The sequence below is a fragment of the Hakea prostrata genome, chromosome 7 (assembly GCF_041222555.1).
Source record: "Hakea prostrata isolate BN-2017 chromosome 7, UWA_Hpros_2, whole genome shotgun sequence".
Classification (NCBI taxonomy): domain Eukaryota; kingdom Viridiplantae; phylum Streptophyta; class Magnoliopsida; order Proteales; family Proteaceae; genus Hakea; species Hakea prostrata.
In genome coordinates, this window is record NC_142606.1 from 39,584,764 (window position 1) to 39,707,727 (window position 122,964).

The 122,964-nt window shown below is 38.2% G+C and overlaps 5 protein-coding genes, 2 non-coding genes and 2 pseudogenes across 16 annotated transcripts; 5 read left to right on the top strand and 4 right to left on the bottom strand.

The window, feature by feature from the left end:
• Window positions 1-624: 624 nt before the first annotated feature.
• On the bottom strand, window positions 625-842 carry LOC149011110 (small nucleolar RNA U3). The gene has a single exon (XR_016174939.1). It is a non-coding gene; the product is annotated as a small nucleolar RNA U3 (small nucleolar RNA).
• Window positions 843-3,953: 3,111 nt separating this feature from the next.
• Window positions 3,954-4,171, bottom strand: LOC149011111 (small nucleolar RNA U3). The gene has a single exon (XR_016174931.1). It is a non-coding gene; the product is annotated as a small nucleolar RNA U3 (small nucleolar RNA).
• A 3,432-nt stretch (window positions 4,172-7,603) lies between these two features.
• LOC149011112 (uncharacterized) lies at window positions 7,604-23,304 on the top strand. 9 transcript variants are annotated; one of them, XR_016174301.1, is made up of 6 exons: window positions 7,604-7,797; window positions 8,915-13,891; window positions 13,967-15,204; window positions 15,287-20,437; window positions 21,979-22,322; window positions 22,422-23,304. XR_016174301.1 is itself a non-coding variant. In XM_089160614.1 (6 exons), exons 2-5 carry the CDS (start codon window positions 9,279-9,281, stop codon window positions 22,234-22,236), a joined length of 420 nt encoding a protein of 139 aa, XP_089016740.1. In that variant the 5' UTR covers window positions 7,604-7,797; window positions 8,915-9,278; the 3' UTR covers window positions 22,237-22,322; window positions 22,422-23,304. The 9 variants fall into 9 exon arrangements, 1 of the variants encoding a protein (XP_089016740.1); XR_016174306.1 differs by having other exon boundaries at window positions 8,915-10,668; window positions 13,727-15,204; XR_016174307.1 differs by having other exon boundaries at window positions 8,915-9,449; window positions 13,727-15,204.
• An 8,075-nt stretch (window positions 23,305-31,379) lies between these two features.
• LOC149011113 (uncharacterized) lies at window positions 31,380-32,037 on the top strand (annotated as a pseudogene).
• A 10,205-nt stretch (window positions 32,038-42,242) lies between these two features.
• On the bottom strand, window positions 42,243-42,779 carry LOC149011114 (uncharacterized). The gene has a single exon (XM_089162562.1). The coding sequence runs from the start codon at window positions 42,777-42,779 to the stop codon at window positions 42,243-42,245; it is 537 nt and encodes a 178-aa protein (XP_089018688.1).
• Window positions 42,780-62,031: 19,252 nt separating this feature from the next.
• LOC149011115 (ankyrin repeat-containing protein At5g02620-like) lies at window positions 62,032-73,102 on the top strand. Its single transcript, XM_089161463.1, has 3 exons — window positions 62,032-63,238; window positions 67,383-67,792; window positions 71,440-73,102. Exons 1-3 carry the CDS (start codon window positions 62,794-62,796, stop codon window positions 72,307-72,309), a joined length of 1,725 nt encoding a protein of 574 aa, XP_089017589.1. The 5' UTR covers window positions 62,032-62,793; the 3' UTR covers window positions 72,310-73,102.
• A 289-nt stretch (window positions 73,103-73,391) lies between these two features.
• Window positions 73,392-74,798, bottom strand: LOC149011116 (polygalacturonase-like). Its single transcript, XM_089162564.1, has 3 exons — window positions 74,325-74,798; window positions 73,710-74,234; window positions 73,392-73,610 (listed from the first exon to the last, which is right to left on the bottom strand). Exons 1-3 carry the CDS (start codon window positions 74,796-74,798, stop codon window positions 73,392-73,394), a joined length of 1,218 nt encoding a protein of 405 aa, XP_089018690.1.
• Window positions 74,799-77,490: 2,692 nt separating this feature from the next.
• Window positions 77,491-81,726, top strand: LOC149011117 (isocitrate dehydrogenase [NAD] regulatory subunit 1, mitochondrial-like; annotated as a pseudogene).
• A 5,989-nt stretch (window positions 81,727-87,715) lies between these two features.
• On the top strand, window positions 87,716-116,825 carry LOC149011118 (FRIGIDA-like protein). 2 transcript variants are annotated; one of them, XM_089160610.1, is made up of 4 exons: window positions 87,716-87,874; window positions 101,902-102,978; window positions 103,369-103,541; window positions 116,203-116,825. In XM_089160610.1, exons 2-4 carry the CDS (start codon window positions 101,925-101,927, stop codon window positions 116,626-116,628), a joined length of 1,653 nt encoding a protein of 550 aa, XP_089016736.1. In that variant the 5' UTR covers window positions 87,716-87,874; window positions 101,902-101,924; the 3' UTR covers window positions 116,629-116,825. The 2 variants fall into 2 exon arrangements, with proteins under 2 accessions (XP_089016736.1, XP_089016735.1); XM_089160609.1 differs by having other exon boundaries at window positions 101,913-102,978.
• Window positions 116,826-122,964: the final 6,139 nt, after the last annotated feature.

The window sequence follows — 122,964 nt, forward strand, 5'->3', positions numbered from 1 at the left end:
ACTTTGCCATCGGAGGCGGCTGCCCGGCACACAAGTCGGCCCGCATCTAACCTTTCTTGCAGGACTCATCGTCCCGGATACAAGAGGAGGCTCAGTCGGATCCAGAAGCATAATTGATCCGCATCAAAGTGTAAAGCACCAGATGAGTAGCTAATAAATTACTGATTGTAAGTGCCTCTTTTGTGCTTCATCCACCTGTACAAACCAGAACAAGAGGAGGTAAAGCAGATCTTAGTGCGTTGGAGATGTTGGGGTAGGGACTCGTCGTAACGGAGATATATTTAAACCCTTATGGTGTCGTTTACCAAAGGGAAAAGATTCCAGCGCCCAACCATGGCCACCTCTGTACACCAACCGTGGCGATCGAAAAAAGCAACCAAAAGTTACAGTGAGAATCCTAAATCAACAGTGGAGATGCCAAACGCTGCAAGGAAGACGAAACCCTAACTCGAAGGGGAAAGTGACTAGTAGCTGTCAATAATTTGAAGCATAGTTATAGGTTTAGTAATTCTAACAACGGGTAAAATTGACATCTAACTTTCATAAAAATGAAGGGGTACGATAATAATTTCATAAAGAATATTTATTTTATTTCTTTACAAAGGAAGAAAAAAGAATTTTTGGAGTCTGTCAGACAGCCGTGAAACCACCTCACGATTGGTATCAACCGTGAGAACGATCCTCTACAGTTTGCTGGAGTTTTATAAACCTCATAAGGACCATTAATCACGCTCTGATTGCACGGCCATGATTCATCCACCAGACTTAGATTCCTGTCTCCTTAGAACTCAAGGATACAGAGGTACGAGCCTATAGAACAGATCCTGTTCAAGTAAGGTCGTACCTTTCATGTTGACATACTTCATAAATTATTGACATGTGACTACCTCTTTCACCGATGTGGGACTAAACCATGAGGCAGACCCCACCCAATCGAAAGACGAATGAGAAGGCCAAAATCACAAGGAGCGTTTTTGCGCTTCAGGCCACCATCCTCTTTGAGGCTTCTCTTGATTAAAAAAGTACGGAAAAAGATTTTACGTCTCTTTCCGGATAACATTCATGTTCTACCAAAAAGAGAAAAATTGGAGAACATTCTTGTGTTTACTGCCAAGGATAAGTTTTACGAATTTGTAAGTAGTTCTAATACCTGAATGGGTCAACACATCGTCAATGTGATGAACTAGATGGATCATTGTACTCTAATTGGGAGTAGTATTTTTTTATAAAATTATTGAGGTTTCGTTGACAATGTTTATTTTGCATTAAGAAATCTCAAAAGCCAATATCACATTCATTTAGAAAAACCATATAGAATGCCAATTCCACTCTTATTTTCTAGTTACTTTGATTTCAAAGAGTTAAATGCCGATAAAATGACAAAAGGCAAATACAAGATAACAAACTTTAGGATTATATTATTATTATTTTGAATTTTTTACATGAGCCCCCTTCGTTTCCATTAGAACTCAGTGCACCCCCTCAAAATTGGAATCTTATAAAGCCCCCCTCCATATTTAACACCGTTAAGTTTTCGTTAGTTTTAACTTTAATTTGACAATTTTACCCTAATTTGAATAAATTTATTTAAAATCCTAAAAAATTTTATACGAATCCCCTCCATTTGAATTGGAAACACTCAACACTTCCCCAAAGTCTAAATCTTACAAAACCCCACCCCCTGGTCCACGCTTCACACCATCTGTTTTCTTTTAACCGTGATATGATTTTACTTTTTCACTCACATATAATAAATTTATACAAAATCATAAATAATATTTTTAAGGGTAATTTTCATCTGGACCCCTTGAGGTTTGGTCTATGTCATTTTTAGTCCAAAAAAATCGAGACTTTGCATCTGCCTCCCCTGTACTTTTGAAAAAGTCAATATAAGGACAAATTAATACTTTTATGACTAATTTGCCCTTTTATTTTTTATTTTTTATTTAAGTAAAATTTTAGCAAGATGGATGAAGAGATTCTCCCTTCACCCATCTTCTTCATTGATTGAATTGAGCAAGCGGCCTTGCAGAGAGAAACGGTTTGGGAAATAACATGTTGGAAAACATACACCCATTGAGAGTGTTTGGCGAGAAGTGGGGTATGATTTTGGAGAAGAGATTGACATTGCTGTATCAGGTTGAGTCTGGATTCTCCCATGATCTGACGAGCAACAACGGTGACTATACAGAGATCAAACCCGCAGTGACGACCGAGTAATTAACGGAAGCTACAAATGATTCTTTTAAAGATGGGGTTCTATACATTGTAATTAGTGGAGAAGAATCAAACATTATCTACTAAATTATCTCAAGGGATTTCTAATTTGACGAGAGAGAGGCCGCAGATTGCTTCCTTCATGACTTCATCATTTAAGTTCTTTGTTCAATGGGAGATAGCAAGAGGTAAAACCCCGGTGGAGGAACTAAATATCTAAAGTTTGTTTTGGTTGCAATTGAAAAGGCTCAAATCTTTGTTTTTGCTCTTTTGATTATCGCAACGATAATAGACAAGCGAAAAAAGAAAAACGGCATGGATGATCGAGTTCTTCTTCTCTCTCTCGATCACTATTTAAAAAGCCTCATTGGCTCGCTCTTTGTCTCACTTATCCAAGGGCACATTGAGCTATGAATCTCTCTCACTACCAATTTTGGTGCAGCGTCACTGATTTGTATAATTCAGAATGGGCAAACTGGGGGCTACTTCTTGGCCCAGATAGGAATCTGATGGGGTTCTATGCATTGTAATCACCTTCGAGCTCTCTATGGCGGATCGGCTCTGCAACACTTGATATAGAGTAGGATCGTCGGTGGTTTGGGACAATCTCCAACGAATTTGGGGTGAATTGATGTTAATTTTGACTCTGCAAAACTGGGGGCGCCTCTATTATCTAATTGTCGTTGATTACTCCGTCACCGCCAGGTCTGATCTCTGTATAGTGACCGCTGTTGTTCGTCAGATCGTGGAAGAATCCAGACTCAACCTGCTACAGCAATGTCAATCTCTTCTCCAAAATCATACCCCACCTCTCGCCAAGCACTCTCGATGAGTGTATGTTTTCCAACATGTTATTTGTCAAACCGTTTGCAATGCCGTTTGTTCAATTCAATCAATGAAGAAGATGGGTGAAGGGAGAATCTCTTCATCCATCTAAATTAAATTCTACTTAAATTAAAAATAAAAAGGGCAAATTAGTCATAAAAGTATTAATTTGTCTTTATATTGACTTTTTTTATAGTACAGGGGAGGCAGATGCAAAGTCTCGATTTTTTTTGGATTAAAAATGACATAGACCAAACCTCAAAGGGTCTAAATGAAAATTACCCTATTTTTAATATTCATTTTAGAATCCTAAACAATATTTTGATGTCATCATATTACCCCAAATTATATGACCGGAATTTTTCTCAAATTAAAAAAACTCTTGCATGAATATCTTATCACTCTATGGCCAATGTGGTCATATAAATAAATTAATTCAACTGTATCAGTTTACTGCGTACCTTCACTAATGGTGTGAACTGTGAAGGTGCCTTGTAAGGCTTTGATTTTGGAGGGATGTGCACCATGTTTTAAATGGAAATTAAGGGAGCTCATGTAAAAAAGATATTACAAATATTATTTAAGATTTCACATAAATTTATAAAGTGAGGGTAAAATTGTAAAAGCATATGTGAAACAGAAGGAAACTTGACGATATTAAATGTGGAGGGGGGATTTGTAAGGTTTCAATTTTAAAGGCAGTGTGCTGAGTTTTCAATTGAAATGGAGGGGGCCCATATATATTGTAATCAAACTTAGGATGATTTTAGAGTATATGAAAAAAAAAACAATGATATCATGTCATTAATTAACTAATGGAACTTAAAGAGCATGAAATATCAATAATTTTAACAATGGGTAAAATTGACATCTAACTTTCATAAAAACAACGAAGAAAAAAGAAATTTTGGAGTCTGTCAGACAGCCGTGCAACCACCCCACGATTGGTATCAACCGTGAGAACGATCCTCTACAGCTTGCTGAAGTTTTATAAACCTCAACAGAACCGTTAATCACGCTCTGATCGCACGGCCATGATTCATCCACCAGACTTAGATTCCTGTCTCCTTAGAATTCAAGGATACAGAGGTACGAGCCTATAGAACAGATCCTGTTCAAGTAAGGTCGTACCATTCATACTGACATACATCATAAATAATCGACATGTGGCTACCTCTTTTACCGATGTGGGACTAAACCATGAGCCAGAAAACACCGTTTTGAAAGATGAATGAGAAGTTAATCGTTTTTTCCTTTTTCGGTTCTTCCTCAGGTTATACCAAAAAAAGGTTCTTCTTCAGGTCAAATCCGTTAAAACCAATCATTAATATCTTTCCACCTGGCTTGTGGGAATAAAGAATTTAAAACCAAAATATGGGAAGAAAGACGATTGAGCAATTCAGAATTTAGCTATTCATCCTCACTGCATGCCACGGGTTCCAACAAGAGAAGATTGAAGATTGAAGATTGAAGATTGAGGTAGCCAGCCAGCCAGCCCCGCCCTAACAAAATTGCAAGAGGCACGGTTTCTAGCCCATCCGCAATGACTCCAACCCTCTCGCGGAAGCTATGTTCATAGCACACATCTTGGGTTTTCTTCTTACCTAACTTAAACAGAGAAGCTTGTATGAAATACATGCATAACTTAGGACTCATAATTAATTTAATCTTTGTTGTGCCATCTGAAAAATCTCAATGATAGATCCAAATTGTTAAAAGAAACTTAAAATCTCATCAGTCCATAAGATAGAATATTAATTAAATATTTCACATTAGATATGCTCCATTGATTGTACTCATTTGTTTTTCACTCAATGAAACTACTTTACTATCTAAGACCATTTTTTTACTCAACTTGTTTTTTACTCACCGAGTCGACCCACTAGTTTCGCGAGTCAACTAGTTGGGTCCAGTTAACGGTTCAATTTCAATTTTTATTTCGGTTCGGTTCAACCAAATATGATTTTTTTATGATTTGGACCGTTTCTATTGCTGGCCGAACCGGTTTTAAAAAAATTCCAGAATACTATATTTTTAGTATTTTTTAATTTATGACCAAACCGTATGGAATTTTGAAGCGTTTTCTTGGGGTTTTATGTTTTGGATCCTTCCGACGCAATGGAACCATTTTCAAGACCCAATTCTACCCCTACATATGTGAAATATAATACATCATGTTTTGGTTGAGCCGATAATTTGGAATGCTATATGCTTAGTATTTTTTTAATTTCTAACTAAACCATAAGGAATTTTGAAGCATTCTCTGGAGGACTTACTTATATTTTGGACCACTTCGAACACAATTAAACCATTTTTATGACCAAATTCCACTTATATATATGAAACATGATATGACATGTTAATTACTAACTTAAATAAACATGATATGACATGTTTGATCGGTCCGGTTCTTCTTTGGTCGACCTAGTTAGGTCTATTATCATAACACTTATCACTAACTTAAATACAGATTTTGGAAATTCATAAAAACATTGAATGCTCTGCTTGCGAAAATTTTATTATCATCTTAGAAGAAGACCAAAAGCTTTCATCATGTGTGTAACTGTCATAAAATATTTCTTACCAAAAAAAAAAAAACTGTCATAAAATATATCTTACCAAAAAAAACTGTCATAAAATATTTTAAAATAAAATAAAAATTAACAGCAACTAAGCATCCTTCCACGAAGAAAAAGAAACAACTACACAAGAGTTTCCGAATACATATTCTTCCATACAAGAGAAATCAGAGCATTTGAAAGCCCAGATTTCTCGAAACTTAAACCACTATCAAAATCCAAACGAGTTGAGTTTCCAGGGATTGCAACCAATAACAGAAAATCTCGTCTCTTCGTTTCTTCGATCTTACAATAACAAAAGGACCACAAAGAATCAGTATCGAATCCCGACTATGGAAATTCCTGATATATCTTCCCGCCATCGGGTACTCTAACAAGCAACCCTACACCTGAAGCTAGTCTGCTCTTCAGGTAGCGGTGGTGGGTTCACCATCTCTTGCATTTTTTCTTCAATGGGTTCGCAGGGTTTTTCGTTATCTTCCTTCTTCTTCTTCTTCTTCTTCTTCTCCTCCTTTTCCTGAGTTTCACAAGATTTCTCAGTCCTAAAGGGATGTTTAAGATAATACTTAGGACCATTCTCCATGAAACGAGGGAGAAGATCCATCAACAAACGGTCTGGTTCAACCATTCCCTTGAAGCAATGCATCTTCTCACCTGTGATAGGGTCGATCACAAGAATCACAGGAAACGAATCCAAGTTATAAAAACTACAAACTTTTCTTCCTTCTTCCGTATCATCATGTGCTTGCCAGAATAGGAAGTTGCTCTTTATCGTTTCGGCCACCGTCACATTGGTCCACAGATCACGATTCAAGAGATGTGAATTGAATTCCTTGGATGATTGCAAATTCACAATTAACCACTTGTCTTGTGCTGTGGCTTCAATTTTTGCAGTTGGAAACGAACCTTGGAACATCAATTCCAATGGAGAACAATAGAGACTTACCGATCCGGAATCGGTGTTTTCTCCGATTCCCAAATTTCCGAATCGTCGAACGTATTTTCATCATATTCATCGGAGAAATCATAGAGTTTTTCTCTTATCACTGGGAGAGGAGGCGGCGTCAATATTTCTTCCTCTTGTTGGAGAGAGTTGGGGAGAGAAGAAAAATCGGAACTCTGTTCTTCCATTACTGTGCTAATTAGAAAAAGCTACAAGTAACTAGAAAACGAAGCAAAGATTATCGAAGATGAGAAGAGTAATATGACCTAACAAGGAGCAGAACACTAAGCAGAATGAGCGACAAAGAGAATGGAAGTTTTGAGCTTCCAACGACAGAATTTATAAGATTTCTTGTGTGAGTTGAAAGTAGGATTCCTAGTCTGAGTTGAAGTTGGATTCAAGTCCAAGTTGAAGTGGAATTTAATCCCAACCGTTAGATTAATCTCACACAAATTCTAGGGATCTAATTTTAAATTTAAAAAATTTGAAGTCCTTTTAAATAAATAAATAAATTTGAGTTCAGGTTGAATTTGTTTTAGTTCCATTAATTTCTCGATTTTAGAAATATTTATTTATCTATTTATTTCTTCATGAAAAAATAAAGCAGAGTTCCAACCTAAGAACAAAGGCTAAACATGAGGTTAGAAACCAGGGCCTCTGCACGACCAATTTTCTAAAACCATCAAAGGTTCTAAATACCATTAATTTCAGGATTTCTGCCTTACATTTAGAGAAACTCCCAGTGCAACATTTTTCACTAACCAAAGTACCCCTACCACATCCATAATGATCATGGTGAAATTGGCACTGGAAACCCCGAGGGATGGCTCAGTTGGCAAAGCCCAACGTTTTCACATAGAATGTCGGTGTTCGAATCCCCTCGGGGCCAGGGGCAAAGCCCCACCAGCCTATATTAATTATATAAAAAAAAGGCTGAAGATGTAGTGCGCAAGCTGGTCCGGATGAACCACAACCCAAAAAATAAATAAAATAAATGACACTGAAGGGGTAGTAAATTAGTAACATTGGGGCTAGCAATAAAGCGCTGCCGCTGATAGCTTCCCGGAAGCTCGTCTTCTACCCTGCGAATAGGTTTTCCCTGTTACCCTGTGTGAATAGGGTTTCCCTACACGTTAGGATTTTCCCATAAACTTTAGGGCTTTTTTTCTGCGGCACAGGACCGTTTTTTCCTCTCCGTATCGACGATATCGGAGAACACCGGACTGCTCACAGGTGAGTACTATAGTATTTCCCCTGCAACGGCTTTTGTTTTCTCGACGTTAACAGGGTATTCCCTCCCGTGAGGGCTCTTTTTTATCCAAATTTCTCTTGCTCCCATCGCTATTTCCCTTTTCGTTTTGTAAACCTTTTACTCTTTACACGCCTTTCTCTTTGATGGCTATTTCCATAGTTTATCAGAGTGGTTTTCTCATCGATTTTTTTTTTATCGCAGTGACTGCTTAAACCTCTATAGATTTTTTCTTCTGTTCATCTTTTTTTCTCAACCGTTTCCCTTTTTTTCTAGTATCTTGAAACCCTTTGAACTGGTGCTCTGCTTTTTGGTTTTTTCCATGATTTTCTTAGCTGCAGAATGTTTAATCGCAGAAATGTTTCATCTACTTCTTTTCTCTCCCTGAATTGGTTTCTAGTTTTTTTCTTTTTGTCTGGTTTTTTTCGTAAGGAAGTACTGGATGTTAACCGTTTGGAATTTTCCCTTTTCCCCCCATCATTACCTGAATCACTGTTAATTTTAATGCTGCTCTATCTTGTTCAATATTCTCCCTCCCCTGTTTTTCTCTGTGATTTGTTTCCAACTGTGATTGCTTCCAACGTTGATGCACTTAGTATATGTTTTTTTGTTAGATTTGTAGATCTTCATGTATATATTTGTGAGCTTTCTGTTTTTCATTAGCCATTTCGATCTACTTTTTTGGTTTATCTTGTTTCGTTATCTTCCTCTGTTTCAACATGGTATGTTTTTCCTCTATTCTATTCGGTGGTTCTATCAGGTTCTCTCAGTTTTGTTTCTTTCTCTTTTATTAGGCTGCCGTAGATGTTTGGTTATCGTAATGCATTGTAACCGTAGAATGTTTGTCTATTTTCTCTTCACATCCCCAAATCATGGCTATGTATGTTAATCTTCTGAAATGCTATTGAATTCTTAAATCATTTGATATGCTATTGAATTTTCTCTCTACTGTTTCTCTTCCCCTTTTTATCTGTTTTAGTTTTTTCTTCCCATCCCCATTTTAATCATTAGTTTTAATCATTTATCATCTGTTTTTCCCTCCCCAAATCTCTCTGTGTTAGTTGTCACCATCATTTCAGGTAGTTCTTATTTTTCTCTCAGGGTTGGGAATTATCATGTGTTCATAGATGGTCTACAGGTGTGTTGGAGGTCGAGCTACAAGAAGGTTTAAGGAAATTCTGAGATTTACGGGAAGGATGATTTTCCACATTGAAAGGGTGAGGCTTGCTGCCCTTAATCAGCCCCTAAGATCTTCATGAGGCTATTAGCATGGAATTGTCAGGGACTTGGCCCTCCCCTGACTCAACAATACTTATAGAAGCTCTATAGGAAGGTTGGGCCCAGTATGATTTTTCTACTTGAAACCAAACATCAAAATGCTGGAATTTTTTAAGTATCAAAGAAACTAAGGTTTGATAACTATTTTTGTGTGGATGCAATTGGCAATTCAGGTGGAATTGGTATAATGTGGAATGGTAATATTTCTATCACAGTTCTTTCTTCTTCCTCTAATAGTGTTGATTTGTTAATTGTGGTGGTTTTTTCTGCTGTAGAGTTTCGCCTAACACTCATTTATGACCCCTTGGTGGAGCAGCGAGCAAGAATTTGGGAGGAATTTACACAATTGGGTCTATCAGTAAGTTCTTCTTGGTTAGTTCTAGGTGATTTTAATGAGATTTTTAATAATGATGAGAAATTAGGAGGTAGACCTAAACCCTTGGCTCAAATGGATAGATTTATAAATGCTATTGAGTCTTGTAATCTTCTTGAGGTTAAATGCATGGGTCCAAAGTTCTCCTGGTCCAATAAAAGACAATGGACTGATTTGATCAAAGAATGCCTAGACAGGGCTTTCATCAGTATGGACTTTCTTGATTTATTTGGAGTACCCAAGGTCATAGACATGCTATGGTGGGATCGAATCATACCCCCTTAGAGGTCTCTCTACACCCAGCAAATAAACGCCCTATGAGATATCATTATGAGACCAAATGGGAAGATCATCTTGACCTTACTTCTCAAATTTCCTTTGGTTAGAAGTCACCCAACTTTGGCTCCCCTGCATACAGATTGCATCAAAAGATCAAGAATTGTACAAAATCCTTAAGGGCTTGTTTGGTTGTGTGAATCCAGGGATTTCAAATCCCTGGACTTAGGAATGGGTTTTTGGACCCTGTTTGGTTGGAAGACATGATCCGATTCGTAAATTCACCCTTTTCAAAATATAGCCTAAGGGCCTATTTTGTTACTTGAGTCTGGAGATTTGAAATGAAATGAGATTTCAAATCTATGAATTTCAAATCTGTGGAATCATAATTCAAAAAATTAACTGTTTGGTTACTTGAATCTGGTAAAATGAAATCTATGGATTCATTCTGAAAAATTGTTTGGTTATCCCGAATCTGTGGATTTGAAACCTACAAATTCATCTTGAAAAACAGTCTAGTTATCTGAATCCATGGATTTCAAAAATTGACTTTGTTAATTTTGTATATTTTATATATGAAAATAAAACATGAAACAAACCTTATAGTCTCCTGGTAATTCATTAATTTGATTCATGCAAACATCCTTTGTATTATTGGTTCTTTTACAAGGAGGGTCTTGACTCAGGCCCCTGCACCAAGTACATGCCATTCCACAATCAAGTTCATGGCAATCATTTCAAACAGGGGAATTGTTGTTCAAGATAAGCATTGGTTCCACCATTTTAAACATGGGTCATGTACTTGTTGGGATTACTGGTACCAACTTGATTTGTTCAATAAGTTTTGAGTGCTAATTGGATGAAGTTGCATAGAAGTATTATGCTATATAGTGAACAAGTTAGCCTTGCCCCCACTATTGGAATAAAGGTGACGCTTCAACACTATTATGGAGTGGTATTCTACTACTTCAAATTTTCATATCATGTGGCAAAGATTCTTCTTCTCATGTCCGTGCTTCTTGTTGATAGAAAGCTAGGCAGGCCATGATTGAAGAGGCCCATAATTCTATAAAGCAGATCTCATGTCATCATATGGTTTGATTAGGATATTAGATCTTGCCTTTAATTTCTAGCCTAACATTTTGAGTAACATGTTTAAATGATGGTTTAATGGTTTTGGTTATAATTGAACACTACACTACTTGAAGCACTTGCTTCTGTTTCTCCCAATAGTGAAGTTGAAAATTTTGGAGATTCTAAACCATCATTTATTTCCGTTGGATGCTCAAGCAAGGAGACCTTCATTTTGTACACATTAATCATAAGCGTTGAGTCTAGGAGGGAACAAGTTATGCAGAATGTCATCATCATAAGACAACAAAAACATTGCACAAACTGTAGGTACCACCCGACATAAATCGTTGCTAAATCTTTAAGGTTAATATACTACACAACTTGAGTTTTAGAGAGGTTGCTTGGTATTCATTCTCAGAAACTCTTTTCTGGAACAAAACTGTTTTGATCCAATAATGTTTGATCATATCTAATTACAAGAGGAAACCCTATGACTGAAGTGTAAACATTTGCTAGAAGTGGAGATTGATGGTTTAACTAACAAACATGCCCTGAATGCATCAGTTAGAATGCTACTCTATTGGTGATTACACATTGTCCAAAAAAGGGTTCATGCAACAAAGAAGTTAAGCACTTCTTATGATAGAAGCCAAAAAAAAAAAAAAAATCTAGACAAAAGAAAACAAATACATCAAAAACAGCAAGTTAGAACTTAAACAAAATAGTTTATCCAAACAAGTTTCTGGGTAGATTTGATCCAGTGGCAACGGAACCTGCTCATCCAACATTATCAACATCTCTTCATCATCATAGTCCAAGAAAATTTGGGCTTCAGCTTTGTTGTTGATGAAGTAAGTTTTGGCTGCCATTCTTTGACGAACATCGAGGCTAGGAATTGCTTTGAGTGCTCTTGTAAGCCTTTTTGACATAGTTGGGAGATAATCCGATTCCACAAACATGTCAAATGCATTAGCCAACTGATGCAATATTCTAAAGTCCGTGATATGATATATGTCCATATCTTCCACATTTGAAATTCTAGATCTAACCAGCATATAGGCAACCGCATGATATATACAAGATTTTTACCGGACAAGAATATCCATTAAAAGAAGTTGCTGTTTAGTACCTTATCAAACTCATATTAGAATATTGGATTTTTTTGAAAGAGACAGACAGACGTTCAGGGACATAGGGAGCAGTATTCTACTGGGTACTCTCACTATTGAAAGCTCATTACTTACTTCCAATAATGCAACAAATTGACTATGTTAGTGAACAGAACCTAATTAACTGACTCACCTTTGCAGCAACTCTTAATTCAAGAGCATCATTACTTTTAAAAACAAAGGAGAAAAGTATTGTGATTTACACTGTGAACTTTTACTGTAATAGTTGTTCCAGCATTCCCTCGAAGCTTTTGTGCTGCTGCTTCTCCATCAAAACCTTCAAGCTTCTCTCCTAAAACTCTACAGATTATAATTAAGAAGATCTATTTGACACTAATGTTACTACTCAGAATTTTCTATGCATTGCTCAAAATGTCCTAATGAACATTTTGAATGACAAAAATCTAAGTCAGGAATGTCACCCTTTTCACAATAATAGATCACAAACTAAAACTACATAGGAACCCCCACAGAAAAGTAAATATATAACAACAATAACAAAAAGTTTTGATACAACTTCTATAAAACATTACGGTGCTCTAAAACCAGAAAGAAATCAAAAGAAAGCAGCAAACAAGCATGTCTCCTAATGATTAAAGGTTGTAATGCATGTTTTTCTGCAGATAAATAATGCTGGGATTAATATAAGGAAGCCAACCATCGAATACACCTGCTGGAGAAACCAACTTCAGATCCGAAAATCCAACATTGCACTACTACCAACAGTATAGAAGAACATTAGGCCCCCTTAAAATCTCTCTTATATTTCTGTTTTGGACCTCCATTCCCTGGTTTGTTCTCTTCATCTCCACAACCAGCCAAATCCATTGGAACTTGGGGAGATTATTCTAGGCAGTAAGAACTTGGGGAGATTATTCTAGGCTGCATCAGGTTCTATCTTGGTTCATCTTAAGCTTGGTTAGCAACAAACAACCGGGAAACTACATCAGATATAATTAGAACAAGGGAGTCAAGCTACAACCGGGAGTCAAGGAAAACAAATAACCAGAATTCAAGAACACTTATAGCTGTAGGTAAACAACGCAGATAATTGTGAAATCTGGACATGAAGTTTATCAAACATTGCAAGGAATAACTCTTCAAAAGATGGGTTCAATTCAATGGTTAGATCTCAAGAACCAGAACTGTCGCAGAATTAGTAACTTGAGATGTCTCAGTTTCAGAATTCAGAAATCTGAGAAAATGATGAACTAATGGAGGTAAGATTCTGGTCAACAGCAGTTCTTAGACTAACCAAGATGTCTATCAAGTAAATCCAATGGTTGGATTAGGTGTTCTTAAGTAAGAGTATTGATGGAGAAGGAAGCTGAAGATGATGATATTACTATGCATCCTGATATCAGATTTAAATTAACAATTCATTTGGGTTCATATAGATTTCTAGCAAACCAACAGCGAGCAGAAACCCAACTCTTCTTCTCTTCATCCTAAATCCAATCTTCCCAACCAACTCTTTAATCCTAAATGTGGGCATGAGTCACAAATGCTCCTATGAAAAAGAAAATAGAGATCAAAAGAAGGGGTTTTGGGTTAGAAAGAGGAGACTCAAACCACCTGTTGCTCTTCACCTGACTCATCTACCGCCATTTTAAGCAGATAAAAACGATTTGAATGAAAACTAAGAGTAACCGGAAAAGGGAAAATTGCTATGAGCCGTGAGAAATTGCAGAATGAGGGATTTTCATATTGATCAGCTTTTTTCTGTTTTTTCAACAACAAAAGACAATGAAGAACAGAGGAGAAACAAGAAGAGCATAGGAGAAGGTGCAGGTGCAAAGGGGAAGAAGAACATACGAGAGGTACCTAAGTTGGATAGACACCAGAAAAGCAGATGTTGCCAAAGCAGCAGCCAGAGTGTGTAACTAATTGTAGGAGCTAGATCCAAAGGTGATAAGCCAATCGACTGCCCTTTTTTTGTTCTAATTACTTTTGTTCTTACTTAAGACTCCGCTACCATTGCAGGGACAAGGGATCAACATCTTCAGCATGAAACTGCAAAGAATAAAGTCAAACTCCAATCACGCAATACAGGAAAGCAACAAGAGAAGAAAAACCCTACCAGAGAAAATACATTAGATAAATAGAATAAAAAAAAAAAGAAATAGAAGATGAAGAACAACAACTTTCAAATCTGTGGAACTTCAACCAAACAGAGAAAATGTAGCTCCAAAACCTTACTGGAGAAAAAATGTCAGAGAAATAGAAGAAAAAAACGAAAGAAGATTTGAAAAATATAAGCTGTAAACCTCACTTCAAGGAGTTGAATAAGAATAGCAAACAACTCACCTTCAAGAGTTGAAGACTGTTGTTGAAAGAGAAGAGTCGTTCAAGAGGAAGAGTCGTTCTAGAGAGAAAAGGTGTTCGAGAGAAAAGAGGCGAGAGAGGAGTTCTAGAGGGAAGAATTGTTCTAGGGAGAAGAGGGTTTGACAGAAAAGAGTTTGCAGATAGAGCCGTTCGCGAGAGAGCCGTTTGATAGAGAGTCGTTCCGTCAACGTGAATGCGCTCATTCAAGGGGTTTTATAGGTAAGGTTGATTCTACTCATTTCACCCAAAACCCTGGACTCCACTGATTCACATTTTTACTCTATATTTGAAATGGCTGGATTTATGAACCAACCCATGTTTTTCAACCAAACGGTTTAAAAACCGATTCATGAATCCAGGGATTTGAAATCCCTGGATTCACACAACCAAACAAGCCCTAAAAACATGAATGGGTGGAATCCAGGGTTTAGGGTGAACTGAGTGGAATGAGACTTACCTATAAAAAGCCTTGAATAAGCGGATTTCATTTTGACGGAACGATTCTCTCTCTCGAACAGCGCTTCGCTGCAACACTTCGAACGAATGAAGTCGAACTCCTCTGGAAAGAACGAAATCTTCTCCTCTGGAACAAACAAAATCTTCTCCTCTAGAACGATCGAAATCTTCTCCTCTCCTCTGGTCGGTGCTTCGGTGCAAAACTCTCCTCTCTCTGGAACAACTCCTCTCTCGGACGACTCTTCTCTTTCAACAGCAGTCTCCAACAGTCTTCAGGTGAGTTGTTTGTTGTTCTTATTCAACTCTTGAAGTGAGGTTTAAAGCTTATATTTGTCAAGTCTTCTGTTTGTTTTTTTCCTCATTTTTTCTGATATGTTTTCTCCTGTTGAGCTTCATTTTCTCGCCGAAGGTGTTGGTCGGCTTGGTTTTGAAGCTTGAAGGTGAGCTTTCGCTATTGTTCTTCATCTTCTATTTTTTTATTTTTTTTTGTATTCTATTTATTTGATGTATTTTCTCCGGTAGGGTTTTGGAGCATAAGGAGTTTATTCTTGGAAATCATTTGCAAAACGAGTTTTTTCTTCTAGTAAATCAGAGGTACAAATTGTGCCTTTTCTCTGTCTCTTGCATCTATCATCTATCTTTATAAATATCTATTTGTGTCCCCTGCATGCTTTCCATCGTGTGAAGCACTTCTACCTGCTGCGTCAGCCCAGCCTGCATTGCCTATTTTAGACATTTTTCTTCATCTAACTATGGTTCTAAAGTTCTAGCTCTTGTACTTCATTCATTCCTTTTATTGGTTTTCATTGTCCTTTATCTTTCCGAAAAAAGATATACCAAGCAATGATCCCAGTTCTTCTCCTTGTTGATGTAGGCTGTAACCGTTGAGCACAACATGTACCTATAAATGCTGTTTTTCAAGTTTATTATCGTACTTAATTGCTTGGTTGAGAATTATTTATCTCATTATTAGAAAGTTCAAAATCTGATTTCTGAGAGCTAAAGATTGAAAATCTGACAGCAAGATAAATTTAGATTTGTGTGGTTGTGATGAGTTGTGAGCTATGAATTGACTCCTAAAAAATGTGAATCGTAAATCTTTGTATTAGATAGTTGGGTTCAATGCTAGACTTACTGTTACTGTAAATGCAAAATGCTTTGGTTGATATTCAATTAGATAGTGTAGGCGGGATCTACACACTCATCTTTCAATGTCCTTTGCCCTCACAAACAAACACATGCTGTATTGGTCTAATCCTTCCTATGTATTTGCTTCTAAGATTTCCCACTTTTTTTAATGGGACATGTAGGGTTATTTCAGGTGGTTCGGTCTTTAATGCTAAGAATCTCAAAAAGAAAAGAAAAGCATTTAAGCGTTTCATAAATGAATTGTGAGAGTTGACATACCTATTTTTTCGATTACCTTTCTCCACATTGATGCATTTGTTGCATTTGACTAAGCTTCAACCCTCCCATGCTTCCATCCAAAAGCAAAAGACTCTCATGATTTTCTATATTTTGTAAGGTATAATAGTTATTTCAAGTAGTGGTTACTAAGGAAGAAGAAAAGAAATATTAGTTTTCTCAAATGGTCTTTTACCTAAGTGTTTCAAAAATGTTCAAAGTATTCACTGATGGAGTTGTCAAAAACATTAGTGCCCATGCATAGTGAATTTCAAAATTTTACATGGGCATCCAAAGATTGGGCTGCCAACATGATCATCAGAAAGTATTTCCTGCAAGTGCACTTTCAGCCACCCCAAAAAGGAGGGAAATACAATCGCAAGAGATATTTTTGTATTGTTTAAGGGTTTTTTTTAATATCATGTTGGCTTAAATTTGTAGACATAATTACAAATATTCCTGATGTGGATTCTCATTTCTTGGGATTGTGAGTCCATAAATTGGTTTTCAATGGTTCTACTAGATTTGGATCTACTTTTACATAATATAGTTTGTTAAAAGTTCTGTTAGCTTATGCTATGTTATAATACAGAACGGAAGCATCAATTAGTTAATTTTAGTGTAATATTTTGGTTTTTTAAAGGTTGTATCTTTAATCTCTCTCTCTTTTTTCCCCTGCTGCTGCTATGATATGCACATTTATCCTTTGCTTGTATTAGGTTTACTAGCATCTTTGCTGGGACATTTAGGAGCATCTTTGCTAGCACATATATCATAATGCTAATATTACTCGTATATAGTTGCCTGAAAGCAGGTTGGCTGCTCTAGATTAGCAGTATTGTATGTGTTATTTTAGGCAACTAAGTTGGGTCATAATATTTGCTACATTGCACCAGTTTAGCATTTGTTCTTTTACAAAGATTTTAGGTATTAGTATACTTCTTGTTTGTGCATTTACAGGATGTCAACTTCTAACGTTAACGAAAATTCAAGTTCTTATTTGAAGTATACTAATACAAAATGCAAATGTGGGAAGCAAGCCCCAGTTAGAATTGCTGAGTCGTCACGAAATCCCAACAGACTATGTCAATGTTGTGCAGCCTTTCCTAATGGATGTGGCTTCTTTAAGTGGTGTGAACCACTAGAACAAGTTAGCACATCCAATCCTGCAATTCTTATGGATACAAGGCAGGAAGAAGATGTAGCGAAGGTGGAGATGAGAGCTTTAAAGAAAAGAGTGAAAGAAGTGGAGAAAAAGCTAGGATTGATCCAAAATGTTTTGATTCTGATTGGGGTAGTACTATTTCTTCAAATGTTAGGAGTGCGATGGTAATTTTAGGACATCATAGTATGTATTTGGATAAAGGATTGTAGTTATGCCTAATATTGTTTTTTTTTTTTTTGGGTAGACCTAATATTGTATTGAAACCATGGCATTTAGACTATGTAATCTACTATGATTGTAATGAAACATTTTTCTTTGATCTCTTATGTTATATGTAATTACTATGGTTGCAACGAAACATTTTCCTTTGATCTCTTGCTGTCACTATATGATTACTACTTTGAAAGGTGTTGTGATATGAATACTATATAATTTTAATCAATTTATTGAAATTGATTGTAGACCTCTATTAAAATGGATGATGAGCACCTTAGAAGGCAGAGTGAAGAACTGAGGAGACAGAGGCGGAGGAAAACCGTGATATTTGTCATAATGGGTGTTGCCCTAGCAATGGAAAAGATTCAGAGACTATTTCTAAGTAGAGCTTCATATCGGGGTGAGACTCTTCGTGGCCAATAGGAGACAAAGAATCATTGGGGTGTCTGATCGTACTTGCCGAGAGCAAACTAGGCTTAGTAGAAAGGCATTATTCAATTTGTGTCAATTGGTGATGTTTTTGAGAGTAGTTGGCCTCAACCATTCGAATTGTGACCTTGCTCTTCAATTTTGTTTTGAATGCAATAATAAAATTGCATCCGGAACTATTGAAGCCTCCATGCACGATGGAATATAGAGCTAAATATTTTCCTTTCTTCAAGGATTGCATTGGTGCCATAGATGGACCCCTTGTCCCTGCAATGGTAGTGGTGGACGAGCAAAAAAGGTATCGGGATAGCAAGGGAAATATTACTCAAAATATCTTGGCTGCATGCAATCACAATCAGAAGTTCACCTATCTGGTTGGGAAGGTTCAACCTCAGACTCAAGAGTTTTGGATGACGCCGCACATAGACAAGGACCAAGTCAACTAACGGTACCTAAAGGGAAGCTCTTTCTCGTTGATGCTGGCTTCCCTAATCGAAAGGGCTTCTTAAGACCGTATCGATGTACTCGGTACCATTTGAAAGAGTGGAGGAACTGTCGTGAATCACCCAAAAATTTTAAAGAACTGTTTAACCTGAGACATTCTTCTGTGCGAAATGTCATTGAACAAACCTTTGGTTTCTTGAAGAGGCGTTTCAAGATTTTGAGGGTTCAAGCAAAATATCCTTTCAAAGCACAAGTGAAGATTGTTTTAGCCTGCGTTCTTGTACATAATTTTATACTTACTCAAAACACTTTTGAAGAAGAGGATGAAGACTTATCTGATGAGGAGGATGAAGAATCAAGGTCAAGTGAGGATCTAGAAAGCGATGAAGAATCTGATGAAGACCCTCCCATTACCGGTCATGAAGTTGACGATGACATTGCCTTTGATCTAGAACATTTTCATCATCACTTTGCTCAAACAATGTGGGATGATTGGGATGGAGGAGTTGACTTGAATGAACTTTCTTAAATGATGTGTCCTGTTTTGAATTACTACTAATGGCGTATCTTGGACTATTTTGATAAGCATTAAGTTTGCTTTCTTTTTTCTTCTTTTTTGTGTCTCATTCTTTTGTATCCCCTCCCCTCTATCTTTGTTGGCACATTTTGGAAGATTGTATTGGCTGTAACTTCACGAAGAAAGAAAGTTGTTGTTTGCCCTAACTATTTCTTTACTATTGATTGCACGTCCTCTACATTGTGTTTTTTCCCTTGTGAATTACATCCTCCCCAAAACAGAGCAACATATTGCCTTGCTGATCATGAGCTTGATTGCACATACCCTGCTAGTGATTCCTATGGCAGCTTGGTTGTTTGTTGCTAACCAAGCTTAAAATGAACCAAGATAGAACCTGATGCTAATCAGCTTAACATATTTAACTAGTATAGTTTAAGTTGTTTGGTTTAGATTAATTGAACTGGTACTACATGTTTCAATTTTGAGTTAGCATGTGATTACTGACTAGCACATGATCTATTAGTAGAATGCAATAAGACTTTATTTTAGTGCTTCAAGTCCAAGCCCAGCTTTGGCACTGGAATCAGCCTGCCGTTTGAAGTTATTACCCATTCAAAACTGCTGCCATTAAAAGAGAGGAACCATTGTGAGTTAAATTTGAATTTTGAACAATATGATATTATTATTGGTGTTTTCTTTTTGGGTTTGGAGGGTGGGCAATACTAGATTATATGGGTCTCAATCATTGTGAAATACTTTTAAATAAAGCAATTCAATAACATGTCTTACTTCCTAGTTCATAGTATACGGGATAGCATAATATATGGGTCTCCATCATTGCTGAATTCTATCTGCATCTTGTAAACTCTGTTGAATGGGAACACTGAACTCATATTGTGAACTCTGTTAAATCTGTATTTTCTTGTATTTGGTTGTACCTCAAATATTTCTTCCTGACCATGTTCAGGGCAAAAAAAGGGGAGAATAGAAATAGATTCTTTTCTCCTCTGACTTGGATTGAATCTATGTTTCTTGAAGGTGCCAGGATATTTGTGTGTTTGCTTACCTACGGTATGTTACTTCCTCTTACAGGGGTCAAGATAGCATTATTTAATCCGTTCTCATGGTTAGTTTTGTCCAATGTGCTATGGGCTTTGCTTAGCTCTTAAAGAAATTTGTTTACCAGAGCATGTTCATCAGTTTCTTTGATGTGCATAGCTTCAATAGATACTTCATAGTGGCTGTCAGTAGCATACTTTTGTGTGTAATGATTTTTAATGTTCCATTGCACTACAATGGTTCTCTTTGTGGCACTACAATGGTTCTCTTGTTTCTTGTTTCCCAGTAAGATAGTTGGTCCATTTGGTCTGTGTCTTTCAACTTGCTGGCATATCTCTCTCTTTTCTAACTTTCTTTTTTTCCTTTTTAGTGCCATTTCTTTTGGGGGTCAGATACCACCCAGGGAATACGTGTCTCCCATTCCACAAGATTTACACATGTAAGTGAAAACCTGAAATTTTCAAAAGAAAATATGTACATTGAATGTGTATGCATTTGTATGCGCGTATGTATATATAAGCATATGGTTGTTAGAATCAAGTTGAACATACAACCAACTTTTTCTTACCTAGTCCATTGACTATTTGATCCCCATGGCTAGTAAGTTACAGAAACGACACTCTGGAAACGAAACATACACTTCATAGGTTTCTGATGAAAACATGTAATAATTTAATACATCACCTTCATCACACCACATAGATTATCAATTGCATTTTTCACCAGCACTAGCATTTCTAAACTCCAAAAGCAGACACGAGATCAACATAACCAATATTGGTTAAAGGAATAGAGAAAAGATTGGTCTGTTTTGTCCACTTGGAAAACAAACAAATCAATCTATGGTATTCTGTATCTAGTTGGGACCTTGTGAAGCATATGATGTAGAGATAAAATGCCTTATTTGAAGTCAAAATAAAAAAACTTATGAATAGTAGAAAACTGTGGTTTATTTATGCAACACAAGGAGAGAGATCATGAACCAGTTGGTTTCACACCCACAACCTCCACAAAGCCATTCAATGGAAGCCCTCTGTGCTGATGGGCGGCAGTTTGGTAGTTGGGGGAAGTTCTCATCTGTCATCTAAAGGTCTAATTGATTTGAAGAGATCAGAACATTGGCATGTAAAATTCAATTAAAATAAATTTTATTGTAGGTAGTAGAACCTTTAGCAGGTTCAGTGGTAAGGCTTTGCACAGTTGAGCACCACTTGAATTCAACTCCTCACACAACCAATTATCAAATGCACCATAGATCCCTAGATCCAATTTCTCAATGTGAATGATTCAAACAGTTAGATTGTTTTGGACAGGCCATACTGTACTTTGACTAATCCACTGATCAGTCAGATGCTCGAAGCAATTGAGTAATTGCTTAACTTGTCTAATCATCAAATATGGGTGGGTTTTGAACCATGCTAGGTAAAAATGGAGGCTTCTGTCTATATCCAATTACCCTACTTGAATAATGAGAAAAGCTTTCTGTGGACCCAAAAGAGGGGAACAGAGTGTTAGTGTGTCATGTTTTTCACATGAATTGATCAAAGAGGGTGTGCTATCTGTTAGTGTGCTATATGTGTATATCATATTTTCAAGATTTACACATGCATGGTATAGCATCCATTACAGAAGTTATTGATGAGTATTTGTTATTGATAAACATGTGCTTGAACTTTCCACATTGTTGCTTTGATATAAAAACTCAGGTAGCATGTCAACATGGTATAGTTGGAGATAATAATTGCTGGGGTGTTTAGATGACTGATCCCAAATTGCTGTATGTTTAAATGACTGATAAGAGGACATCTGATAGTATGTGCAAGGGGTGAGGCCGAGAGATTTGTTTTGTACTCGTCTATGGTTTCAAGAACATACAGCTACCTACTAGTTTCTTCCAAGAACACTCGTAAATTTCAGATTTCTTTTGTTACAACTGATCTGTTAATCTACCATAATGATGCTTCTTTTTTTGTTTGTTAGATGGCAGAATCACAATCACAATCCCAATCAACTCAACTAAGAAAAAGTGATACAGCCAAGTGGTCCAAGCCACACTCGCACTTGTTTTTGCAGACTTTGGTCACCAGCCATAAGTGTGGGAAAGGAGGAGATAATGGCAATAGGCCAGCTCAGTTTGCAAAAATTGCAAACACGATTAATGCAACACTCCAAACCTCATATGAGTCAAATCAAATTAAAAACCATTATCGGTGTGGAGGGCAAGAATCAAAGCCCTAATGGATCTCATCAAATGCAGCGGCCTTGGGTGGAATGGCGAAGAATCAAGGTTCGATAGATCTGAGCACATGTAGGTTTCCTTTCAGGTATGAACCTTATGATTTTTAGTCAATATGTTTCATTGGAAACACTTATTTTTGGAAATACATTTACATATCAACATGTTTGTATTACATTTTTTGTAGACTGAAGAAAGGTTTTGGAAGGACACACAAGTCCTACCCATCCACTATAAGGTGTTTTTGTGGTTTGGCAATGAAATTGCCACAGGTCAAGATTCGGCTCACCCAACTACCGTAGGCATTGATGATGTGGACTTGGCTGACATGACACTAGAGACTGATGGAGAGGGAAGTGCTCAACTAACGCCGAGTGGTCGAAGGTCAACACCTCGAGGTAAGCCAACATCAGAGGCTGCTGAGGGATCTTCAAGTAAGAAGAAAAAGGCCAAGACTGCGGTTGATAAGATAGTAAGTCCCTTCAACCAGTTGGCTAATGCCTTTGACATGTTTGTGGAATCGGATTATCTCCCAATTATGTCAAAAAGGAGAAGCACTCAAAGCAATTCCCAACCTCGATGTTTGTCGAAGAATGGCAGCCAAGACTTACTTCATCAACAACAAAGCTAAAGCCCAAATTTTCTTGGACTATGATGATGAAGAAAAGTTGATAATGTTGGATGAGCAGGTTCCTATTGCCACTGGATCAAATCAACCCAGAAATTTGTTTGGATAAACTATTTTGTTTAAGTTCTAACTTGATGCTTTATGATGTATTTGCTTTTCTTTTGTCCAGATATTTTTCTTTTGGCTTCTGTCATAAGAAGTGCTTAACTTCTCAGTTTTTGTGGCTAATGCATTGAACAAAAATTGCTCCACCTCGTAGATCTATATTGTTGGTTAAAGCTTATATTGTTGTGTTTATGGTGCCTCACTTTTCCTTTCTGTTAGTGGTTATGCATGCAATTTCAGCCTCGTTAAATATCTGTAACCTAACAATATGTGTGAGTGCTCGTGCTTTTCTTTGTCCAACTTTTTTATTTGTTTAAATCATTGTGACTGGTTTCAATACTCAGGTTTTATGTACAGAGGTCCTCTTAGCTCTCGAGTACCTCCACATGCTTGGGATAGTCTACCTTGACCTTTAAGTAATTTTGCTTGGTCATGCATCAAGCCAAAATTTTGACTGTCCAATTCGATATTTGATATTTCGACGGTTGAGATCGAAATTTCGACCAAAATTCCAATCTGACCTCCTGAAATGCTTGGCTTGATGGTCATGCGCATTTAATGTGCATGACCCAAGCAAGGTCCGACCATAAGCCAGAAATTGTCCTTGTTCGAGAAGATGGTCACATAATGGTTAAAACTTAAAACCTTATTGGATCAAAACAGTTTTTGTTCCAGAAATAAAGCTGCATCTGAAGGAGCAATAGAGAGAAGTCGTGGGTTCCCATAGAGGGGACTTGTGGCAGCCTTGACTGAGAATTTTCTGCAGTTTTCTTAAAATCTCACCAATCTTCTTCAAGTTCAGCAGCTCTACTTGAAGGTCTCCTTGCTTGAGCATCCAACAGAAATAAATGATGGATTAGAATCTCCAAAATTTTCGACTTTATTACTTGGAGAAACAAAAGCAAGTGCTTCAAGTAGTGCAGTGTTCAATTATAATAAACCATCATTTGAACATGTTTCTCAAATGTTAGGCTAGAAATTAAAGACAAAATCCAATATCCAAATCAAACCATGTGATGACATGAGATCTGCTTTATAGAATTATGGGCCTCTTCAATCATGGCCTACCTAGCTTTCTATTTACAGGAAGCACGGACATGAGAAAAAGAATCTTTGCCACATGATATGAAAATTTGAAGTAGTAGAATACCACTCCATATTAGTGTTGCAGCATCACCTTGATTCCAATAGTGGGGGTGAGGCTAACTTGTTCACTATATAGCATAATACCTCTATGCAACTTCTTCCAATTAGCACTGAAACTTATTGAACAAATCAATTTGGTACCAGTAATCCCAAGAACATGACCCATGTTTAAAATGGTGGAACCAATGATTATCTCGAACAACAATTTCCCTGTTTGAAACGATTGCCATGAACTTGATTGCGGAATGGCTTGTACTTGGTGCAAGGCCTGAGTCAAGATCCTTCTTGTAAAAGAACCAATAATACAAATGATGTTTGCATGAATCGGATTAATGATTTACCAGGAGACTATAAGGTTTGTTTCATGCTTTATTTTCATATATAAAATATACCAAATTAATAAAGTCAATTTTTGAAATCCATGGATTCAGATTAACCAAACAGTTTTTCAAGATGAATCTGTTGGTTTCAAATCCACAGATTCAGGATAACCAAACAATTTTTCAAAATGAATCCATAGATTTCATTCCACAAATTCAAGTAACCAAACAGTTTTCAAGATGAATCCACATATTTCATTTCACCAGATTCAAGTAACCAAACAATTAGTTTTTTGAATCATGATTCCATAGATTTGAAATCCATAGATTTGAAATCTCATTTCATTTCAAATCTCTAGACTCAAGTAACCAAATAGGCCCTAAGGTCATGGAGTAAAGATACTTTCCATAATGCTTCAAAGAAAATTTTTAGGTTATCCCAATTGTTGGAAAAGTGTCAGACCAAATCTGTTTCTGAGAGTTCTGCTAAGAAAGAATTTGAGTTGAAAAGAAAAATTGAGAAACAATTATTAGTAGAAGAAAAATTTTGGTGCCAGAGATCTAGAGTCCAATGGTTACAAGGAAGTGATAGAAATACAAAGTTTTTCCATGCTTCCATTGCATAAAGGAGGCAGGAAAATTCTATCACAATAATTAAAGACCATCTGGATAACTGGTTGTTTGAAGACTCTCAAATCAATTCTACAATATGGCCTCATTTCAATTCCCTTTTCACCACTTCTCACCCTATCCCTCCCCATGAATTTCTCAGTAGCACTCCTGCATGCATTACAGCTTCAAATAACTTTCTTCTTTGCTCACATTTTTCTCCTGATGAGATTAAAAGAACTTTGTTTCAAATGAAGAGCACCAAGGCTCCTGAATATGATGGGCTCTCTGTTAGGTTCTTTCAAAGGCACTGGGATATCATTGACAATGATCTCACCCTTGCTGTGCAACACTTCTTTAATGGGGGATATATGCTTGCAGTCTTAATAAAACCATTATTTCCCTAATTCCCAAAAGAACTTACCCTCAAGATGTCTCTCACTTTAGACCCATCAGTCTATGCACTTCTCCATATAAAGTCATAACAAAATGTTTGGCTAATCAATTAAAACTCATTTTGAGGTCCATTATTAGTCAAACTCAAAGTGCCTTTGTTCCAGGTCGTGCCATTTTTGATAATATATATCTTGCTTATGAGTACTTACACTTTATGCTCAAATCCAAATCTAAATCTGGATATATGGCTCTTAAGCTGGATCTTTGCAAGGTCTATGACAAATTAGAGTGGTCATACATTGAACATACTTTGAGACATCTAGGGTTTGATTCTAAATGGGTTCAATGGGTTATACAGTGCATCCACTGTTGAATATCAAATCAAAATCAATGGTGCCCTGTCCAAACCTATTGTGCCACAAAGAAGGATTAGACAAGGTTGTCCTTTAAGCTCTTACATTTTTATCCTCTGCCAAGAGACTTTTTCACAAAGGCTCAGTTCCAATTTCGGTATCCCTCGACTACCGGGTTTTAGGCTCTCCCGTTTTGCTCCATAAATTAACCATATCTTTTTTGCTGATGATAGTATGATCTTTTCCCCGCATCTATTTCTAATGCATCACAGATAAATGTTTTGTTACAAGATTATGAACAAGTCTCTGACCTTCACATCAATCCTAAAAAGTCTGCTGTTCTGTTTAGTACCAGAACCCCTCATAACCTCGAGACCGATATAGTCTCTGCCATTGATATTAAAGAGGTCAATTCTCATGGAACATATTTGGGTCTTCTTTCCTCTATTGGAAAATCTAAAGTGTAGACTTTCTCTTTTATTTTGAAACGTTTAGATTCTAAATTATCTGGGTGAAAGGGGAAATTGCTTTCTCATGCAAGGAAGGAAATTTTAATCAAAGCAATAGCATTTGCTTTTCCTGTCTATGCTATGTCGTGTTTTCTCATACCCAATGAAATTTGCAAACAAATGAATCAAAGGATCCGACAATTTTGGTGGAAAAATGATCAAGGAAGGGGTATTCATTGGGTAAAATGGGAAACCCTGTGCAAGGGCAAAAGAGATGGAGGCTTGGGGTTTAGGGATGTACATTGTTTCAACAAAGCTCTCATTGCCAAACAAAGGTGGAGACTTTTAACCAACCCAAACTCATTATGGGCCCAAGTGATGCATGCAAAGTACATTAAAGACATTCTATTTTTTGAATGTCGTGTCCCAAATAATTGTTCATGGGGTTGGAGAAGTATGCTGTTTGGGAGGGATATTCTCAGATAGAGCATTATTAGGCAAGTGGGAAATGGTACTAATGTGCATATTTTTAAAGACCCATGGCTTCCTTCTTTGCCTTTCCATGGCATTGGTAGTGCCCCTTTGGGATATAGGCCAATTTGGGTGCAAGAGCTTATTGATTGAGACACTTGCCATTGGAAATTACCTTTACTTCAGTCTTTATTTTCTCCATGTGAGGTTCAAGCTATTTTAACAATCCCTTTATTGTCTCCTAATACTTTAGACTCTTGGATATGGGACAAAACATAGGATGGTAAGTTCATTGTGAAGTCTGTTTATTATCAATGTTTAGCTACGGCTGATGATCAAGGTAATGTTGCTTCTTTTTCCTCCTCTTCAATGTATTGGAAAATTATTTGGCAGATTCCTACTCTTCCAAAGATTAAACAATTTTTGTAGCGATCCTCATATGAGGCTATTGCAATTGGGAGCTCCCTCTTCTTGAGGAATGTTTCACTTACCCCTCTTTGTCTAATTTGTGGTCATGGTTCGGAGAATGTATGTCATGCCTTGTTTTTTTGTCATCATACAAAAGAGTGTTGGAGACTATCTCCCCTCCGTATTAATACATCTGAGTTTTTAGGGACAAATTTATTTGATTGGATGGATTTTATCCAAATAAAGTTCAATGATTGTAACAATTTAACCCTAGTGAATCAGATGTGGAGTGCCTTAGCTTGGTGTATATGGAATACTAGAAATGCCGCACTTTTTAGAGGGATTGATGCCTCCATAATTCATACAATGACTATTTTCTCTTATCTATGTGCAGATATACAATCTGACATTATGAAATTTCAAAGGGCTCATGGGGATCCTTATCCAAGGCCTAGTCATATCATTTTTGAAGAACTTGCTCTTTTTCAAATTTTCGTTGATGGATCATGGGATAGTACTTCACACAATGGAGGTAAATGGTGCATCATATGGGATTATAATGGTGGTTTTGTAGCGGCTCAAAGCAGATGTGGTCATAGTGCATCAACAACTTTAGTTGAACTTAAAGCAATTAGAGATGACATTATTATGGGCTCCTCTTTAGGAGCGGTTGATTTGCATATTCATTCGGATTGTTTACCTATTGTTAGTGTTCTCCAGGGTCTCCACTCATCTTTAGATTGGATGTGTCTCAATTTAGTAGTAGATATTTTGAAGCACTATTTTTTCTTTTCTAGGGTTTCTTTTAGTTATATTCCTAGAATTGGCAATGGCTTTGCTGATTTCCTTACTAAGGGTGCTTGCAAGTTATCTCTAGACAGATCTTGGTGGGGTATACCACCTTTGTTTATTGTGGAATCCTCTCGTTTGTATAGGTCATTTGACCTAAAGTCTTTCATTTAATATAATCGTTATTTTTTTGTTTTGGCCAAAAAAAAGGAGGTAGAAGCCGGATTGAGGATTATAATTTCAAGCTTCTTTGTTTGAAGGTTCTCCTTTTGGTTTTGTTTTTTCATGTCTTTTCTTTTTCTTTTTTGAATTATTACAAATCTATTTTTATATTTTTTAGTAAACTAAGAAAAATTTAAAGGACGAGGCGTGCCAAACTCATGGATCAAGTAGTAGTTTTTTTTTTTAACTGAAGAGGATATATTAATAAGAAATACAAAGTACTAAAAAACTACAAAAATCACAATTTCATGAACCACCTCTGGCCAGCCTCCTCATCCATAATAGATTGGAGGCACTCCAGGAGTCCACCCGGGTCAAAGACCACCTCCCCTAGTGCCGACAAGGACCCCACAAGAAAATCGGTCCCATGATTTGTTGTCTCCCTAACCTGATTGACAAAGTCACTATGCATAAACATGTTCGAAGTCGCCCAACTATCTTCTAAAAGGGGTAACACATACCAAGTCTTAGCTGAGAAGCCCCTCACCATCTTAACAGCACTCTTGGAATCCGACTGGAGCACTACCGCTGAAAACCCGTAGTGGCAACCTCCTCAAGACCACAATGTATGGCTTTCAATTCACAAGAGAGCACATCATTCACTATAGAGCCACCTGCAATAGCAAATAGAACTGCACCATTATGGTCACGGCACAAAGCACCAAACCCACCACCACCATTACAAACTAAGCCATCCGAAACCCACCCCACTACCGAACGAGTCCAGTGATGCCGCAAGAGACCAACAACAGCTTGAAAGAAACTGGGATCTCCTATCTGGAGAAGAATTCCTTATGAGCTGAAGAGTCATCCACTAGCCAATCCATATCAAGGAGGCATTGTTGTGAAAACCTTACGACCTTCTTGACAATGTAAGATGGAGAAGCTTGGAACCCTCCAAAAACTCTAGCCTTCCTCTCATGCCATAGGAACTAACTAGTTACATTGAAGCTCGTACACTACACATTGTTTAGAAGAGAAGAACCCACTTGGTGTTGCTCCACCCATTGAACCTTTTCACTCCAATCCAAGGGGGTCATGAGGAGTAAATCCATTACAGTTTAGAATCGCCTCTCAAATCACATGATGAGAAGTGGCATTGAAATAAACAAATGATCCACCCCTTCTTTGCCATCGCCACAAAAGACACAGGTAGTTTCATCAACGCCACCCCAAGACACCATCCTTTGTTCAGTTGGGAGCCTATTTAAGGCAACCAACCAAGCTATGAAAGAGAAATGAGGGGGCAATTTTTTTACCAAATCAACTTAACCAGCTCACTTTCGCCATAGGGATCCTAATCAGGCTAAGGACCGACTTCAAAGAGAACCTATCAGAAGACTCTACGAACCAAACTATAGATTCACAACCCATATTTTTCAACCGACGGGTCTCACAAATCTCACCTGATCGGCCATTTAACTCAAGATCAGGGAATTGCAAGTGCCAAAAACCTTCCTCATTGCACAACTCATGGACAATAGGAAAAGGGAGACCTACCCAAGGCTGATAGGAGAGCATGCTCACCCCCGTTCAAGGGGCCACCAGGGATCCATGGAGTATATGGATTAGAATGTTGCTCACATATGTGAGAATACCTTTTGGGCCAAAGGGTCGGACAATAATATTCGACTCTTGAGGTGAGTAAGAAACAATGCATGTTTGAAAATCCTCTTTTTAATATTTGATAGCATATTTTGGGTACTTATTGTAGCCAACAAATCCACCATATTCTAGTTATCTATCTCTAGCACTACATTCTAAAACCACATGTTCCTCTTGCTTCACCTAGCACAACATTCATGTTACATTCAAAAGCCCCAATAGTTTTTAAGATGTATGCGTTTCACCATTCGACTAACTATTGGCGAAAGCTCCAATAGTTGGTCTTTACTAGGCCATGGAAATACTTCGGGAAGAACATCAAACCTGTTGTGGATAAAATTTGTATCAAACCGGTTTCACCTATGGTTCAATCTTTGACCCCAGTCGAAGACAGCTCAACCCCACGGTTGGGTTCGGACATCTGGTCGAATTATTATAGCATGATGAGGAAGGAACCATGCATTTCCAAAGATAAGCACAACCCCAAGGAATTTAGGATACGTGATTGAGTTATAAATGGTTACTGCTACTCTAAGGAGTGGGTAATCGTATTAAACATGGAAACTACTTCCACCCCTGATAAAAGGGGGACAAAACCCTACAATCGGACGGCCACCAAGAAGGATCACGAGCTCATCCAACGATCGAGAATCAGAGGTGAAACCAATATAAATAAGTAGCCTACACCCAGACGAGGTATCTGAATCGTTTCCTTTACTACCGTATTCAACTTCTGCTCTGCAACTTGTCCGAGCTCTGTGATCAGTTCCATTACTGACTTAGCCTTTGGAGATGGCCGCCCGACCCCAAGGTCGGGCCACATCTAACACTGTTTTGCAGGTCATTCATCAGGGATCTAAAGGCTGAGCATACTTTGGACGCATCATTTGGCGCCGTCTGTGGGAATCTTGATTGAAAAGCCATCGTGTAAATCAGATCAGGAATGCTAAATCAACCTTACGGTATGTTTTTTGATTGACGAATTCATCTGCGATTCAAGGGTATAAGCGTTTAATCCCTTTTACAGGTAATCCAACTGTATGGTATGTTTTTCATTCACCCTCTTCCTTCATTGCTAAGAATAATGATTAATTTTCTCTGCATTGAAGTGTACGTTGTCGATATAAAAATCACTGAGAATTTGGTTGGTTTCATCAAGCAATTAAGAAATAACAAAAATAAAAAATTGCATTAAACCACAAATTGTTTGTTTTCATCATGATTTTCTGATATTGCAGTTGCCATCATTAAAGTCAGTACAATTTTTATATATTCCAATCTAGAGAAAGTCACGGGCAAGGTCTAGTTTATGTGGTTTGGTTCTTGATCTAAATGTCATGGTTGCTTTACTCCTAATGATGCTCTGACGACAAAAGAAAAGAGAGAACCATGTACCTTCTTGTTTGAATGTTAGAAGGAGAGTCCTACTGTATCTTATTCTCATACCATACTTGGCCGAAACAAAAGCCACTAGAAGGAAGTTTCCTATTTTATTAATGAACTCTTTCTTTTCAAATTGATCAACCAATAAAATAAAAGAAGGGCCCGCAACGTTTCGTCCAGCAAAGCAAGGTGGAAACCGTGGAATATGGGCAGAGGAGTCTATGAAAGGGAAAGATCGTGTGTTTCACCTCAAAAGCTTCTATGGAGGAAGAAAACCGTGAACTTGATTTAGTTAGGAGTTCTAATGGGGAGGACACAACTGAAAAGGCCACTTCTTTTTGTTATGACAAGAAGCAGAGGGAGAGGTTCAACAAATTCTGAAGCATTATGAGGGAACTCATAATTTTCATAATTTCACCACCAGAACCAAGGGTGAGGATCATTCAGCCCAGCGTTTCATTGTGTCGTTTGTTGGAAATCATGTTGTTAATGTTGAAGGAATGGATTTTATCAAGTGCGAGGTTGTAGGCCAGAGCTTTATGCTGCATCATATTCGGAAGATGGTTGGGCTCGCAGTAGCTGTGATGAGGATTGTGCTCCTGAGTCTTTACTGGACATTGCTCTGCAAAAGGATATAAACATTACTGTGCCTACAACTCCAGAGGTTGGTCTGTACCTTGAACAATGTCTGTTCACTTCCTACAACCAGAAATTGAAAGACACGCATGAAGCGTTGAACATGGATGCTTATGCTGCTAAAGTAGAAGAATTTAAAATGAAGGAGATATAACCCCACATTAGATCAATAGAAAAGGAGGGAGTTGTGGCCCTCTGGTTGCATTCACTAAACCACCATAATTATCTTGATTTATGTTTTGTTGTTGCCAAGGAAACCTGCTCCAAGACAGAAGTCCCTTAAGGAGGATGGGTCGTCTAATCCTTTTGTAAGATTCTTGTTTAGATTTTTGGCTTGCACAAGCCAACATTATTCCAACCACTTGACTGATGGTTTCTCAGGTTGTTTTTGCCATCCATATGGGGAAAAGATGCTCGCTTTGACATATTGTATGCTCGGACAATTATCTAGCTTGACCTTTCTATAGAGGCAAGACTTTGGATGGTAAAATTGGTGCAATACAACCCCTAGATTATTGAAACTGCTGAATCAGCTTCCTAGAATGTTATCTTGGGAGCTTCTCCAAATAAGGAAACAAGTTGGTGACCTTCGAAGAGTGTTCGTGGCTGCTTCGAGAACAACTCGTGCTTCAAGAGATCCAATAAAGAAATGCATCCATCCATTTCCCTTACAGAGCAGATACAACAATTGATTAGTAGCTATTGCTCATTATAAAAGGATACATTGAGCTCATTAGGATACAGCAACATAGCTGCTATCAACCCACCAAGATGGATGCATCCTGGAGGTCTAGCTCGAGACCATGAGGGCAACATGTTGTTCTATTTTGGAATGGGCAGCACTGTACAAGATATGCTTATAGTTGGTGCCTTGGCTGTTAGAAAGGCACTTACCTAAGCAAAGGACTTTCAACTAAAAAGCGTTGAAGTAGAGGGTGACAACTAACAAGCTGTTATTTATCTTGTTATAGGTTAACCATCTGAAATACTATGGAAAGTTAGCACTATCATACAGGATATCAGATTACTTGCATTGGACTTCGAATGCATCAGGTTCACCCATATCTTGAGGGAATTCTCATAATTCCCATTCTTCTTTATGCAAATATATATGTTGTGTTGCTGCCAGTGTTAGAACTCCCTCTCTCAATAGCAGCATCAATGCTTGATAGCATGGATTGAACATGAGATTGAATAGAGATTCCAATGGGTGATGGGATTGCAAACATAGTATTGCTTGACATGGCAATGCCAATCTGAAAAAGTTCTCAAACTGGGTCATAATGTGTCAGAGTTTATTTCTGCAACAAGTAAATAAGCAAAATGGAAGGTTAAGAGCAATGGTGGCGATGCATCCTTCGTGGCAAATTTGTACAACTTAAAAGGTTCGGGTGATTACTAACGAAGTGGTAAACAAACCTAGAGGTTATGCTTTCATCAAGCACATGCACACACGAGAAATAAGAAACCCTTGAGATCGTGATAGGAAGAGGTACAAGGAGAAAGAATAGAACAGAGATCGCAATCGTCGTGAATGTGATCGTGATCGTGATTGAGATCGTGGTCATGATCGTCCTCGGGAGCAGAAAAAGGACTAGGATCGTGGGTTGCATGATCGTGTTGAACGTGAATATATTTATGACCGAGAACATCGACGATCGAGTGGATCGAGAATTTACAACAATCGATAGTTTATTAAGATTAGAAGATACCTGAAAAGGGGCAAAGATCGAAGGTGCCGATCAATGATCGAGGCAGGAAACAACGCTTGGGATAGAGGCAACTTTTTCTTGATCATGTGGATTATACACCATTATAATACCCAAGTAAAGCATCGACAATTCCAATCCGGGGATTTATTCCTCATAAGTACTTTGGCGTCAAATATGCATCACCAAAAGAAGTTGGATCCTTCATGAGAAGGGCCATATATGATAATCAAACCAGCTGGTTTAGGAGCATGTGAGTTGAAGAACTTAGCTACCGATCATGGAATGCAAGACATCTCAAAAAGTTTCCATGCAAATCAAGCTTCAGAAACCAAACCTCTTTTGAATGAGGGCCATATGAAGGAAATTCCAAAGATGAGGCATTGGCTAAAGACCGAGTGAAACCTCCCAATGAAGCAACGGTTCCGACCGAATGAGACTTTTGAAGATGAGGCATTGGTTTAAAACCCGAGTGGGACCTTTGAAAGCTTAAAAGAAATCTCTGGAATTCTTTGAGTCGAGGCATCGATTTAGAACCCGAGTGGGACCTCCGAAAGCTTAGAAAGATTCTCAGGAATCTCTAAGTAAAGGCATCGATTTAATACCCGAGTGGGACCTCCGAAAGCTTAGAAGAATTCTCGGAAATCTCTAAGTAGAGGCATCGGTTTAAAACCCGAGTGGAGACCTCCAAAAGCTTAGAAGAATTATCCGGAATCCTCTAAGTCAAGGCTTTGGGTTCGACTGACATAAGACCTTCAAACAAGGCTTCGGGTTCGACTGACATAAGACCTTCAAACAAGGCTTCGGGTTCTGATCAGCATAAGACCTTCCAGCAAAGGCTTTGGGTTCGACCGACTAAGACCTTCCACCAAGGCTTTGGTTCCGACCGACTAAGACTTTTCAACAAAGGCTTTGGTTACGACCGAATGAGACCTCCCATAGAGGCTTCAGGCTTCCCAAAGGAGACCTAAGAAAGAGGTCCTCGGATTTTCCGAGTAAGACCCTAAAATGCACTTGTCGAGAATTTATTACGATCGGGTTATCATCAAAGAAGATTGCAGGGCTTCGGATTTCCCAAATAAAACCCCATATAGGCATCGGCTATGCCCGAATAAAACCTCCTAACACTTGGTAGCACACCGCTGAGCAAAAGCGTAGTAGCAATAAATGCGATACTTCAAGAATGAAAAGACGTTTTGTCTGATCAAGCAAACCAAGCATTCGGTCTGGGGGCTTCTCCCGAATGCTCGGCTTAGGGGCTTTATGTTGAGGATAAAATTTGTATCGAACTAGTTTCACCTTCGGTTCAATCTTTGACCCCTGTCGAAGACAGCCTCAACCCCCAGTCGGGTTCGGACATCCGGTCGAATCATTATAGCGTGATGAGGAAGGAACCCTGCAGTTCCAAAGATAAGCAACCTCAAGGAATTTGGGATACGTGATTGAGTTATAAATGGTTACTGCTACTCTAAGGAGTGGGTAATCATATTAAACATGGAAACTACTTCCACCCCCGATAAAAGGGGGGCAAAACCCTACAATCGGATGGCCACCAAGAAGGATCACGAACACATCCGACGATCGAGAATCAAAGGTGAAACCTATATAAACAAGTAGCCTACGCCCAAACAAGGTATTTGAATCGTTTCCCTTACTATCGTATTCAATTTCTGCTCCGCAACTCGTTAGAGCTTTGTGATCAATTCCATTACAGACTTAGCCTTCGGAGGTGGCCTCCCAACCCCAAGGTCGGGCCACGTCTAACACTGTTTTGCAGGTCATTCATCAGGTATCTAAAGGCTGAGCATATTTTGGACGCATCAAAACCAAACAAAGATGTGTGGCTGCAAATTCTTCAAAAGCTCGACAGACAAAAGCAATAGTCTTGGTAGACCTTTTTTAATTTCTTCTTGAAGATCAAATCTTAAAAGTCTATTTTAAAATTAAGATTTTTTTTTTTTTGAAAAATATTTTAGTACTAATGCTCTCTACATCAATTCTCCCATGTACCTATCTCTCATCTTCAAAACAAGAGCACAGATGTAACTCTTTTATGAGAAAGAGAGAGATAAGACTCTTTAAGTATTACTCACATTCACCAAATTAACTTTAGAATTAAATCTACATTTGTCCGAGGCCATTCATATGCAACTAATCATATTAAATTATAATCAATGTGCATCTGAAAAGACAAATTTATCCTTATTTGACAAAGTGGATGGGAACCATTGAACTAGACCCTATAGTGGCCCGTCCACATCATGGACCATAGACTTCCATGGTTCCAAGGGGCAAAATTGAAGCATGCCTAACAAACCAAAATTTCCTTCCATGCCAAACATCATTCATTCATATCCGCAATGAGTTCTACCCATTGATTCAACGTGTGAGATTTGTGATTTTCTAATCCCAAGTCTAACTTGGGTGACGGAAAATGCAAAGGAAATGTGGTATTATCGGTTGTAATCATCTCTTATATTGTTTTTTTTTTTATTCTTATAGAAGCTTTCAGTTAAAAAAAAAAAAAAAAAACTTGGGTGTTGTACATGTTACTTATGGTGGAGCTTGAAACGACAGTCTAAATTTCGATTTCGATTTAAAGTAATTTTTACAAAATGAACAGTCGAGATTAAAATCTCAAACTCACGATCTTCACATGCCATGCAGCACCCAAGGAATTAACACGGTCCCACAAACTACCATTTTCTATGCAAAATCATTTTTCCCACGCGATAAAGTAGAAGTATCCTGAACGTGAGAAAGTGACGTTTTGGAAGCTTGTTTGTCATTAATTTCAAAAGTTCCAACCAGTGTTGACCGTTGACCGTTGACCGTTGACCTAACTTAAGGAGTATTGGGACTTTGAAACGATGAGATAAATCATCCTACTTGTAGTTCAAAGCTTTGCTTAGACTTATATGGTAAGCGTTAGGATGAGTGCGTTGGAAGTTTTATTTTGGTGGACGGAGGATTATGTTTTTTTCATCCGTCCATCACATATTTAAGAGGATTAAGTGGAGTTTTTTTTTTTTTTTTTTTTTTTCGCTATTCACTCTATTGATACTTAGAAACAAGTTGCAAAAGTTTCACGAATTTTGCCATTTCGCCCTTTGGAGAAACTGGCAAAATTCGCTAAAATTTCAGCTCGCCCTTTTCGAGAGGTATTTTAGGTCATTTTGGGCCCGAATATGATATCTAGCCTAATTTAGTACCAATAAACATATTGAAATTGTTAGTTTGGCCTAAGAGATCACCTAAATTTGTGTTTTTAATCAGCACATACTAGACTGCGTACAGGCAAAACTAAGACTCCCAGATTTGTGTGAAATCACATTTGATTGTCACAAATATATAGAATTATAGAATATAGCTCATGCTTCACATTCTGTTGCCGACGGAGACGGGGTTACGGGGAGGTTGCCCCAGTAGGCGCAGCGCCGTTAAAGCCTATAGAGGTCCTACATCACTTTGAGCTTGGGCCTGTGAATAACAAGATTTTGTAACGAGTTGTTTAGGAAGAATATAGCAAAAAACCTAATGTTGAAGGTAGCCTCACATTAAGGTGAACTGGGGTAAAATTTGTGTCTCTTTTCTTCCTGTTTTTGTTCGATTGTGGCAATTGATTGCTTTAATCTTAATAAGAATGAAGCAAGATCTACCGGCATATGTCGAAGATCGAAGGAAAATATGGAAAGAATGCAAAAAGTAGGAGAGAGAAGCCTATAGAAGAGAGAAAAAATACATAAAAATAGTGTTGATAATTTGCCAAAATTCTATTTTATCAGCGAAATTATCCTCAATTTGGCGATATTCTGCGTAAAATCCCCCGAATGTTCTATAAATTGACTGTTTGGTGATTTATTGCGATATTTTGGCAAAAGATCATCAATCTTTTGAATTTTTTGTTTTCAATGCCGATAAAGTTTCAGTATTTAGCGAACCGGACGATTTTTGGCAAAATGTCCTTCTATGCTTAGAAGTGAGTCTTCCTTCTATATATGTGATAGAAAGATGTGCGAAAGCATAAATCTCTTACCTTATGAATAAAGGATCTGGAGTCAAGCAAGGTCAAGGTTTCGAAACCTGACTCTACTTGACAATGTTGCAACCCTCGTTGTCGATTTATATAGATAGACTTGGGTCTTACTTTGTCGATTGCTATGAAACTAAGATATGCTTATCAATACATTGTTCAATTCTCTTAGTGTTCTCACTTGAGTTTTTAAAATTCAAGTTGCATATTTAATATTCATGAGCACAAGGACCATTCATTACAGTTATATCAATAAACATTAAAATTTTTAAGTTTTTCAGGAAAGGAAAGTACTAGTCAAATCTGTGCTCTATGCAATTCCTTCTTCTTTTTTATTTTTTTTAATGTGAATATCTTCAAAATCCCTAAGCAGGTGTATACTAAACTTGATTCTATTATCAATAAATTGTGGAATGGAAATTCTCTAATCCTACTTTGATAAATTGTGATAAAGCTTGTCAGCCTTTAAATCAAGGAGTTCTTAGGTGTTGAAAGACTTCTATCCATAATTGTTGGTGGGGAAGATCAGATTCCTTGATCAACCCTGATTCTTTCTGGTTCCGGTCCTCCTTAGCTTCTTGATGACAAAACAAGAGTGACAGTGGGCCACCTCTGGGGACGGGAAGCCACCTCCAATGATTAAGTCAGTCTCAAGGAAGAAGTTGAGAATCAATGCTAGCGGAATAAGTTCTAAGGGTTTGGAAGAATGTTTTTCATGGAGTTATGAGGGAGAGTAATGGTTGGAGAAGCTTTGGTTATACCTGGGAATGCTGCCTCTATTTATAACGAACCTGTAACCTTTTCCCGCCTGCAATGGCCGATTGACCCTTTACGATATGGCTCAACGGTGGAGATGGCTTCTGTGGCCTGGTGACGTCATCCTCTGACGGTGACCCCAGGGCTGCTGTGAACACCTTTTGTAATCAAGGAGTCAACTCAAGTGTTGGCTGGATGTGACGTTGTTCTCTGGTTGAGGAGACAAAAAGTGTTGTCTCAGTCCTTGTGGCAATCGTAGAATGAATGTTGGGCATCCAAGCTGTCCCTTATCACTGCACGGCCCTTGAGACATTTATTGCTGAAATTAATGCTATAAGGCACCGCAAACGAGGAGATATTAAGGATCCCCCAAAGGCCGCTAGCTTTGCTGAAAAGACACTGGGCGTCTGGACTTGTCAACGAGTCGCTCCAATCTAGCCTTTCGTCAGCCGAGAAGCCCCTTTGTTCCAGCTGGCGTGCAACATTCATTTGAACCGTCAACCCGTCGGGTTGGGTTGACTGAACCATTCCGGTTTGGTGGTTCCTTTCGGGTCACCCACAACAATAATGATGCTCTAGGAGGCTCATCTTGAATCCTGAGCTGAGGTTACTAAGGGGTTGTATTTGGGTTTGACTGATCCTTGGGTTGAGAGGGTCTCCCTTATGGATGTCTTATTTCTAGCTTTAAGAGTACTGTTGATTCCTCTACCAAAGTTGCAGACTTGATTGTCAATAATTCCATGGAATGAGTCAGCCCTTCTTCGATATGTTCCACCCCATTTGGCAAAATAGGAATAAATTTAAGTTCCACGGCAAAGGCTTGTAGCCTTCAAAATTAGCCCATTTGATCTCCTACTCTGGTTTTGCTTCCTAGTTGAACTTCTAGCATATAATATTTGCCCCCACCCCCCTTACCACCCCCAATGAATTTAGTTCATTTTCATGCTTGTAATTGGAATCAACTGATTAATCCAACCTTGATATTGGCAGTTACTGTTAGCCAAAATTGATAATATAATGAGGGGAATAAAGAATTAAGAGAAGATCCAGAAAGACAGAACTTGAATTGGAAAAGAAGAGTAAAGGAAAACCGTCGAGGCGCGTCAGACGCTTTCCTTAAAACAGATTCGTCCCCTCCACAGTGTGCTTGAGGATTCAACGGACGTCTGTCTCCTAGGATACAACGACGAACAACGATGTACTTAGCACAAAGTATATCGCAACGACGAACTTGACATGTGCCTTCCTTCTATCACCACACGATTCAAACACGAAACCAAACTCGAAGCCAAACTCAAACCATTGACAACACTTACAAATCGTTTTTTAAAGAAGACCCTTAAAACACACTTAGCATTCTTCTTAAATCATAAAAGAAAACACAACACAACAACCATCTTCACCAAGGGGGATCCCTATTTATAGATGAGATCAATGTCTCTTTAACTAGCTTGAAAGATGAAAAGCCATAGTCACTTATTACCAAACTTAATGAAGAAGTTATGGGAAATGAAAAGCTTTAGACTTTAATAACAAGCTAGGAAGTGAGAAGTTTTCTTGGGAAATCAAGAGTCCCAAAACCCTCCATTAATCACAATAGGGAAATGAGAAGTTTGTTGTTAGGAAATAAAAGGTCTCATAACCTCCATTCATGAATTCTCCTTGGGAGATGAAACACCCAATAGTCCATAGGTATTCCCATAACCCTTCATTCATGACCTCTCTTAGTGCAATGAATCACCAAATAGTCCATTTGTATTCCATGCATTTATTTCCACAAATTCATTTATTTTCACAAACTCTCCATATGAATGATTTTCATTCACATGCACTCATGCTCAAAGAGCATATTCCAACAATCCCCCACATGAATGAAAATGACGACGAAAAACAAAATTAACAACGACTGACAAGGTGATAGAATTCTACAGTGAAAGCCTGCATAGGATAGGTAGGTTTTGCCTTTGAACCTTCCCTTGTGAAAGTATATTTACTTTACTAGCTGATCAGAGACGCGATGTCCTTGAACTGTCTCGCCATTTATGTAAATGATGATATACTCCACACAGACATTCCCCTGACACAATTACAGTTCTCATGGTTATGTCCATTCTGGCCGTGGACATCGTCCTGGTTCTGTGAGAGTTTCTAGAGAATTGAGCCCTCACAATTCTCCTTTGAAGCGGCCCCTCTTCTCTCTCACATAGGTGATTTCTTACTTAAGAGTAACCTGCATTACTCCGCTCGGATCCAACGTTTGTCCAATGCGTAAGAATCATTAAAAGCATAAGCTTAACCTATTCCATACAGGTATCACTGTTTTCATCTTAGGAATGGGTAGAGGATGAACCCCCATAGTGATCTCACTCGGTCATTACAGTTTAGTTGTCCTATTGAACCTAGATCTTGGGATCTCCAGTCAACTAGGTTAGGTTTCCACTGTAATCAACCTATTCATTCATAGGCTTGAGTCCCATTCCTCTTAATGTTTGTTTAACTTGATCTCAATTCAACCTTTGGTCAGTGGATCTACAATCCTTTTTCTTTTGACCTTACACAGTCATATGTCATGACTTCATTCGAGATCAATTAGCCAATAGTATTATGTCAACGACATATGAGTCTTGACTCACTGTTATACATCACATTCTGCATTCTCTCAATAGAAGCTTAGCTATACATATAGCAGGCATAATAGATGCTAGAAACCAAAACAAATTTCATTTGCCCGTGTAACTTCGAGATATATAAATCTCTAGTATGAAGCTGATCAGCTATACAGTCCATTCCTACACGAGATGCTCGTCATCTAGCTTGCTTTCTAACTTGCCTTCTAGCAAGCCTTGTAGCTTTTTTTCTAGATTGCCTTGACAATTACCAAAAGTTCCAAACTAATTAGGAAACTCAAAATACAAAACTGCCATAACAAAACAAAACTGGTTTTGCAAAAATCTGAGATGAAAATAGATAAGTTTTTACTATAGATAAAACAATTTTGCAAAACCACATTGCCGATAAAACTTATAAATTGAGGCAGTCTGTAGGTATGCGCATACACTTTCATAATTGTCAAGTTACTATTAATGGAGCATCAACATATTATGTCCATGGATGGACTCCACAGATTTTAAGTGCACTAACCATTAAGAGACTATGCCTCACATCTCTTATAGTATAAACAACTTTAACTTGCACCTCTCAAACCCATCATAGTCAATAATGTATTTTAAGCAACTAATACATACGGATGGGTGTGGTCAAGTTGAGAGTATCATAGTGGTTTAAACCGGATGATCATCCACAAAATAAGTCCATAACAATTCAATGGACCAAATATTAACCACTAGAATGCCTTAAAAATAACCTCATATATACCCAACTCGGGAATATCTTCTTAGAAGTTCCATTGCCGTTTGGCCTCTTTGCCACACATTTATCCAAGGCTACAAACTCAAATTCTATCATGAATCTGGTTACCACCTTCTAATTTGAAGGATTTTTACGAGATCCATTACTTTCAGTCATAAACTGATAAAGAAGTCATCTATCACATGACTGCCGTGATCTTAAATCTTTTCATTTTTCCATGAAAATTCACATAAACCCCCCACAATTCGGGTTTAATATATATAAAGTTTTATAACCTTATATATTTGGTATGTGCTCCATATGTAAGTCATAAGCACCATGCACACAACACTAATGAATTAGATTGCATGAATTATGCTACATCATTCATCTCTTACGACCTTTTTCATGGCCAACTATGGATTTCCTTAATCCACATAGTCTAAATACACTTGATGAATTTGCAACATGCAACCTCATATGATTACAACAAAATGTAATCAACAAGAAAATTCTTCCAACACAACCCAAAGTTGTCATATATGCATAGTGCAACATACAAGTAAATACACTTGCACATATATCAATAGAGAATGAAGTCATCTCTTTATTTTTGTGCTTCTAATATTTCTTGAAGTCTTTCTACAAAGATTGTAGCTTCTTAATTATTGCAGCTACTTGGAAAGACTCACTCATGATCATTCCCTCAGCATGAATTTCATGAATGATCGTTTGGAGTTCTTGAACTTGACTCATCACAGTCTTTGAGTCTATCATCTTGAAATTCAAGAACTGACCCACAAGAAACTTTTTAGCACCAGCATCCTTAGATCTATACTTATGGTCTAAGAACTCCCAAAGTTCCTTGGCAGAACCCTTAGGACTATACACACTATACAATGCATCAGTTAAGCCGTTCAGAACATAGTTCCGGCATAGGAAATCAGATTGTTTCCATGATTCAATCATTTGAGCATTTGATCCATCCTTCCCATCAATAGGAGGATCCTCTTTTAAGAATCTCGCAAGATTCAAAGTTGTTAAATAAAACAACATCTTTTGTTGCCAAGTTTTGAAGTTTAGTCCTCCAAACTTTTCAGGCTTCTCATGGTGATTTAGCGGAATCGAGACCGATTGAGTCGTGGCCGCAGGAGCCTTCACACTTGTGTTATCTCCCATATTTCAACCTGAACAAAATCTGAACCTGCTAATGCATTTGACTCAACATCTCCAACAGTAGAAAGATCATTAGTGTTGTGGGAAATATGGTCCCGGTCCCTCTCCCCTCGGGAGAGAGACACCCCCCTCGGGAGAGAGGCACCCCCCTCGGGTGAGATACACCCCCACTCGGGAGAGAGGCACCCCCCTCAGGAGAGAGGCACCCCCCTCGGGAGAGAGGCACCCCCCTCGGGAGAGATGCACCCCCCTCGGGAGAGATGCACCCCCTCGGGTTGATGATTCTCTTCCCTCATAAAGGGTCCCGAGTGCCTCACTCGGGACAAGTACATCTCTTTTTGTCATCTGGTTTCTTCCTTGAAGAAGGTCCCGAGGGCCTCATTCGGGAGAAACACCTCCCAAATGAGATGGCTCACTTCTTCCCTAAAGAAGGTCCCGAGGGCCTCATTCGGGAGAAACACCTCCATATTGGCAGATTCATTTCTTCGTTGGAGAAGTGCCACACTTGGGAAAAATATCCAACTCTAGCATTTCTCAGAAGACTCTCTTGACTAAGTCAAGAAGAGTTAGTTACTCATAAACACTCAGCATATCTATTCCGAGAATTGGGGAGGTGAGTCATCATAACGGCGATATCAGGTGCGACAAAGAAGGAGCCGTTATTCCACTACACTCACTCCTCAACTATCGATCCGGAATCTAAGGAATCGCCGCCTCCAGGTAACTTCTATATAAACCTACCTCCAACATGGAGAAAGGTAACGAGAACTTTCATCTGAGTACTTACTCATTACGTTCTTGAGAATTCTCTCAAGAACCATTATTGTTACTTAGGCTGATTTGAGCGTCGGAGGCGGTTCCCCGCCAAAACTAGGCCGGACCGTTCTTGCTTTCTTTGTGTGTGCAGGCATCTCAGTTATTCCAACTTGGTTGGAGAGCTCTTAAGGTGGTCATCTCAATATCCGACTCTCGAAGAAGTTCTATACGCAACAATTTGCTCTTAAGGTGGTCATCTCAATATCCGACTCTGGGAACGTCACAAAAGTCATGACGAGACGTACCACACCTCAGGTGACAAGTTCTCAAATTCTCACTCGAGCGAGAGAAAGGGAGACAGAAAACGGACGTGTTGAAGAACAAACTCTCCCTTCTCTAGATCGACAAATTCCTATTCCAGAGGAAGGTCAAGAAGGAGTTCCGGAGAATCCCCCGTTAACCATTCCAACTCCATTTGGAGAGGGCGGTTCGAGTCAACCTCCTATTCCAGCGACCGTGGCCGATTTGCAGAATGTGCAAAGAGAAGTCCAACAACAAATGTTGGAACTCCAAGGAGTTGTTCGAGGCTTAGTCCATCAGATCGGGGTACCATCCGGACCCCCCAGAAATTCCCAAGAGGGACGAAGGCGTGAAGCCGTCCGTCAGACTCGGGATAGGCAACGCCCGATGAATGAAGAAAGGAGAAATCCCAGAATACCAAGGAGACCAGCCGAACGGGTTGGAGAAAGATCTCAAGGAGTGCATATTGAAGAGCCACGTCCCCGAGAGGATCGGTCGAGGGGAAGTGTGTTCCACCGTTTGGCTGGGCTTAGGCAAACTCAAGATTTACCTAGAAAAGGGCGCAGAAATGAAGGAGTTCGGGAGCAAGAAGGAGAAAGTCACGGAAGAGGCCATTCTAGATCTAATAACCCGAGAGGGTCGGTTAGTCAATATGGATCTTCTCATGGACCAACTTCCCAATATTCTGATCTTGGAAGTGTTCGGTCTCCGCAAGTGCGTCAAGAGGCGCATGGTCTCGGGAAAAGATTAGATGCCATGGAGAGACGACTTGATGATCGGGACCTCGATGACGACTATGATGTGGTTGATAGAGAACCCTTCTCAGAAGAAGTCATGAGAGCACCTCTTCCACCGAACTTTATCATGCCGACATTCACTCCCTTTGAAGGTAAGTCCAATCCTCGAGAACATATTAGTTATTTTAAATCGGTCATGGCTGTTATTGGCCGAGAAGATGAGCTATTATGCCGAACTTTCCCGGCATCTCTCAAAGGCCCGGCGATAAAATGGTTTTCTAGCCTACCGCCAAGATCCATCCAAAACTTTCGAGAACTCGGGAGAAAATTTATTGCCCGATTCCGAAGTTGCATCGGGAGTAAGAAGACAGCAGATAGCCTTTTTGCCATCAGGCAAAAACCAAGTGAGTCCGTTCGGGACTTTCTTCTCAGATTCGATAAAGTGGCTATCGAGGTAGAAGAATTGGATGACACGGTGGCGTACAATGCACTATGGAGCGGAATAACCCAAAGACGTTTGCTCGAGGTATTACTCCAAGACAAGCCGAGGACTTATGGAGCACTTCTCAAGAAATGCCAAAAACAAGCAACGGTTGCAGAAGTTATCGAGCCCGAGAAGAGTCCACAAGAGGCGTAAAGGACAAGAAGAATTATGGAGAAAGAGGTCAAAATTCAAATGCTCGGGCAAGAGATGACAAAAAGGGAGTTTGGAAAGAAAGACTCGCTAATGGAGACTTTACACCTCTTAATACTAAGAGGTCAGAAATTCTATTACAGATCAGAAACAACGACAACTTGAAGTGGCCGGGCAAGATAAGAGCTCGACCCGAAGATAGGAATATGACAAAATATTGCCGTTTCCACAAAGACTACGGTCACCATACGGATGAGTGCAGAAATCTAAAGATCGAGATCGAGAAGCTCATCCGAGCGGGGGCAACTTGAAAAATATCTTGGAAGAAGCGACAAGATCGAGAGAAGTCCCCACCTAGATCAACTAAGAGACTCGGATCCAAAAGTCCCGAGAGGGCGGATAAGAATCCCGAGAAGAAACCCGACACTCGGGAGTTTTCCCCCATTTACATCGTTTTGGGAAATCCGACGGAAGAATCCATTAAGAAGGCGAAGCAAAAGGCACGGTTCGTTGGATCGATGCAATTGCCAAGAAAACGAAGAAATGACTTATGCCCGGATCCAATAACCTTCACCGACGAAGATCTCAAGGGCGTCACTTCTCCTCACGACGATGCTATAGTTATCAAAGTGAAATTGGCAAACCGAGAAGTTCACCGAGTTCTCGTGGACACGGGATCTTCCGCCGACTTACTATCTTATGAAGCATTTAAGAAATTGAAGTTTGAGGATGAGATGATGACTCCATGCGGGACTCATTTATATGGGTTCGCCGGGTCGTCCGTCATATCCGAAGGGACTATCCAATTGGATCTAAGGATCGGGACCTCCCCTCGGGATGCGGTCGTCCAAGCAACATTCATGGTGGTTCGGGACCTTTCAGCTTACAACGTTCTACTCGGGAGGCCAACTCTTAACGCCTTAGGGGCGGTGGTTTCTCCAACACATATGAAGTTGAAGTTTCCAACCACAGCGGGAGTCGGGGAGTGCTCTTCGGATCAGCGACTCTCCAGACAATGTTATGTGAATTATCTTAAGAAAGTCAAAAAAGCCGAGAGATCGGGCAATACAATGAGTATTGAAATTCGGGATGACCGGGATGAAGAAGCTATGCGAGAGAGCCGAACCAGTTGAAAAGCTTGAGCGAATTCAACTTCATCCGGATCTTCCCGAGAGAGGGACTATGATCGGGTCCGAACAACCTACGGAATTCAAGGAAGAACTCACCGAGTTTCTCCAAAACAACCTAGATGTATTCGCGTGGTCGGCCGAAGACATGCCCGGAATAGATCGAAGAATTGCAGAACATAGCTTATGGATAAGGGACGATGCAATTCCAATGATCCAAAAAGAAGGAATTTTTCGCTCGAGAAACATGCTGCCATCGGGACCGAAGTGGAGAAACTAGAGCAATCGGGTTTTATAAAACCCATAGAATGCCCAACTTGGTTGGCGAATGTAGTCATGGTGAAGAAAGCCAACGGCAAATGGAGAATGTGTACAGATTACACGGACTTGAATAAAGCATGCCCAAAGGATTGCTATCCACTTCCTAGGATCGACCTTTTGATCGACGCTACAGCGGGACATGAAGTATTGAGCTTCATGGACGCTTATTCGGGATATAATCAAATTATGATGAATCCCAAGGACGAGAAGGATACGGCCTTCATGACGGATCGAGAAAGTTACTTTTATAAAGTAATGCCATTCGGGTTGAAGAACTGGGGCCACTTATCAGAGAATGGTAAACAAAGTCTTCAAAGACCAAATAGGAAGAAATATGGAAGTATATGTGGATGATATGCTCATAAAGAGTATCGTCCGAAGAAGTCATTTGGAAGATCTTGAAGAAGTTTTTGATACTTTGAGAACATACCAGATGAGGCTAAATCCGGAGAAATGTGCTTTCGGAGTTTCTTCCGGAAAATTCCTTGGGTTTATGGTCTCCCGAAGAGGAATTGAGGCAAACCCGGAAAAAATCAAAGCTTTGCTCGAGATGGAGTCGCCAAGGACGGTTAGAGACATCCAATGTCTAACCGGAAGAGTAGCACCTTAAACAGATTTATCTCACGATCGGGTGAGAAATGCTTGCCTTTCTTCAAAGCTCTTAAAGAGCTCGGGAAGGCAAAAGATACCTTATGGACCGATGAATGTCAGCAAGCGTTCGAGAAATTGAAGGAGAAGCTCGGGACTCCACCTCTCTTAGCCCGACCTTCAACGGGAGAACAATTATTCACATACTTAGCCATTTCTCCAGCGGCAGTAAGCGCGGTCTTAGTAAAAGAAGAAGGTACTTCACAAAACCCTATCTATTTCATAAGTCATGTTTTAATAGATGCCGAGACACGATATCCGGATGTGGATAAACAAGCTTTAGCACTTGTAATCGCATCTCGGAAACTCGGACCGTACTTCCAAGCTCATCCAATTGTAGTCTTGACCAACTTCCCGTTGAAGAAGATACTACAAAAACCAGACTTAGCCGGAGAATGGTCACATGGGCTATTGAGTTGAGCGAGTATCAAATTGAGTATAGAACTCGTCCAACCATAAAGGGACAAGTTCTGGCCGACTTCATTCTTGAGAATAGCATGCCTAGTTCGGGAGTAAAAAATTCACCCGGTCCGAGTTATGGACTTTACATGTTGACGGCTCGAGCAACTCTTCGGGGAGTGGAGCGGGACTAATGCTTATCAGCCCGGATGGGTTCACTATTCATTATGCTTTAAGATTCAACTTTAAAGCCTCTAATAATGAGGCCGAGTATGAAGCCCTCTTAGCAGGACTAAGACTTGCCCGAGCCCTAAGAGTCCGAGAATTGGAAGTCCGAAGCGACTCGCAGTTGATCGTGAATCAAGTTCGTGGCGAAGGAAACAAGAATGGCAAATTACTTAGCCAAAATTGATGATTGTCGCCATTATTTCGATCATCTTGAGATAAAGCAAATTCCGAGAAAGGAAAATGAAGTAGCAGACGAGTTATCCAAGTTGGCTTTATCCAAATATTCGACCTTAGGCTCAGCCGTTTATATTGAACAGTTAGAAATTCCTAGCATTCGGGAGGCCGAGGCGATGGATATTGAAGAAGAGCCTAGTTGGATGAGCCCAATAATATCATATTTGAAGAACGATATCCTTCCGGAAGACGTCAAGGAGGCTAAGGCAGTTAAAAATCAAGCAGCGAAGTTCACCATTATTGAAGAACAACTTTATAAAAGATCGGTCACACGACCTCTTCTAAAGTGTGTTGGCCCTTCTCAAGCTCAATATGCCTTAGCCGAAGTACACGAAGGAATATGCGGAGCGCATATGGGAGGCCGAGCTTTGGCCCATAAAATAATACGCCAAGGCCTTTATTGGCCGACTATTCAGAAAGATGCCGTGGAATATGTCAGAAAATGCAAGCAATGCCAACTTCATGCATCTGTTCCGAAGACTCCGGCTGTCCCTCTTACATCTGTCTCCAGTCCGATTCCCTTCGCCATGTGGGGAATGGATCTGGTGGGAAAGCTCCCTAAGGCCGCCAACAATAGAGAATATTTGGTCGTGGCAATCGACTATTTCACTAAGTGGGTGGAAGCCGAACCTCTCTCATCCATTACTGAGAAGCAAATGGAGAAGTTCTTTCAAGAAAGAATCATCTACAGATTTGGAACCCCAAAGATCCTTGTGACTGACAATGGAAGGCAATTTATCGGAGCCGGCTTCAAGAATTTTTGTGAAAGATATCACATTGAGCATAGAACATCATCCGTGGCGTATCCGCAGAGCAATGGGCAAGTCGAAATAACCAATCGGACACTGTTGGATGGAATAAAGAAGCGCTTGGAGACGAGTCGAACCAAATGGGTGGAAGAATTACCAAGCGTCCTTTGGTCATATCGCACCACGGCTAGAACTCCTACGGGAGAAACACCTTTTCGGCTAGCCTACGGCACAGAAGCACTTGTCCCTGTGGAAGTATTGGCAGAATCAAAGAGATATACTGACTTCAATGAAGAAGCAAACGAAGAAGGCTTGAAGAGTAATCTTGATCTAATAGACGAAATACGGAGCATGTCAGAATACCGGAATCAAAGATATCAAAACCGAGTAGCTGGATACTTCAATACTCGGGTAAAAAATAGAAGACATCGTACGGGTGACTTAGTGCTCCGCAAAGTTGCGGCTTCAGACCCAAGAAACCAAGGCAAGCTCTCACCCACATGGGAAGGACCTTATCTCGTCGAACAAGAGACGAAACCAGGAACCTACAAGCTAAAAAGCTTGGCCACGGGCGAGACAATTGATCGAACTTGGAATTCCATGAACCTTCGGAAATTCTATCAATAGAATTAATTCAAATATGTAACATTTGCAGGTAAAGTCGAAAGACCATTTGATTTTCAATAAATCCACGTCTTCATTGCCGACATCTATCTCTTCGAATTATTCAATGGCGTTACACTCGGGACCTCACTCGGGTAGCCACACGGGAGTTTTCCCCACCTCTCATGAAAGTCCAAGTGAGACTCTCATGAGATGGAATTATTCAATGGCGTTACCTCGGGACCTCACTGGGTAGCCACACGGGAGTTTTCCCCACCTCTCATGAAATTCCAAGTGAGACTCTCATGAGATGGAATTATTCAATGGCGTTACACTCGGGACCTCACTCGGGTAGCCACACGGGAGTTTTCCCCACCTCTCATGAAAGTCCAAGTGAGACTCTCATGAGATGGAATTATTCAATGGCGTTACACTCGGGACCTCACTCGGGTAGCCACACGGGAGTTTTCCCCACCTCTCATGAAAGTCCAAGTGAGACTCTCATGAGATGGAATTATTCAATGGCGTTACACTCGGGACCTCACTCGGGTAGCCACACGGGAGTTTTCCCCACCTCTCATGAAATTCCAAGTGAGACTCTCATGAGATGGAATTATTCAATGGCGTTACACTCGGGACCTCACTCGGGTAGCCACACGGGAGTTTTCCCCACCTCTCATGAAATTCCAAGTGAGACCCTCATGAGATGGAATTATTCGATGGCGTTACACTCGGGACCTCACTCGGGTAGCCACACGGGAGTTTTCCCCACCTCTCATGAAATTCCAAGTGAGACTCTCATGAGATGGAATTATTCGATGGCGTTACACTCGGGACCTCGCTCGGGTAGCCACACGGGAGTTTTCCCCACCTCTCATGAAATTCCAAGTGAGACTCTCATGAGATGGAATTATTCAATGGCGTTACACTCGGGACCTCGCTCGGGTAGCCACACGGGAGTTTTCCCCACCTCTCATGAAATTCCAAGTGAGACTCTCATGAGATGGAATTATTCGATGGCGTTACACTCGGGACCTCGCTCGGGTAGCCACACGGGAGTTTTCCCCACCTCTCATGAAATTCCAAGTGAGACTCTCATGAGATGGAATTATTCAATGGCGTTACACTCGGGACCTCACTCGGGTAGCCACACGGGAGTTTTCCCCACCTCTCATGAAAGTCCAAGTGAGACTCTCATGAGATGGAATTATTCAATGGCGTTACACTCGGGACCTCACTCGGGTAGCCACACGGGAGTTTTCCCCACCTCTCATGAAATTCCAAGTGAGACTCTCATGAGATGGAATTATTCAATGGCGTTACACTGGACCCTCGGGTAGCCACACGGGAGTTTTCCCCACCTCTCATGAAATTCCAAGTGAGACTCTCATGAGATGGAATTATTCAATGGCGTTACACTCGGGACCTCACTCGGGTAGCCACACGGGAGTTTTCCCCACCTCTCATGAAATTCCAAGTGAGACTCTCATGAGATGGAATTATTCGATGGCGTTACACTCGGGACCTCGCTCGGGTAGCCACACGGGAGTTTTCCCCACCTCTCATGAAATTCCAAGTGAGACTCTCATGAGATGGAATTATTCAATAGCGTTACATTCGGGACCTCGCTCGGGTAGCCACACGGGAGTTTTCCCCACCTCTCATGAAATTCCAAGTGAGACTCTCATAAGATGGAATTATTCAATAGCGTTACACTCGGACCTCCTCGGGTAGCCACTCGGGAGTTTTCCCCACCTCTCATGAAATTCCAAGTAAGACTCTCATGAGATGGAATTTTATCCATGAGATACATTTCTCCCCAAGTCCTTCATTCGGGACCATATTCGGGACCATTTGTAATAAAGGCTTGGAGAGAAATCAAAATATCATCAACCCCTAAGGCATTACGCTAAGGGAGAGACACGAGACCAGCAACGAGAGAAGCTTAATGCCTCAGTTTGAAGAAAACAACAAGTTGCGCAACTATTCAAAACATTTGGCCAAAGGGACCAATAGTACAGAGAAAGCGCAAAGTTGCAACGCAAAATTAAACGAAAGGCAAAATTCAAACGACAAATATTCAGAGAAACGCAAAGTTGCGCAAAATTCAAACATTGTTTATAAAATTCCAAACGTTTCTCGAAAACGGAAGGAAGAAAAGGTTGAAGTCTTTCACTTCTCGGAGAATTCTCAAGCTCGGGAGGATTGTCTTCACCAAGCCCGTCGCCACCGGGAGCTTCCTTCTCAAGACTCTCTCCGGAGCCCCCGCTTGTCATCATCAACATAAAGAAAAGGGTCGGGAGGGCTGAAGGGTTCTTGGCATACAACCCCTTCGGGTACGGCTCTTTTAAGAGTCTCATAAACTCTACCGTCTAGCATTCCGCCTAATTCCTTCGGGTTAGGAATATCGACCCGTCGGAGAACAGCAGAAAAGCGTCATTAAGCCCGAGACGGTAGGTCGGGCGAGAGAGCCACCTGGAGATTCTTGAACCGAGAAGTGCCGAGGTAAGAAGTGATGATCTCTTTCTGGACCACCTCGGGCACCTCTTCGGCACTGACGGGAAGCTTACCGACTCGGACTTCTTCGCGAAGTTGCCCGGCAAGGGACTCCATCTCAGCTTTCTCACGCCTTAACTTCTCCATTTCTTGAAGAGCCTCTTCCAAATTTTCCTTGGCCTCGGAGAGTTCCCCCCGGAGAGCCGCCTTGCTTTGGGATATCTCCTTCAGCTTCAAGCCCCTTTCTTCGTCACGTTTCTTCAATGACCTGACAGTCTTAATAGACTCAGAAAGTTCTGCGGCGGTGCGTTCTTGATCTTCCTTCAGCTCTCGAAGCTGATCTCTCAAGTGCTCGGAACGAATTAAGCACTCGCCCATGTAATGCGCCCCTCCAGAGAAGAACCTAGAGAAAATACGGAATACCACGTTAAAGAAATCACTTGGAGAACTATGAGGGACTAAGGATGGAGAATTACCTGTAGGCGTTGGCATAGAATTTGTCGTCCGAGAGATCCTTCAGATACTTTCGGTCCGAAGGGATCATCCCCTCAAGAAGCCAAGATCTGGCAGTGTTGGAGTCCCCCAGCACGGTGTCCGAAGAAGTCAGATCCCAGCCGGGAACGAAGACAGGGGACTTTGGAGAGTCCTCCTCAGCAGCCTTCTCGCTCTCCCGAGCCCTCTTCAAGGGCCTTCCCGAGCGGCTTGAGGGAGAGGCCTGGGGAATACCTATCTCAGGAGGCCCCCCTCCCAAGGAGACGCTCTTCCTTGCGGTCTTCTTGCCCGAAGGCTTGGACGACCCCGGAGCGCCGAGAGCTTGGACAACGGGACCTGTGTCCGAAGCACCACCTTTCTTCGTTGGCTTTCGGGCGAAAGCCTCTTTGACATTCCCGGTTGTCAATGCCCGAAGAGCGTCGATGTCCAATTTGCTAGACACTGCGACAACAAACGAAGAAAGTCAGAAAGTGCAAAGATAAGAAATATATACAAAATTGAAGAATGTCAATGAAGAAGGGGCTCACCCGGAGAAAAGCCCCACAACTGAAGAGCAGCCGGATACTCAGGTAAATATCCGTGAACTGCGGCTGAATCTCCGCCGACTTGGATGATCTTTTCTAAAGCTGCTTCTTCGGCAGCGGATAACTCAATGGGATTGTTGAGTCTTTTAAGATCAGAGTTGGATTTCTTCACAAAAGAAGTTGGGAATGGCGGCGGAACTGGGGGCTGACAAAAGAAAAAGTGATGTCTCCACCCTTTGGTGGAGGTAGGCATAGACTTCGGCAAAATGATGTTGCCTGACCATTCCACAGCGTCGGTTGCCCGACGAAGAAGAGAGAGCCAACCCCCTTTTGATTGACTCTTAACTTCAAAGAAACGATGAAGAAGGGGGAACGTTGGTTCGACTCCCACATTATGACAAAAACCAACAAAGCAAGAAACACTTCTCCAACTATTCGGAATAAGGTTGGAGGGAGAAATTCCATAATGGACAAGAAGATCTTCAAAAATTTTCTGAACGGGAAAGCGAAGACCTCCTAAGAAGGCATCGTAGTAAAGGGAGAAGGCCCCGTTCGGGGGCTCTCCAACCCGACTAGAAGAAGACGGGAGCTGAAAGAGATAGTCTTTTGGAATTTCGCAGAAATCCCTTAGACGCTGGAGATATTTGGGGCTGAGATCTCCGGGATAGAACTCGGGACCCGAAGACTTGAGGTTATAGTCAATGTGAGAGGGCGTCTTGGGTTTGTTCCTTTCTTCGAGAATTGCTTCTTCGGAGAGCAATTCGGAGAAAATAAAAGCAGGCCAGCGATTGTGGCAATCTTGGGGACGAGAAAGGGGTGGGCGAGGCGAATAATGCCTCTGACTCACTCGGAATTTACTAGGAGATTGATTAATACTATCAACTTCCCGCTCATCCGAAGAATCCATAGAAAGACCAAGGTTGACTAAGTCCGTTCCTAAGTCGGAGCAAAGAGGTTCTTGGTCAAGAGGGTCGTCCCTAGCTAAGTCAGCAGACGCTCTCACAATACGAGAGTCAGAAGAGCCAGAGAAAGCATCTTCACTGGAATAATGCATGGATTGGGTTTGGGAAGACAGTTCGGGACTGGAGATCGCAGCAGTCGGGACCTCCAGTCGGGAAGGGGCTCGGGCTATTTCCTTGCCTTTTCTTAAGTTATCCATAATAAGGAAATGACAAAGGAAAGAAATGAAGAAAAGTTAGAGAAACTTACTGGTTTGAAGATTGGAATAGCGAGTTGGAGAAAGCAAGCAACGCAGTCAGGGGACTTCAGAGGGAGTTTGCAAGCAAAAGATTGAAAATGAGGATTGAACCTCTATTTATAGTGAGGAGTAGGAAGATGAAGAGACACATCCAACGGCTGTGAATCAAGCAAAGCGACGGTTGAGATCTGGCACATGAAAGGTCGCAATCCAACGACCAGCAATGAACAGACACAACGGTCAAGATTAAGGGACTCAAGATCTCAATCAAACGGCCCTTGATCGAATAGATCAACGGCCGAGATAACACGACCATTCGCATATCAGGAGCAGCAATAAATGTGAATTAGTACGACGGTTGGGAATTGCGAAGGCCTTGGAGAAATAATGGCTCTCATTCAAGACGACGTCTTAAAAGTTTCTCCAAGAAGAAAGAAAATTTTCTAAGAAGCCTGGGAATAACATTCCATACGTTCGAGAAGTCAATCGCACGGAATGGGGGGCTCTGTTGTGGGAAATATGGTCCCGGTCCCTCTCCCCTCGGGAGAGAGACACCCCCCTCGGGAGAGAGGCACCCCCCTCGGGTGAGATACACCCCCACTCGGGAGAGAGGCACCCCCCTCGGGAGAGAGGCACCCCCCTCGGGAGAGAGGCACCCCCTCGGGAGAGGCACCCCCCCTCGGGAGAGATGCACCCCCTCGGGAGAGAGGCACCCCCTCGGGAGAGATGCACCCCCTCGGGTTGATGATTCTCTTCCCTCATAAAGGGTCCCGAGTGCCTCACTCGGGACAAGTACATCTCTTTTTGTCATCTGGTTTCTTCCTTGAAGAAGGTCCCGAGGGCCTCATTCGGGAGAAACACCTCCCAAATGAGATGGCTCACTTCTTCCCTAAAGAAGGTCCCGAGGGCCTCATTCGGGAGAAACACCTCCATATTGGCAGATTCATTTCTTCGTTGGAGAAGTGCCACACTTGGGAAAAATATCCAACTTTAGCATTTCTCAGAAGACTCTCTTGACTAAGTCAAGAAGAGTTAGTTACTCATAAACACTCAGCATATCTATTCCGAGAATTGGGGAGGTGAGTCATCATAACGGCGATATCAGGTGCGACAAAGAAGGAGCCGTTATTCCACTACACTCACTCCTCAACTATCGATCCGGAATCTAAGGAATCGCCGCCCTCCGGGTAACTTCTATATAAACCTACCTCCAACATGGAGAAAGGTAACGAGAACTTTCATCTGAGTACTTACTCATTACGTTCTTGAGAATTCTCTCAAGAACCATTATTGTTACTTAGGCTGATTTGAGCGTCGGAGGCGGTTCCCCGGCCAAAACTAGGCCGGACCGTTCTTGCTTTCTTTGTGTGTGCAGGCATCTCAGTTATTCCAACTTGGTTGGAGAGCTCTTAAGGTGGTCATCTCAATATCCGACTCTCGAAGAAGTTCTATACGCAACAATTTGCTCTTAAGAGGGGAAACAAAAAAAAGAATCGAAAAAAAAAAAAAACAAAAAAAAAAAAAAAAAAAAAAAAAAAAAAAAAAAAATAAATAAAAAAAAAAAAAAATAAAAAAAAAAAAAAAAGGGTAAACCCCAAAAAACTTTCACAATTATTAAAAAAAAAAAAAAAAAAAAAAAATTAGATTCCAATAGATAGCAATTTTAATTGTGGTCAATATCCAATTTCAAGACCATACTCTTTTTGCTATTGTAAGCCAAGATACTCTATGAGTATAGGAAATTGCAATATCCATATGATTCAATATTCCCATACCAAAGTAAAAATAAAATTTGAGTTACACATATTGATCACACTAGAATATTATCTAGCCCATATGTTTATGCAATTCATCCGTTCCATAATGCAATTATGGATCCATAAACTCCAAAACATTCTCTTTGGAAATACTAAGATAGATTGATTTAACAATCACATGAACCAAGTAAACATATTTTCTCATGAAAATTGTAACCCAATGAATTGATGTAGTTCTAAAAGAATCATGCATTTAACTTTGTTATGAAACAATAAACTCAAGGCTAACAACTTTGATCATTTAGAGTTTTTGCATCCAACCCAACAAAAGCAAATCATATTAAATAAAACATGATAAAGTTGGGTAAATACCTTGAACAAAGTATCTCACATAAGAATAATATTCACAAGATGAACTTAAAATCTTATTTTCTTTCCATACTTCTTAACAGATTTTTAGCCGTCACAATTCAATACGTACTAGATGAACTAATTGAAATCATAATTTCAAAACACCTAGTATTTGAAACTAATAAGAACCAATGTAATGGTTCCTTTAGCTTGAGTAAGCAATACTTTGGAAAAACCTTTACTTACCCATATTTAGCACAAGAAGATGAAAAATCATATAATCAATCCACATCATCATTTTCTCTTCTTTTCAACTTTATTTCTCCTTACATTAAATATATTGAGAAAGTAAAGTAAATAACATTTTAACATATAATGATAGGTTAACATTCTATACAACCAAATAAATAGATGAAAACCCATGGTAGTCATCCTTGTAAATTCATTCTCAGAATTTAAGGAAGGTTTTCATACTAAAGCAACAACCATTATGTAATATCTCAATGAGGATTATCATTAGAATTACATAAACAAGCAAACATATAACAGTCTTGTACTGATGTTTCAAACATCATAAAATTGGTGGAAATATCATATGATCCCCTTTCATTAGGTCCTTAGGGAAGGAGCATCAAGCAATTGAGATAGTAGTTCATGGAGTTTATTAACAGCTAAAGAGTCTAAAAAACTCTCTGCCCTTACCATGATATCTAATAAATCAATTGAAGAGGATAACCTCTCAACAATAAAGTCAAGATGGCTTTCACCATACTTGCACCAATCACTAAGTATTTCAACCACAGCTACTGTCCACTCATTTACACCACCATCTGCAGTAAGTAATTTATCTTTCCAAAAACTCAAAAGATTATCAAGAACTAGCCCATCAAAGGTTTCCATCTTCTCATCCAGAGATTGGACTTTTTCTATTCTTTGACGCTTGGAACAATAACCCATATCTTATACCTTAAACGAATCTGTTTTAAGATTGTTAGCCAAAATTGATAATATAATGAAGGGAATAAAGAGAACTTGAACTGGAAAAGAAGAGTAAAGGAAAACCGTCGAGGCGCGTCAGACGCTTTCCTTAAAACAGATTCGTCCCCTCCACAATGTGCTTGAGGATTCAACGGACGTCTGTCTCCCAAGATACAACGACGAACAACGATGTACTTAGCACAAAGTATATCGCAACGACGAACTTGACATGTGCCTTCCTTCTATCACCACACGATTCAAACACGAAACTAAACTCGAAGCCAAACTCAAACCATTGACAACACTTACAAATCGTTTTTTAAAGAAGACCCTTAAAACACACTTAGCATTCTTCTTAAATCATAAAAGAAAACACAACACAACAACCATCTTCACCAAGGGGGATCCCTATTTATAGATGAGATCAATGTCTCTTTAACTAGCTTGAAAGATGAAAAGCCATAGTCACTTATTACCAAACTTAATGAAGAAGTTATGGGAAATGAAAAGCTTTAGACTTTAATAACACGCTAGGAAGTGAGAAGTTTTCTTGGGAAATCAAGAGTCCCAAAACCCTCCATTAATCACAATAGGGAAATGAGAAGTTTGTTGTTAGAAAATAAAAGGTCTCATAACCTCCATTCATGAATTCTCCTTGGGAGATGAAACACCCAATAGTCCATAGGTATTCCCATAACCCTTCATTCATGACCTCTCTTAGTACAATGAATCACCAAATAGTCCATTTGTATTCCATGCACTTATTTCCACAAATTCATTTATTTTACAAACTCTCCATATGAATGATTTTCATTTACATTCACTCATGCTCAAAGAGCATATTCCAACAGTTACTCGACCACAGGGGGAGGACCAATTACACCTTTGTCACTTGCTCTCAACCATAGAATCCAGCAGACTTCAATGCTAAACCTTGAGATCGATTGCAGTAGTAAAGACTAATTTTTGTTATATGTAAAAAATAATTTGCAATAAAAATAATCTAAATGAATTTAAATTTGAAATATAATATATAAGTTTGAATTGTTCATTCCAAAATGGAAGGTGTTGAGGTGTCTTGATAAATTAGAGAAAATATGATTTTAACAAGATAGAATTTGGAAAGTCTACGCTTGTTAAGGTTGTTTATGTAAGAACTACCATACAAACAAAGTAATTAATCTTTACTTAATATTGAAACTCAAGAACCTAACTAATAATTTTTTTATTTAATCATGTGGAAGACAAGATAATGTACTTACCTCCTGCCATAGAAACTTGTTTCTGGAAGTCGTTTGTAAGTTCCTCTCCAAGAAGATCGTCATCTGCAATGTTGAAGAAATCCAGTTCTTCTAATTTTTCCTTAGCAACCGAATGATGGAGAGACGGGAATATTCTTGCTAACAAAACCGGGGACCAGAGATCACAGAAAATTCTCGTAAGTTTTCTTCTTAGAATGCAGGTTCAATAATGAGCCCTGCAGAATCGGTGTTCCCATCAAACACCTCCAGGTAACCACCAATGCGGTTACCTTGAACTAAGTTGCAATTATCAAAAATGTTTGGGCCACAACAGAATTATGAAAAGTTCAAATCTATAATATTTATTTATTTAAATAAATGAAATCTTAAAGATTACACATGTAATCAAAAACCTAAACTCGTTTTGATGGCTTGTACACAATAGGCAAGATTGCATTGACTTTGGATTTCATGTATAGACGGTGCCACTCAAGGAAATTGTTGTAATGGGTCACGAAAATTCCTGTATTAATTTTGGGTATTCCTTTTAGTTACAAGGTGAAGTCTATGTTTGTCATTTTTTTCTTGTAACTATTTATCGTTTCTTAATCAAGGTTGAGAGGTGTAGAGAAAGTTGGTCATGCTGTAATTATTTTCTTCTTCGTCATCATAATGAAACACCAAATTTACTAGGTTGTCGACATAGTCTTTCGGAGAATTACGCTAATCTTTTGTTTTGTGTGTCTGTGTATTTTGCTCTATTTTTCTAACAACAATCTAGTTATTTCTAATCTTATGGAGTGGGAGCTTTTTTGCCAATGCCAATTAAACTTTGGCCATTGAGTCTCTTGTATTGTTACTCTTTATTTTCTCATGTATGGTAAAGTCTAGGAAAACTAAGGTTCTCTGTTCCGCAGTAGTATGTTAACAGCCTTATCTGTCTATTAAGTAGCACGAATGTCCCACAACCTGTGTAACCTTGATGGCTAATAATGTTTTCATTTTACTCATAAAAAATATTTTTAATTTTTTCTTTTTGGTGAGGTGAGAAAAACTTTTTTGGCTGAATTTTGATGAGAAGGAAATAAGACTTTCTTTTTCTTTTCTTTTTTTTTTTGATAGAGACTTTCTATTTTAAAAGACCTTATACAATGTATAAGTAATTAATTTCATTACATTGATGCACGTCTTTGGTCATGTCACATGAACACCTACAATTATATAATCAAATCAATTATAATCTAGTTAATAATTTATTAATCATTATTAAATTTTAATCAAATCTTATAATGATAGTTCAACCATCATTTGGGCCTTAATAATCACCAATTCTTTTTCATTTTTTTTTTCTCTTCCTGATGCATCAATTAAATTGTCTTTTCGTGTGTCACAACCTGGATTCATACCATCAGTTTTAGGCGATTATATCGATTTTACACCTTATTAAAACTGATATCAAGCTGAAAGTGTATCGGTTGTATGATATGATACACATAATTAGTAATGGGTTGAAAATATTCACTTTTCAAGAACATCAAGATCAAATCTCTAAGGAACAATTTTTGCATTTTTTTCGTTAGAACGCTGAAAAATGCAAAAAAAATGTTTGGTAAAATGGGTCATTCTTTCTTTTTTAGGAAATGAACCGGTTCTATTTTCGTATTTGATAAGGCTTTTTGCAAAAAAAAAATTGACTTATTTCACATTCTCAAAAACAAAAAAGCACGTCTCAAAATTTCGCACAAAGAGGGACACTTGACCTAAATTTCATTCACACACAATTTGTAATTCCTTCTCACTTTCATATAAAAGAAAATAATAATAAGCTAGAAAATAATTCTTAAACATTCTTAGTATAAATTTTACCAAATGGTTAAAATTGTGTTCAGATCATAGTTTTTTTTATCGAAACGCTAGAAAATGACTTTCGAAAAGAACGCCGTTTTCAGAAAGGCGGTTACCAAACGTGCACTAACACTATAATTTTCGTTGTTATTAATTCAACATTCAATTAGTCTTCTTGTTGACTTAAACCACATCGATACCTAGTCAAAATTCTTCAATCATATATGTAAAGAATTTTACTCCCTTCATACTTGATTGAAAATCAGAACTCCTTTAAGACCATGTACAGAAAACATGACATAAAAAATTAGAGAACCTTTGATACTCTGTAGTGAAACCATGATTTTTATCCCGATTAGGTGAAATTAAAGGCATGCACCTCAATGTAAATAAAATTTCATTCCCAAATTTGGCAAACTGCAATAACAAAATACATAATCTAATAAGAATCTATACACCAACGGGGTTGGTCCAAGTGATAAGCAACTTGGTCCGCTTAAGCAAAGTTCCGGTATCGAAACCTTGTGGATGCAAAAAATCCTCGCTAGGAGACTCACCCACCACAGCCAGGTGTGCGACCCGGGTCAAACACCAGATTAGTCAGGGCAAAGCCTTGGGCTTTTCTTGCCCGTCTTCTAATTAAATTTATGTTTACCAAAAAAAAGCCAAAAAGTGTTTGGTAAGATGAGTCATTTTTTCGTTTTTAGGAAACGAATCAATTTAATTTTCGTGTTTGAGAAGGCATTTTGCATAATGGTTTTTACTTATTTCAATGTTCTTGAAAACAAAAAAAAAAATCTCAAAATTAGGCACAAAGAGAGATCCAAATTTCATTTACACACAACTTGTAATTCCTTCTCACCTTCATAAAAATAATAATAATAATAATAAGCTAGAAAATATTTATTAAGCATTCTTAGCATAAATTTTATCAAATGGTTAAAATTGTGTTCAAACCATGGTTTTTTGATATCACACCCCCCCACCAAACCCCCCCCAAACCACCCCCCAAAAAAAAAAAAAAAAACCACACAAACCAAAACACCCCCCCTTTTTAAAAAAAAAAAAAAAAAAAAAAAAAAAAAAAAAAAAAAAAAAAAAAAACTAAAAAATAAAATATTTTTTTTAAATGTTAGAGTATGATTCTCGGAAAAAAAACATCGTTCTCAGAAAAGACAGTCGCCAATCGCATACTAACACCATGATTTTCATTATTACTAATTCACTATCCCAATTAGTCTTGTTGTTGACTTCAATCATCTTGATACCTAGTTAAAATTCTTCAGTCATACAAATAGAGAAATGTCTTCCTATCACACGGCTCTCTAAAAATCAGAACTCCTTTGATATTATCATTTGCAGAAAACATGACATTGAAAATCAGACTGAAACCTTGATACTTATCCTTATTAGGTGAAATCAAAGGCACTGACTTCAATGAAAATAAAATTTCATTCCCAGATTTGGTAAACTGCAAGGGCATTTACAGAATCTAAAAGAAGCTACACTGTATTCGTATTTGTATAAAGATTTCCTTTTAAAATGTGAATTTTTAAACATGGGGCATCCTATAATGATTCCCACTGTAAGTTGTCTTGGATTCTAGCGTCTGGTTCTTCAGCCCCACGCAGTACATCATGACCCACTACCTGTGTCACCTTTTGTGATTGCTGATAACGACAATCATGGCTGCTGCTGCGTTACGTTTCCTAAACATGAACGAGACGTAGAAAAAAAGAGAAAAGAATAGGAAGACCGAATAAGGAAAGGAGTAAACGACTTCTCTTCTTTCTTTTCTTCTGTGATTAAAGCTTTTAACTTTTCGGCTCAGAGGAGAAAGGAATCTTATTAGAAATTTGATGCGTTGAGTTCACAGATTTTGAGTTCAGTCCAGCAAAGGAATCGAGTAGCCGTAGTTTTTAGATCCGGAATCGACATGGGTTTTTAATCTGAGCTTCTGGGTTTCATTGAAAAGATAGGTTTGTGTTTCATCCCCATGTCAGGTAAAGACTGAATTCCATGTTCTTCCACTTATCAAAGAACTGACAAGTAATAGAAAGTCAAAAGAGAGGACAGTTTTTCTTTGATCGTATACTAGGTTGTTAGTTTCTGCTTTCTGGGCTTGTCGAAATTTTTTTGGGTTAGTAATTCTAGAACTGGGTTTGAGATGATTTCTGCGACTCTGAGGTTGTTCAATTTGGGGTCTTTTCAAGAGGAAGACAAACCTAGTTATTTCATTTCGAAGCTTCAAATGAACATGGGTTCTGCGTTTTGAGTGTGATGATTTAGACGAATTTGGCTGTAACTATAAATTTCTCAAGTGTATATAAAAAACCCAAATTCTCTGGATTAAGATCAGGGTAAGGGAATCAATACCCTAATCTTCTGTGTGGGTAGCCATGGAAAAACAGAAGAGCTTCCGTGGGGTCATGGAGAAGCAGAAGAGCTTTAGAGGGATGATGGAGAAACAACTGAGTTTTCGTGGGGTGATGGAAAAGCAGAAGAGCTTTCGAATAGCAATGGAGAAGCAGCAAAGCTTTCGTGACAGGAGGAAGAGCAGGGAATCTCCTGGGAAAAGAGGGGATTCTGAGTTTCATCTGGCTGCTCGAACTGGGAATCTAACTAGGGTTAAGGATATCATTCAAGGCTATGACAGTGGAAGCTTGAGGAATTTGCTACTTCAGCTAAATCTGGATGGTGAGACGGCTTTGTATACTGCAGCCGAAAACGGCCAAGCCCTAGTTGTTAAGGAGCTTTTGAAGCATATGGATCTTGAGTCTGCTTCTCTTCCAGCAAAGAATGGTTTTGATGCATTCCATGTTGCAGCCAAACAGGGTCATATTGGTAAAATTCCTCAATTTGAGTTACTTGCCTCCAGCACTTTCCCTCTGGTACTTAATATAATGTGCTGCCCTGCATGTCAAAAGAGTTTCTGCCTATGTTTTGTAATTTGCTTGATTATATGGGTCTGTGAAATGAAAGAACACTAATAAGTTTTTCTATATACTGTTGTCGTTTACAGTCCCCCCCCCCCCCTTTTAAGTCCCTTAGAATCAAGTGTGAAAGGAATCTCTGAAGTTTCCTCTTTTAAATTGCATAAAGCTACGGCTTCCTCCGTATATCTGTACTTTGCCATGCTCGATGATGTTTAAAGGAAGTATAAACAAACATATTTGTTGTTCCCTTCAACTATTTGTGTGGTAAACTGTAACATTTTCTGGTTTGTTTAGTTGATCATTATATACTATGTGGGATATTAGACTAGGAGCCCGTGGATTTCTTCATGTAGAACTGTAGATTCGTCTATATGAAGTTCTAAGTAGATACATTGGTTTGCGTAATTCAATTGGTCTAGGTTGGAGAATGAATATTTTGATTTCTAATTCAATGTTGCTAATGCAGTTCTAGACTTGAGTCTGAGTAAATCCAGTGGGAGATTAGCTTGCTACAAGATCACATGAGAATAAGACATCCAGAGGGATCTGAAATTCAGGTTGAGTACTTAGTTTCATTAACTTAAATGTGATTCAGATCCTATGGAATCTCAAGTGAGAGAATCCTAATCTGAGTGGGAAAACTTGAGCTGCAGAATCTGTGGACAGGTGTCAAATATCAGAACAGAGTGCAAAAGCGTTTCAGAATGAATACAGCAAGTAATTAAGCCAATATAGAAACCAGATCCACTTGTTCAAGTCAGAATAAACTAAGTAGTAATTCTGGTCTATTTAGGAAAACCAGAACTAGAATAAGAGGCTGAGTTCAGTTCAGGGAACTGAGATTCAGAAACTGAAATAAAATACTGCATCATTTTCAGGGTAGAAAGAGAATGGTAATCTGCTATCAAATTTTGAAAGTCAATTTATAAAAACCAGAGATTCAAAGAAAAGCTAAAACTCGGACTGGAAGAGTGTTTGGAATCAGAACTTGAAAAAAATAGCGGAACCAGTATGCGTAGGATAGAAAAGAAGTTAGTTTGAGAAGAATGGAAGAGGCTACGTCTGCTGGTATCCTTAAGCTTACATAGAAGTTGGTGACCAAGAATAGAAGTACTTGGGTTGACTGGGTACACTGGCCTTCTTCATGATGATTCTATTTGGACTGTTCCTTCTGTGGATGTACCCTGGTTTTCGACAAAGATGAAGCTCTGACATCCTGCTTTAGGGATAGCAACCTCAGTGACTGATGATGGCGCTTCCTCTTTTCTTTGGCTTGACTATTGGCAGCCTGTGGTTTTCTCCATTCAAAAGTTGCCAAGGTCATTTATAGTTCAAGCTTTAGTAAACAATTTTTGGTCCCATAAATTTTTTTTCTGTCATGATGGATGGTCTCCTCCCTCTTCAGACAACCATTTTGGACTGCATTTCCTAGCATCCTAAGAGGTTTTGCGGTAGTTAAGATATTTTTGTTGGTCTGGTTCTCCTTAGGGCCTCTTCAGTTCCAAGGAAGCATGGAACCTTGTTGGAGCTCATGGCCCTGTTTTTTCTCGGCTTGAGTTGGTTTGGTTTAAGGGCCTCATCCCCCTCCGCAGTTTTGTTCTTTTGACTTGTCCTCTCTAACTGACTCCCAACACAGTCCCTTTTTATCCATCTTCAGATTCCGAACTCCCATTATGCTGTCTTTGTTGGAGTGTTGTCAAATGTGTGTTCACAAGTTCTTTACTTGTCTATTCTCGTCTTCAGTTTGGAATGGCTTTTGGCTAAAGGTTGGCCTTGGAAAATAAGGATTCTGCTCTTCTAGAGGGGATGGATTTGTATGGATATGTCGTTGCTTGTAACTCCCATCTTTAATGCAGTTGGTAAGGTTGGGTATGGTGCCACCTATTGTTGTATTTTGATGGGTGACAATTTTGGAAGTAGACCTCTAAAATCCAGCTCTTTCCTGTGCATTTGGCCACTATTGCCTTAGATATGAGAAATGAGCTATCTATGGTCTCTTCAATGTCAACTCTCCAAGGAGCTAGCTTATTGTTGTTTCAAGGGGCATTCTCCCCTTCTTTCTGGAGCTCATTAGACTCCGGGTCCTGCGGGGTGCTTTTGTCATTCTTATATGTTTGTTGTTTTCTCTTCTTCCTTTAATCATGGAGTTCTCTTGTATATATCTCTCTCCCCTTTGAGTAATGAATATTTTAGCGAAAGAATCAAAAGAAAAGGCTTAGGTTGCTGCAACATCCCTATGTAGCCCTGCTGTGAGCAGCAGCATACATTGGTCAATGGCGATGTGTCAGAGCTAGTCTCTTTAGTCTTATCAGGAATTCTATTACCATGCTTAAGTGTTATCTCTTTTCTTTCATTCATGGTTTTCTGGAATAATTTTATATCCTCTATCTATCTTTCCTTTAATTTATCTGTCCAGTCAACCAGTGGATATTGTATGTGTTTCGTGTCCAAGTTTTCTTTTTGTTATTAGTTCCTATTTTCTGATGCTATGATATTCTTTTTGGTATTAGTTTCTAAGTTTTACAGTGTCTTTTGGTCTTCTTCCCTTTTTTTTGTGTGTGATCATATGTTTGTACTGGATTCTGTGTAGGGGTACTTCAGTCATTTTCATGTGCACAAGTTTTCAAGTTATCATTACTTACTGTCATGATTATTCTCTAATTATCACATTATAAATCCAGCATATGTTTTTAGGCCCATTCCTTATGTTCCTTATGTTAATATTCCATATTAGCATGGAGAATGGTGTTTTCATAATTTTCAGTATGTCACCAACCAATCTAGGATTATAGCATTGTTTAGTTGGGTTTTCACATTAACTTTTATACTTCCATTTTACTGACCATGCGAAGCTGGACTAGGTGGCAGCTCTTTGTCGTCTAGACCAAACACGAGTAGCTATTGTGAAATCCATTCCCTCCTCCCCCACCCCCCCCCCCCCCAAAAAAAAAAACCCAATGATACCCAACCATAACAAAGTGGGGAAAAAGACAAACAAAAACAAAAACTTGTCTTCACATTGCAAAAATAGAAACTACGTGAAACAACTTCTAGAAGAGATTCCAGAAACTTGTCTTTGCATTGGCACCCACATATGACTTCAAGAACCACAACCAAATCCCTGGATTATTTTAGGGCCTGCCTGGTTCTGCTTTTTCCTTCACTGGTTCTGCTTGATATCTACATCTATCTGGTTGTCTCGGTCTGGACTTTCACATTTGGTCACGCTGTTCTAGCCATGGACATGCGATTGTATCAACCCCATAGACCAAAAACCAAGCAAAAGCCTTTCATTAACTCTTCATAATTGGTTGTTATGGCACACCTCATTACATACCTTCAAAGAAAACTTCAAAAAACAGGCTCAGATTAAGCCTAAAACTATTCCAGCCAATAGCCCACCTTGGATGTGGTCTTAAGTCTCAACTAACTAGAAAAATATAAAATAATAAAGAAAACAACTTGCAATATGGCTGAACTTGCAGGACCTAATCCAGCCCAACTAGAAGACTTCACTAACAATTAGAAAAGAGAATAGAATTCTAACTAGGCACTACTACTAAGTAATTGATAAATCCTATATCTATTCCTATTACCCATATTTTAAGCCTCTTAGGCTGGCCTATTACAATAAAAACCCATTGGACCAAAGGATCAATATACTTTTATATGTCAATCCAAGGCTAATTTCCAACAAAATGGGCCTAGTTCTTCGTTTTATCTGCATGACTCCTATCAAAAGAGTTGTTCATTGAATGGGGATAGCCAGCCTTTCTAAATAGTTCTTGTTGAATGTTCAGCCAGTCATCTTTGACCATAAAATTTGCTAATATATTTCGCTTATTCTATATTGAGTTCAGCTTGACAGTCAAAACTTTTCTTTCTCATCAAGTGTTTGGCCAAATTTTGTTCACCCATTTGTTTACCATGCATGTCTACCTGAATGCCTTCCATTAATATTGCTTTTCCTTCTGTTATGCTGCATCCTAGGTTTTCATGCTTTATGCTGTTTTAAATTCAATCTTATGTTTTATTTTTTCATGGCGCTGCAGAGGTGTTGAAGGAGCTTTTGAATACTTTCTCCTCCTTGGTCATGACTACCGATTCATCCAATTCTACCGCTTTACATACAGCAGCGACTCAAGGGCACATTGATATAGTCAATCTCCTCCTGGAGACAGACTCAGAGCTTGCTAAGATAGCCAAGAACAATGGTAAAACAACCCTTCACTCGGCAGCCAGGATGGGACATTTGGAAGTTGTGAAATCCCTACTAAGCAAGGATGCAAGTGCTGGTTTTAGGGTTGATAAGAAGGGCCAAACTGCACTGCACATGGCAGTAAAGGGAACCAATGTAGATATTGTGCACGAATTGCTTAAACCTGACCCTTCAGTCATTAATTTGGAAGATAGCAAGGGGAACACAGCATTGCATATTGCAACCAGGAAGGCCCGCATTCAAGTAAGACAAAAGTCTTTGTAATTCTATTTAGTTATGTTTAAAAAGAAATTTTACTTGTATGATATAATTTGCTTTGGGTCTTGTTTGAAAATTTTATTGCTGGATCCAACACCTTGTGGGTTGTCCCCCCATGTAGCATCTTTATGGATATTTAAGTGGTAGGCTGTTTTCTGGGTCAGCCATATGATACTGTTTGCTGTTCAGAAAGTTATGTTTGCCAACTGATCCAAATAGTATACAGAAGACCCTAAGCTTCACATTCATTTGATTATTTTGGTTTTAAGTGGGGTACTCTTCAGGATTAGTTTAGTTTCTAATCTGTAATCTTAATTTTACAGATCTGGGGATGCAATAGGAATTTAGGAAATTCATCTTTGGACTTGTTCTTTGAGTTCTTAGGGAAATGCCACGGTAGCACTGACGGGCAACTAGTAGCTTGAGTCTCTGATTTGCTTGTGGACCTATGTGGTTAGTTAAAGAATCACCTTTTTAGGTATATTTTAGAAGCTATCTTGTTAGGAGTCTCCTCCTAATATATGTAATTGTTGATGGATTTTTATAGTTATTTTTCAGGAGGGAGTTGGGACTTTTTGATAATTTGAATTCTTTTTATTCCTTCAAAACCAGGATTGTGATTGTTGCTATGAGTCTGTACTTGCATTTAATTTTGTATAAAATTTTATCTATGCCTCAGCCTTGTCGTTGCTGAGATCCATGGAGAGGCATTTAGTATTTTTCAATTTTATTACCATCTGTCACGAAGTTTAAGGCCCCTAGTTGCAAATCTCATTTTTGTACGTTGATATTCAAATAAATCTCTATTTCTTAGCTGCTTTGTAGATTTATTTTTAAGTGAATCTAGAATATTCATGCTTAAATTTCAAGACTAGAAGCAAAGAATGAAGAGATTTTTTGATATTGAGTTGTGTTAGTGGTGCCTTCAACCATGCCTGTGAGTTTTGATGGTCCTGGATTAATTGGTATCAGAATTGAGGCTGCTGGTTTAACTCAAATGCTATCTGGGACCCATGGAAGTCCCTATAGTGTGGTAAGCTAGCTTTATCTACCCTCAAAGTTTGGCAAAATCCTTGAACAAGAACTGATTAACATGAAAACAGAAAATTAAATAGAGGAATCCCAAGCAAGGTTAGCCAAAGTATACACAGCCTGATTACTTTCACAGCATGAGAAAGAGAGATTGATCCCTACGCATCAGACAAGGCTAACACTTTTTGGAACCATTTCCAGCATAATGTAGTCCTAGATTGATAAGTGATAGCCTTGCAGCCAGTTCTTCCAAGATCTTAATTTAGAACGAATAGAGTTCTGAAAATTAGGGTTAGTATTTGTTTATAAAAAAGGGTGAACCTGGTGCCAAATGCTTCCGCACAATTTTTTTTTTCAAGGGGGGTTGTGGGACTTTCCTATGTGGGTTAGGATTTGTGAAATCCAAAATTTGGGGCCTTAGGGCTTGTAGATGGAAATTGAACTGGGGTTTGGATGAACTCTACTAGGAGGAAAAAGATTTTTGCTTACAAAAAAACTGCCAAGCTGATTGTTAGACAAAAAGATCTCAAAATGGGCTCGTCCCAGGAGAAATGGATAAGAACCAATTATAGGGTTTCACCTGGTTAGATAATAACTAAAGTCAAATGGTTTTGTTTGGAGGGTATGCGGTTATGGTCTAAGTACGGAAGTATTCTGATAGTCAAATGCAAAGTAATTATAAACTACACGATTAGAGATATGAGATGAAATTAGAAACTTAGGGTTTAGGGTTGATAGATAGAGCATCAAGGTCAATTGATGGAGGGGTTATGGTATGTTTTAACTATGGGTTGTATTAGAATAAATTCTAATACTGGATTTGGTAGGTTGATCCTTATGAATGGAGGTCTACAAAAACCAAAATAGAATTTATAGGGCAAGGAGAGGGGGAAGGGAATTAAGATCTGCTTTCGAAGGCAACAGGCTTCTCTAGCAGCAGCCTTGTAATTGCAAACCCTTGATGTAAACGGATTCCACAGTCATACAAAGAACTAGGGCTCCATAAACGTAGCATTCAAGGGTTCCTCCTCGACTTTGAACCACCAGGGAAGTCTCAATTTTGAACACCAGGAGCAGCTCTCCATGCTAGAGAAGAAGACAACACAGAGTTTGCATGAGTGAAATACTAATACTCTGATCTATCTATTCCTCCCAAGATGGGGTGTTAATGGGGGCTAATCAGCCTTACAAACTAGAGTCCTATTCACACTTGGAATAGTAATTCTAATTTAAGAAGGAAAATAAATCCTAATACCTGTTTAAAATATAAAAAGACCTACGCTTAAATTAAATGGAGTCGCAAATTCTAATTAGGTCATCAGACTTTTAAGTGGTCACATGAACTCCAAAACAAAATTAAACTAGTTAAAAAACCTATTTTTGCACACAACTCATGTAGCCATGTTTTAGGTCCAATGAGTTGGCTGATTACAATGTTAACACTAGGAATGAAAGCCTAAACCATAGATGTATCACCCTGTGTGCATTGTTCTCTGACTGGGAAGAAACACATTGATCTATTGCGGTACAAGTCATATAATGCCACTAGTAGCAGGAGGAGATGTCGTACACAATAAACGATTCAATATGTTCTATAGAATGGGGATCATACTTAAATACCAAAATTTTCCGAGACTTGAACTGAAAATCTGAAATTTTGAGCTGAGATATCGAAATTCCCGTAATTTTGACTGAATTATGGTATTTTTTATGTTTTGACATGTATTTCATTTTGGTCACATCAAAATACTTGAAGTATCAATGTTTTTCGAGTTTTGAACTGTCTAACTAATTGCCATTAAATGGATTTACAACCATGCCCCCTTTCATTGCTAGAAGATTTTTAACAAGTTGTTCACTATATCCAGAAATTTGGATGAACCTCCGAACTATGTTGGGAAGTAAAGTGCTTGCTATCATAGCATGATGATTCAGTTGGTATCTTAATGGCCTTAATCAGAAGAAGATGATGACTTCAACAAATCTTGGTCCACCTACTGGTTTATTTCTTGTAATGCATGGATCTCTTTGACTTTAGGTTCTTCAATTGATTGTTGTCTAGGCATCCAGGTTCCTGTTTGGATGGGATCCTTGGTTGCCTATGCAATGCCTGGGCGTCTTGTTTGGTGTTACCTTAGTTTTTGACCTCCCTCCAGCACCTTGGGTTGCCTGGCACTCTAACTTCCTTTAAATTTCACCCCCCCCCCAAAAAAAAAAATTTGTAGGCCTTAGCTTACTGAAATTTGTTAGACTCAAGCAGTTGCCAGTGATCTTTTGATCTTTGAATTTGAAACAATACTAGTAGATTTCTTCTGTTGTACAGCATAGGGCATATTAGGGATTTATTGGACTTAAGGATGGGAAGTGATGTGGTTTTTGAAAGGGAAAGAATTCTTGAAGCAGACATGAGGAGAGAGGTGAGATTTTGGTATGGATAATGACTTACTAGTTTACAGATTGATGATATATAGAGTCCACTGCAGTGGAAGGACATCTCAGCTGGAATGTTGTTATTTATGATCTGTTTCATATTTCTAAGATTTTTTTTTTTTAAACTCCTGTGTGATTACACTCTATACTTAAATTTGCTTATGTTGCAGATAATATACTGTTTATTATCAGTTGGGGGTATCAACATCAGTTCAATAAACAAGGCTGCAGAAACCCCCCTAGACATTGCAGAGAAATTTGAAAATACAGAGATTGCTACTGCTTTAAAGGAAGCTGGAGCTATCAGGGCTAAGGATCATGTGAATCCTCCCAATCCAGCAAAACAACTGAAGCAGACTGTTAGTGACATAAAACATGACGTGCAGTCCCAACTCCAACAGACTCGTCAGACCAGGGCTCAGGTTCAGAAGATTCAGAAAAAGTTGAAGAAGCTTCACTCAAGTGGCCTTAATAATGCAATAAACTCTGCGACTGTTGTTGCTGTTCTAATTGCAACGGTTGCTTTTGCTGCCATCTTCACCGTACCTGGACAGTTTGTACAGGATGTACAGAATGTATCAGAAGATGTCTCTCTTGGGCAAGCAAATGTTGCAAATAAGGCAGCATTCCTTATCTTCTTTGTTTGTGATGCCATGGCACTGTTCATTTCCTTGGCTGTTGTTGTGGTCCAGACTTCCATAGTCGTCATTGAACAGAAAGCAAAGCAGACGCTCATGGCTATAATTAACAAGATCATGTGGCTTGCTTGCCTCTTCATATCAGCAGCCTTCATCGCCCTCTCTTATATAGTGGTGGGCAAGCAATCCCAGTGGCTTGCTATCTATACTACTGTGGTTGGTTGTGTGATAATGTTGACTACTGTTGGCTCGATGTGTTACTGTGTTGTCATGCATAGGATTGAGGAATCAAACATGAGGAGTATGAGGAAAGCTTCAGGTAGCCGTTCACGCTCATCTTTCTCTATGGTTTCTGATCCTGAACTGCTGAACAGTGAGCATAAGAGGATGTATGCAGTTTAGTGTTGGTGCATTTTGGAGATAGAAGTCTCTTCTGATGAGAACCCATTGTCACTTCTATCAGTATCCCCAAGAACACGCTGCTCTATGGTTCAGGCTGTTGCTGCTCCTGCTCTCTAGTACCTTATAGTTCAGTCAGTTAACCTAACTTGGAAGAGTTATAATATGTGAACAACACTTCATATGTACTCTGGTTTTGCACCTCCAGGATATAAAAATGAGTGATTTATAATCTTCAGGCTTATGAATTTTAAGAATTGGGCTGACTGTTATATCCCATGTATTCCCCTGTTGATTTTCTATGAACCTAGAATATAACAATCTGGCGCAGGATTCAGAGGCAATTGGTGGGATCAATAGACAAATTTTCATAAGCTTGATGAAGCCAAAAGAGTGTACCTTAGACTCTCAATGAAGAAAAGATGGTTCTGCAATGAACTCTCCTCATTGTAACTTATGCAGAGTGAATGTATATGTAATATGTCACATTTCGAAGCATCGAAATAGCATATGATGTGTATATTTGTCTATAATGGATCTCTGCCCAAATCTGGAATTGTAATTTCCACGAGAACATGGTTTCAAGTATCACATGACCTTGACCTGGATTCAGTTCTGTTTTAGGATCAACTGGGACTGCTTTTCTCTTAGATCTCTAATTATTAAATCATGCACTAAAGGGTGTGGACTCTCTAGCAATTTCAAGATTGGGAAATCATATTTGGGTTATAATCTGTATTGAAAGCTGCCTTTGATGCTATGGAGATTGCAAAGATGTAGGCAATTGGTTCGGTTCTGAGAGCAACAAGGGCCATTAGAGCTATGGACCATGTAAACCCTCCAAATCAGCAGAACCATGAAGACCCAAATATTGTTTCCTGTGCCATTGATAACAGCAAGTGTTCATCATGTTCTGATAACAAATGAAGAAAGAAAAAGAATGCAAATCATTCCTCTTTTTGCCAAAAATAAAAAAAAACAATTCTGAATCATGATTACCGAAGAATATATAATCAACATACAAAGGTTGAATTAGTATGAGGTACATACAGAAGCAGGTTAGTGTGAGTGAATAAGTTCTTCTTCTATAAGCAGCTTGGGGGTGTGACTAGCCCAAGAGCAATTCCACCTATGTTACGGCAGAAGGATTGTGCAGGTTGGTTCTGGTAAGTGAGCTTTATATCTCTTAGTCCAATCTGTTTGCATGGTGAGGTTGCACTGCAGTCAAACTTCATAGCTACTTCAGATGCAGATGTCCCCTTCACATCCATATAGCTCACATTACTGATTTCTATTCCTGAGTTCTGCAACCACAATACCTTAAAAACATTAATCAGATCAAGCATCACATATTCACAGGTCCAAAATTTTGATAATGAAGATCAGTTATCTTATCTTATTACCTGGGTAGGGCAGCTTGAAATTTGAGGATCAGGGCAATAATTTTGATCAATAACAATTGGGTTTTCGACATTATTCATCAAAACCTGCTTGAAAACAACTCCTCTCACAAAGCCATTACTTGGTCTTCCCCATGATTTAATCCTTAACCCATTCTGTGTCCCTGTGAAAACTGCATTCTTCACTGTGACATTTTCAACTCCATCTTCTTCTAACTCCTTTCCAAGACTTCCAATACTGATTCCGTGTCCAGGTCCACATGCAACTTTAAGTATTTTCAGGTTTCGTGCTCCAGGACCGATCGAAACACAATCATCTCCAGTTTGAATAACTGTGTTCAACATGTGAACATCAACAGAATTCTGGATATGAACTCCATCTGTGTTGGGGCTATTCTCAGGAGCATAGATTCCAACCCTTTGCAATGTTACATTGCTGCATGTATGAACAACTATATGGTAGAGCTTGGCATTTCTTGATACCAAGTCTCTGATCATTATATCTTTTGAATCAAAGATTGTAAGTGACTGCAGCAACAAAGGTGAGCTTGTTAGCTACAGAATAAAAACTAAAAGATAAGAAGAAGAAGAAGAAGAAGAAGGAGAAAGATCATTAACTGTTGCACCATCAGGGCAGTAATGGTGATTGTCTGCAAGTTTACAAGACCACAAGCTTGAACCCTGGCTGTCAAGGTACCCACCAATGAGGGAAACACCCTTGACACCATAAAACATAAGCCAGAAACTTTGAGAGAAAGAGGGGATGATTCTGTAATCAGGAGCAATTAGAACAGAACCATTGAAATGAAAGGAGAGATCAGAATTGTTACAAGGACCATAGAACACAACTGGGCTGAGAAAGTATCTCTCACGAGGAATGAGTATTGCAGTTGGTTTCGGAGAAATACAAGCAGCATTCCATGCTTGGAGGAATGAAGGGCTTGCATCCGTCTCCCCATCACCTTTTGCACCAAAATCTGAAACGTTGATGATAATGATATCTGCTGTTTTGGATAACGAGAGAAAGGAGAAGTTGAAGAAGAAGAAGAAGAAGGTAAGTGAGAGAAGAAGCGAGTGGTAGCAGTTGTTCATGATTAGAGACAGAAAGGGAGAGATGTTTTGTGGATTTTGTCTTGCCGGAGATTATGCATTTATTCAGAGGAGTTAATTAGAGTGATTAGTTATAACCGCTTGGTCAACCTTCTTGCATGGTTAGAGACCATGAGGAGCAAGTGGTGTTAGGTCATGGGTGGTTAATTACTTTTTCAATGACTCTGCCGTAATGTTGTCGATTCAAATCTAACATGGCGGGACTGGAAACTTGAATTTGCAGGTTCCATCTAAAAAGAGTTTGGCTACTTCTTTTTTCTTTTTTCGATTGATTCTTTTTTCTCTTTTCAATCAAATCTCAGGTGCAAAGGCTCGAGTCGCGGCAATTCCGGAGGTGATCATATTTTGTGATGCTGCTTACAGTGAGGAAAATGGAGCTACTGGGTTGGGTTTCGCTGCTTTCAAAAGGGGAATGTTGATCTTGGGTTGTTCGGATCAGGCGTTGTCTGGGTGCTGGAAGGGGAAGCTCTGTCAATGCGGGCTGCTGTGGTTTGGGCTCGTGAGAACAGGATTGAAGAGGTTGCGGTATTTTCCGACAACTCAGGCTTGGTGGATCTCCTTATGGGTCGTGATATTTTTCCCCCTTATCAAGATGAACCGATTGTAAAAGACATTAAAGTTTTAGCATCCCAGTTTTCCTCTTGTAAGTTTTTGTTTTGTTCTTGAGATGGGAACTTATTGGCCCACTCTCTAGCCCAGGAGGCTTGGTCTGTACCTTGCAAGACTAGTTGGCCGTTATCCACTTCCTGGATTCAGGCTCATTGTACTCTGGATCTAGCGCATTTTGCTTGATCTTTTGAATGAAATGTTGTTTACCAAAAAAAAAGATTGAGTCCCAACTTGATGTATCAATCCTCCTCTTTTCTCCTCTTTTCTGGTAACTAACATCTTCTATATTAGGTTTTCATATATAAGTCTTGATCGATCAACTTTGCCATTTTTTCATTTAAAATATTAAATTATCCTGGTTAGTTTCAATCGGCTAAGGAGGGAATTAGTCAAGAATATTAAATAATCACTATTCGGATCTACATTCTCTGCAATTCTTTTTCCTACAATTCCCTACAATTCTCTCCTAGGATTGTGTCATGCGGCATTAAGTAATCCAACAGTCTCCTCTGATAACCAAGAGTAATTCTCAGATGATGCAAAAATTGAAGACCAGTTTAATAATGCACCGCAAAATAGTTTATGGAATTTCTTGTTTCGGAAGCAAAAAACTGGCTGAAACCCGTTTGATAAAATTGTTTCTTTTCGCATGATTTTTGCAACATAAATTGAAATTTATGAAAATTTATGCTTCTAGAAACACTTACAGCACAACAACTATTTTTCAAAAGCAAAATTTTGTGAGTTAGGTTTTCGTAAGGCACTTAGAAGGGATATTTATAAAATTTGATACTCTAAACATAACAATAGCAAATTTCATAAATTTTATTACAATTTCCAAATTTTCTACTTCCACAAACTAGTTTCAAAATTGTTTATGGTATTTCCCAAAGAAGAAACACTTGATGAGTTATCAAACCCCCCCCCCCGGGCCCCCCAAAAAAAAACCACAAATCAAATCCAGTGTATTCATGGGAGTCAATTTTGAACAATAAAATACATGACATCTTATGAGCCAACAAGGGGGTCCAAATGAAAAAAACTACTAAAAAAAAAAAAATAAGGACAAATTGATCATAAATTTTTTAAATTTTCAAGTGAGTTTTGTGACTATTGGGCGAGAGATATAACTATTGGATTTATAAAATGACATAGGGGCTTCTTGGCATAAAAAAAAAAATTAATCAAAATAGACTTTTTCCTTTTTTTCCTCCTTAGCTCAAGCAACCCTTTGATGGACAAAATAGATTTTTTTTTTTTTTCTAATTAAAAAGTGCGGACATCCAATCGTACGGATCAAATCTCTTTTAACATGTTTGACGCATTATATTATGGTAAGTGACGATACATGTGGTTGGGACTGTCACTCCCACTCTTTGATGCCAAGTCACTAGATGCATTTTTCAACGGCCAAACAAAGTTCGATGTTGAAGCCTACCGCGAACATGAAGGTGAGACCACCAAATCACCCTTTTCATTTGCAAGAAAATTGGAAGAGAAAAAAAAAAAAAAGGAGCAAGCTAAGAAAGGAGATCGAAGAGCATTACATTTCTTACTTTCTTCTTAATTGTCAGGTGATTTTAATTCTATTTGGATTTGATGACCATTTTCTAATATTTAGATTTGTAAATCTTTACTAACAACTTATCCGATGTTCTTTCTCGCAGAGCTAGGTTTTCAAGTTTAGATGACAAGAGAGTGAAACAAGTAAGGTTATTTTTCTACTTTTCCCGATCAAGAATTAAAAATTTTCTCCTTTCAGATTCTTTTCTGTAGATCGGATTTACAATCGGAGTCAGATCATCTCATTCATGTGATTTTTTTTTTTTTTTTGGGTAAAGTCTTAATGTGAATTTTGATTCTGCAAATTTTATGTTTTTGACTTCAGTTTGCTTCTCTGTTTTTAAGATTATGAGGTTTAATCCGAGCTAGAGTCTAATCACTTTAAGATAGAACTATCGAATTGTTTCTCATTGAATCTCTTAAGTTTCAATTTGATTTAAAACAAAATAATAATAATTCATGTGTATTTTAAAGGTCCAAAAGCTAGAAGAAACATACAATCATGGCTAGAACCTTGTTGATTCTAAAGCAAATTATTTCAAGAGTTTGCAGTTTCTTCCCCATCCAATCCCCCAATTCTGGGGATGAGGTCAGGTTTCTATCAAAAGAGACCTATAACTTACATGCCTCGACCTGGTGATGGTTCCCCAAGAGCTGTAACCCTAATTCCAGGTGATGGGATTGGTCCTCTAGTCACAAATGCCGTTGAACAAGTCATGGAGAAGCTGCATGCTCCAGTCTATTTTGAGCGATATGAAGCTCATGGCAGCATGAATAGGGTTCCTCAAGATGTAATGGATTCAATCAAGAAGAACAAAGTTTGCTTGAAGGGTGGTTTGGCTACTCCAGTTGGAGGAGGTGTAAGCTCACTCAATGTTCAACTGAGAAAAGATCTTGATCTCTTTGCATCACTTGTGAATTGTGTCAATATGCCTGGCTTGATGACAAGGCATGACAATGTTAATATTGTTGTGATTCGGGAGAATTCCGAAGGAGAGTACTCAGGGCTGGAGCATGAGGTTGTGCCTGGAGTTGTTGAAAGCCTGAAGGTACTTCAATTCTATTTATCCATTTTCTTACTTTTCTTTTTATTTGCTGCTTGATCTGTTGATCTGTTTCTACTAGAGAGCATTCTTCAATTATCTTCATGAGAAAAATTCTCCCTTATGCCGTTCTAGACTGATTAAATTAATTTTGCACGCAAGCTTTCTTCAGTTTATCGAATGGTGAGCATTTCTTTTTGTCCCTGGAAAGATTCTGTAGTGTGAAATCTCAGTACTTAATTATGAATGTCTGTTTGAAAAGAAGAATGAAGAAAAAGGGAATGCAGCCAATTTTAATGAGATATTACCCAAAAAAAAAATGCCAAATTTGATGAGAATTTGCTTTCTTAAACTTTTTCTTATGATGGATTTTCTATCTTGATTTTGATTATACAAAAAATGTTCATTCATGATTGCAGCCCCCTTCATCATTTGTCATTTGTCCAGGTTTATTAACACATAACTGATTAGTTTCTATGCCAGGTTGTGTATCTGAATTTTAATTTCATGAGAACTGGAGAAAGAATTAGCTAATAAATACCACTTTTAGCATTTTAAACCGCTCCACATCTCTTCCATCCCCTTGCTAATTATCTAGTCTTGATATTAAGAATTCATCTTCACTGCCATCTTATATATTCTTCTATCACGAGAAACTGAATATAGAGAATACAATTTACCTATATTTTATTAGTTTAATATCTGCTTGGAGTAACTAGAAGGAGTTGAATGCCTAGACAAGTAGATTATTATCTAGAGATATTGAAATGCCCCTGTACGAGCTAAGAATGAAAATCACTGATGATCCCTTTTATTGGTACTTATGGATCTCCTTAGAGCATTGATGTCTCTTGCGGGTGTCAATTTGATTCTAAGCATTATTAGAAGGTAGTTTGTACTAGTGAAGTATTGTAAGTTTGTAACCATTGAAAATGTATTTGTCTCTCAAAAATCTCTTCTTCTAGGTGATAACAAAATATTGCTCAGAGCGAATAGCAAGTTATGCCTTCGAATATGCTTATCTAAACAATCGAAAGAAAGTGACAGCTGTGCACAAAGCAAATATTATGAAGCTTGCAGATGGTCTTTTCTTAGAATCTTGTCGTGAAATTGCAGCGAAATATCCCAATATCCAGTATGATGAAATTATTGTGGATAATTGTTGCATGCAACTTGTTTCAAGGCCAGAACAATTTGATGTCATGGTATGTGATCTTTGAAATTGAATGTTTTCATGATCATTTCTTATTATTATTCTTGCATGATACACATATTGTTTTCATTGCATTGGATAAATTCCATGGTTTTCTTTTCTTTTTGTTAAGAGCTAAGAGTATAATTGTGTTGGTTTCAGTTGATTCTTGTTTTATTGTTATTCTGAAATTGATTTTCTACATTTATTTTTAATCAGATTTTCTTCACATTTTGCTTCTATATATCATTGGATTTTATTTTTCTAACTTAACTTGATATTCCTCTTGAGCTGTGTATAAGCTAAACTAAACATTCCACTTAGAGTTTTTAATATGTACAATTTTAGATTAATTTTCATCAGAAAGTAGCATATGAAACTCTATACTATGGCTGAATTAGCTAAAGATTATTTTCAGACTTGGTGTAAAACAGGTTCTGGTTGGGTTTAGATTTTTCAAACCCTATACCAACCCTAGCACCCTTTGACTCAACCAAACTCCACTTGACCCTGACTTAGGTTGACAGTCTCAACCCAAGCCCAACCCTGGAAAGTTCTAGTCCAAGCCCACCTTGATTGACCCTCATCAAGTTGGGTTGGTCCAACTTAGCCTTGATTGACCCTATTTAACCTTATTAGTCTTATTTAGCCATGATTAACCAATATTAACTCTGTTTAGTCATGATAGACCTTAATTAACCCTTTTTCGCTCTGATTTCTTATCTAAAAAATAATAAGAAATACAGGAAAATGCATATTATCAATGATGACCGGAGGGAACCGCTTCAACTGTTAAAGGGCCAAGATGGAAAATCCTTATAAACTAGGGTATTAAGTCAAGGTTAAAATTAAACTCAGGCTGGGTTGGATAAGGTTGCCCAAGGTCTTGACCATCCCTAACTAGGGGTTTCATTTATCAACCTCAACCCACCCTTAGGGTTGAAAAATCAATCCATACCTTGTTTGGTCTCAAGGGAAGTTCTGGTTATTAGGGCCAAATTCACACCTATTTTAGGCCATTGTAGATATTTAACTAATAGTTCATATATGGAGACTATCTCTTATATAAGAAGAACAACTTAAAAAATTGTAGGTGTGTTTTTAGCACAAGGGTGGCAACCTCTTATATAAAGACAATAAGTCTAAGGAGATCATAGGTTCAAACCTCTGTCCCTACCACACCTTCCCTATCCCCCCAAGGGCTTGTGGATCCCTAGTCGCTATAGTTAGTTTGATGATGACCCGGAAGAAGAAAAAAAAAAAATTGAAAAAGAAGAAGTTGTCAAATGTCCTGCAATAGTAATAATTCAAAGTCCAAAATTCTTATCTATCAAATTATAAGGAGGATGAAATTTGTAGGCAATAAAAAACTATTAATTCATGCCGCAAAAGAAAGGGGAATATCAATACTTCATGTATAAAATTTAGTTTCCCCTTCCTCTATGAATAACACGTTGGTAATCTAATTCTAGTGTTTTGGGTTGGATGAAGTGATATGGTGCTTCTAGTGGCTTCCTAGTGGATCGTTTCAATTAAAATGGGAAATCTTCTGCAGTGGTCTTGAGATCATTCACTTGATGATGCATATGGGGATACTCGATATGAAATATATGCATTGAGAACACGCAGGTGTCATTTTGTGGTAGACAAATGAACGATTAGGAGGACACAAATGCATGTTGTTTTAAGAACTTAGTGGTGGCCCAGATATGTGACATAATGGAGGTGTAAGTAATAACAAAAGAGAAAAAACTTTTGACATTTATAGATTTTAATTCTCTTTCTCCAATGGTTGTTGTGTATGAGTTATATGATTGATAAACTTATGGACCTTTTAGTTATATCTTCATTTGAGTTTGCAGGTGACACCCAATCTATATGGCAATTTAGTGGCTAACACAGCAGCAGGTATTGCTGGAGGCACTGGTATCATGCCAGGAGGTACTTCTCTGCAGCTATTCAAATTTTCAAATTAGTTACTATGCGGCCTTGTGCAATGGTCATTGGACCACAGTTTTATGTAATATAATCATGGTTTAACATGCAATATGTATGCTGAAGTTCATAAATTTGGATCACAAAATGCATAACACAACAACCATACGAATATCATACCTAATTTATCCTTAGTTGCAAACATTTATGGTAATACAAGTCAAAACTTTTACACTTCAAATTGAGTTTGATGTGCAGATATGTAACAAAATCCATCATATTTATGTTTGCAGGAAATGTGGGTTATGATTATGCAATTTTTGAGCAAGGTGCTTCAGCTGGTAATGTAGGACATGATAAATTAGTGAGGGAAGAAAAGGCAAACCCAATTGCATTACTTCTCTCATCCGCCATGATGCTCAGGCACCTCCAGTTTCCTAAATTTGCAGATCGATTGGAGAAAGCAGTAATGCATGTAATCTTAGAAGGAAAATGTCTTACAAAAGATCTTGGAGGAAATTGCAAAACCCAACAAGTTGTTGATTCCATCATTAAAGCTTTGGATTGAGTGAGCCGATCCATCAGATTATTTTGTTGTGCTAGAATATATCTTTCGGCATATGGCCTCTAACTTGCACTCATAATTTATTCTTTCAAATGTTTTTCCTTAGAATAATTTGAGTTTGTACATGGCTAAGAGGCTTTTATCCTTGCATGTTTGAACTCATCTCTCCCTAAGTCACTTCCTTATAGGAAATGATCTCACTGCCCTACGATACTTTTGGGGTGCATCATATTGGTCACCCCTCTAGGTCTATTGCTAAAAAAACCCTCTCCAATAAAATATATTTGCAAGAGATATTTATATTATGATAATACATGATTCTACCCCACACACAAAAATAAAAACAAAAAAACGGAAAAAGATAATATGGGATCATCTCAAGAGGATTATTTCATGGATCCCTATTAGCATATAAACTGGGATGTTTTATGATCAAATCCAACAGTAAATTAATGATCTTTACATCACTAACAGAGCTTTATAGAGGGAATTGTTAGCTTGCACTTGCTCAATAGAGGTTGAATATGATATATATTTGAAGCATATTCTTTTTATGGATATGAGGTTCTTTCAGGCCGTTTATGCGTACCTCATTACATCCTCCGGATAGCTTTTAAATATAATTTAAATATATAGCAGAGCTTTACTCTTAAGCTTAAAAAGATTCAAACTTTTGACCTCATAGGATAAGGTGTTGGTCTTTTATCCACTGAACCAATCCCTTGAGGTTGTTGAGGTATCTGAGACATACTTAAATATGGTTAAGGTATTTGAGTTATACCTATTGTATGTTATAATGTAGGTCATCGGATCAGTTACGATCCAATGGTGTAATGGGCCTTTGTGGGAGATTCCAACTAACCGTAGAACCTAGTATTGGTCTATAAATAATAACTGCAAGCAACGGTCTGGGTATTTCAAACTAAATACTCAGGGTGTAATGTTTTAAGCAAACTTGTGCTTAAACCCTTACCCTAATAGAGGTTGCATTTGAATCATTTTTATGGCAAAGTTGAAAAAGTTAATAATTAGGGCACTTCGATTGTAACACTTTGTATGCATGTTCGATTATTTTAGGCCTTGGAGATTTTAATATTTGTGAGTATTTAACGAGTGAGATTGTAGACTTGAAGTTCAGATAATGTTCTACCAAACAAACCAGATTAGATAATTTTAGCATGGCATGCTTAATGCTAACAACTATCAGTTTAAGGTTAATCCATATTAATTAGGATTGATTAGTTTTAATGGGGTCCATGGGTGTCACTATCATATTGGATCGTATGATTGCCAGAGAAGCAACCATCATGTGCATGCTCTAAGAACGAGATGGCTCTAATTGAGTAGCAATCACATGGCTGAAGAAGGAGAATGTGGCGTACGAGGTGGCGACCATGTGAATTATATGTTGGTTGTTCAAAGCCAACAACATGCACGGCTGAGGCAGGTGAGGCAACCATGATCGAGGTTAGTTATTTAGTGTTAAAAGCTAATTATAAATTAGTAGATGGATTAGGTGAATTAATTTATTCCTTGTGGGTTAGTGAGCAATTTGGAATTGGATTATTGTTCTAGTTTAAGCAGGGCTAGGGTGTTAATGAAGGGATCTAAACTGCAAATCCAAATCTTATCAAGGTTCTTCTAAACTTGACTTGCCTTGACTAACCTAGTATGGTTAGGTTAGCCCTAATTTAGGCTGACCCAAGCCTGATTTTTAATCCACTATATAAAAATAAGACAACAAGCATGGCTAGTAATCTTCAAGAGATTTGAACCCTTGAGTTTGCCAATTGAGTTAATCCCTTAGGATTAATTGGTTAAATAAATAACTCAACTTATATATAATTCTAATTTAGCTAAAATTAACACGAGAGTATGTAGGGTCGAGCTAGATTGGCTGGAGAGTTACACATGAATCATGCCTATTAGGTTTATCCTAAGCAATATATGGGTTTGGATTAATTATTGGGATTAATAATTGATCGGCGTCTCAACACGTCAGGCTACTGCACTGCCATTAGGTTTGAGATGGATTAAATCAAAGTCCATTATAAAAGTTAACTAGGGTTTGGGATTGCTATTATAAATAGCTATGATAAAGTCCCTCCAATCACTTAAGTTTTCTGTTCTCTTCTCTCTCCACAAGAAAGAGATACGGTAGAAAAGAAGAGGAGATTGAAGAAGGCTTTATCAATTGAAGAAGGTTTCGTTACTCTGCAGATTTAGCATTCAAGGTTTGGAGTAATCTTTTTCAACATACGTATTTTAGTTATTGCATGATTTTTAATTGATTAAGGGCCTGTTTGGTTACATGAGTCTGGAGATTTCAAATATCTAGAAATTTCAAATCTATAGATTTAAAATCTATGGAGTTATAATTTATAAAATTAAATGTTTGGTTGTGGAATGAAATCTGTAGATTCATCTTAAAAAATTATTTGATCAACGTGATTTTTGTGAATGTGCAAATGTATAGCTTTTTTGAAATCTTTGGATTTCACCCCTTACCCATAAATCTACAGATTTACCTTTTTAGTGTAAAAAGGTGAATCTCTAGATTTCATGAATCTAGAGATTTTTACAACCAAACAGGTATAATTCTCAGATTCATGAATCTAGAGATTTAAAATCTCTGGATTCATGTAACCAAACATGCCCTAAGGTATTGGGGAAAACCTAGATGTTCTAACAACTTGACCATGCTAGAGCTAGTAATTTCAAAATCCAAACCACCATTTTGGATAAAAAATTGGGTCGAGTTGACCTAAGGCTAAATTTGAACCCTACCCCCTATTTTGTAACCCAAGCCATCATTTGGGATGGAAAATCGTGTCAACCTTGGACTGATTTGGGCCAACAAGATTTTGCTCACACCCCTAAGTAGAGGGGAAAAAAAATCTTCTGTTATACACAACAATGCACTTCTACCCAAACAAGTGGCTGTAATTAAAGGTTTAATTTTGAATTAAAAAAAATCCTCAATACTCTTTTAATTTTTAAGTTTTCTCAGCCACTTGTTTGGAATAAAAGTGCACTATTGTCACAATAGAGAGATGTGCACAATGATGATGCTTTTACTAGGCAAAGCCGCTACTTGTCAATTGAATCTATTGCCTATTTTGGCATAGTTTTTACCTAGAGAAGAGAAGTTAATAGAGAAGTTGATTTTGGATTAGCAATTAACTAGGGTTGGATTGAGAGTTTGGTGAACGGTTAAATGTGTCTCATTAGGTAATGAGTTATACCAGACCATGAACCATCATGAAGGTTCTTATGGAAAACCCCGTTTGAGGTTTTAGGTTTTAGATGGATCACGTATTAAGAGCTGGGCCTATCATAAGCCCTAAAAGCCCAGTTTTCTAATTCATAATTTTCAAAATCTTTCTACCTATAATTAAATATTGATGACCAATACTCAGTCAAGCCCGCCAGGGTCAATCGAACTTTTTTTGAAAAGAAAATAACATCTTAATTTTCCCTTTTTTATTTTATATTTTATTATTATTATTTCTTTGTATGGATAAACGACCTCTATATTTCCTTTTGGATGTACTTCAATTCAATTGTTATAATATCTCTATTCTACGTGGTTTTTGTTTATAAAATTTATGGTGAATTCTCTTTTTAAATATGCGATGGATAAATATGAGAATAATACAGTATGGAGAGAAGATCAATACCCCACAAGTTTGTCTCTTTCTCTCTATTCTCAAAAAAATATCACTAAGATTAGAAATGAGGAAAATAGAAAGCGATTATGGCAAGTGACAAACTTGAATTGACAAAAAATCATATGTACTAGATGATGTAGTGATGTAAATGGATATTTAAAAATCCGAATTTGACGAACACATATGTTAGGTTTTTTATTAAAATCTATATTATTTATATATTAAGTTTTAAAATTAGCTTTTGCATTTCTTTTAATTATTTTGTTAGTATGTGGGATAAATGTAAGAAATACTGGTAATTAGACATCATGATTAAAGGGAGCCCCTTAACACCGGGGGTGGGGGGGCCTCCTCACCGGTGGGGGGGGGGGTTGTTGCTTGATCATGGTGGTGTGGTGAAGTTACTTGAAGGGTGGAATTGCATTATAACTTTGCTACTCTAATCTCATTCTCTTTAAGCCATCTCAAGAGTGGGGTCGAAGTTATTGAATGGATTAAATCAAGATCATTGCCTTAAGAATCCTAAGAGATTTAAGGTGAGGATGGGCCTTCATAAAACGAAAATTCCTTGCTATATTTACTTATAAAAACCACATATTTGTGCAAAGTACTAATTCTTCTTTGAATTTGTCCGGGTGGGGTGCTCTCTCCTTTGGGCCCCTGGGGGGGGCAAAAAACCCCCCTCATCTTCTACTTTGAGGTTATTCTATTCATTTTGGAGTGCGAAAAATTACAAATTCTTCAAACATACAAAAATGAAATTGATCAATTAAGAGATGAAGATCTTTAGCAAATTTAAAGACTTGAAGTTGAATAAGCAAACCGTGGAGGATTAGTTGTTATTTTGAGATTTTAAGATAAAATAATAATTTTATAAAAGTGACGTAATAATCTCTTAGTAGTGTTAGAAGTGAGGGGATTAATAATAATTTTATAAAAGTAACGTTTTTTTGATCATGAAAGCTTAATAAAAATATTATTTGTGGATGTGCTTTTGGTAGCATTCTATGTAAGGGCAATGAGCCCAAAGAGCAACCCCAACCGTAATTGGAATTTTTTTTTTTTGGAAAAACGGACCCCCCCCCCCCCCCGTTAGATAATTGCTTATCGGTAAAATCCAATAAAAATTTATACGCATAGAGTAGAGTATTCAACATATTTTTCTCTAATGTTGGGGGAAAAAATAATTGAAATCCAATAATAATTTAGAAAAGTACATGACGTTAAAGGAGTAATCAAGCTATAATATAACACTCCATGGTTAGTAAATCTTTGTAAAACATCGATTATAAGGTTTATTTACGAGATGAATGAAAGTTTTGTCATTTTTAGTCGGATAATATCCCCATAGTATGGAAAAATAATTTAAGGAAAATAACTCTGGAAGATTTTTATTACATTTAAGGATTTAAAGTTTATTAATTTACAAAATCAAACCCTCCTTCATTACCTAATTCCCTTCGAAAATTGGATTTTTGAGTTGAAATTTGGAAATGAAAATTAATGGGCGGACTAGTGAGTCGAGAGCGAGAGAGAACATAAAAAAGGTGTAACAAGAGGATAGTTTGACAATCACCATTCAATAATCGGATAGTTTATTGGATTGGATTAGGTTATAGGAACTAATTCCATTAAAGAAAACAGATCTCAAATCCTAAGAAATCGTAGAAATCTCATTAATTGAAGATTCCTAATCATTTCTCAATTGATCGAGCGAAACAAAGAAAGAGAAAGAAAGAGAAAGAAAGAGAAAGGAAATGAAAGGAAATGAAATTAATCAACATTTACCAATGATGAAAACGAAAGATCTCCATCGTACTGTTTTAGATCTAATCGCCGGTTGACCAGTAATGGCTGAACCTTTAACCATTTGCAGAGAATAATGATCCATTTTGCCTTAGCTTTGTCACGAGAAAAATCATTTCTAATTCAGAACTAAACAAAAAAGAGAAAGAAAGAGAAAGGAAATGAAATTAATCAACATTTATTGATGATGCTAGTCAGTTTCTTCGTTGATTTGGACACTGGTGTTGGGATCCGGGAATAGAGAAGGCGATTGAATTAATAATTTGATCCAAAAGTAAAAAAAAAAATAAGAAAAAGGGCAAATGGTCCACGGATTCTAGTCCTTGCGACGACGTTGCTTTAGACATAACAAACCCGGGGGTCGATGAAAATTACCCAAGAAATAAATGTATTTGACATTTTTGTGGATTGAAAAATAAAAAGTTATTTGAGTAGGTGCGCCGGTTAAGCGTTGCGCACTCCCAGATTACTTTAGAGAACCGAGCGCCTGCTGTCTACACAGAGAGCGAGTGTCAGCACTTTACTTTTGCCTTGTAAAAGGCCTGGAAACCCAACCCGTTCGTTCTCTCTTTCTATGATGTTGCTGTCGGGTCGTCTGCTCACCCCATCTCGGCGCCATTGTTTTCGCATCCTTCCTTCCAATCAGAATTCTTGAAAACTAAAAGAAGTAAACTGTAAGTGGTCATTATCTCTAACAATTCTTTCTGATTTTTCCTCGCATCCTTTTAAGTAAATTCTAGGGTTTCTGTTAGTGAATTCAGCTTCATTTCATGTGTAAAGGCATCATTTGTAGTTTTTTATGACTATAGATCAGTAAAGTTGGAATCTTGGGGATTATTGCTTCTTTTTTTCTGGATATGATTTTGAACTTGATAATTTGATCGGTCTGTTTTCTGTTTCGACTTAATTGAGTAATGGGTTTTGTTGATTTGGTTGGTTTTTGTTAGTTGATTTATTATTGAGTTACTTGTTGGTGGATGCTTTGTAATGAATGGAAGTTTATTGGGTCATAGAGTAAGAGAAACTGTATCTCCGGTATGGGTTAGCTGCTTGGCTACCCTTATCTGAGTTTTCTTCCTGGTGATGAAAGTGTACTAGTTCAGTCATAGATGCATGTTGGGGCTTTTAGGTTTGTTGGTTTCAGGAATACGCAGGGCTAATATTGCACCTTGCTGGTGCTCTAAGTGTGCCTTGTGTTTCCACAGTTGCCATGATATGATGTTATCGGGTCTGTTCTTATATTTCTGGTTCGCTGGAAAATAATGTTTTAGATTTTGCCCAGGGGTTATTCTGATTCCAGGGAAACAGTAATATTTCACTATTTGAAAGGCTCTGCTCAAAATTTCAGTAACTTTGCCAGCTTTGATAGAATTTGCTTGAAATTCTGAACATTCAGAATGTAAAATGAAACTTCAAGGATACGTAGTGATGTGGTTGATTAAAATTGCTTAGTTATGAGTTGTTTTTTGTCCTGTGAAAATTGATTTATAAGCATTTTTCAAGTTGAGAAGTCTGCATATATCCCTTGGCAATGCACTGCACCGTTTTCTCTCTAATTAAGAATTCTTATGTTTTTGACAATTGTTTATCCTTGTAATGACTTCTTCATTCATGTTATTTGGGAACTTTAAAATCTTGGGGGCTTGGTTTTACCCCCGGGGGGGGATGATAGCATGGTCTTAGTTTCGGTCCTCTTACCCGGTTGTGTGGTCTGAAGTTGGCTCAAACTTTGATGAGTGAATTTTCTGGTTGGTTGAATTAGTTTTGCTTGCAGAAGAATTACATTTCTTGTACCATATTTGGTTTAGTTTGAGTTATCAACTTGAACTTAAATTGATGCTGTTATGGGATTTCTGAAGTATGGTTCAGTGTTTAGGAGTGGTGGCAGTTCATTGAAGAGCTGGGGCTATTCTTTGTGTTAGAAGTCATTGTCTTGGCTTCTTCTTGATTGAAATTTATTCTTGTTATTCTCAATTCTGCCTCCACCTAATGGAGAAGGGGGGGGGGGGGGAGGGAATAGTAAGTTTTTGTGAAATTGGTCTTGAATCTTCCAACATAACCAGGGGAACTAAACTTTATATTAGGTTATCTTTGATTTACCATGTAAGCATCAACAGGCACATATGTTAATGCAGTTGTAATTTCATTCCAGATCATGGCATCTTGCTTGTAGTTTCAAGCACCTCTCTGTGGCTTCTTTCATTTCTTAGTATGGTTTATTGATTGTGAGGAATGAGGAATGAAGTGATGTTGTGTCCTAATTCTCCAGAGCTTCAATGTGAAATATTGGTCCATTTGGACTTTCAAACAAATCCTCCCGAGTGTAGTTGTCAGGGCTGCTTTATTGTCTTGGTTCTCACCTTGATTTTCCCCTCCCCAAACCCCCTGTCCCCTTGGAGGGTAGGTTCCTCTTGCCTAGATGCCGTGGCCCATGCCCCTCAGAACTTTATACCGGGGAGTTGGAGATCCACCTAGTACTTTAGCTTTCACTCGGGATAAACTCTTCTCACACCTAGAATTTGAGTGGATGGTTAAAGTTGCAGCTGCCATCGGTTTAAGTTAAAATCTCTCGAGGGATATGGATCTCTTTCCCTCCCAGTTATTTAAGTTTCCAAGGGAACTCTTTGTTGAGTTCAATGACAAGTTCAACAACAAGTTCAACAACAAGAAGCCTTGTCCCAACTCCCAACTAAATAGGGCCGGCAACTTGGATCCTTGTCTTCCAACCCTCTTTTTCCATTTCTTCTTGTCTTGTAGGAATTTCTTATCCCCCCCCCCTCTTTTCTCTGTTGATAGGATCCTATATGAGAAGAAGGAAAGGAAAATAAAATAATAAAAATTGCATCGAATTATGTTTAATAATTCATATAATACTAATAATAAAAGAGGAAAAGTTAAAACTAAAAATATACTTCAATCAATTTAATAAAAAATACATCTAATTAAATTTATAAATTCCTATAAAAGAGGGTGAAGGTAAAAATAAAAAAGAATATATCTACTTAATTGAATTGATCCCTATGAAACAAAGAAAGGGGGGGGGGAGTAGACCACTATAATGGATTCTATAAAAGAGGGAGAAAATGGAGGAGAAAGAGAAAAGAAAATAATATTAAGAAAAAGAGGGAAGAAATCACCTTAATCGATTCAATGAATAAAAGTAAGGTAATTTGGCCATTTTAAAATGCCAAGGGAGAGAAGAAGTAATAGTTCACTTTTTTGGGTGGAATCAGATGTGAATCTTTTTAGAAGGGAGTTGATGTGAACCAAGGAGGGAGGGAAGCAGAAATGGTTGAATCTGGGGGCAATTTTAGGGTTATGGATTTTGGTTTGGGGAATTTGATAGTGCATGGGGAAATTGTGGGAAGAATTTTGAAATCTTCCCCAAATTCTCTCTCTCTCTTCTTGCCTTCTCTTTTCACTCCTTTCTTTTCTTTCTGTTTTTGCCTTTTTCTTTTTTTCTTTTTTCCTCCTTTAGTCCTTTCTTTTCTCTCTTTCTGAATTTCTTTTGTTTTCTGTTTTTCGGCCAAAACAGAGCACCTGAGAGAGAAGGGGAGGGTTTTAGGGGGCATCAAAGGGCTGGGGAGGAGGGGAAATAATTCCAGAGGTATTGTAGGAGGGTGGGGAAGGGGTTTCAGGCCTGAACAGGGGAGGGAAGGGGTCCTAGGAGGTCTGGTAGGGAAGGGAGGGTGGTGTTGCAATGGACTGGGAGGCTGGAAATTCCAGCAGGATGCATGTGCTGTTCCTTGTGGTAAACAGTGCGTGAAGACTGAGATTGCAGGAGCTAATGAAGAAGACTGAAATTTGTAGATTAGACAATCACAGGTCCCCCTTAAAAGGAACCCTTCCAAACCTCCTTGGCTGTTAACTCTCAATTATCTTTACTCATTCAAAAACTGAAATACTCTGTGGGAGGCTTGAGAATTTACAGTCTTTACAAAACTTTAAAACAAAATTGAACTCGAATCCTAACTGACTTCAACTTAAAGTTCCTTACCCATCCAGATAACTAAGGTAATAAACTTCCTAATCCAACTTAACTGCTCTACTAAAATAAAAACTTAATTGGGACTCTTAAAATCAGATTAAAATCCCGACTGGAGTAAACAATCAAATAAAAAGGGGAAAAAACCCTAAAAGGGCAAAATTGCCCCTACATTGTGGCTCTTGATGGGAGTCACTTTTGTGTTCACATTAGGAGTTATAGTAATTAAAGACTAAGTATAGGGGAGAGAGAGAAAATTTGCCCTATTTTAAAAGTAACGTGGTTCAATTGCGTATTCGCAATTGTGTAAATGTAATGAAATTTTCCATAGTTCTCGGGAAAGGGTGTAATTTTTGGTTCTGATGTTTTGGATGGTAATCCAATTTACGGAATTTGATGGACTAATTGTGATCGTAATGGCGTTTATGTAAGTATTGGCAACAGTTGAGAAGTTGTTGCTCGTGAATTGTGTATATGTAATGAAATTATCCAGTGTTTTGGGGGAAGGGAGTTTTTTTTTTTATTTATGTCTATGATGTCTTGGTTTGTAATTGCATTTACAGAATTTGGATTAATTATGATAGTAGTGGCAGTTATGAAAGTATTTGGTTTAATTATGATCAAAAGGGCATTTACGCAAATATTGGCAACGATGTTAAGAATTTGGCTATTGAAGTAATCCTATTCAAGAATTTCGTTCCCCTTCTTAGTTCTTGATTGTTAATTGTTAGGATTCTTCTGATTCTGGTATTCTTCCCTTCATGAAGCTTCTGGGTTTTAGCGGAAGTTATGAATCGGATACCAAAGGCTTCTAGAAATCCACAAGCTTCTCTAAATAGACTACAGATACAAACACATTAAGTTAAATATTGATCTTATACTTTCATCCCAACTGACTTTAGTTTGCTTTATTTTTTTCTTTTTCCATTTTGGAAGATGGAACACTTGGATGGACCAAGATCAAACATTTTGGTGCTGACCGATTGATACTGGAATTTGATAAAAAATGCTTGGTATTGAATCGTGTTGGTTGAAATGAATTAAAATTGGCATAGCTTGGTATTTGTTGGTCAAAACTATCAAGATCTCCAAAATATTGTTGTGACCAGTTGAAAGCAGGATTTTTTTTAAGGGGGGGGGGATGGTGGTGTTTGGGTGGGTTTATCACTTCTGTTACATATCGATTTTGCCGAACCAAAATGCAACACTGGAACGCTTACCTGGTTTGCTCCCAAACCAAACCAGGATCAAGTTTTTGTATTCTCCCATTCGTAACAAGAATCAACCACAACAAACCAACCGGGTTAGACTAATGATAACAGAAATAACTAAGGGCATAAAGGGAAACATGTGTTATTTCATTTCCATCTAAAAGTCATTTGTACATGCGTAGACAATCTTAAGGGCTAGGGCGCATCACACAAAAAGATATACCTGATGCAGACCCCGAACAAGTGACACACATACCAAAAAAGGAAATAACACAATTCCCATCACGAGGTCCCTCACTACACACAAATTGGTCGTAACCATGACTCATTGTGATGTCCACTATAGTAAAGTCTACTATGTCACAAGATATCCCACGTGGTCTATGTGGGTCTATAGTAGGCATAAACGTTGCAACATAGTCATCTCCATGATCAGAAGGACTGGGACTCCACCAATCTTTGGTAATTGGAATATATGCCGATGGGTCCCTTAGGCAAGAAACCGGATGTAAAATGATCATCATCTTTAGACAATGTAGGATCTATAAAACATATACACATACAAAAGTGAACTTATAGAGCTTTGTGAGGGGAATATCTAAAGAGCAAACACAACAATATATCATGATGACATGATGTGTAAACATATGCTCTAACACACAAATGCCTAGGTTTGTGAGGGTTAAACGCTACTCTGGTCGTGATGTAATATTCTTCCATCATGGGGTAATTTTATATAATTTTCACAATACCCCAAATATCATCAATATCATCAAGGGCCTCATATTGCCCATCATAATCACAGATTCACAAGAATATCACCAGACCGTTGGGCTACTCACATTTCACCCTGGACAGCCACATGGGGAACACACAAACTTTGCTACTCGAATTTCACCTTGGATTACTCACATTTCACCTACATCCCATTGGCTGGCCAACAACTAACCCCCTGTTGGCAAGGGAAGTAGCGTTGGGATATGCACTCTAGCCATACCGTCCACCATGATGAGTATGCAGGGTTCGAGGTATGTTCTGTGTCCCATACCAAAGTCATACAACTGACCTCATATGCAATATAGAATTAGAGCAAAGATGTTGTCCATTCGATTATAATTAATTCATTTCATACCCATCATCATCAGAGTAGTGATGAGTGTAGGAATGCCGAGTGTACAGTCTCTAAGTGTAACATCCATCATATACTCCCACGAGTGTAACATCTATGAGTGTAACATCCGTTATATACTCCCATGAGTGTTGTCCGTCATACACTCCTATGAGTGTACTGTCTATGAGTGTAACATCCAGCATACACTCCCATGAGTTCTCACACATCTAATATCATGTACGATGATTATCATTTGAGATTAATATATTTTATATCATATAATATCATTTGCATTTGACATTTTTACCCATTAATAATATTATTATGTATTGCAAATTTAATATAATCACCGTCCACATTCTTTAGCTCACGCCTTGCCCGTTATGTGGGGCTTGGTGGTGAGACGGGAGGTGGTGGGAGGCGAGGTGTCTCAGCTCTTGCCACCTTAAACATAAGTCATAAATGCAATCCATTCTCTTGTCATGTTATGCTAAGTAAATTAACTCTAAATTGGGAAGGTGAACGTGGAATCACATGGGAAAGTGAAACCCCGCTCATATGGCCAGTTTTTTGAACGACTGGTGGCGTGTGTGAAAATTTTTACAAAAATTTACAAGAATAATTAAAGAAAGATTAAAAAATATATAAATGCTAATCTACGTGCTAAACTATATGCATTCAATGCAAAAAAGGTATAGAGGGGCTTAGGAGATGGTAAAGGCACGATTGTAGGCATGCCATCTTAAATCCTTCTTCTATGAAATTAAAGGAAAAAAGAGAAAAAAAGGCCCTTGATCTTACATCCTTACCTAGCTTGGGTTCCCTTTGGGTTCCCGAAAGGAATTAAGAAAAACTTAAGAAATAAGAAAGAAGGCACTTACCATTAAGAAAGACTTGATTTATTTATTCAAAGAAGAGTTACAAGAGGAGCACTAAGTACAAAGGAGATCACCATCACTTGGGGAGAGAGTAAAGATGGAAGAAGAGTTCACGTAAGGGTGCCTCTCCTACACTAGTCATTCTTATTTATAGGCAAGTGGAAGACACTATGCCTTATTACACTTGTCACACTTACAAACAAAGTAAAGACGAAGTACTAGAGTACATTTTTTTGGAGACTATAATGCCTTAGCCTTTAATAATATTTACATCTTTGTCCTTTGAGGTATCACTTCAATTATTTACAAAAATGATTCCATGCAACACCCTCTACACATGCAATTGTGTGATCTGCTGGGGACTGTAGATTTGGTATATCTTCAAGAACCGCCTCATGGCATTCCACGTAGTATAAAACTACTATTTTTCATATTGGTTTGGTTCAGGATATTAACCCATATTTTACAAGCAGGGTTTTTGCCTGGCATACTTTTATCCTTAGCATGCTCAAGTGTGATAAACACTTTATTTTACAACCCGTGTTCAGGGTTAGCTGGTTTTATACTAGCCTGGCCTATTTTATCCAATGTTTTACATACTTGATACTAGCATGGATCTTGTTGTAGTCCGGATTGAGGGTTAATGACAATTATGAGGTTTTACATGGTTGTCCTATGAACCATGTGATCCTTTATGGATTGGGCTAAAATTCTTATAGTTTTGTTAAGGTCCATAAAAACCATCCTTAAGTTTAATGTCATTTGAGTGTGAGACGGATGGTAAGGGAATCACCCTATGATAGGAATTTACATGTCAATGAGACTTTTCTCCTTGTCTTTTCCCTTCCTTCTTCTGATCACCTAAAATTCAGCATCTTCTGGAGGTGGCATGATGTGTGGCTATGATGATGAATATGGGTTTATGGGCCCAACAGTGCTTGCATGTGATTGTAGCATGTTTTTGACTTCTCCTATGATACCTTCTTTGAAACTTTGAAAGAAGTCTGGTGACTCTAGAGCTGGTTGTCTTTGCAGGCTTCCAGCTGTGTTTTGAAGTTTTTGCTTTATTTTGTCTAAAGCTTCTTCACGTTCTTTGATCTATTTGTGAAGTTCCAATTTTTCTTGATGTATTTTGATCATATAATTTTTGGCTTGTTGAAGAGCTCTCTCCTTTTCAGCATTTTCCTTGTTGAGGTTGGTGATTCTGGTTGCTCGGAAGATGAGTTCTTCATTGTATTGTGGTGATCTAGCAACACTCGTTACGGGACTTAACCCAACACCTTATGGCACGAGTTGACGACAACCATGCATCACCTGTGTCCGCGTTCCCGAAGGCACCCCTCTCTTTCAAGAGGATTCATGGCATGTCAAGCCCTCGTAAGGTTCTTCGCTTTGCATCGAATTAAACCACATGCTCCATCGCTTGTGCGGCCGCCCAAGCAATGAAGATTTCATCTCCGAACAACCAGGAATCACCAACCTTAACAAGGAAAATACTGAAAAGGAGAGAGCTCTTCAACAAGCCAAAGGTCATATGATCAAAATACATTAAGAAAATTTGGAGCTTCACAAACAGATCAAAGAACATGAAGAAGCTCTAGACAAAATAATACAAAAACTTCAGAACACAGTGGAAGCTGCAGGACAGAACCAGCTCTAGAGTCACTAGACTTCCTTCAAAGTTTCAAAGAAGGTATCATAGGAGAAGTCGAAAACATGCTACAATCACATGCAAGCACTGGTGGGCCCATAAACCCACACTCATCATCACAAACACTCATCATGCCACTTTCAGAAGATGCTGAATTTGAGGTGATTAGAAGAAGGAAGGGAAAAGACAAGGAGAAAAGTCTCCTTGACATGTAGATTTCTATCATAGGGTGATTCCCTTACCATCCGTCTCACACCCAAATGACGTTAAACTTAGGGATGGTTTTTGTGGACCTTAACAAAACCATAAGGATTTTGGCCCAATCCATAAAAGACTACATGGTTCATAGGACAACCATGTAAAACCTCATAATTGTCCTTAATCCTCGATCTGGGTTACAACAGGATCCATGCTAGTACCAATTATGTAAAACATTGGGTAAACTAGGCCAGGCTAGTATAAAACCGGCTAACCCTGAACACGGGTTATAAAATAAAGTGTTTATCACACTTGAGCATGCTAAGGATAAAAATATGCTAGACAAAAACCCTGCCTGTAAAATATGGGTTAATATAATGTGGAAAATAGTAGTTTCTTACTACATGGAATACCACGGGGCGGTTCTTGAATATATACCAAATCTACAGTCTCCAACAAATCACACAGCTGCATGCGTAGAGGGTGTTGCGTGGAATTATTTCTTTAAATAATTGAAGTGACACCTCAGAGGACAAAGATGTAAATATTATTAAAGGCTAAGGCTTATAATCCCCTAAAAAATGTACTCTAGTACTTCGTCTTTACTTTGTTTGTAAGTGTGACAAGTGTAATAAGGCATAATGTCTTCCACTTGCCTATGAATAGGAATGACTAGTGTAGGAGAGGCACCCTTACGTGAACTCTTCTTCCATCTTTGCTCTCTCTCTCCAAGTGATGGTGCTCTCCTTAGTACATAGTGCTCCTCTTGTAACTCTTCTTTGAATAAATAAATCAAGTCTTTTTTAATGGTAAGTGCCTTCTTTCTTATTTTTAAGTTTTTCTTAATTCTTTTTGGGAACCCGAAAGGGAACCCAAGCTAGGTAAGGATGTAAGATCAATGCCCTGTTTTTTTCTTTTTTCCTTTAATTTCATAGATGAAGGGTTTGAGATGGCATGCCTATGATTGTGCCTCTACCATCTCCTAGGCCCCTCTATACCTTTTTTGCATTGCACGCATATAATTTAGCATGTAGATTAGCATTTGTATATTCTTTAATTTTTTCTTAATTACTTTCTTGTAAATTTTTGTAAAAATTTTCATGCATGCCACCAGTTGCGCAAAAAACTGGCCATGTGAGCGGGGTTTCACTTTCCCATGTGATTCCACGTTCACCTTCCCAATACTGGTATATATATATATATATTGTGCATAAATCATTTATCCCATGGTCCGACCAATGTCCAGCCCCATAGATCATTGCGTGGGTTCATCCTTGAGTCCAATTATTAGTACCTTCGGGTTCAGAAAATTTTACTAATCATTTCTCCATATTTGGGTTAATCCAATTCCTTCGGATATGGAATCTACTTGCATTATTGGGGTTCGGTAATGAAATGTATATCGAATTAACATGAGAAAATTAAAAGCTAAATTCTCAAATAATGGAATCATACCTCTTTGGAATGACTTTCCGCTGAGGGTATCCGGTGGTTCACTTGCCGGTTTGGTGATGTTGACTCAAGGTTCTCCCTTTTAAGTTGGTTCTTTGGCTAAAACTAGAAATTCAAATTAGAATGGGATTTTGGGTGTGTATATTACATTTCCCCGCAAAAGAAATTTCGTCCTCGACATTCATTTTGTGACTGAACCCTAGTAATGCCTATAGATTCCATATCTGATGGAATTAGATTAACCGAAATATGGAGAAATGATCAATATAATTTTCTAAACTCGGAAGTACTAATAATTGGACTCAAGGATGAGCCCCCTGGCCACTAAGGATCTATGGGGTTGAACATTGGTCAGACCATGGGGTAAAACGTGTAGGCCACATCTCGTGAAAAGCAATTTGTATATATATATATATATATATTTTATATTAAAACGTGTAGGCCACATCTCGTGAAAAGCAATTTAGAGTTAATTTACTTAGCATAACATGACAAGAGAGTGGATTGCATTTATGACTTAAGTTTGAGGTGCCAAGTGGTGAGACACATCACCTCCCTTCTGGCAAGGTGTGAGCTAAAGAATGTGGGTGGTGATTATAATAAATTTGCAATACATTATAATATTATTAATGGGTAAAAATGTCAAATGCATATAATATTATATGATATAAAATATATTAATCACAAATGATAGTCATCGTATATGATATTAGATGCGTGAGAACTCTTTAAACCATTGATTGAGCTATGACTATAAATAGACGTGAGGGGAGGAGAGAGAGGTTTACAAGAATTTCATTTACGGAAAGAAAGAGGAAAGTGCGTGTGATTCGCCTGCAAGCAATCTCAAAATTCTAGTATGACCATAATTGCCTCTTCTCCTTGCCTAATTTAACTCTTAATTCATAGGATTGCGAGGGTATGTCAGTAAATTTATCGTGCCCATGTAGATTTATGCATATTAAAATAGAGAAGGGAAAAGAGTATGCTTCTTTATAAGATTCGTCATGAAATTGCCCTAAAAATATGATAAAGGGAACTTGAGCGAGTTAGGACCCGTGGTGGTAACTTGTGGAAGAGACTATGATCGGATTCAAATCCGAAAACAGTGAGGAGTGTAGGCAGTGAGTGTACGATCCGACTAAGTCGATCCTTCACACACAGGGATCCTACACTCATGGGGCCCTTGACAAGATACCCTCCCTGATGACAATCTAAGGCAGTTCTTGATATAAAACTTGACTGTAAGGGCTTACTAGCCGAATTAGACCTTGGCTAGACCCAAAAATTGGGGCAAATCCCGATGAGTGAAGGATTGGCTTGAGTGTAGGATTCAGTCTGAATATACAACCTATCTTGACATTGTACACTCATTAACTTAGGTACTAAACTGAGAATTGCATAGGATTCGTGAATCAGCAAGTAATCGGTGAGTCGGGAATTTAGGAATCTCATGCATCATGGATCTTTGCATTATTTCTTTTGGTCAGATGAGCATGCATATACTGTGTGTAGAATTGATGCAATTACGGCATGCATTGCATGTCTTGGCATTTTACATTGTTGCATTGCATATATATGAATGGAATGATAATATGGACAAATTGTGGATTCATACATGTCCAGGGGTGATGGTGCGAGGAATGCCATGGATGTGTGATTGCTCACTTTGATGGGAGTGTATGATGGATGTTACACTCGTGGCAGTGTGTGATGGATTTTACACTCATGGACTGTGTACATTCGGCATTCCTACACTCATCACTACTTTGATGTGATGGGGTTGAAATGGAATAATTATAATCAAATGGACAATATCTTTGCTCTGATTCTATATTGTATACGAGGTCAGCTGTATGACTGTGGCATGGGATATAGAACATACCTCGGACCTTGCATACTCATCATGGTAGATTGCATGGCTAGAGTGCATATCCCAATGCTTCTTCCCTTGCCAATAGGGGGTTAGTTGTTGGTCAGCCAATGGGATGTGGGTGAAATGTGAGTAGCCCCAAGTGAAATTGGAGTAGTGTAATTTATGTGCGTGCCTCATGTAGCTATCTAGGGTGAAATGTGAGTAGCCCAACGGTCTGGTGGTATTCTTGTGAATTTGTGATTATGATGGGCAATATGAGGCCCTTTATGATATTGATGATATTTGGGGTATTGTGAAAATGATATAAAATTACCACATGATGGAAGAATATTGCCCTGCGATCGGAGTAGCGGTTAACCCTCACGGACTTAGGCATTTGTGTGGTAGAGCATATGTTTGCGCATGATGTCATCATGATATATTGTTGTATTTTCTCTTTAAATATTCCCCTCACTGGGTTCTATGATCTCTCACTTTTGTATGTGTATGTTCTATAGATCCTAGTCTGAAGATGCTGATCATTCTAGTTCCGGCTTCGCGTCTAAAGACCCATCGACATATATTCCAGTTACTGGGGATTTGCCTAAACTCCCTATGGCGCCTAGCAAGCTCCTAAGGTTTCTTTCTTTCAAATGTGGCACAGTCCAAGGCCCCTGAACTACCGCTTGAGGATATCAACTGCTACCTTTGGATCAGATCTGATGGATACATCCGTTAGCCCTTGTCAGTGCGTTGTTATAACCCTTCGAGAATGGCCTACTCCATTGTTAGAACTGACAAGCCCCTGCATTTGGCAATATTGGCATTCCCTTTTCTTTCCTTATCAAGCCTCAATAATTAGCTGGTGACATGGTTCAAGATCTCGCTCTCAAGTGAGATCTAGCCCCTTCCAAAAACCGAGATCTTGACCAAGTTGGCGAGATTTCAAATGAGACATGGTCTTTTTTGGACTCGATGGCCCATCTCGGTGGTTTTAGGTCCTGGTTAGGCTCAAACTGAGTAGGTAGCCTAATTTACGCCTTCTCAACACATTTGTGGCGTTGGATTTGTGAGAAAACAACACCAAGTATGGTTCAAAGTCTACCCTAAGTGTGAAATCAAAATGCTTTAGGATTGAAAAATGCAAGGTTATACAAATGTATTATAGAACCTTCAAGAAATATAAATGATAAGCAAGTATATTTAATACATCAAATAACTTAAATGTCATCAAAATTCCTTCCATATGAGTATCACAATCTTGACTTTTGAGAATAGAATAATAAAATTATACAACCATTAGAAGTTCTATATAAGTCATAATGTCATCAAAATTCCATCCATGAGTATCACAATCTTGACTTTCGAGAATAGAATAATAAAATTGTACAACCATTTGAAGTTCTATATAAGTCATAATTCATAAGTTCACAAGACAATCATATAATGATTGATCTTCCTTTGGTGTTGTGGATGTGTTAAGAGTAGTTACAAATGAAACTCTAGATGAAATCCGCAAAAAATGGGCAAAAATTGAGAGTTCCAGCAAGATGTGGCAAGATCTTGAGTGAGATGTGGGAATCTTGCCCTTGTTCTCGTCTCGCTTTCTTAAAAAAACGATATATCTCACGAGATTTTGGCAATATCCCATACCATAGCTGCTGAGTTAGCTAGTACTGCATTGCAATACAGTGCCATTGCGTTAGCTAGTGCTTCAATCAAAATGTAGTTCTATGGGAAAGACACCATTGAAGATGTTTCCATGTCAGTAATATGTTTGAAATGGGGCTGTGGGATTGTGACAATCCAAATTGTCTTTTTAATTGGCTGAGGAAAACATGATTAATACTAGTATTAATATGGGGAGAACATAGTCATTATGAAAGGAAGCAATTCAAAATTAAGGGAGGGAAGTCAATATTTATATAGAGGCATAGGTTCTCTGGTCTCTAGGAGTCAGTACTTTGAATGGTGGACAAGAATGTGCATAGCCAACCCTATTTCCTAGGGTTAGGGTGCAATGGGTTTTAGCACTCTATCTAGAGAAGGACTCGGTCTAACTTGCTGCAGGGTAACCATCTAAATCCTCTATTATGTCAAACCGACTTTTTATGTGCATGGTATGTTTATTGGTTCCACTGGCTTTTGTAGTTTCGATTTGCTTCTGAAGCAACAAATCCATTGTACTTGTTATAACTCTTCCGTATGAAGAAAGCCTAACTATAGCATTAAGAAGGGTAAAAAATTCGCATCAATATGTAGAGGGAATAGTTTGCCTTGATGTTACTATTTTGTGCACCTATTCTTCTGGCCATCTCTGCAATAATTTTGTATTCTATTGGGCTTGATGAACTGTTTAGTTTGTTTACAGGGCTACTTTATCATGGCTGATACACAGTCGGTTGCTACACTCATAGAATCTGCAACTTCTAAGATCCAACAACTTCAGCAAGCATTTGCAGAGCTTGAAAACCATCGTGCCGTAACTCTGAATCTGAAATGGAAAGAACTCGAAGAACACTTTCATGGACTCGAGAAATCCCTGAAGAAACGATTCACTGAGCTGGATGAGCAGGAAAAGGAGTATGAAACCAAGGCATTAGAGTCTCAAGAAATTTTGGAGAAGCGGGAAGCTGCAGTCGTGGCTAAAGAACAAGCCTCATTGGAGAGGCTTCAAGAAAAGAGAGATGCTGCTCTTGCTGCTCTTGGGGCTGCTGTTGAGATGTACAAGAAGGCCACATCCATGGAGCCTGCGGTTGGTAATAGTGAGTGCTATGGTGAGGCAGCTGTGATTGTCGAGGAAAAACCGCCTGATTCCAATGCTGCTGCAGGTGACTCAAAGGATGTGGAAAAGCCTTTTGGAGATGGACATATGGATGAGAATACTTATTCTCAGTTGACCAAATTATGCAAAGAGATGGACTCAAAAGGACTGCATAAATTCATCTCTGACAACCGTAAGAACCTAGCTGCCATTAAGGAGGAGATTCCATTTGCATTAAGAGCTGCAACCAATCCTGCCCGCTTTGTTTTGGATTCTCTGGAGGATTTCTATCGAATAGAAGTCTCACCATCAGATGGGAAGAGGGATTCAAGTCTCTTGGGTGTTCGTAGAACTTGTATCATGTTGATGGAGTGCCTAAACCAGTTGCTAGAAGAATCTGAAATAGGTTCAGTGTCTGATATCATCTCAGAAGATGTTAAGGAGCAAGCAAAGGCTATCGCTGAAGACTGGAAACCTAAGTTGGATGATCTTGATGTTGATGCCAGCAGTGGGAACTCCTTAGAGGCCCATGCGTTCCTACAACTTCTGGCAACATTTGGTATCGCTTCTGACTTCAGTCAGGAAGGAATAATAAAGCTGATTCCTACTGTTTCCCGTCGCCGTCAAACTGCTGACCTCTGTCGCTCACTTGGATTGTCGGAGAAAATGCCAGGTCTTTATTTTTAGGCTTTTAACTTTTGCTTTCTTCAGACTCTTCCCCCAACTTTTTCACCTTTATATTAGAGGCCTGAGTTTATAATTATTCTTTTACAGTTAAAAGACTATTACATCTTTCTGACATCTCTGAATGGGTATGTAGGAGGTTCTGTTCTTCATGTCCGTTGTCTGTGGTTGGCAGTGCAAACTGCCCATAGCTAAATCATAGATTCAGAATAGAGCTTGCTGCTACTTGTTAGGGGTCCAGATGGATATGATAATAGAACCAATAAATAGAACACAAAAATCATAGAATTTGATTGTGATCCTGCTTTTTCATCAGTTTTGTCCATTTGCTTCATTGTCTCTGTTCCCTTGACTGTTTAGTCATCTCCTGTTTCTTCAGGTGTAATAGAAGTTTTGGTGAATAGTGGAAGGCAGATTGATGCTGTTAACTTGTCATATGCTTTTGGACTAACTGAGCAATTTTCACCTGTAATCCTGCTGAAAAACTACTTAAAGGAAGCAAGGAAAGCTTCTTCACCAGTTAAACCAGGAAGCATGTCTCCTACTGCTCAGGTAAGTTTTTAATATAAAGGCAAAATGCTATGCTGTGCCGTTCTGCCTTTCCGCTTTTTTTTTTTCTTCCTTTTTTGAACCCCACTTATGTTAACATGATGCTAGTATAGAGCAATTATGCATTTCTGAATGATGGGGTCCAGCTCTCGAGATAGCTTAAGCGAAAAAGAAGAGGTCACCTCGGAGATGATGTGTAAAAAGATGTGCATGCTTTCACTGTATCAGGAGTGTGCATATTTCTCATCAAACTGGTGTGTATCATTAGTTGTTACTATAAAATTGTATTTTTATAAACCAATGCTCTCTGAAGTTGAGGGACAATGGAGGCGCCACCCCTAATAAAAAAAGTTCTTTCAATGTGGCAGTTTGAATCTAGATCTAGAAATCCTGCACTGGATACTGAGATCTCGAAGAAGTGCAACACAGTTAGAAATTTGAGTTGCAATTAGAAAGGTCGGATTTTAAAACCAGAAAATGGCTAGAATTTAGTACCTCTTTTGATCTTACGAAATGATAAGAATAAAAACAAAGATAACAGTGAATAGAATAGTCATCAGTCAATATGAAATTCGAAAACTGTAGGAAAAAGAAGTTTCAGATCTATCTGACTGGTCTAGGAGAGAAAAGAAAACAGGATATGAATCAGGAATATCACCTATTGTTTCAATCCTCAGGTTGGTTTGAGATCTACAGAACTTATTGAGCTGAAAACTTAATTTTCATTAATATACTTGTAGTGAAGGCTGGAACCCCTTTTAACGTTATATCAAATAATGAAAAGCAGCTTAAAACTAAGCTTGGAACTCCTCTGGTCAATAGTTTGTTAATGGAGTGAAATAGATTGACTCTTAGTCACCTATAACATCTTACCACTTTATTTGTGGGGGGTGGGTTTCTTAACAACGGTAGCAAAAAACCACAAAAAAAAAAAAAAAAAAAAAAAAAAAAAAAAAAAAAAAAAAAAAAAAAAAGGAAAGGGGAAGAAAAAAAAGGAAAAAAAAGGAACCCCCCCCCCCCCAAAAAAAGGGGGGGACCCCCCAAAGGGGGGGGGGGGGGGGGGGGGGGGGGGGGCCCCCCACCCCCAGACCCCGCCGCCACGAGGTTAGGGGGGGGGGGCACAATAAACTAAATGTAGTTGTCTAATTCCATGGTTGGGACCTAAGATCACCTTAAGAGAAGTGGTGAGAAAGTATATGCATAGCTTGGCTTTGTATCCAATATGGCCTCAAACAGAACTGATTGAAGGCAGGAATCCATGTAGCAGACCCCATTTAGTTGGGACATGGCTTCTTGTTGTTGAGTCTAATACCAAGGTAGGATTCAAGAATCCATAATGTTGTGAACTATGGACACTCAAGTTACAGTTAAAATGTGAAATTCAAACAAGGCATGTTTAGTAAGCATAAACTAAGAGGGCTGTTGTGTTAGATTGGCCAGCTTGCACTTGCACCGCCCCCACGTGCAGAAGAAACAGCCAAACCCTTTTACATGGATTTTATGGTTTATAAACGTTATGCTAGGGCTTTTCTAGGCAAAATAAGTGAAGCACTACACTGTGACCTTGAGTGTAACGAAGGTGGGCAAGGGTTAGCTAGGGTATAACTAAGCAATGCACCATGCGAGCATTGAGATTCTTTGCAGGGAAGCAAGGTACTGTGCTGTGGATGAATGCAGTAATGAAGTTAATCCAAAAGTGTAGGATTAAATTATATCTTGGAACTTGGGATAGCGCTGGAATTGACGAGAGGTTAAGCTGAGTAGGAAAATGTAAGGATTAGGTGGGAAGGTAAAAGCTTAGGAGTTGGATGACTTTAAATTTTGGTACTTGGGGGTTAAAATAAAAGAAGGGAGCATAGTGCAGTATACATAATTAAAGAGTGATGTGGTAGTTGTTGATGGATGTAAATTATAATATAAAAGTATAAAGAAAGAGAGATTGAGATGAAGAACACAAAGGAAACAACTGCAGAAATCAGATAAAAGAAGAGGAAGATGGATAAAGGAAGAAGAAGATTGAGAATGAGAGGTGCCTCAATCAATTGAGTAACTCGATTGGAAACTATATATTTATAGCATAGGTGTAGTAGTTACAATCGAACTCAAAATAGAGAAGAAAGAGTCCAATATGGACTCTAAAGCTAAAAAACCTCAGCTCGGTGCTAAATCTCGAGTCTCTTTTTCTTTTTCCCAAATTGCCCTCCAACACTCCCCCTCAAGTTGGAGAATAAATATCAAACATTCCCAGCTTGTGACAAATATATCTCACTCTTTCTGCCCCCAAAGATTATGTTAATAAATCAGCCAACTGTTCTCCAGTTCATATATGGTGAGTGCATATCAGTCCCTATTGAAGCTTCTCTCGAACAAAATGGCAATCAACTTCTATATGTTTTGTACGCTCATGAAAGACAGGATTCGATACTATGTGAATAGCTGCTTGATTGTCACACCACAGAGGCATAGGAGACTCATGACTAAAGCCAAGCTCACCCAAGAATTGTTTAATCCACATTAGCTTACAAGTGACTAGTGAAATGGCACGGTACTCAAACTTTGCACTAGATCAAGCGACTACAAAGGTACAATAGCTTGTAGTAGACTTTCTATCACTTGATGCACTAGCCCAATTGACATTAGAAAAACTTTGAATACTCCTATGACCATGACTTGTGTAGAGAAGTCCACGTGCAGGAGCTTTCTTAAGATATCTCATTATGTGCACAAATGCATCCCAATGAGTGGTATGAGGACTAGATAAAAACTGACTCACAACAGTAACTGGAAAAACAATGTCAGGTCGAGTCACAACCAAATAGTTTAACTTTCCAACCAACCTTCTATACTTCACAGGATCTTCAAGGATATCTCCATCCTTATGCATAAGTTTTATATTTGGATCCATTGGAGTATCCAAAGGCTTTGAGCCAAGCATCCCCGTTTCAGATAGTAAGTCAGTCACATTTTCGCTGGGAGCCTGGGACAGAACAATTCCTTCCGAGACTGGGCCACTTCTATCCCTAAGATATACTTAAGTATTCCCAAATCTTTGGTCTGAAACTGTTATGTAGGTAAGTCTTTAATGCATCAATACCAGGTAAGTCATCTCCAGTGATGATTATATCATCCACATACACAACTAAGAAGATCCTCCCTATGCCAGATTGACGATAGAACACAGAGTGATCACTCTTGTATCAAGTTAAACCAAACTCTTGTTACAACTGAAGTAAACTGGCCAAACCATGCATGCGGGGACTGTTTTAGCCCATATAGTGATTTCTTCAAACAACACACCAAAACATTCTCCCTCTGAGCAACAAACCTTGGAGGTTGCTCCATATGGACCTCTTCAGAAAGATCCCCGTTGAGGAAAGCATTCTTCACATCTAGCTGGAATAGGGGCCAATGATATGTAGCAGCTAAAGAAATTAGGATCCGAATAAACGTAAGCTTTTCAATAGGAGAAAAAAATATCTAAATAGTCCACACCATAAACTTGAGCATACCCTTTTACTACAAGTCTAGCCTTCAATCTAGCAAGTGTACTATCATGGTTTACTTTCACTGCAAACACCCAGTGACATCCAATAGTAGTTTTACTAGATGGCAGAAGAACAAGGTCCCAAGTATGATTTTCCTCTAGGGCTGCCAACTCCTCAGTCATTGTTGTCATCCACCTAGGGCTTGACAAGGCTTCAAACAAATTCTTAGGAACATGATGAGATTCAATGGCAAATAAACATGCATGTAAAATGGGAGAAATATTAGTGTATGAACCAAAGTTAGAAACGTGATACTGAGCACAACTCCGAGTTCTTTTACGAAGAGCAATCGGTACATCAAGGTTAGAAATAGAGGGACTTACCACAATATCCACAATAGGAGGAGGCGAAGGTAGAGGAGCCGCAGGAGCAGGAGGGATTGTAGATGTCGTCGGACGTCTTGGATACACAACCATGATTTTCGTGTGGACAAGTGTAAGTGGTGGCTTATTTGTAATTGGAGAGGAAATGATAACAGGGAGATCCACATCCATAGAAGAGATATGCATAGTGTCAGAAGAATAAGGAACAGACTCAAAGAATGAAACATCAACAGTAATAAAATATTTTCAAAGGTCAAATAAATAACAACGATACTCCTTTTGAGTGCGTGAGTACCCAACGAACATACATTTAAGGGCTTTTGGGTCAAGTTTAGACAACCTAGGTTGGTGATCTCGATTAAAACAGACACTCCCAAAGATGTGGGGTGGTATGCATGCAAAGGACTATTAGGAAAAATCAAGGAATACGGGACACCTCCTTTCAAAACAGACGAGGGCATTCAGCTAATGAGATGACAAGCAGTTAGGACAGAAACAACCCAAAAAGATTTAGGGACCCATATTTCAAACAATAAACAGTGGGTAACCTACATTAAATGGCGATTTTTCCGTTCTGCCACACCATTATGTTGTGGGGTGTCGACATTAGAAGATTGATGAAGAATGCCATGTGATGCCATAAAAGTATTAAAAGGACCAAAGAAATATTCTTTTTCATTATCACTTCGAAGGATTTTGACAATGATGCCAAATTGTGTACGAATTTCATTCACAAAATCAAAAAGGATACTAAATAATTTATAACGATTTTTCATTAAATATATCAAAGTGACTCTTGAATAATCATCAACAAAAGTAACAAAATAATGAAAACCCAAAGTAGAAGTAATACGACATGGTCCCCACACATCAGAATGAACAAGAGAAAAGGGTATCTACAGTCTCCCCTTCCTATCAGCCCTATAGAATTCTTGTGAAACCTCATAGGCACAAGAAAGATTATTATGGCCAGAATACAATATATGTGTAACTAAGTCAACAATATTTCTCTCCATAGAGTTTAACATCTGCCCTAAAATTTGGGTATCTACAGTCTTCCATGTATCATTCCCATTGGATTTAGTAAGATGGTCTTGTTGTCCATGACTAGTCAAAACAATCTGAACAATCTTTTTCCACTGTAAAAATTAGTAGCCCCTTCCAGTTTTTGTTCAGAAATACGATGGGACGTGGATGTCATGATTTCAGTAATAGAACTCTTAGGTTCAGACATGATGATTTAATCTTTTTCCTATACAGACAAAATATACCTTGATTGCAACCAATAGAATTTGCAAATAGTTCCCTGGAACTATTCAATTTACAAATAGTTCCCTAAAACTATTTGAATTTACAAAAAACTGCTAATAAAATCTGGATTTACGAACAAATCCCTGAAACTATATGAATTTTCAAAACAGCCCCTGCGAACTTAGAATCAGGTCTGAACCAATAGAATCAATAGCAGACTGAACTGGTTGGTTTAAACCAACAAAGTAAGCCAAATAATCTGATCAACACACCCTATCTTCACCAAATCGAGGGCACTTCTCCGCGAAGTTGCAAAGAACTCTCCACCTGGGAAAAAAAAGAAACTTCTGGCACAATTCCAGCAACAACAGCAATGCAAATGAACCGAGAAAAGGTACTAACCTCTATCGAAAGATTGCCAAGAGTTGTGCCTCTTCACCAACAATCAAACTCATCTATTCTTCAGCCAAAAAATTCGCATAGATGCAGCGTGAGAAGCTGCTTCAAATCTTTGATTTAAACATCAAAGAGAGTTCAGCGTAAGGTGCTGCCTCCCCTTAATTTTTGGATCCGGCTCTGATACCATGTAAATTATAGTATAAAAGTATAAAGAAAAAGATATTGAAATGAAGAATCTAAGGAAAGAACTGCAGAAATCAGATAAAGAAGAAGAAGAAGATTGAGAATGAGAGGAGCCTCAATCAATTGAGTAACTCTCAGTGAAAACTCTCTATATTTATAGCATAGGTGTAGTAGTTACAATCGAACACAAACAGAGAATAAAGAGTCCAATGAGGACTCTAAACTAAAAAACCTCAGCTCAATTTGGGAAAATGAAAAAGAGACTCGAGTTTAGCGCTAAATCTCGAGTCTCTTTTTCTTTTCCCAAATTGCCCTCAACAATAGATTTGGAGAGGATTATATCTGATATGCTTCTGTAGGAGAAAGTGGTTGAAATATGCTTAGTGCTGAAACTTCTCAAGCAGTATTCGGTGAAAGTAGTGTGTTATACTTTGGGAACATGTGGGTGGATTAATCAAGTCTTTCGTCCTAGGAGAAAGATTATTATAGGGTGTGATCTAAATGGAAATGTTGGGAAAGATCTCAATTTTAGATTTTTCAGTGGCTTTTGTTTTATCCATTGTAAATACTTAGAACAGGACAAGTGCATTTGTTTACCTTCTAAAGTGGAGGTCTTAGCAGTTAAGTAGATACCTTTCTAGCTAGAAGTAGATTCTTGTAGGACTGTAAGGTGATATTATTTGAGAGCCTAACTGCATAATATAGACTACTGGTTACACATTTGCGCCTCAGTACATGAAATTGTAAGAAATGTGAGCTTATTTACCCTAGGATAAGGAAGTGAATTTAAAAGGGAATACTTTTAAACAAAGTGGTCAAACAAGGAAAGTGGGATTTTGAGGGAGACATTAATACCAAGGTAAAAAATTCGATCGAAATGAACATTTCGACCTTGGAAAAGGTCGAAATTTCGAGGTTTTGGTCGAAATTTCGACCTAAACTGGATACTTTTTTCCTGATTCTTGAAAACTCAATTTCGAGCCTCAAATGCACTCAAATTGATTTGGATTTTTGCATACTAGCTATTTCAAGCATAATAAACACTATAAAACTACTAGTTTACTAAAAAACTACTGAAAATGTAACATCCAACATTCCAAGTAATCAAGTATATAGTACATGAATCAAAGAAGAAGCTGGAATGTTATTACTTACAAGTCTATTCTATTCAACACCATCACAACAATATGGTGTCTCAACTCTCACATACATTCATTTGAAGCTTATACATGTACTATACATAAACATTTTTAACAATATACATAATTTAGTAAATGATTTTTAATAACAGAAAAATAAAAAAATAGTAGGAAGAATCAAAAAATAATTTTGACACTACAAATTCATAGATCATCACTCTAAAGTAAACATATATAAATTTGGAAGCAATCTAACATGATTTAAGGCACAAATGAAACAAAAATAAAAAAATGAGGAAGTTGGTTACTCACCTTGCAAGATTTGAGAAAATGCCCAAATGGAGGAGCAAATCAAGTGTTTGAAGGAAATGGAATACTAGAAATTAGGTGTAGAATGGGATGAAAGCAAGAGAAATCAGCAAAAATTGCAAAATGAGGTCGAAATAGCTATGGCGATATGGCTCGAAATCTCGAAACAGCGTCAAAATGGCCAAATAGGGTCGATTTTGGGTATTTTATAAGCTGCGCAAGTGTCGTTTCGGCCCGATATGGTATCGGGTCGAAATATCGACTCGTATCGACCGAAATTTCGGTCGATACGAAACGATATGGATACTTTTCGTGCCTACTACTATATTTCGTTTCGAGTTGGATTTTTGCAGGCATTTCTATCGAAATTTCGACCATTTCGATCGAATTTTCTTCCATGATTAATACAATGTTAAATGAGATGGCTACTTGTACTTAAGAGGTCCCTGAAGATGTCCTAGGTGAATCAAAAGGAATGTGTTATTTTGTTAGATCAAAAGAAAATGATGTTCAAGCAGCCACTAAGACTGTGAAAGGCAGTTTAAATACATGACAATGGACATTTGTGGAGGATTTACAAGGGTATGGGAATCTGCCAGCAGAAATAAAGCTATTAAGGTTGTGGGAAAGCAATGGCACAATGCTAGCAAAGCTTCACAAATAATGTAAAAACTAAGGAGAACAATTGCACAACACTGGGATTTTATGTGGTTCGCCCGAAGGATACGTCCACAACAATGTTGGTTTTCACTATGAGGAAGATGAAGAGAGGTAGTACAGCCCTATGTTCGTGTTCTGCCTTAAAACAAGGTTACAATTATTTATTATAAAATAGAAGGAAACCCTTAAACCCAAAAAAATCACCAAAAAGCCCCTGCCAAAGTGATGCCCCAAAAAACCTCTTTATAGTTGAGGCCCCACAGCTAGTCATTTCCAAGATTTCAAAATTCTGAGCATGTCACTGCCTCTGGTGGTGAAGTTTGCTCTTTTTTGCGACCTGGATGCATTAAAATCTTGAAATGCTTCCCGAAATATTCTGGCTTAGTAAAATTGGACAAATAATAAATAGAAGTATGAGAATCTTTGAAAGGGAAGATGAAAAAGCGGGCTTAGTAAAATTGGTCTTGACTAATAATACATAGAAGCATGGAAGAAAATTTGATCGAAATGGTTGAAATGCCTACAAAAATCCAACTCGAAACGAAATATAGTATTAGGCACGAAAAGTATCCATATCGTTTCGTATCGACTGAAATTTCGACCTGATACCATATCGGGCCGAAACGACACTTTCGCAGCTTATAAAATACCCAAGATCGACCCTGTTTCGCCATTTTGACGCTGTTTCGAGATTTCGAGCCATATCGCCAGAGCTATTTCGACCTCATTTTGCAATTTTTGCTGATTTCTCTTGCTTTCATCCCATTCTACACCTAATTTTTAGTATTCCATTTCCTTCAAACACTTGATTTGCTCCTCCATTTGTGCATTTTCTCAAATCTTGCAAGGTGAGTAACCAACTTCCTCATTTTTTTATTTTTGTTTCATTTGTGCCTTAAATCATGTTAGATTGTTTCCAAATTTATATATGTTTACTTTAGAGTGATGATCTATGAATTTGTAGTGTCAAAATTATTTTTTGATTCTTCCTACTATTTTTTTATTTTTCTGTTATTAAAAATTATTTACTAAATTATGTATATTGTTAAAAATGTTTATGTATAGTACATGTATAAGCTTCAAATGAATGTATGTGAGAGTTGAGACACCATATTGTTGTGATGGTGTTGAATAGAATAGACTTGTAAGTAATAACATTCCAGCTTATTCTTTGATTCATGTACTATATACTTGATTACTTTGAATGTTGGATGTTACATTTTCAGTAGTTTTTTAATAAAATAGTAGTTTTATAGTGTTTATTATGCTTGAAATAGCTAGTATGCAAAAATCCAAATCAATTTGAGTGCATTTGAGGCTCGAAATTGAGTTTTCAAGAATCAGGAAAAAAGTATCCAGTTTCGGTCAAAACCTCGAAATTTCGACCTTTTCCAAGGTCGAAATGTTCATTTCGATCGAATTTTTACCTTTCATAGAAGTATTAGAATTCTCTATGGTAGTTTTTAAGCACAAAGGCAGATGAAAAAGCTATCTATAAGAAAGGCAAAATGAAGTGATAGGATAGTAGATATTTCAACCATGGTCGATGTACTAAAAGTGAAGATAAAAATCAGTAAAATGAGGACATCAAGAAGAGATGGTATGGTGGTTTCTGCAGACTAATAATTGAACACAGTTTGAGTAATGGTGTTTCCGAAGACTACATTATCCATTAAGCTACAACATATTGTAGATATGTATGAAGAAATAGGATGTCTGAATTATTAAGAAGCTTCAAGGGGTATGAAAGTAGGCAAGGGACAAGGCCTAAATGAGATCCCAATAGAAGTGTGGAAGAATTTAGCAGTCTAGTTTATCTTGGCTAACTGAGCTGCTTAATAAATCAAGAGCACAGGAAAATGCAAGACAAATGGAAGTGAAGCTTTGTGGTTCTAATTTTCAAAGAACAACAGTGACATTTATAATATATTACTTGTAGAGGTATAAAATAATGAGTCATACTATGAAATCATGAGGGTTATTGAATCCCCTTTAGAAAAAATTATCATTACAGAGTTCCAATTTGGTTTATGCTAAACAGGTTTTTTATGTAATTGGGAGACTTATAGAAAGGTATGGAGATTGTGACAAGGATCTCCATATGGCCTTTATTGGTATAGGAAAACTTATGATAGTCTCTAGAGAGGCTGTTTACCAGATTTGAACCTGTGACCAGTTGGTCATAAGGGAGCCAACCATTGCCTTACTAGTAAATACATAGACATAGTAAAGCTGCATGTGTTAGAAAAGGGGAAGTGATTCAGATAAAATGCGGATGTTGTTAAAGATATTTATAATATTGTGGTGGCAAGTGTAAGAACAATTGGGGGGGGGGGTTCCAAGTTGGTGAATCCCAATTTCTTCTATTGGGTTAAACTAAGGATCCATTTCAAGCCCTTATTCGTTTGCGCCTATGATGAATGATTTACAAGAGATGTTCTAGATGCAGTTCTTTTGTGTATGTTTTGTGCTGACGATCTTGTTTTAGTACATGAAACAAAAGCAGGGATCAACTCCCAAATTAGAGTTATGGAGATCTACCCTGGATTCCAAAGATTTTAAGCTAAGCAGAACGAAGACAAAGCATATGATGTGTAACCGTGGTTACACTGAGACAGATAATGAGCTGGTAATAATTGATTAGGGTGAGATTCTGCAAAGCAATAATTTTAGGTATCTTGGCTTAATCATAAATAAAGAAGCATTATATAGATAACCTTCATTTATGTGGGTGGGGTATTCCTTTAAAACTTAAAGAGGAATTTTATAGGACAGACGTTCAAACTGGCTGAAATGTATGGTTTAGAATGTTGTTGGGAAGTTAAATAGCATTATATAGGGTAACTCAGTATTAGGGAGATGAGCATGTTAAGATGGGTGAGTGGCAAAACAAGAAGATATAAAGGCTGTTGAACTATGAATAAGTTGTTTAGAGGTACCATAGCCATTTTCAGCAGAGGCCTTTGGGTGCTTTGGTACGGAGGAGTGTTGTGATCCATAATGTACCAACTGAAAGAGTCAAAGGTAGACTTAAAAATAACCTTAGGAGAACTGATGAGAAAAGACACTTGGCTTGGGTTTTGTATCAAGTATGATCTCAAATCAAGTTGATTGCCATGTAGCCAACCGCATTTAGTTGGGATAAGGCTGAGTTGTTTTAAACTAAGCATGAACAGTAATGTGGTCATAGTTCAGGATCTTGATCTCATTGGTTGACTCACTCCTTTAGGAAATCAAGTTGGGGAAAAGCTGATACGACCCGATATCAACAGAAGAGTAATGGAAAAATTATCACACCACGATAATAGCTATCTCCAATATAATCAAAAGAATCTCAAACAAAACACTCTACTAGCAGTAGGTGAATCCTACGGCTACCCCAGAGCAAGAACTCTCACTCAACTTCCCAATTAACTCCCAAAACATGTCTCTTCTACTCTTCCTTCCCCTTATTTATAGCAATTACGTTCCTACAATATTAATTAACAGAATCATCCCAATTCGAATAGGACTCTTCAAAAGTAACTTGAATTGGAATAGGACTCTTCAAAAGTAACCTGAATGTAATATGACTCTAACCTGAATGCAATACGACTCTTCAAATCTGCCAATCGTTTCCTTCCCTAGAATTTAGGGATTTGCTTTCCTAGAATTTAGGGATTTGCTTTCCCTGTCGAGTGTAGACTCGTGATACCAGGGGCTTATCAATAGCCCTCGGTTAGATTCTCTTTTTGGCCACCTTGATTGACAATCTTCGTGGGTTACTAGTGGGGAATGGGTTTGAATCTAAATAATTCCTTTGAGCACATCAGCTTTATAAAAATAAAAAAAGAGTCCAATTGGGCATGATTTTGGACTGTAAGTTTTCACTGCCACGATGAACTAATAGTCTAATCCTTATTTTACACATAAATTAGTAATAAGTTGTAATCAAATCTTACATTTCATGTAAAACAACTTCAATCAACAATGGAAATAGATTTGTGGTTTGGTGCAAATGCACTATGAGGCCAACTACGACGAATATTGACGAGAAACACCAAGAAGTGAGCTTCCAGCACCAAAATACTCCAACTCAATTGAGTTCTAGTGATATTTCTTGTCTCGAATCGAGTTGAGCCCTTTTTATGTTTTAAGTTGAACTGGGATCTTGGAATGTCAATTGAGTCATTGCAAACCTTATGACTTGCATAACATCTCGTGTCACCTTCTCAGGGCATAACATCTCGTGTCACCTTCTCAGAAAAATGAGATATCCTGCAATCTTGCATGATGTCATGAGTTCTTAAACTTCATGTGGTCCAGGTACTGTCTCAAAGTTGAACATACCAATGAGCTGGCAAAAAGTAGTGTGTGATTCATCATTTATTGCAGTAAAGAAAGAGAGATTCTCTCAATATGAAACCTGAAATCTGTTATTGTGCAATTGCTTTCCCATTTGATAAGCCCATGTTGAAAGAAGGGTGATTATTAAAATTTTTCTTCTTGACTAGCATTATATATTTGGACTTTCTTTAGTTGGACATTAAAGAGCGTGGTGATCAATGCAAGGGGTAAAATAGTTATTTCTTAAAATTTTCATTTAGAGAATTGGTGGACCATTTATGAAATGGAGTATCAAGTACTAAACATATGGTGTGCTTCTGTCACTGATGGTGATGTTTCCTGTTCACATTGATGGTTCTGATTTGGCTACCTTTTTTAATTGGTATTCTACCAATAGGTTTTCATTGTTAAGGATTATTGGTCTGAGGTAGCTGTCAACTATTATACACAAGCTAGTAAGCAGAGGGTGGATAACGATTATAGTGATATCAGATATCAGATATCATCTAACGAGATTCCTGTGTTTCAGAATGAGGTGAACGAGCGAGAACTGGCTGCCCTCAAGGCCGTGGTTAAATGCATTGAGGATCACAAGCTTGAGGAGCAGTATCCTTTGGATCCAGTCCAGAAGCGGGTGCTTCAGCTGGAGAAAGCGAAGGCTGATAAAAAAAGGGTTGCAGAAGCTGCAAAGCCTCAGTCCAAGAGACCCCGTGCAAATGGTGGGGGTTATGGACCCCGAGTGACTAACATTCCTGACAAGAGCTTCTATACAAGAGGAGCACCTGACAGGTTTCCTCCATACATGTATGACAGGCCATATATTTACCCTGGACCAACTGACAGCCATGGAGCACCACTTCTGAGTCCTGCTGCTTACAACCTGTCTCCTGGCGCCCATGGCAACAACTTCTTTGGGAACGGTGGGTATCAGTACCAGGCCCAATATTTACACTAGCAGACAAAGGTAATCAAGCTGATTATGATCCTCTCCTTATTTAACTGTTAGGCTTTAACCCTTTGGAGCTCCTATCTTGGTGTTTGTATGTACTAAATATAAATGTTAATGAAAAATTGTCTTTAATATATTTGACTGTATCTGATATTTTGTTTCCCAACGTTTTCCCCTTGACAATTCCATTGCCTTTCTTTTTCTGGGATTCTCTATCCTCTGATTCTGCACCAAAGTTTTGTGATGATTTAGGAACGAGCTTTTGTTTCTTTATATTCCATTGTAAGGAGGAGAGGTTGGTTTAACCATATTGAGGTGGGTGGTTAACACACCTTTTCATTTACATAAAAACATCCCGGTAGTGTTCTACCGGTCGGGTGGGTTTTATAGCATAAGCATCAAGTATGACCACAAGAAAAAGTTGATGCCCCTGTGAATGCTTCAATCGGCTCCCCACTGGTGCAGGGGGACCAAGTAGTGTTATATTGCCTTAAACCTTTGGGTGAGAAAGAGAAGATTATTTGTGTGTTTTGCTCCTACATTTAGACATAGGTGGACTTGAAATGACTGCCTCAACCCATGGAAGGTGAAAATACAGTGCCTTGATGCTTGCATGCGTGCTCTTGCCTATTTACTGCTGTCTGTTATGTGCTTTTCGAGTATTTATTGATAGGTTGGAGAGGGTAGGTTCGAAAGAGGGGAAAGGGATTAGGGCTCCCCTTCCTCTTCCTATTCCTCTTGGCTAGTGCTGCTACTGATTCTGGGCATGAACTCAAATAACTCCATGCATTTAATGGTTCTTACTGTAATGTATTTTGTGGATCCTTCCCCACGTTGCTATTGCCCTGTGCAATGTGGTGGCCATTGCTTTTGGAACTGCACCTTTCCTTTGGTGAAGTTGAACTATCACTAGATTATCACTCTCTATGCAAAGCTTTTCAAACTACTAGGGTCTCTGCTACACTTCATTGATTTCACAACCGTTTTTCTTTGTGTTGGAAGAAGAAAATGCATTTCTTACAGAGCAGAAATAATATAGAGGCCTGATTCTTGAGGCACTGCATCACGCCATTCATCCTCACAGAAATTATCTATGGCCCTCCTAGCCAAAGGTAGATACCATTTTCTTTTTCTCCAACAAACAACCAGATAGAAAGGGCAAGAAATCTTCTGACTTCGATTTTCTCAAACAATGTCAGAACCATACAACCAGTACAGATGGTGGCAAGGTGACCACAAAAAAAAGGACCATTATTAGTTTGCAGACAAAAATGGGTTCCCTAATTGGGTATGAATGCAGATTCACAAGCGGATTTTAGTTGTTTCTGATCAAATTTATCAATAAAGTGCCCTTTCAATAGAGATGATTTTTTGAGCCAGGTCCATGTGGCTGACACATCTTGTTGCAATGAGGCTATCCTATTGTTAAACTCGGCTGTCTGCGAAGGAGTTGAAAATTTAGAAACCCAAGAGCTTTTGACAATTATACCCTCACTTTACACTTGGAAATTTAAGAGACTTGTGCATAATTGAAGAGAATGAATTTCTCATATATATATTCCACTATATGTATATTATGGATTTTGGGATTTTTTCTATTTCTTTTAAATTAAAATAAGATTATTGAGAATTTTTTTATATTTTTTTTTTAAACTAAAAATAAGATTAACACTAGATGCCAAACGAAATTGAGAATGAGAATTGACATAAAAATAGCCCTTAGTCTTTGATATTTTCATTTTTAAACTTTTCACAATTGATTTTATTTTAGATTTACTAGCAAAACTCGTTTGTGCATTTGCATGTGTAGATATATATGTAAAAGTAAAAAAAAAAAAAAAAAAAAAAGAAGGAAAAAATGTCTATTAAAGAAATGTATAAATGTTAAATGCAGAAAAAAAGGATGAAAGGACATTAATTTTACTAAATATCAATATTATACAACCTGATGAAATGACATTATTTTACTAAATATCAATATTATAAATGGCTTTTTATTTTAAACTTCACGGTCATTAGTTGATGTCTATAGTAATAGATGTTTTATTTTCTGTGGTGTCCATTTTTGACAAGGCTCTTTTCAGCGTATAACAATTTTCGGCTTTAAAACCTAAGAAATCCTTATATAGAATGTTTTACTTACAAAGTTTTGTGTTGAATAGCAAATATGATATTCAAGCTAACAATCCATTCCTAATGCTAGCAATCCTATCATTTGTCAATATTGGACTCATTAAATTAAAAAGATATAAAATGAAGAATACCATCGATGAAACAAAAAAATTTAGTAAAGATGAGTCAGAAAGAAAGGAAAAAGGGCAGAAGAAGAGAACGGATTTTAATTTCTTGTTTCGTTTTTCTTTACAACATGATGACCTGTATGCTCCCTTTTCTTGGAGAATTACAAATGGACTAAGAAACGAGGAAGACTCCACACAAATTGCACAAACAGAGATGCTTGGAAGGAAACAAAAATTTAGATTCTTTGATCATTCTATATCTTCATTTCAAAGAAACAAAGTGAAAAAGTGTGGAGCGACAATATTTAGATGATTGATGAACAAAGTATAATATAGAGATCCAATTAACCTTACCTATCAAACCATGTAAAAGAAGACTAGCATACCATTCTACTTACTTGAAATAGCTCCAGCAGAAACACTCTCTAGGATAACTCCAAAAAGAAATTTAGAAACACCATTTGGGATAACTCCAAATGGAATTCAATTTCATATTTTATAGAATTCAGGTTCATATTTTATTTATATTTCCAGGCTCAGAGTTTTATGCATCAATGACAGGGATAACGTTGGAGACCATCACTTCAAGAATCTAGGACAACTTACTATATGATGGCATCACCAAAGCACTTCTAGCGTGATTTTTTTTTTTTTGGTAAAGATATTTGAAATTCTTGACTCTAAAAGAGTGACAATAGAATCAATCACAACACAATTTAGGATAAAATTTAAAATGTCGTATAAAATGATTCAGGCTACCTCAATACCAATTACACACACATGTAGCCTATATTTGGTGTTCTAAATATGTTCCTCATACACATAGCTAGGATATTTCAGCCTTTCAGGTAATGAGCCATATGGTTGTGATAGCATAGAAAACAATGAGAATGCAATAGAGTCTTTCTCACACTTGGAAGATTATGTCTAGGTAACATAGGAAAATATATCATAAGATGATATGAATGCCCCTATATGATTCACCGAAAAAAAGAGGATATACATAATTCATTAGATTCTAGTCATCAGATTGTCCAACCCTGTCAGGGAGTTTGAGCAACCTGCAGAGAGAGAAAAGCTAAAATTGGTTGGAAGATTTAAATTACTTTTAGAAAGAGTAGCTGAGTTTTATCAAGTTTAAAGCGGATGATCACTTGGACATCTCACACCTTGATGCTTCCTGTCATTAAATGCAACTTTCTAAAGTAAACATTTGGTCACCAACTTTAATTCCAAAATTTTGATCCGATTATCATCCACAATGGCTTCTTCTTGAGAATCTTTATTAATTGTAGTCACCCTTTATTTGAAAACAAGGTGGAATGGGGCAATTGACTTGGGGTTTCTATTCTATGGCTAGGTGCAACTCTAGGGAAGGAGACAAGGGTTTAAGAAGGGCTGGTGAGGTGGGCTTAATTAAGGAGAGGTGCTGCTGCTTGCGCAAAAACAGAGGAGGAAGGGGATGACCTATGATTGATGAGGGAGAGGGGCTGAAGTTGCAGAATTAGGAAGGGAAGATGCTAGGGTGAATTGCGACTAGGTTGGGGTTGATTTAGGTAAGAAGGAAAGGGCTGGGGAATGCTATGGCAAAAGTGGGAGGGAATGGGAAGGCTGTGGACAGCATAGGTGGGGTGGGGATTATATGTTACTTACTTGGGAGGGTGAGATGAGACTGGACCATGCACTGGAATGCCTTGATGATCTTAGGTGCCTTACCAGCTGAGATTGGATTTCTTTCTCAATTAAATAGGCTCCAAGTAGATGAGAATCAATTATCAGGACCAATACCTAAATCATTCTCAAAGTTAAAAGAAATTAGGCATCTTTGAGTGCCTTTTAGAACCAATGGTCATCTCTTGTTTGAAAGGACTTCTAAGTACTTTCAATGTGGTTAATCTGGTCATTTGTAATATTTGTAATCTTTTTGCAGCCACCTAAACAACAATTCAGTTTTGGGAGGATTCTACCTAAACTTTCCAATCTAACAACTCTTTTTCACTTGTGAGTTCATATAGGATCTTGAGAAGTTCATATTATACCTTTAAATTTTAGTTTAGTTATTTCATAGTCTATAGAGATAGATATTCTAGTCTATTTAAGTTTCTCTTATGTTTGTCTTGTTTATGATGTTAATGTTCACAGGTACTACACACTTTGCTAGGCCAAACTAGACCAAGGTTTTCTCAAATGTAGCTATTAGACATGAAGGAGCAAAGATTTGTAAGTCAAATAAGCAAACCCATTAATCCCTTTAAAAATGGTGAAGATTGTTCAACCACTACTATTCCTATATTGTTCAGGTTCATGAGTGTATCAAACCAGACTACTTTGGTTGAGTTCTCCAAATCCGGGGACAAGATAGCACAATTAGTCGCTTTGTTTTCTACTCCTAGTTCAAGTAGAAATGTTGCTTTGTGAGGTTTTTAAATTCACTTGAAGGTGCAAGTACTCCAGTCTTGATTGCAATCTAATTTTCAGTTTAGTTTTCGTAGGACTTTATTTTGATCTCTTTATATACCATGTAGGGATGCTCAGCAGTATTACAACTTTGATTAATAATGTCTTGAGTTGCCTTAATTGGCTTGAGGAATGTGCAAGAGACCCTTGCGACTGAGATAGGTTTTCTCCTTCTTCTTCCTTAAAGTTTTTCAGGTGAGAAGGCATTTTAGGCCTGAGTTTCTAGATCCACTCTCTGGTGATATATACATAGGATCCATGTGTTTATCTTACTAGGCTTTAAATCCTTTGATTGTTTTTCAGCCTCTGGGTTTGTACTTTTGCTATATGGTTCTTGTTCTTCCACGCACATGGTAATAGCTATACATTGTTTCTATGCTAAAGCATTTCTATTTTCATAAATCATCTCTACATATATATAGCGTGTGTTCTTATTGCAGGTTAGGAAGAAAGGAGTGCGACGTTTAGATCACCCAAGTGCCAAATTTGTGTCGTTTTTTTCTTCAAGTAGAGTACTACATGTAGTTTTTGTATATTTGTATACAAGTTGACTTGATTAATAAGTATTGTATTATTTTTCTTAAATTGTGTTCTTTGAATACTTTTAGCTTTTTTGAATTTTCTTTGTATTCATGTATTTGTATTATCTTTTAGGAATAAATGTAATAATAGCAAATACAGGGGAACTTTTTTTTTAAAAAAAATTAATCTAATTGGTGGCGGTAAAATAAAACCGCCACTAATTAGAGGGAAATAAAGAGTAAACACAATACAAATTCGAACACATTTTGTGGAATAGCCCATCATTCGTGGCGGTTCTATTTTAAACGACACTAAATTTGACACAATTGGTGGCGGTTTTCTATTTACCGCCACTAAATGGCCTTATTTTCTATCCGCAAAACATAATTAGCGGCGGTAATATCCGTCGGTGTATATATGATTAGTGGCGGTTTTATTAAACCGCCACTATTTGCACGTTACACGCGCGGTACCGAAAACCGCCACTATTAAATGGCTGCAGCACATTTCGTGGCGGATTTGTGGTGGTTTAAAAAACCGCCATCATTTAATTGGTGGCGGTTTTTGGGACTTCTAGTGGCGGAAAAAACCGCCACTAAAGGCAATTTTTTTTGTAGTGAGAGAAGCTCTTAAGTTATATTTTAAATGGAGACAATTGGCAAAACAAGACAGTAATGTAGCTGGCATTCAACAACTTTGGCATTAGAAGCATATACTAAAGACGCATTGCAACAATAATCCATAATACCAAACATATATAGTACATCTAAAGCAATCAAGACATCGGAATTCATTCCAACCAGAGATAAACCAAGATAAAGCAACATAAAGCTTCCCAGTAATGGACAACACCATAATTTGACAACATTTTATTGGAATTCCCACAAACGACTAAGAAAGAAATCGATATCAATCTACTTCCCATGTTATCAACCGAGATGTTAGACAAAGCTGGTAACCCATTTTCCTGGACCTGCCAACTATTCGGCATTGATGAAAAGTTATTCCCAAGCCTCAACCCTCACTCCTTGATCTCCAATTAAACATCTTCGTGGGCATGCGTCTTTTGACATAAAAGCTTCCAAAATTCTCTCCTCCTCTTCATCAATCCTCTCCTATATTT

What these genes read in the sequence shown, in the direction of transcription:
- LOC149011116 (XM_089162564.1), bottom strand. Translation starts at nt 74,798, where the DNA reads ATGAACAACTGCTACCACTCGCTTCTTCTCTCACTTACCTTCTTCTTC. An exon ending in ACTGCCCTGATGGTGCAACA is followed by an intron (nt 74,235 to 74,324) that starts GTTAATGATCTT and finishes TTGTTGCTGCAG; the next exon opens with TCACTTACAATCTTTGATTC. An exon ending in TTTCAAGCTGCCCTACCCAG is followed by an intron (nt 73,611 to 73,709) that starts GTAATAAGATAA and finishes TTGTGGTTGCAG; the next exon opens with AACTCAGGAATAGAAATCAG.
- LOC149011118 (XM_089160610.1), top strand. Translation starts at nt 101,925, where the DNA reads ATGGCTGATACACAGTCGGTTGCTACACTCATAGAATCTGCAACTTCT. An exon ending in ATTGTCGGAGAAAATGCCAG is followed by an intron (nt 102,979 to 103,368) that starts GTCTTTATTTTT and finishes CTGTTTCTTCAG; the next exon opens with GTGTAATAGAAGTTTTGGTG. An exon ending in GCATGTCTCCTACTGCTCAG is followed by an intron (nt 103,542 to 116,202) that starts GTAAGTTTTTAA and finishes CCTGTGTTTCAG; the next exon opens with AATGAGGTGAACGAGCGAGA.
- LOC149011114 (XM_089162562.1), bottom strand. Translation starts at nt 42,779, where the DNA reads ATGGGAGATAACACAAGTGTGAAGGCTCCTGCGGCCACGACTCAATCG.
- LOC149011112 (XM_089160614.1), top strand. An exon ending in TTACACAATTGGGTCTATCA is followed by an intron (nt 9,450 to 20,368) that starts GTAAGTTCTTCT and finishes TTTCCTTTTTAG; the next exon opens with TGCCATTTCTTTTGGGGGTC. An exon ending in ATTCCACAAGATTTACACAT is followed by an intron (nt 20,438 to 21,978) that starts GTAAGTGAAAAC and finishes TTTGTTTGTTAG; the next exon opens with ATGGCAGAATCACAATCACA.
- LOC149011115 (XM_089161463.1), top strand. Translation starts at nt 62,794, where the DNA reads ATGGAAAAACAGAAGAGCTTCCGTGGGGTCATGGAGAAGCAGAAGAGC. An exon ending in AGCCAAACAGGGTCATATTG is followed by an intron (nt 63,239 to 67,382) that starts GTAAAATTCCTC and finishes ATGGCGCTGCAG; the next exon opens with AGGTGTTGAAGGAGCTTTTG. An exon ending in CCAGGAAGGCCCGCATTCAA is followed by an intron (nt 67,793 to 71,439) that starts GTAAGACAAAAG and finishes CTTATGTTGCAG; the next exon opens with ATAATATACTGTTTATTATC.